The sequence below is a fragment of the Oreochromis aureus genome, linkage group 2 (genome assembly GCF_013358895.1).
Source record: "Oreochromis aureus strain Israel breed Guangdong linkage group 2, ZZ_aureus, whole genome shotgun sequence".
NCBI classification, from domain to species: domain Eukaryota; kingdom Metazoa; phylum Chordata; class Actinopteri; order Cichliformes; family Cichlidae; genus Oreochromis; species Oreochromis aureus.
In genome coordinates, this window is record NC_052943.1 from 9,415,461 (window position 1) to 9,519,933 (window position 104,473).

Here is a 104,473-nt window from a genome sequence, read left to right on the forward strand (position 1 = left end):
ATGAGGAGACAATCTACAAAATAAAAGAAGGAGTAATAAAAAAGAATAAACTTACAGAGAAAAACAAGAAGAAACAGATGGGTGGAAGGCACAGGAAAAGGTAAAACACTCAAAAACACAAGGACCAATCACTATGGAAACCATCACAGTTGTATTTCATCCTGTATGTAAGTCTCGTCTCTATTTCCTCGAGCAGCTCTGATCCTGCTCGAGGTCTCCTTTATCTAAAGTTAATCACAGAGCAGACCTGCTCCCGACTCGAGGCTGTTGCAGAAACTGCAGATTTATCACACACACACACACACACACACACACACACACACACACACACACACACACACACACACACACACACACACACACACACACACACACACACACACACACACACACCCCTGCCCCTAACACAATCACCTTTCCTCCACTTTCACCTTGGCTTCACTTTCTCAAACTGGACCTCCTATAACTTAATAAAAGACACGAAGTTAATAAAAGAATGACTGTCCAGATGTTGATATTTCTCCCGGGAAAAATGAGATTCGAAGCAAATGACAGACATCCTTGTGGCGGAGATGTAATCAGCCTTACTTCTGAGGCTAAGCCAGGGTTCAGTTGTGTAAGATCCTTGTTAGGGTAAAGCCACGCGGGTGAGCTCTTTGATTGGACCGTGATAGACCGCAGGCTGTCTCTATGTGGGTGACTAATTAACAGCACCCTAATTTGGAAATCAGACTTTCTTTGGTGTAGAAGCAGGCCGTGATTTAATACCACAATCAAAATCAAACCCAATTACCCAGGCGTTCAGGGGGCTGCAGGATTATTTTTAAGTTTGTTGCCATGGAAATCAAGTCCATGTCATAATGTAGTGAAGGATTAGATGGTGATGTCAGACATCTGTGTCAAATCCCTCTCCAGCTCATTTCAGCCATTTGTCATGTTCTTGGATGACAGATGACAGGCTGACACTTGCAGAGGAAGTCAGCACGCTGCAGCTTTATAATGAGTTTCAAACTCCTGTTTATACCCCCGCTTGCTTTCCCCCCTATCTTGGCGTCATAGCCTCCTATCCCTTCACCCTGAGGTAATGTGGCCTTTGAGGTAAATACCATTTGTTTTGTGGATTTTCTTATGATGGCTGAATAATGGCTTGAAGTACGAGGCTAAATGAAAGTCTGAGGCCGGGGATGGGAGTAATCTCGCCTTTCTTTCTGAGCGCTGACACAGGCCAATAGAGATTAATGAGAGTGCCACGGTCTTAACACTTTCACGGCTATAAGACAAACAACATCTGCTTTGTGTTGGTTAGACTTTTACACTCACCACACTCACATTCGCCAGCTCCACATAGTTGCACTATTTTAGCATTAAAACAAAATTTTGATAAAAAAAAACACCTTTTCTAAGATACAAATCACCTATTCAACTCTTTATTAAACATTATCTCATCGTTGTCTAGCGCTGAATGCTAAATCTTCAAGAATAAAATGAATGTGGGGAACTGACAAATCATTTATTTGCTGTTGGCCTTAAATGTAATGCATTTAAACGCCTGTCTCCTTTTCTTAAAAGCAGTGAAAAAAATAAAGGACATGATCTCATTATTCAAAGTGCATTAAGCTGTTTATGCCACATTGTATTAAAACTGGGTTTTTCTGAAGAGATTTAAGCGTCTTATTGCAGTCAAACATATTTTATTGACGTACTTTTTAATTATGTCATCATTTGTGACCTTTTTAAACCACCCTCTGCTTACAGGTGACAGCACGAGCCGCATCATTTGCGCGCAGCTTCATTCAGCTAATTTGATTTTTATGCACTGCTCATAAAATTAAGGGAACACTCAGTCATCACAGTATAATACAAAGTCAGCTGAGGCTGTGCTGGGAGGCACATTTTCTTGCAACAGCATGTGTGGAAGAGCCGTCCTGCAGGAGCTGGACCACCTGTGAATGTGCTGCAGGTACCGTGTCATGCTACTAGCAGGGACTCCGATCAAAAAAGCAAAACTGGAGAAGAATCAGTCAGGAGGCATAAGGTGGGGTAATGGTCTGTGGCTACCACCTGCTAAACCATTTTGGGAGGTTGTCTTGTTGCCTCTCTGGTGCACCTGTTGACACTTTCACTTGTTGGAAAAATGGATTTGAAGGGGTTCATGGGAGGCATGAAGCAGTCTTCACTTTCTGTGCATTTATACACCTCTCTGCATGTAATCGCTAGCTTTCATTCATCTCTAGGTCTCTTCCACGGTGTGTCTTTTCTCCTTTCTCCCTTCCATCACCCCCAACTGATCGTAGCAGGTGGCTGCCCCTCCCTGAGCCTGGTTATGCTGGAAGTTTCTTCTTGTTAAAAGGGAGTTCTTCTTCTCACTGTCACCAAGTGACATTGTTGGGGTTTTCTCAGTTATTGTATGGTCTTTACTTTACAATATAAAGCACCTTGCTATATAAATAAAACTGAATTTCAATGAATTGAATTGAAAAAACTAAATGGGCAGATTTTGAAAGAAAAACATTTGCTAACATACTGATGTAATGCTAAGAAATCATGAGTTCATTTAATTAATTATTACTTTGTAAATAAAGCAGTTTGAAATAATGATATGTTTACCAGGTAATGGTGCAAGATGAGAAGTTAGCTTTTTACTAAAGTTAGTAAACCATTATTTTATTTTTATGTGACGTTTCAGCTAAATCTACAATTGTTACCCTCCACATCTGTGAATCATCTCTGAATTTCCCCCTCCCGTGGCTCCTGACTTCAGTGGTTCCAACTTTTTCAGCGTTTCCAGCAATTATGGAGTCCTGGCACAAGCTTTTTGGCACAGACACTCCATAGGCTGCATTAAAATGCATGAAAACAATTCTAGAGTTGGCACCAGGCACTGGTGAAAAAGATATATAGTAGAAGTCAGCGAAGTTTTTAGGATGTATTCACTGCAAAACTTCTAGAAGTTAGAAGTTAATTGTTTCCACATCAAACGCCGCAAGCTTGGCTAAAAAGTCGCTTGCTTTATTGTTGCTTCATTGAAATAAAAAAAGAGAAGGCTTTCTATCCCACTTGTGTTTTTTGTTGAGATAGGCACTGCATAGAATTGCAACATAATTATTGCACTGTTATCTGACCCCAGAAGCTGAGTGCTTTAGTGTAGGCCTTCAGTGAAAATATGTGCACAATGTACTAATGTTTTCAGGTCTTGCATGTTTTTAAGCAATCTGTGTGGATATGTTTAGTCCACTGCTGATAATCGCAGAGCAATGGTACCGGGTCAACTGATGTGGATGCAACATGCCCACCATCTGTGTGCAATGTTTAATCTCTGGAAGGATTAATCTGGTACTCCATGTGTGATATGAGCCCTTCCTTACATGCATGGTGCACTCAGCTTTGGGAAAATAGTGCCTAATACCCATAAAAACACATCCCGCAGACCTGCATTGGTTGAGTTAAATATTTCTCCAGAGAAAAGAATTTGATTTAATGAGTGTAGCTGGGAAATGAATGCATTTGGCATTAATACGTGGCTTCCGTTTTGTGGTGCTGCACCTCCCCATCCTTCAAAAACAGATTACCACTGAAAATAGATTGGATTATATTCAAAGAACGCGGCATAGTGAGGATGAATCTTCCTCGCCGTCCATTCTGGATGCCACATGATAGTTACCTCCCAGCTGTGATGTGATCTGATATGAAACTCAGTTCTTTTAATTGCATATATTTGTGAAGATACGCGCCAACAATATTTATTTTTTGTCCCATCAGTTAGACGTCACATGAGGGATTTGTTTGAATTTAACTTGAACCTGCTCCATCGCCTTGGAGTCAAATTGAATTCTCCAACTTAATACTCAGATTATTTTCTCTATACACTACCAGCTTTGTAATGTATTCAGAGAAGGGCTTCTCCCTGGGCCCTTGTTAAAAGGCATGAAAGAAATTAACAGCCAACAAAGTCTTTATCGTGCTCGTACACTGAAAAGGGTTACACAGATGGAAAAGTGCTCGGAAGCTATTTGAGGATGTTTTAAAGAGCGACAACACCTCAAGGTATGGTTAGGGCATGAAATTCTAATTGCACATCACTGGGAAAATGTTGGGAGGAATTAAGACAAAGTTCGCCTACTGATTATTTAATAGGCCGACACATTAGCTGAGTGCAGCATATTTTAAGGTACAAAATCAGGTTTAAGGGGACGGTGAAATCTTCCCTTGTGTTTCATAACATCTTGACAAAAGACTAACTACATATATATATATATATATTTATAAGCTGAGTAAGTCCTTGTCTATTCTCTCATAACTTCATAACTGTTTACCTGTCCTGCTGTATTCATTCTCTGATGTCAAACCTCACAGACAATCAGTGATTATTTCCCAGATTTATGATACGGTGTCCTACAGTATTTTATCCCCTGCAATATTCTCTGCTCTCTTCCTTTGATTTATAATACCCTCTGCTCTGCGGCACACATCATAGCGTGCTGCTTTATGCTGTGGCACAGCAGCGCTGATCAGTAGCCCTTGGAGGTGATTTATGAGCAATGAGATTTCCGGTCAGAACAGCTTAATTGAGCCTGTATATGCTAGCAGAGCAGTCCTTGAGGAAGGGATAAGGTAATGAGGTGGAAAATGACGAGTGGGAGACACTTTGGCTGTAAATCAGCCTCCTTACATCTGCCAAGAGGAAACGTTTAAAAAAAAGAAAAAACAAAGCATATACACCTGTGCTGATGCTGTGGAGCTTCAAGTTCACTTGACTGACCTTAGAACAATGCAATGGGGTGGCTTCTCGAGTGCACCCTCATTTTTCCTGTCTTTCATCACCCACTTATGTCCCGGATGGATCCCTGGTGAGCCTCTGTGTGCAGTTAGCAGGCTTGCTCTTTGCACTTTTACTCTTACTCGGGACCTCTGGATATTGCGCATTACTAGGAGTGTTGCACCTGGATTTGAAAACTTTACTTTGTGCAGTGGGAAAGGCAGGAGGGATCCCACAGGGGGTTGGAGGGATATCCAAGAATGTAGCTGAGCACATAATCCAGACACAAGCTGCAATGCTGACAATGGTCGTCTGAGGTGGGCGGTTGGTGGGGGTAAATTTGTCGAACCTCACTACTGGCGCCAGAGGGGAGAGCTGAGGGAGGAGATAGGGTGCCGAAGAAGTGGAAAAGAAGACTCGCATTAGACTCAGTGACTGCTGAAGTCAGCGGTATTGACTGACACCTGTCTTTGCAGTATTCACTGTGTGTCTATGGGTGTGTGTGTGTATTAGTGTGTTTGTACCTGAAGTAATGAGAAGAGATTGCAAGGGGATCTAGATCAAGCAGGCTCTTAGAGTTTTGTGCTGGTCTAGCAGTAGAAATCTTGGACATGTTGAAACCTGGACGCATAAAACTAAAAGTCAAAAATGACTCGGTAACACGGGGCACTTTACTGTGTGTCTTTACATTTTCAAAATAAAGTGCTTCAAAACAAAGAGTGTGTGGGTATGTGTGTTGTTAATAATCATTAGCTGTTGGTAATGGTGAAATTGAAGCGAGTTAAAGCAAATGGGAGGCATAAAGATTTAAGGTTTATGTTTTAATCACCACACGAGTTCTCACAGGGAAGTGCTGCCACTCAGTGTGTCACTCCCCTTTTTCTGCTGGGGCTATGTTGATGATATTTATTGTCATCCTGTCACTTTTTCCCCAGAATTCATTGGTAATCTGCTCCGTTGGTATTTCTACACATTGGACTTGGCAGAATCAGGCCAGTTTAAGACCCCAAAAATGTACTCGGAAGCTCTAAATTGGCTCCCATTTCTCCATAGCTACTTCCCCGCAGGCTCTCTATGCATGTGCGAGACAGTATGTAAGTTCAGTATAATCACAGCTCGCAGCACAATGTGGCATGAAAAGGAAAATCGGCCCCATTTACAGTCATAAAAGTCAGTGAAAGCTTACATATATCAAGTAATGTTCAAGTACTGTTACTATATACAGTACTCTCTGTATATAGTAACCATTGTCCTTAATGTAAATATGTAAGAAAAATTGTGTATGTTTCTGTTCTGTGTCCTGTGTACTTATTGTTTGTATATGTGTCTTTTTGGCTGCTGTTACAACCAAATTTCCCCTTGTGGGACAATTAAAGGATTATTCTATTCTATTCTATTCTATTCTAATATGACACTGAAGGGAAATCAGGGCTCCAGGGTGGTCTTTCCATTAAAAAAAAATAAAAATCAGTATGAGCTGCAAGATTATTTTTTTTTCAGTGCACACAATCATATTATCAAAGGACACTTTGGCGTAATCCTGGGAATACCCTCTTCTGCCATAGCAATGAGGAAAGATGCAAATAAACAAAGATATGTACCTCAGGAGAAACATTTCCATTCACTTCCCCATAAAACCCAGAGATGTCAGTCATCTAAAATTAGATGAATGAGAAGAAAAACATGTTGGATATTTATGGAAACATGCTCCTCACAGCGAGACCTCTCCCTTAAGAACTTTTTTTTAAAAAGAATGAAAAATTGCATAATTCATCTTTTGATGCCAAGGTTGTAAAAAAAAAAAAGAAGCAGCATCGGCTTGTTCATTGTATAGCTGCACACATCTTTCATGTTGCAACAATGACACCAGTTATCAGGTTGGGTAAGGAAGAACAACGTAGTCTCTCCTAAATCTCACACAATGCAGAGCCTAATCCTCATAGTCCTTGTGTGAAAAAAAATATATGTAATCCCGTTTGCCTGGTTTTACATCATACGTCCATTATTTCTTTTGTGAATAACATCCTTTCTCTGGTCACCTAATATCTGATAATCAGGGTAATTCTCCCACTCTTGAATCCTCACAGGCTGTGCTGTAATTTTCTAATATGAGGGCTGTAATCACGCTGTCAGACCTGCCTCGTGCTGAAGAAAGCCGCTGCGCGTAATGCAAGGCCTGCAGGCAGCCCTGGCAGATAATTGAGGGCAGTTAGCGGTGGCAGTGATGCTTTTTGAGTGAAGATTTAATGTTAGCTTGCATCCTTCAGGAGGATGTTGGTTATCGACTGTCTATAAAGACTAGAAAGGCCTGGGCCAGGATCTGAGGGTATTGATCTGTAAGGAAAGCAGAGCGATGCCGGCCGTGTTCAGGTGGTTCTGTGGGATATGTCAGCAAGGTCACCTGTGCAGGGCCAGGCTGGGCCGTGCTACACTGTGATGTTGTGCATATTTGATATGCAAAAACAGAGTGATTGATTTTCTTTTTTCTTTTTTTTTTGTCCATTGAGGTATTAGGATTCAGATTGTGTGAGGCGAAATGTCATCCAAAGCGGATGTGGTTTTCAAAGTCGGGGAAAGGGACATTGAATTTCAAAGAGATTTCATGCTGCGGTGCTGTTGAATGACGGCTGAGAGGAAGAGATATCAGTGCAGGTGCGGAGTGCAGGAGAGGCGGAAGGACCATGATATCCATGACAAATTCATTATGTCGCCGTCACTGAGTTATTACAGATCTAATGCATATTTTTTTAGTGAGTTTCAGAAAGCCCATTTACATCCTCACCCATATCGCTTCTTAGTTACAGAGCAGCTAAAAGGACTTTAATAGAGGCTTACAGGCCTGAATTTTTCTCTAACATATGGGTGTAAGCTGATGGTTTTTTGCTCCAGGATTATAGGTTCCAGTTTGCATTTATGCCTTAGCTGACACTGATGGAAGCGCTCGAGAGGTATTCCCCTTCCTCACTTATAATCTGGTTATTATCAAATGCATTTCTGCACACAGAGCAAAAATCACCAAGCCCTATAACAAAGCTTTTTTCCTTGGAACTTGTGTTGGAGGACACTGGCTGCCTCAAGAGAGAAGCAGGTCTTCATCTATCATCGCAGGGGCTGTTTTTGGGTTGCAGTGATACGCTCCCTAAGCCTCGCTCCTTACGGATGCAGTAGAGGAACACTGCAGAAATCTGTTTGCTAAAAATAGTGCTCTCTATGCTATGGTTTTCTTCGCCTTTCTTTAAGATCCTCTCGAGAGGATGAGGCAGACATTAAAATGTCAACAAGCAGGGATCTATTTCACTTCTTAAATGAAGCCAGTTTGTGTGGGATGAGCAGGTGATGCAGTGCATCTCAAGGGAGCATGGTTTTGTTTCCAGTGCGGACGAGCTTCTGTATGTGGAAAATCTATAAGGCATCTCTGTGTGGAGGAACACAGGACATGAAAGGCGTATTTACATACTTCATTTTCAGGTGTTGGTGTCAGAAGCAGACTGTAAGTGAAAACAACTGCAGACATGATACTGTGCTAAACGTCTGTATCTAAAACTATGTCAGCATCCTCCTTCGATGATCTGTGTAGTCGACCTATGAATAACAAATAGTACTGTTTATTGCAACAACCCTGATATGGCTGCTCAATAAATATACCTGGATAAGCAGAAAAGAGATTACATTAAAAAAAAAATGTTTTCAAATCAGTTTGCAGAAATTTGTACATAAGGAAACAAGTGCACTGTTTATACGCACTGAATGCTAATCTTATCCTTCTTTCTTCTGCTCCCTTTAGGGGTTGCCACAGCAGATTATCATCCATCTCCCCCTGTCCTGATCCACGAGTCTTGCCTGTGGTTTTTGTCTTTTCCTCCAGCATGACAGCTCCATATTCAGCATGTTTTGTTCAGTATGTCCACCATTCCCATTCTGCACATGTCTGGACCATCTCAGCCTTGCCTCTCTAACTTTGTCTCCAAACCACTCAACCCGAGCTGTGCTTCATTTCTAATCCTGTTCGTCTTGATCAGTCTGAATGAAAATCTTAACATCTTCAACTCTGCCACCTCGAGCTCTGCCTCCTTTCTTTTTGTCAGTGCCACTGTCTCCCATCCATACATCATAGCAGGTCTCACTACCATCTTTTAAACTTTCTCTTCCACTTTTGCTCCTATTCTTCCATCACAAATCACCCCTGACACTTATCTCCACCCACTCCACCCTGTCTGCGATGTCTTCTTCACCTCTCTTATGCACTATTCATCACTTTGAATGGTTGACCCGGGTATTTTAACTCCATCCATCTTCACTACCTCTACTCTTTGCATGTTCTGTCTCACTTCTACTTTCATTCCTCTTCTCTCCAGAGAATACCTCCACCTCTCCAGGCTCTCTTCCACCTGGTCACTACTCTCAGTACAGATCACAACGTGTCCATCACCCCTGGATACTAATGCCAATAAACAGGAATAGGATTAATAAGTAAAACACAAACAGCTGTGTATGGGAAATGAAAGCTATACTGAAACAGTGATGTTGTTGAAAAGATTAAAATTTCACACCGTAGCAAGTGTAGTCAAAACGACGACGTGATCATCCTGCCTCAGCAAAGTCTCCTACAGGCAGAAGTTTTTTATAATTGATTCAGATTTGCTGTCTAGTCTAACTCTTTCAGGCCAGCATAAGCACAAAGACCTAGACATGAGACTGAGTACAAGAAACACAACGGTCAGCCAAGGATCGAGCACAGCAGACACGACACACGTTAAACTGACCTTCTAAGCGGTGTCCAGGGTTGCCAATCAGCTCAAAATTGGCATTCTAAAAAATAGGTAGGTACTCCAGACTGATGAAACTTAAAAATATCCACATCTGACCTAAGGTTTTTCTTTGCAGAGGAGTTGGAAAGAAGAAATTTACAGTGAAACAAGTTACAACCTGCAAATCTGGAGTTCAATTATTGAAAATAGTCATAGATGTGATCAAATTTGTGGTCTGCAGCACAACAAGGACTCTAATCAAGACCTACAACAGATGGTATAGGCACCATGAATTGTTCATCTCAACACCATGGCTTACATGAAAAAACTGAAATACTCTAAGCTCAGCAAGCTGCTTGGAGCAACAGCCACCGAATGTCTACTAAATACACAGATGTGGTGTGAATAGAGAAAACTGCGTCTTGTTTTTTAGTATAACATTTGGTTATTGACTACATTATTGACAAACTAGGTTATTGTTGGCATTTTTCACTGATTCACAGAAATGGGAACAAATTGTTAGGTTTTAGCAACAAGCTGATTGTAGCAAAGATAGTAGCCTGGATGATCATGCAACATAAAAACCTGAAAGCAGGATCACCAGTTTCAAGGCGGGCATGAAAAATTAACCAAACTTTGAAGGTATGTCTCTAATCATATCTGTGCACAATAGCCTCTTTGTTGACCTCACAAGTTACCAGGTTGCACTACGTAGGTACTCGGGCACTTTCAGTAGCTATACTTGTTAAAGTAAACCACAGACAATATATAAGGTAGAAATAGCCACCATGAGGTCACCCATCCTGTTATGAAGCGTCTCGTTTTTGCCATCAGAGTCTTGGTGCTTTGAAACAGGACATGATGAGGGAGGGGCAGGTTTAATTGTAAAACTAAGTACACACACACACACACACACACCCTGGATAATCCTTCTTTCTGACTCTAATAACCACCATGAGTTACAAAATGAGCTGCTGGCCATTAGAAGGAATACAGGTTAAAGGTACTGCTGCGTTGGCTTCTCAGACCCAGAAGCTATATCAATCTCTTAAAGCACTCTTACAAACAAAATAGCGAGTGTAAGTACTGAAGTACACAATATGAGTTCCAGCAGCTCTGGTTAGGGGAGAAGGTCATCATTTGTTAAAAGTGTTAAAAGTTTTGAAGAAGGCTCATTATGAAGGAACAGAATTCTAACTCATTTATTTACTTTTTTTATGCACACATACAATCAAGGATTAGATCAGTATCCATTGGCATTATACACTCTACCTACACAACATCAGCTATCCAACACATAATGACGTCAATGGACAAAAAATTTCACAATGGCAAAACAGATCTAGGCAGTGCTTTCCTCGGTGAAGTCAGCCTCGGTCCTGACACGCCACTTTTACCCGTCACACGAAACGGTGAATTTAAACTTTGCTTGATATTGCATAATTATGATAAGAGTGAAATGACATGCAGTGCTGCTTTCAAAGCGTACTATAAGTATATGTTGCGTCGTGAAGTATAGTGATAATCCGTTGCTAACTCACAGCACCATCTGGGTACATCCATTTAGAAAACAGCTATTGTGGGCTATTGCACATACAGTATGTGGTGAGTTGATGAACTGAAATGATGTTGCCCCTGAGGTTGCTTTGTTGTCAGTGGTAGTGTTTCCTGCCTCTCAGCTCTGCGAAGCGAGAACAGGGTGTGTGTGTGTGTGATGTCAGCCCCAGCAGGAGAAACCTGATTTACACATGTGCATATCGTACACAACACTGTGCATACCTCACAATAAAATGACTCACACTGCCTCATACTGTGTGTGCTTGGCTAGTCATCCTGGCAGGAAAGTGGCCACAGTTTTGTTTTGTTTTTTTCTAGTACAGTATGTGTCCTAGAGGGTGCAGTGTATTGCCTATGCAGTTTAATGCCCTCCACTGATGGTTAAATGATACTACGGCATCATGTCTCACTCTCTCTTGCCTCTCCTCCACACTTATATTTAGAGATGGTACTTCCTCAGAAGCTCTGATTGCCACATGTACTTCCTTTCCGGAAAGCGATCGGGAATCCTAATGCGCTGGAAGTCTTGGATACATTTCTCCAGCTCCTGCTCGGGAGTCATCTTCTCCTTGTTCGCTTTCCTTTTTGCGGCCTCTCGCTCCCGCACTCCGAAGGTTCTCACGCGGAGCATGTCAGTCTTGCGGCGCATCTCCGCCTGCTGCACCATGTGAACCGGCCCTTTAGGCACCGGCCGGTCCAGCGTCTGGATGTTGGAGTGCCGGCTCACAGGCCCGCAGATCACGGTTCCTTGAGGGGAACTGGCCTCTGACTGGGTCTCGGAGCAGGACGTGGAGAGGTCGTTGTAGGACGTGCCGCTCTCTCCCTCGCGCTCGCTTTTGTGGCTCTTGCAGCAGCAGTCACAGTGAGAGGACGACCACCGAGAAGGTCCACCTACAAGACAATGCAAAAAGGTTCGTCAGTGGGGTCCGACCGCATGCAGTTTGCAGAAAACCACCGCAAACGATCTTTACGGTGACAAATCCCCACAGTAATCGACCGAAACAGTTGGAGTGAACAAGCAAATGCTGACAAATGCCTACACAGCAGTTTCGCTGTCCACACGAGTATCTTTCAATTATTCAAAGAAGGCCACAGATGTAAGAACATGCGAGGTACTGGCTTTGACATTTAATTGCTGAATTTCAAAGAGCTGGTGGGCTGTGCATATTGCATCCCCTGATAAGGAGAACCTCGGAGCTCAGTGCAGCTCAGTGCGACTCCCTTAAAGACCTTTTCCCAAGGCGAAGCTTGTCTCAGAGCCAAAGCAATCTGCTCTGCTGTTGCAGCTTCTTATTGGAGCTGTAACCCTGGCTGCCAAGGAGGTGGCGCATGATTTTTGTGTTTTCGGATCACTCAGTCAAATAAGTCTGGGATTATGTTTTACACCTCTGGGGGAGCCACCGGGGCAGAAAAATGTAGGCAAACAAAGCACAATTTATCTCAGCTGGTGTTAGAGTCAGGTCAGTGCATGTTGCAGGATGGGTGGATGTATGCAGACCTCTCATGTGCTGTAATCTCTTATCATGAAGTTTGGGACCAGTGACTCACACTCTGCAGCGAGCAGCAAACAGGTACAAACTAAAGATTTTTTTTGTAGTCTTTTGTTTTTCTGCCCGTACCTTCTTCTTGTCTCATCTCACATCCTCCTACACGGCTAATTATGGACTGTACAGTACTGCCCGGTGGCTTGTGAAGTGTTCAAGTAAAGGCAGCAAACACTGTAGCTGTCTTTCATTTCCAAAAATAGCCACAGTATGTCTCATTTAGGTTGAAATGCGTAAACAGCAGCATATGAGGAATAAACTCATGGACACAGAAACATGTTAATGGCTTTTCCCCCCAATGTTATCATACAGACCCAATAGCAGTGATATCTCAGAGGGAGCAATAATTTGTCCATTACTCCCTCCAGTGCACGCGCCAATTTAAACTGAGCATAGTTCAAGGGGGATTTTAACCTCTCTGCGCAGACAGTAATAATGACCTTATCTGTAGCACGATGATTGCATTGCGCTGATAGTGAGAGAGTCACTAACAGCTTTTTAATGGCTAATCCATGAGTAAAGAGGCCAATCAGCATGCCAATCCCACCCCTCCTCTTTCCACAAAATGAATCCCACTGAATCCGGCAGACAAACAGCACCAGGCAAATGGATGCAGGCTCTTTAGCCAGGAGGATCAAGAGGAGGAGGCTGAGCATTGTTTCTAAATGGATGGATGCTGTAGTCCAGAGGGGGAAACCCGTTTAGGAAACTAGCCAACACCCAATAATAGCAGCATGAAATTTCTGAGCCCATGCAGGGGAATGGATTGTATCAAAGCCGCCGATGAGGTTGAGAAGCACCTGTGTTTACCTTTTTTTTGTTTTCCACAACAATTCATGTTACTGGAGCATGGATACGGAAATGGGCTGTTGCCACGCAGCCAGTAACACAAAGACAAATCTGAGCGTTTGGGGAGAAGTTGTGAGGTTCTTATTTCTCCCGTCAGAACCTAGTCAGTAAACAACTAAGAGTCTTTCAGGAAACACAGGTGCATTTAAACAACTGGGTGGGTGTGATACACTCTGGTATCTTTTCAGGGAAGCCATTGATTGTAATGTGTTTTTTTCTCAGATCCATACACCCCGTCTAAGAGCTCATATTCCAACCACATTAACTGACTAGGGCTGGTCCTCGGACTTGGGCTGTGCCTGCACTTCTCATAAATAACACAGAGAGAGGGAGTCGAGCTCTGCACAGAGCACGGGGCGCGAGCAGGACTGTCACACGGGGTATCCTCTCCACCTCTGAGGAGAGCGGGAACGCTTGTCCCCGTGCCTGCAGAGGACAGGTTTACACGGTTCCAGCTAACTGTGCATTCGCTTATAGGTGTTTAAAGATTTTAAATGGCAGAAAAGTAGGACATGACTGAAGGCACAGCGATCTGACAAACTCAAATGCAAAATGTCAGAGGAATTCTTGCCAGACACTGGGGGGAGGAGGGGAGGTTGGTTTTAACTGTGCTCCTAAACTGAGTCATCAGAGGTGTCTGATGATGGCAGCTTTAAAGGCAGAGCAGCGGCGTGCTCCAATCATGCAATCTGAAAGAGACTCTGCACAATCATGTGGTGAAAGTTGAGAGGCAAAAGAATTTTTTTTAAAAAGCCAACAAGAAAGAGTCATCGCTCAGCAGTTTCACATTGTTATAGTACAAATCCACAAGGCCAGAATGCAATTTATGTCCCGTTCAGATGTGAGTGACCCAGATCTGCTTTTTAAATGTGAATATGGTGTGAACTGTGCCCTCAATCTACACGGATGAAAGTTTGGAACACACACACACAAAAAGCATTTCACATCAAAGCTGTTGGAGTCAGGCACAAAGATACTTTAGAAATTCTGAAATAAACACGTCTGCTTCTGTTCGCTTTCATTACTGTCTGTTATTTGTGCAAACACAAGAGAAGCCTGTGAGACCTGAGAGTATGAAGCTTCAGTTGCTGTGTTTTCTCTTATGAAATAATATTTTCAGGCCAAGACTTTGGGCGTGAAGCAAAACAAAAAAAAGAAGAAAAAATGTAGAAAATTGGCCCGTTTATTAACTTGGTGTTGGAGGATGAATATGCATATTCATGCATCATGCAGCTATTCAGAGAGTAAGCTCATACAACTTTCTCATCTTATATTTTTCAACCTCTATATCCAGTTACACAAATATATATATATATATATATATATATATATATATATATATATATATATATATATATTCTTCTGCCTCGGGAAGAGTGTAGTTTACATGCTTGTTAGCTCACAATTTAGGTCAGCATGTCCTTGGAGCAGAAAAATAAAGAATTGTCTTGCAAAGGCAGCGATTGTCCTTACACGGAGAGGGTAATCCATTTCACCAAGATAGTTTTATTTGCCGCAGAAGTATCACTTCAGCAGTTTGTGTCAAACCTCCTGCCGTGTATAATAAAGTCTGTAATATTTGCATACATTTGAATTTGTCAATATTAATTACCTCCATGCAGCCACCCTAATCTACTGAAACAACCATTATTAGCAGCAGTGATGAGAAGGAGCTCTGAAGTTGGGGTAACCCGTTGAGTCCCAAAAAAGCACTATGTGACCTAATTCAAGGACACAGAGCATGGCTTGTAGTTTCTCATTGCCCTGGCTCAAATTATCTCCCTTCCACGAGGACAGTGACAGCATGACTGGCTGATTGTTAATGACAAGCGGGTGCTCTCCCCTCCCGAGTCAGAGGGTGGCTGTCCGCTGAGTGTCTCTCTGACAGGGAGATGAACAAGCATAGCAGGCAGATTGAAATGTCTATATCAGCCTCTCCCTGTAGGCCTGCCCCCTGACCCAGAGCCACACCCCTCTCCTGCACAAGCACTGATGAAGCGAGATGAAGGGAGGACGTGTCCCGAGTAGTTTGCAGTGCTCTATTCATCCCTTAAATGATGCCTCAGGAGAACGTGGGGGGTAGGGGTTTGTGGTCCCTCTCCCTGTCAGGTTGGTTTTAGTCAAAGAGGGAAATCTAAGAAAGTGCACTGAACAATGAGTTCAAGTATGAGACTGTGCATACTTTATCAACTACATTCACTGGCCATTTTATTAGGTACACCCGTTCAACTGTTTGTTACCTCCAATATCAAATTAGCCAATCACATGTCAGCAGGTAGGTGTATTTAGACATGTAGACATGGTCTACATGTCTGCTTCCAGCTGATAGGAAAACAACATAATTAATCACTTAACACAACCAAGGTAGCAGAAGAGCACCTCTGAACACAGAACAGCAGATCGGTTATAGCAGCAGAAGACCACAGCAAGTGCCAGTCTCATCAGCTAAGAACAGGAAGCTGAGGCTACAGTTCAAACCGGCTCATCAAAATGGAACAATGGATCTTTTTGGAACTCTTTTGGTACCTTAGTTTCACATGAGCATTGAGTATAGAGGCCCTTACTCGATATAGTAACAATTTGTGCATATTTGTACATATTTTTGTACACTATTATACCTATTTAATTTTGTTTTTTATAATATGTCTCTAATTTGCTTTTTCTTCCTGTCCCTCTTGCTGCTGTAACAAGATTAAATAAAGTCTTTAAAATGTCTTTAAAAAACACCACAGCCTAAAGTATTGTTGCTGACTATGTCCATCACTTTATGACTACAGTGTACCCATCCTCTGATGGCTGCTTGCAGCAGGATAATGCACATGTCACAAAGCTCAAATCATCTCAAACGGCTTCCTTGAACTTGACAAAGGGTTCACTGTACTCAAATGACATCCACAGTCACCAGACCTCAGTCTATGCCATGAAAAATTAAGGAAGTTCTAAAGGCAAAAGAAAGTTCAACCTAATGAAGTGGTTGGTGACTGCAGAATGCCACGCACCTTCAAACAACCTATAACATGGCAGTGACTAATATACAAAGGTCTCCTTCTGCATACCAACACAGGGGATCCCCTTCTCTTCAGAAAACACTCAGTCCCGCCCATAATGTGAAGACTTTCACATCCGAGCAGCCATTAAGTATCTCTGGAGGAATCATTAAGGTGTTAAATGTCAGACAGAAAGAGCTGTTATACCTGCTCTCCAGCAGATTCAAAGAGCAGAAATAGCAGAAGCAGAGACCAAAATAATAACTTCTGTGTAAGTGCTGGCTGCACAATTCCATTAAAGGGGGAGACTCTTCAGAGAAATATGAGAAAAGGGTTAGATACAATCATAAAACCTCCTTAGCTGATTAACGATTAACGATTATGTTTGAATCTCAGGCAGTGTGCACAAAATGTTTCAGAACAACAATATTCTATTGGATGAAGTCAGCTAAAAAAGTTTTGCTTCAGTTTGCTGATATAGACTCTAAGGTCTATACAGAGGGAATTTGGGATTTTATTACTCAATAAAACAGAAAAAAACTCTCAACAGCTAGAAAAAAATAGATTTTCACCATCTTTTTAGGAACAAAATGTTCTATAAATCAGGCTATGAATGATGCATGAATACAGCCCATCTGTAATGACCTTCGGAATAAAGATGGGAATAAAACTGGAAAGGTTTCTTTCTGGCTCAGAGTATGAGAATGAACTTTTTTCAAGTAAACAGCATTTAAGGTTATGCACTGTAGAATTTCACACACTTTTTTCACGCAACTTTTCTAACTAATACATGTAGATATCACCACAAAACCTCCCGGCAGTTATTAAAAATGTGATTATTTGCATGTCTGTTCAGTAAAAAAAGTGATGTGAAGACCTAAATATGTACTCAATATTTTTTTTTCAGTTTCTTTGACGTAAAACATGGTAAAGTAGCAACAAAGCTTAAAATCTGAAGCTTAACCAGTCTTTTCATTTCAGTGTGCAACTTGCTTAAGAACTGATTAAAATGCATCATCAATAAAAATCTATATTGCACTATTAGTTTGTCACGCACTTGTCTTACAGTATACTTAAACCAGAGGACAATCAGTATGCACAGACAGTCTGAGACAGTCTTAAACATGAACAACTCCAGCTTGCGTTTTGTGTTCTACACTGTAAAAAAAAATCCTAATATAAAAGTATTTTACTGTGTATTTTACAGTTTTGTTCTGTTCTTCTAGAATATCATTAAATTTACATAAATAGACTGTGATTTCACATTTCAAATGTAAATTTGAAATGTGGGTGGCTGTGGCTACAACGTAGCTTGCCATCACCAGTGTGTGAATGTGTGTGTGAATGGGTGAATGACTGGATATGTAAAGCGCTTTGGGGTCCTTAGGGACTAGAAAAGCGCTATATAAATACAGTCCATTTACCACTTGAAAAAGGCAAAATCCCATGTAAAATTAGGGCAACAAACTGTATTGTCATTACTGAAAATAACCGTATTTTTATGAGAAAGTTATTTTCTGTTATTTTATGGTATTATTTTGGCGCCCCAGCTGCCGGAATATTACTGTTTTTCTAGGATTTTTTTTTTAACAGTGTAGCTTGCAGGGTTGTAGTAAAATTAGGTTAAAACTGGGTAGAAATCATAAAAGGTTGGAGAAGGTCAAACATTTAGAAACCATGTGGCAGGGCCGCAAAACAGGCCACAACATAATCTTTCAAAGAACGATTGATTTCAAAGACTCGATTTTCCCTTTGAGATTTTTAATAAACTCATACTTTACTCCCAGGGTGGAGCTGATTGCCTCTGTGAGCTGATGTCACGCACAAAGTTCAGTTACCTTTGGGAGATGGAAAAAAATGGCACATGCACACAAACCTCGCCTTGCTTCCAACCATTTTTCCGCCCAGGTGCTCTTTAAGACGTGTATGAGTTATTCATGGGAACACCATCCATCTCTTGTAGGCGCTGCCAATCCATCCAGACTCCAACCAGGCTCCGTGGGAGCTCAGGGACGGTCCAATCTCTGCCTCCATTACGCCCAAGCAATTGATTACTTTCACTGTCTCTCCCTGCCGCTTTGTGGCCATTGTTCAGGAGCCATTATGGGCAACCATCATCTCTTTCACAGCCTAAATGAAGACTGCACAGTTATATTAACAGACTAGAGGAAGTACAATCATCCTCCATCTTTACTGTACAAATCTCCCATTTTGACAAGGCTCTGCACCGCTCTTTCAAAGTGGGAAGTATGAGCATGTCTCTGGTTTCGCCGATGAGCAGGTATGGGTGTTATTTAGTCCAAGATGACAGCTAGTTTTCATTTATGAATTGCCTGAAAGTTCTCCTATGGTGTAATGGTGCCTAGAGTGTCTCTTTAAATAGGTAGTTTGTTTTTTTTTTCGTCCTCAGTGGATGACGGCAGTTGAGGAAATATTTTGGGATCACAGATTGCTTTTTAATTAGCAGCAGCACTCCCCTCTTTCCCCGGAGATAATTAGCAGTGAGGGGACCGGTCCCAAATGCCAGCTGGGAGGTTAGAGTTTTTAATCACTACAACGATAATGTTGTCACTACCAATGGAGTACAGCAAACATGTCTATCATGCTAAACAACCTACGTCTCTGCCTGGGATGTCACTTCACAGAATCACTTATATAAGGCAATTTCTGCAAGTCAAAGGGAGGGGGGTGAAAAGTGTGTAATGATATAATTAAAATGCTCAAAGTGTGTTAATATTTTGATGTACTGAGTCAAATTTCTCTGCACAGGGTGTAATTGAAAATGTCAGCATATGACGACGTCCACATTTAAATTCCTCACTCAAAAATTTATGATCTTTCCCATTTTTTCTGTTTTTTCTCTTCTCATTTTGATTAAGTAAGCTATAATTTTGACTTTTATCAAATATTTTACTTTGTGCTTTTAAATCGCACAGTTTTGACTTAAGGATTTTAAATAATTGACATTTTTCATCTCATGATGACTTTTTATGTATGACTTCAATCACCTTACTGTGTTGCTATTACGACTAACTTGCAAAGCAAGATCCCGGCTGACCGGATGAGCCTCTAAAAGCAAAGTACTGATCCCAGTCCTGTTTGCTCTGTGTGCTCATTAGCAGTTTCAGTTGTTTATTCAAAAGGTGTCCAAGTCATGCTTGGTATGTGAATCATTCATCATGGCTGCAGCCTCCTGAGGAGATTGCCCTTTAGATGAAAATATCATTTGTTTTAGTCTGAGGAGAAGCTGGCAGCCTATTCTACAGGGCAGGGGAGGATGACAATAACTGAGATAAGAGTGTCTTAACATGATGAGAGGAAAAAGTCCCCTGACTGTTAACAGAAAAGATTATGAATATGTGGAGTCCACACTAATGCTGCCAGACAGTGGAGCCAGAAAACAACTGACGCATTTAACAAGAAGAGCAACACGGATGATGCTAAGAAACTGACAGGCTGGAAGGAAGTCCTCCGTTTTTTTCTTCCATTTTCTTTTTTTCTTACCGCGCTGGATTGCTCTTCTTAGAGACTCAACAAACCCATCCTCCCTCTGACCATTTTCCCCTCTATGTGAGTCTCTGTTAGAAGGAGGAGAGGGGATATAAAAAGAGAGCAGTAAAATGTTCAGCTGAAAACAACAAACAACAATAAAGCACATCTGTTTTCTGCCATCCCCGAAGGTGCACTTGTCTACATGCATTCTTAGCTTAGGACTACCTGCCCTAGGCCAGCCAGCGTCCCACATTCGGAATCAGGTTACAGTATTAGTTTTGAGAGTGGATGCAGGCCGCTGTGCTGCTGTGAAGAAAGGCCTGTCCTATGTGCCTATCACCCGGATCAGGCCTTTGTCTCCTCATGCTTGACATAAATGCATATCTATCTATCTATCTATCTATCTATCTATCTATCTATCTATCTATCTATCTATCTATCTATCTATCTATCTATCTATCTATCTATCTATCTATCTATCTATCATCTATCTATCTATCTATCTATCTATCTATCTCTGTGCATCTACTGATATCATCTACTGTCTTCTAATGAAAACCCAGCCTGTCTCTCCCTCTGCTTCCATGTTTTACCACCCTGGATTTTTCTTTTTTTCCCCCTTCCCCGCTCCCACGGCCTCAATGAACTTCCCTGTCTGATCCTTACTTTAATCTATTTTTGCTCCCGCTGCCTCTTTCTTCTTTCTGCCTCAGTTCTTTCTCCCCATGGCCAGGTCTCATGCAACTTTTACTCCCTCATCCCTCCCGCTCGGCAGCTCTCTCCTCCATCTGCCAGCCTCCCCTTTCTTCCCTTCGCTTCAGCTTGCCTTCTTACATTGTCCCTCTCTTTTCCCATTTTTGCTCTTCGCTCTTGTTTTCTCCTCTGTCTCTTCCCACCTTCTCATCCACCTCCTGCTGTCCCATGACCCAGAACAGTGTTTCTTAATGGGGAATGGGGTGAACACCTACACCATATGTTGTTGTGCTCCAGAATGTTGAATGACTCAGGAATATCCTGCTAGCTGCCTGGTTGGATGTTTTCTCAGGTCAAGGCGGAGCCCTCTGTGATAATTACCTCGTATTAACAAAGCTATTGGTAAATCATTATCAAACCATATGTCATGTCTTCCTCAGTCCACCCTGCACCTCCAACCCTGACCCACCAACTGGATTTAATTCAGTTCTTCTAAGGGGAGCCGTTCAGAATAATGAACAAAGTGCTTTTTAATTGGCCATATGCTCCAACTCCTCCCTCTGCAACGGGACAAGCCATATTTGCAGCTAATTAGGTTATTTGCTGATGAACAAACTTTGTCTCCAAATAAAAAAAGAAAAAAAAGAAAAGACAAGCTGATTCAAGAGAAGCAGCAGTAGCAGCGTCCATGTGATTTTCCCCCCTGCCCGCTAGTGCTATATTATTCATCGGCCAGCGGCTGGCAAAAATGTGAGCAATAAGACATGTTTACGCATGACGCATATGTACTTTAGGTGTAGCAGGATTGTGACTCAACTCCTCCGAGGCCCGTAGGCAGGTTTGCCTCTTATCTCGGACCCAGAACACATGTTTTAAGTCAGTCACTTTAAGGGATGCAAATATTTAAAAGGATAATGCTGCAATCCAACCGTGCCTCCTGGCGGTGTGAGCAACCCTTGTAAATCTTCAAATCACACTGACTGTCGAGTGGCAAACTAGCAGGATGGTCTTTTCATGTGAAAACACCCTTCCTGATAGGCATTATATGTGGATGTGGATTTTTTAGCGGGGGTGAGAGGGGGAGGGCATTAGTTCCTGTTTAATCGTTTGTTTTCTTTATTTTTAATTCGTATTTGTGGTTGTTTGTGTTTTACTTTGCCGATGGTTGCCTTATGATTACTCCTGAAGGTCAGAAAGCCTCCAGCTCAGCTCGTTAGCACTTCTAAGAGAACAGAGTGGGAATAAATCTTCACTCACGGTAGAAGATGTACTGTGCGTAATTGGACCAGACTCTGTCATCCGGGTAATGAGCGATGGGGGACGTGGTCAGGGACGAATTGCAGGCCACAATGTGAAAGCCGCTCTCTGACAGCATGTCAAACGCCCTCTCCAGGTGTCTGAACTTGAGGTAAAATCTGCAGGTGTATCGGTCCGGAGGTCTGTCCGTGTCCCTGTTCTCATTTAGGGCGTCTCCAAACACTTCTTTAGCCAATCCAATTCTGCTGCTAATGAAGATTCTCGGTAACTTTCTGGCCTTGGCATCACTTTGATTTTCTCTGCCTCCCGCTGCGCAAACGCCTTTGAGAGCGACCGTGATGTAGCCGTACCTCCTGTCAAAGGAGTAAGAGGGATAATACCTCTGGTCGCTGCCCTGCGACGCATCGTCCAAATCGCTGTAGTACAAGTCGTCTGCGAATAGTTTTGACTCCTCGGATGACAAAAGTTTGACCAAATCTGGCAGCTGAAAGTATTCCGCCTCCCTTTTCAGCCTTCCTCTTTCAGGAAAGTGATCAGGGAGGACGACTTGCTTGTCTCTAAGGTAATCCAGGATATACCGAAACAGAAACCCATCTCTGTCTATAAAATAGCGTCCTCTGAGGTCCCGGGACAAGTCATTCGAGGACCCCTTCTTGTTAGAGAACAGCTTCCCAAGTAGAGAATTTGGAAAGCTTGTCAGTGTGCCATAACGAGTGTAATACACCTGCCCACCCACGTTTAGCTCAATCACATCCGATGGAGGGTTTTGCACCGAGCCTTGCTCCTTTGTGGGTTGCGTTTTGCAGTTTTCGCTCAGTGCCATTTTTGTCCGATCCTGTAAAAAATCCGAGTCTCGATCACGGAGCGCAAACGTCCCAGAAGTTCAGGGTGTAGGGTGTAGCTGCATACGGTGCCGATGCGCTCAGAGCTAACGCACAGTCTCGATGCAAGCTGCAGCACTCGCATCCAGTATCTCATGACAGAACAATCCCAAGGTGTGTCTACAGTACATCCTTTAACCCCGTGCGTAAACGTGCCTACCCACCACGGTGCATCCCTTTTTTTTTCTTTTGAATTGAATCGATTATCCTAACCAGCGTCGAGTTGCACGCATCCACTCCGTTGATTCGCTAGTTTGATTCCAGATAAATGTAATATAGTCACTTCACTCAGAAATTTCACAGCACAAGAAAAAGTAAAAACATCTCCGCTCAAGTTTCAGTGGAGAGCTTCACTGGTTTGCGTTTGTCCCCCCAGTTCAGCCAGATAAACTCAAATAAAGAATGAAAAAACCAAATGTGCATGCACCTCATCGCTCTGCTGCCACGCTCCCGGCTCCTGAGATACTGAAACGCGCGAGGAGGTTTCTCACACAGATGAGGAGTATGGGAGCGGGATTCCTGCGCGCACCCCTCTCCAAACTGCTGAGTGCGGAAACGTTTGGACCGGCGGCATACCAGATAATGTTGCTCCAAGCTGTGCAAGAGAGAGAGAGAAGGGGAAAAAATCGTCCCGTGTAGTAATGTCTTACATCATCTTAAAGGAAAATGACATTTTCAGCTGATGGACGCAAAGCGGGATGACTGGAGAGAGAGGGGGGGGATCTGTGCCGTTTTTCATGAAATTCTGATCCGGCCACGGGCGACGTGCAGCTGGCGATGAGGTGTGACGCAATTTTAACATCACAGATTAATCTCTCGTGTCTTCTGGTGGAGCGACCCCCCCACATCCAGTCCCAATTTAAATTTAACACTTTTAGCTGACGTGCTTATCCCGTGAGATGGATGAGGTGGGGTGAGGTGTCGCCGTGTCACTTGAAAGCTCGTCGGGTGTGACAGCTGCGCGTGATCTACACTCTTAACTACACCCTGTCCGGCGTTATGCTTGAAAACTCAACGAGCTGAGTGAGCAATCATTAGAATCTGAGCGGCACTCTGACTGAACCTTTGATCACCATGGTCAGACATTGGGGTGAAACTGATCTCTTTACTAGAGGAACTAATTAAAACAAAAACATTTTAAGAAATGCATTAATTAACACTTTTACTTTTTTTCTGCACGTGTTATAGTGGTAATTGAACATGCAGATCATAACGAAGTCTCCGTTTAGTGCGCTCTGCCTGCGGTTTATGGAGTTCGAACCCTCATTACTGAGTCATTTTATTCTGGATTGTATAGCAGCAGAGGTTTTGGGGGGATTTGGGGGACGTGTGATAGTGCTGAAGGCCTGCTCAGTGAATTTGCCATAGAGTCATCAGCGTACACTGCGCTGAAGCCAAGTTTTCTTGGGGTGGAAAATCGAGTTTGGATGATGTGAGGTGCAAAGCAGAGGTGAAGGGTTGACAGCGCATGTCATCATCTGCATATGCATTTCTATGTAGGTCACAAGCTTCTGTTGTATATATTGTGCATAATATCAGATGTGTGTAGGAGAAATTCTTTAAATGGGGAGAGAGGGCCATTCAAGGGTTCACAATCACCCGAATCTGTGGGACCAAGTTGAAACTTACTTGCCTGTTTGCGTTGTGCGTGAAATATCCCATAAATCTTGCTGCCCACATCACACGGAGCCACCAGCCACATTTCACACTGTTTTGTGTCTCTTGTTTGCTTTTCATGTTGTTTTGGTTTTGGATCCACGCTGTAATAAAGCCGAGGCTTTTATTGCTGCAGTGCTGAGAGAAGGCGTTGGTGATGGGAGAGCACCCTTGACTCGTGGTTTTGAGGAGGCAGCGGTCACGCTTTACCCTGTTAATTCGGAGTATATTGTGCTGGAGAGGGGTTGCTAAGCAGCCGCAGGGGACTGAGTGGGATTCAAACAGTGGGGATTTAGAGCTACAGTGAGCATACTGATCTCCTTTTCTGTCATGTGAGGGCTTTGCTGCTTACATTTGAAATTATATCCTGATGTTTTGAGGCTTGTGCGCCCTCAACACTGAAGTGCACGCCACTATAGATAAGGAATAGCATCATAACGTGTAGTTTACTTTATAAGGCAGGTTGTGTGCAGTTGCACATATGCACATAAATAGGGCGATGTTTGACTTGTATAACAGAACGACTTGGAGTTAATTCCCTAAAATGTACTTGGGGATGACTCTCCTCCTGTGTGTGCTATAAATTCTATTTCTTATTCATCTCACTCATCCTCCCATTAAAGCCAATTTCCCTGGCTCCTGTCTTCACTTTATTTCCTGTTCGTGCAGTGCTCCCAGGTTAGATTCTATCTTTTGAAAGGGGTTGAATTTCATGCAACTTCAGCATGAATAATGTAAGACAATATGTCTCCCAGCTGAGCGTGAAGTAGAAATCTGTATGAGCTGTAACATTAAATTCTCAGCTGTGGGCTTTGGAAGCTCGTGCATTGTAATCTGTGGTGTGGGCTGATTGGACAAAAGATTTTTTGAAGCAGGTCAGCTCGCACTGCATGTACAAAATATGTCTTTTAAATAATTTAAGACTCGTTTCTAAATCTGAATACACACGTATGCTCGGTGATAAATGTCCCCGTTCACTCGTTAAACGCTGCTCTTGTACTGTGCAAATTTACTGACATGCAGTGAATATATGCACTCTTGTGCCGCCTTTAGAAAGAAAAATAATATAGGACTGACCCTCTCTGCAGAATTATTGTCCCCATGCACAAACAACCTGCCTCACACGATTTCCACTTCTCCCGCCCACTTTTCATCCACTTGTATTTCCACATGAAAAGTAGTGTGAACCGGCTTGTTTTTTAGGGCCCAAAATGTCTTTTGCAGCTTTTTGCATAAGCAGTGCAGCAACTGTCTTGTAGTTTTTTGGTAACTATTTTTCTCTTGCTTCATAATAAATTTCAACATGAGTATTTTGATTGATGACACCCATTAATAACATCTTAACTATTAGCCTACCTGATAAAAACTAACACTCACAGTGCCCTTTTTAGCCTCTAGAGGGCGGTAAACAAATTACAGTTTTTCTCAGTCGCTTTGGTGCGTTTCTCAGAACACCATCAACATTTGCACAGCAGTTAGTGCATTTCCCAAAACAATTAGTGCAAACTGCAAAACCTAGTGGATAGCCTGCAAAAGCACGTCACATGCACAGAATTGATTATCCATACCGCAAAAGCAAGTATCCATGTCAATGAAACTGCCAGTGCCATCAAAATGAAAAGTCTTGACACCATCTGTATGAACAAGATAGTCAAATGGCATTGTCATGTTTCCACTATGACAGTTTATAATTTCAGTGTTTCCCATTGCAAAAACAATTGGTGACACCTGAAAATGCTGACGACAGCACTATGGCCTACCTGTACAGCCATCTGAAATGTGCAGTGAAGTCACTGTAGATGTTATGGGAGTCTTGGGAGTAACTGAGACACTGAATACGTACGTTTCACATTTCCATTGTGTAGAAGTGTTTGTAATCCTACAGAATTGTGCAAAAGAAAAATATGCTACAGTCACTTGTTCACTGTAGAATACATGTAAACATAAAATCACCCATTTGGTAGAGCTGTGCACTAATGTGAACAATAAACAGCACATGTAACAGTACAGTAAATCATTCTGGCACATCCAGACGTTCCTGTCTGTCTGGCCACATATTTTCATCTACATCACAACAGATGTTATCCCTCGCAATGCAGCGAGGAAAGTATCTCCTGGAGTGGCGAATCCATCCTCTGCAGGACCCTGCTGTGATGTCGTCACATGCTGCATCCATGGCTGCTAGCAGGGCCATTTGCTCATGTGGATGCCGGTCATAAACTTACAACTGAACTTTCACACGCCTCCTCATGAGTGACAGCTGTAATTCACCTGAGATCAATTGTTCAATTTCGGAGCCATTTCCAGGAAAAATGATACAGAAAGGTATAGGATTTGCTTGACAGATGGCCAATATTTGGCATGTGATAACTAGTTCAACAATTTTGTGTGTGATGACTCAAGCAATGGATGTATGACTATTAGTTTTATTGGGAACGACTATTCAGCATCCATAGGTATGATTACTTTTGACTGACATGACATAAGCAAATGGAAATGTCAGGAAGCAGCAGGGAAATGTATGGAAGCAACTGATTCATGTCCAAGATCATTTGCAGTTTGTTCAGAGAGGGGAGAAATTGCTACTATGATGTGCACAAATGACTGAGTGTTGTGGAGGTTGAACTAATAGTTATGAGAATTTCAATTCTGATCTGAGAAACGCACCAAAGCGACTGAGAAAAACTGTAAACCAACAAGGAAATTGCATCTCTAGATATGCGTTATTCGTTAAACTACTAAGCCCAAGCATTCCAGCATATTTAGAAAAAAAAAAATCTGACGTCAGGTGTAACTTATATTGGATCAGGTTCATTCATTTGGACAAATAAAACATGGGTTAAATTAAAAAAAAAACAAAAAAGTGAACAGATATTGCAGTAGTACACTAATAAACACAGTGTTTCATCATACGAGTTTACACACCAGTAAACACTCTTTAAATCTTTAAAACTGAGAGGAAATGTTCTTGCAACCACGAATACCACCCTCCACCAAAAACCACCCACCCACACAAACACGCGCAAAACGCAATGAACGGTACAAGAAAGCAGAACTTTGCTGTAACTGTGGCACTAATTCTGATTCAGTAAATTAAATTAAATTAAAAAAAAAACCCAAAACGTGTCATCCTGCACCGATTTCCTTATATTTGATCGACTCCGTTTTATATTTTTTTTCTGAAAGTTTAATCGGAACTTCAGCTGTAGTTCCCCGGTGCGGCCAGCAGCGGGCAGGGCTGCACGTAGTAAGCAGGTCAGCCATGGAGCTGCCTCTTTCAGTTCTCCATTTTGTATGTTTTTCCTAGAGGTTAGCGCCTACTTTCCTAAGGGGTAGCTGGCAATCAGTGTAGCCAGACCAATCTGACCTTTTGCATGCAAATCTACAGCTGGATTGATTTGGACGGCTGAAAAAACGCCGAGGCTGGGTGTGTTTTATCATTTGATGTCGTAATGTAGAGACGATAGGACGCGACAGGAGTAACGTTAGCATAGTCAATCAGGGTGTATCAACCAAAACAATGTTGACAGGCGACCTGTGGACACATATCTGCAACCACTCATTTCAAGGGTAAATACGATACATCATTCACATTTAAATAGGTACGTTTGTTGCTCGACATAAATTGGGAGTAAGTTGGCTCAGTTAATGCTAAACCAGCCGTTGTAAGGGCTGCGTTACCTTGCAGGCTAATGTTAGTGTCAACGACATTAGCTGCTACCTAGCATGTCAACAATTAGCAAGAAGCTACCGCTAGGAAGTCTTAAACTTGTCTTAACTTTACCAGTCTCTGCATCCAGTGTGTAGTCTAATTCGCGTTGTGTGTGTTTGCTTTAATTGCAGTGGATAAGGCGTCGAGATGTGTGCATTCATGTATAATATTTTTCTAACAGCTAGCGTAGTTAGCAGCTGCAGTTCGTTGAGTATCAGGCGCGATCAGGCAACTTTCCCCCGGTCTTGCACATACATGCAGTTACCTGCTCTGTGCATGTGTTATTATCAAACTCCGTAGATTTCTGCACGTTTATCTGTGTTTGCACTCTGTATCTTATCGCTGTCTGTCTCTTCTCCCCCTTAAAAGATGGATAAAGGTGGAGTGAAGAAGATAGCATACAGAAGAGATGACCATTTAAGCAAACTGGTCTACACTGAAAGCCCCGAGGAGGGAGGTCTGTTGAGAGTAGCTCCTCACAGTGCCATGTCTGTCACCTCTCCCGCCTCTGTCGTTCTTCCATCCAGCTCTTTGATGCAGCCAGGACAGGTGCCCAACGGCCTCAACAACAGCCCCCTTCCTGAGGAGCTCACCTCTGCCTCTGTCATTGCCACCGTAGGCTCCTTGATAGACGGTCCAGAGCCCCGGGGATTGACCAAAGATCAGAGACCCCAGCACCAGCAGCAGTTACTTCAGACGCAGACGACTTTTGGTCATCAAACCTTGTCAGAAAATTTGTCCCAGTTGGATGCCAGTATGGCAGACATCACCCAGTCCTCCATGGATTCGCTAATTGGGGGATCAGATCCCAACTTCTTCCATTTGAAAACGGAGGATTTCTCCTTGGATAAAGGAGAGCAGGACCCAATTGACCTTGATAATGCCTTTGAGCCCATTGGGAAAGATATGGATGTGAACCAAAAGTTGTTCAGTGACAACACTCTGGATCTGCTCCAGGACTTTGACCTCACTGGGTCCCCTTCAGATTTTTATGTAGGGGATGATGCTTTTCTGTCTACTCTTGCAGATGATTCTTTGCTTGGAGTGACATCCGAGAGGGACATAAAACCTGCTGTAGTTGACAGCAGTAACACGACTGGGGCAGTGCCTGTTGCCCTTAATGGCAGCAGTGTGACCAATCCAGCTCAATCCAGCCCTACCATATCCACAACTACTTCACTATCCCCTGCAACCACTCTGTCTGCAATGGTGAAAAAAGAAAAAGATGCAAACTTCATCCAGCTCTGCACCCCAGGTGTGGTTAAACAGGAGAAGACCGGAGGACAGAGTTATTGCCAAATTAGTGGCACGGCTTCCGGAGACATGGCCGGGACTAATGCCGTCTCAGTCTGTGGGGTCAGCACTTCAGGAGGACAGACCTACCACTTTGGTGTGAACCCACTGAGCAGTGATAGTCAGCTGCAGAATGAGCAGAAGCCAGTGTCCAGCCTGTTCCTCCCAGTAACGACCATCGGTGGGGTGTGGAACCGAGGCCAGGGTGTTGGTAACAACTCATTAGTCCAGAGGGCTGGTGAGGGGTTCTCAGGTTCCTCCTCCTACCCCACCAGCTTTACCAGGTAAGAAATGTCGACATCAGTCAGCTGTGTCCTATCACCCTTCATTTCAATACATCTAAATAACCACTATTTACGTTTTAAACCAAAAATGCCTTTATTATATATTTCATCGTCTAGAGAAATCTATTATTCAGTGCTGAAATACCACTGCAGCAGTGTTCAGACTGCATTTTAGCAGCAGACCTGTGGCCTTCAGAAATCAGTCTGGTCATGAGCTGACTTGCCCACAAATACTCAAGATCCTTTGCTGAAATTCTTGTTTTTTTTAATTGTTTTTTTTTTTTTTCTTGGTTAGTTGACTAGGAAGAGTGTTAGTGGGGGTTTGCATCTCAGATTTGATCTTAGATGCAGAGGCCTTGCGCCCCCTTGGTGGGTATTCATAGTTTGTTTACATTCCTTTTATCTCACCTGCTCATAACCTTTGCAAGAGAATAGTTTCATGATATGGATGATCTTTGATAGCTCAGGTAGCCCGAGTACTGTAAAAGAAAAAGAACAAAAAGGAGATGAGACTTTTTTTTTTCTTCTTCTTCTTTTTTTTTTTTTGTAAATGCTGCTTGTGATTTAGAAAGTTGTGTTTGAAATTCGGTTGCTGTTTTTGTTTTCACGTGATTTGATTTTTAGTTTCAGTTGTACTCGTCTTGTTTATGTCTCAACTTTGGTAGACTTTATCTGCTTTCAGATCGGACTTTGGCAACTCTGGTAAACCAGTCTTACAAAAACAGTTATCAGATGTTGGTGTCAGCCCAGGCCGTTTCACTTTATGACTTCACACAAGCAGCTAGTCACGTCTAGCTTCATCAAATTAAATGCTGGATAATTAAAGTGTTTATTAAACTTTTATTTATTAAATACATTACATTGACACTATTGATCCCTGTGAGGAAAATCGGCTTTGAAAAGTAAAGAGTCAGCAAACTAAAATGCTTACTTTTCAATACCAAGAGCAGAAGTAACTGTATAAAAGGTGAAAATGACGCAGTTGTATAGAATTGGATCAGCAGTCAAGAGAAAAGGTGAATGGCTATAGAAAGAGTTGCTGGATTGAGTTTTGACCTGCATCTTTTTCAGTCAGTAATCTTTATTCCTTCCTTGTATTTTAGTTAGTTTCTATTATTTGTGGGTTTTTAGCTAAAAAAAAAAATGACTAAATTAAAGTTCTGCTGTCAATGGTGCTATTAGTGTGGGGCACTGATGTTTAGGTGGATGGTGTACATCAAAGTAGCATGACTGCTGGTAGTTTTAATATTGTTCCTGATCAGTGCAACTTCCTGCTTTTTTTTTTTGCAGTGATAAGAGACGGTCTATTTTTATACCCACAGTCAGACATTTGAGGAAGTTCTTCTGTATTTCTGCAATTTATTTTAAGCCCTTTTATTTATCTATAAATGTATACAAAAGCCATATTACAACCATATTACAATATGGCACAAATCACAGTTTATCACTCGAGTGTTTGCCTTTAAATAAAAATACAGATATGAGAAATTACAATATGATGTCTAACATTAGAATGGGTTTTGTTTCTGTTTCCTTATTCTGAAGAATTGGTGACTCATACAATTAGACGTTTTTTGTTTGATGTGTTTTGGTTCAGCATGGTTTAACCTCTAAGATAGCTAACCTACTAATCCTGTTTTGTGAGGCAGACTGATGCGCTCCACAGGACGTGGCTGCACCAGAAGTAGTAAGTGCTGAGATCTAGAGGAAGGATGTGCTGTTAAAGGCTCGGGGAATTCCACTTATATTCAAATCAGACAGGCCATCCTTTTGTTTTCCTTGACAAGAGCATCAGTATGAGTCTCTATAGCTTGTTTCACTTCCACTCTGTGATCAACTGTTTTCTGATTTGTTGTGTTTATGTTCTAATCCCACTATCTCTTTTGCTTTCTATTAAAAGAGCAAGGTCTCATTGAGTCATTTTTGGTAGCTCTTCCAGCTGATCATAGGCTAAACAGATTATTTGAGCCCGTAATGTAATAATCATATTATTTCTGTGTAAGGAGAAGTGAGGGGGCGGGGGGGGGGGCTCCTTCTGTTCTTATGATGTATTTCCAGTGAGCTTGCATTCTGGCTAATAGGAATCACAGTGTTTGCAGTGCACATGGCCCTACAAAGTATCTTTTGTAGTGTAATTACTTTGCTGCCCTGCAGATATTTTATGATTTCAGCTCCGAGGCTGAGATGCGAACAGGGGTGTGTCACAGAGTCTAACTGTCTGCTTTATTTGCATCTCTTTTACATTCACGGCTGTCTGATTTGGTATCTGATATAGGAGTGATCAGCTTAAAACTTGGCACACACAAATGCGTCCTGTCAACACGGCCAGCGAAGTGGTTGTGTTTGTATTGTGCAAATGATGCATGGTGCCATCTCCACAGCTGCCACGCTGCTTGGTGAGCAGGAACAGATGGGTTAAGACACGAGATACACCTCAGCTTCATTTCACTTGAGCCTCTAATCGTCCTGTCTTTGTGAGCAGTAAAGGTGTGTTTAGACATGGGATTATGCCTGTCCATGTGGTGTGAGGCCAAATGATTTTGTGTGCACCTCTGGCTGTTTGATGACTGTCTTATTAGTGTCTGTGTGTGTGTGTCTGAGTCATTTTTGTGTGGTGTTTGTTTGACTCTGGTTGTGTTACATTTAGTGGCTTGAAATGAACTGAGCACTGGGCTGTGTTTTTATTGTGTGGTCACCAGGCAGTTTGCATTATGTAGAAAACTTCTCACGCTGCAATGTCACTGCTACTTCCTTCTAAAATTGTGGCTCAGAGGGCATTGCGTGACACTGAGTGGCTGACCTGAAATAGCACATTTTATAAATAGCACAAACGGCAAATTTTTGCTTGTTTTCTCTCTGTGCAGGACTCTTAACATGAGTCCATTGTCCATTAGTCTCAAACGTCCGCTGTGAATTCCGCACATCACGTTGCATTATAGTATGATGAACTGACTCATAGATAACCTGTTTGCAGTTAATCGAGTGCGTCACTTTAAGAAATGTGGAGCTTTGTTTATTTCGGGAAATACACACCCTCATCATGTCATGACTGGTTTTGACCACCAGACATGATGGATCGAGGGAACTGGTATAAATATATTCCTTCAGTAGATAATAATCCACCTTAGTTTGTCTGAGTGCCTCTTCAGCCTTTTTCGAAGCCTTAAAAAATATAGATGTAGGGGAAAGGTCTGTCTTGAATACAGCTTTAAGAGTTTAAAGCTTTACTCATAATAATCTGCAGATATTTGAAGTTTTGGTGGAAAAAGGATGAAACAGAGTGATGCTGATGAACCTACAGCAGCATGCAGTTAACCACAGTTGGAAACCTTAGGCCTTGTTAACATGCAAGTTGCAAAGATAACGAAAGGCACTGGCATGATTGTGAGATTGTTCTGTGCAAATTCTGGGCATAGGTTTGCAGACCGTTTTCTACATGTTGCAGCTGTCAATACTTTTACCACGGGGCAGTGTCACAGACAGCTGGTCTGTGGGCTAGTTGTCTTAATGTTCATGTGGTTATTGGTAGTTTAGCTTGGCTCCCATCTCAGAAAATCAGAGTCAAGTCAGAAAAGAGGATTTGTTTTGCTCGCTGGCGTATGGTAGAGCACTCATTAGCAGTAATCAGTGTACAACAAATTTCTGTTTGGTTTTGTTTTCTTGCACTTCAGAACATCACCGTTGCTCATTTACAGTTGAAGTCCGGTTGGTGTTCAGTGTATGGCTTACTTAGTCAGCCACAAATGCACAACAGCAGTAGTATACATTACAAATTCTATAGTTGGTTTTGGTGGAACCTCTCCGACTTTACAAATAGGAAGTCCGATTTGAGGGGGCGTTCCAGCTGAAAAGTCCGACAGGGAACTCAGGATTTCAGACTTCCCTTCAGATGGAACGGAGCTTTATTATACAAAGAACATTGTTCTAAATTGTAGTAAAGTGAAACAGAATGTTAAAAATGATGGAAACTGTCCACTGCAGTCACTACCTCTGCTTTTCATGGTGTTTTTTTTTTCTTAATTTTTTTGCACTTCTCCCTGTATGAGTTGAACTGTCCTCACATGTTCAGAACTTCTTAACCAAGTAGAATTTATCCTTTGTAGAGAGTCATCCCCGTTGGGCTGTGTGCTTTTTTTTTCTTCTTTTTTTTTTAATGACTGCACAGAAGCACATCTGTGTAGAGTTGCATAACCAGTCCTTCACTCTGCATAGTCAGATACCATAAATACCACTTAAGCTGTTACTTATAGACTTCTGGTCATTTTCCAAACTTGTACCGCAGTGGTTTCTGGAGATTTGCTTTTTGCGGGGTGTATCTCAGCGAGTTTTGAAGTTATTCTAGAGCTTAAAGAACATTCAGACACAAGATCTTTTCAACACGGGTTCTTAAAGACATTAGGGATTGTCATTGTTAATCCATCTTTGGTTTTAGAGTAGGTAGTCATCAATTTGAGTAATGGTATCTTCTGTGCTGACACACATGGTAATGGAGGAGAGAAAATGGTAAAAAAGACTCTCAGACTGCACTGAAGCTAAACAACGGCACATAATTTAAACTACCATAAAAATAATAATGTAAATATTTTGTAGTTAATTAGTTTTCCCCTTTGGCTTCTTGGGATCTCAGGGGTTTTCATTGGGTTGGTGTGCTGCTCCCACTAAGGCAAATACACTGGACTAAAGATAATTAATATTTTTGTTAATAAAAACAAAACAACAGACGCATCATTAAAATATTGATTTGAACTTTGTGCTTTGACATTATCTTGTAATGGTTTTAGGATAAAGATGAGCTCTACTTTTTGTAGCATAATCATATTGTCTGTCATTATGTTGTTGATGCATGCTGCAGATTAGTATTTGTAGATTTGTGCATTTATTGGAGGAACTTGGTCTGCAGGCGTAATGAAACTGATTCACTGAATAGAGCCGTTGTCACTTAGAGTTGTCTTGTGTTGCTTCAGCATCTGCTTTTCACTTTATGTGTGCATTTGGATGATTTAGGAGTTAGGTTTTCACACATATAAAAGGCCTTAAATTCAAGTTTCCACTCAAGCAATTCCTTTAGCTCAGTTTTTCTGTTTATGAAGTACATTCTCTGGAAAGTTAAAGCAAATATTTTCATAATGGATGCCTCGTTTAAGTTATTTTTTTGGCCAAAAAAAAGCCACACTTTACTTTCCTGGAGCAGCCACGGGGATTGGCTGCATTTTTCTGCATGATACTCTAGTGGAGTCTGAGATTTTCTCTCAAACAAGTGATTTGAGAACACATTTGGCACATTAACTAATTAAAAATGAATCATTTGTTACAGAGTAACAAATGTGTTGTTAAAGTAACAACAAATGTCTTGTTACTGCAACCCAAACATTTGTTACAAAGTTACAAATGTTTGGGTTGCAGGCTTAACCGTCTGACTGATGACGCTGCACAGGCAGCATTTAGTGAATCTGACCTTCTGACTCTGAGCTCGTGTGCAGTCAAGACGGGGCCGAATGAAGCAGTGCCTGGACGAGACGGTGATCTCACTAACGTGGTAACTCTCCAGAGAATTTCACATGTGGGAATACTGAGTCTACTGTGGAAACTGACTATGACTCACAGCTGAGTGAAACTCGGGAGAGTAAATCTCTTGAAAATACTTTGATTCAACCCAGGTGCTGCTTTGAAGCAGCTTCTTCTCTTCCACAGAAAATGCCTTTCTTTAATGTTTTATCATGCGTTTAAAAAAACCAAACAGCTAAAGTGTCTTTGTGAACATTTTAGGCAGTGCTCTTCTGATCAAATTATTGGTATGATTCATGCCCTCAGGGCTGTGCATCATGACAGCTACAGGATTTATAAGACATTGCAGAGACCTGTTCAGCTAGTGAGATCTTTATCAAACCGTTGCGGCGGTGGTGGGCCTCAACTTTAAGTTAGAAAGTATGTTTAAGTTGTATTGGTGAACTAAAACTTTCACCAAACAGTCATTTATATATAACTGTGCGTATTTAAATAAAAGCTCTGTGTATTCCTATACTAATCTCTGTGCCTTAACTCTGTGTTTAGAAAGTAGTCTTTGGTCAGAGTCCCAGTTCACTGCACAGTCTTGCCGCGGCACACCCCTCTCCTCGCTCAGCCGCCCTCTACCTCTCGCTCCCTCTTTCTCCCTCTGTCCCCTGCTTTTACTTCCTGCAGTCAAGGGCAGAGACCATGACCGTCAGCAGAAACTTTCACCTGCTGTGTATCGCTTCTGCTTGTGTGTGTGTGTGTGTGCGCGTGCGCGTGACATTTGTTTCTGTTGACTGTGTGTATTATTCATGAGTGTGTAGGTGCGCACATGTATGTGTGCATGAGGGTGTGTCATGAGCACTCAGGCAGGAAGGCGGACCGCAGAGCACAGCCGTGAAGCTCTCACTCCTCTGACCTACTTTCTCTCCCGCCTCCCCACATCTGGCGCCGAGTGAATGCACCAGATCAAATGCCAGCCATTCCAGTCTCTTTCACATTATTACTGCATTCCCCTGTAACCACAGTGCTGCTTTTTCTATATTTACTCTTTGTTGAGTTTTGATGCTGAATAGGCTTATAGAAATTCCCCATATTGAGGGTAAGAGGATATAGCTAGACTCACTCTGTGCATTATATGTGCTTTTTTTTCCCTTCAGTGAAGTTGTTGAGTCAGCAATGTTAAACTTTTGGGAATGGGATCCTCCCACATCCAGTAATACCCAGTTAAAGGTATTACAGTATCCAATTCATTTTGCAGCCAGGAAGCTACCTCCCACCTACACGCACTAACAGCTTCTATTATGGAAACTTATATGGAAACTCGGATCCTTTGGGGTTGTTTTTCTTATGCTTAGGAGCGAGTTGAGTCTAATTTCCTCCTCTGGTGCTCGAAGCCAAGCAGTAGTTGCTGCTTTGGGCTACAAACTGCCACTGTTATTGAAACAGATTTAGCACGAAGAGGAAGACAGTGGCCCTTTGTGGACAGTGACACAGAGGGACAGTCCAGAGTGCCTGTATGATGAAACAAAGCAACAGCCATGAAAAAACTTGATTTAGACGTAACACTGAAGTGGTACGCTTTTTCAAGTGTTCACTGTGCCTTGACAGCATCCCTTATGAGTAAAGACGGTGCACCAGTATGTATAAAAACATACTGTTATTATTGGACACCATACATCATAGATATTTTTAGAAACGTCCAGCCCAGAAAGAAAGAAAATCCTACCACTCACTCATAAAACCTCTTTAATTGTTCTGCATATGAAAATGATTCAGAGTGCACAAACCAGTTCTCCTGTCTATTTCGGTGGTGCACTTCCTTATACACACTTCTACCGGCTCTGCTCCAAACGTCTGATGAAGATGAGATGTTTGTGGGATGATGTTAATCCATATTTGTAGCTGCAATTACCAGTAAAATAAACCAACCATCACAAGTGAGGCTGAGAAATCCAGTAAAATGATTGGTCATAATTTTTTCAGTGCGGTGACTCAGTGCAGTGGTTGTTTATAAAGTAGGTCAAGTAGTTTGATTGAGAGAAATATGTGTAAGAAAGCCTTAAAATGATTTATCATCTGCAAAAGAAGAACAACTGCATTTTAGAAAAATGCTTGAAGGCTGATAATCTGAATGGGCAGGTACTGGAGTATAGAGAGTAGGGGGTTGCCAAGTTCCTTGTGATGCACGCAGCTTAAAGGGGATTATGAATTGTTAAGCAGGGCATTGGGACACCTGCATTAACACAAGTGTGTTGCCTGCGTAACGCCCAGGCTCATTGATTGCGCTCCTAAGCAGCTAACTTTCTCAGCACTGCTTGTGTTGAAGGCGAGCCCCCAGCTCAGGGTGTCTCTGCCTTTGTTCTGCGTCTGAGCTCTGACCGAGAGTACACTCGGAGGGAATGCAAGAACTTCCTGTTGATCATGAGCAGGCACTTCAGCAGATGGTTTCAGAAAGAGGAAATTCGGTCTCCCCACATTGCCTTGCAGCTTTGAGTGGTTTGCATCTGACAATCCACAAAGACAGATTTGCAGCACATATTATAGTGAAGTTCAGTTTCATCAGCTGATTTCACAATGAGATTTTGAGAAGGTCATAGACAACCGCAACTTCTCTTCAGGGTTACTTCTCGTTGTCGTTGTTGTTGTTGTTTTTGTTGTTGCAAACGTTTAACAGCAGCAGTAATTGGATTTGAGCCAGTAGTCCAAAGCCTTCTAGTAAAGCTGCTCTGCTGACACCATCTCAGTGGACCCGTCAAGGACAAACCCTCTGACATCATCATCATCATCAGACTGGACTCATTAGCAGCCACCGCCCATCCTGCTGGCCACCACACCCTCATTTGAGGCCTTCTTATTTTATTTTATTGTTACCCATCATGCAGTACGATCCAGAGGCCTTATAAGTGATCCAAAATGCTGTGGCACAAACCTCAAACATAGACCCAAATCATGAAACATTGTCTTCAGTGACAAATGCAACAGGGAACTGTGCAGCAGATGGTATTTCCCCCACACAGCCATGACCTCTCAGATCTATAGGCCTCAGTAAAGCTGTAGTTCAGCCTGTGTGGAGAACTGGTGATGTTTTAAAGGCAGAGGACAGGAAATATTGATTTGATTTTTAGTTTGATATTGGAAAAAAAAACTGTATATAGAATTGTTATTGAAAGCATCCTGGCTTTATATTTGGTGCTTTATATTTTTCTACAGTATAGTGTGTTGGTATAGCCACCGTGAAGCATTGTGTAAACCTCCAAGCCGTGGAACAGGCTGTAAATATAATAGCGACGTATTATCACCTAATAACTTTGTTACAGGACACATTTTGGCAAACCGTAGCTTCTTAACACATCCAGCAGGGGTGAAACAATAGCATTGTTATTTGGAGGCATTCTTCTGAATATTTGTATACATATTTATACATCTGTTAAGAGTTTCTGCTTATTGCTTTTGTTTTTTCTTTGTGCTTTTTGGTCCTGTGCATGTGGCACAATATGGGGGGTTAGAGCTTTTATTGAAAACAGCCACAAGCTGTTATTACTGAAAAGTGCTGAAAGTTAAACTTTTAAACACTGCACTGGAAAAGGCAGAGTGAGTAAAACATTTTGGAAATTGTTGAGGATTAACAATTTTTTTTTTCACACTTGATTCAGTGGTAATGTGAAAATATTAATTACTTAACTAGAGTCACCTTAACTTTTGTGGGCTATGAGTTGTGCTCTGGGTATAAAGTGTAAAAAGATTTGTGGTCATTACAGGATAAATTTTGGGGTTTACAATGTGCACCTGAATGCATCATGAAGTCACATTTTCTTTTTATTACATGGTTGGCAAATTGATCTTGTTGTTAAAGTAGAGATGGCGCAACCGTCCCTCTCAGGTGATGGTAGTGTATAAATATAAACCAAAGTTCAGTGAGGTTCAAACCAGTCAAGGTCAAGGACATATCCCCGACCTTGGCTTGTTTGTGTCTGTTTGGAAGAACAGCAGAGAGGGCAAAGTGAGCAGCACTAGAAAATAACATAACTTTCTGTCGGCTCACTTTGGCATCCCAAATGAATGTAAAGGTTATTCCACGTCAGTCATCAAGTCCCCTCAAATCCAACCATTTAGGATTGAGTGAAGAAAAATTCCAGTGGAGCAATCCACTTAATAGGATTTCTGCAAAATTTCAGGTCCCACTGTTATTAGTTTTGTTTCTCAAAATAAAAGACAAATCAAAACTAATTGAAAGATTATTTGCAAAGTTTCTTTTGGAAGCAGAGCAGTGTAGTTTTTGCATCTTGACAGTACATCAAGAAGTTATGGTTGCAAAGACATGATGTGTCCTGGGTGTTGTTACAAGACTTTATTGCAAAGAAAGAACTTGTTAATGTCACCTCCAGATCCAGTCTTAAAAATTAAGTACAGTTTTATTGTTTTCATATGAATTAAGACGGTTTGTAGCAGCCAGACATTGCTAATCAAATGCACTTATCAAGTGTGACAATCCCTATTAAAACAGACCTTCAGGCAGTTTGCTGATAAGGAACATTCAGGTGTGCAATAACACAGTGCAACCATTTTCCCAAGAGTGGAAATCCCTGCAAATTTGGCCCATGGTCAGACGGTGCAATGCTCAAAGTAAGTGCAAAAATACCAGAAGAGCTACCATTTTAGGCATCTAGAGCCATTTAGCATATTAAAAGTGGAAGTTCATGACAGTGAAATTGTTGAATGGCTGAACATGCATGGCTTGTTTGGAAGGGTTCCAGGAAAAAACTCCTCTTGACAAATGACATGGCTGCACAGCTTAGGTTCACAAAGATGCATCTCGCAAGCCATAAGACTTCTGGAGCAGTGTCCTTTGGACTGAACAGACCAAAGTGGAGATGTTTGGTTATACACAATGGCAAATATGGAAATGGCCCGACACATCATATCAGCACTAACGCCTCATTCCTGCTGTCAAGAATTACTTTAATTAAAATGTTGAAGCATTTTGGATCCTCAGTATTTTGGACCCTTGATCTTGAAAGCAGTGAATATCAGAATTTATTAAAGTCTTTAGCTGCTACATAAATGTGAATATTTTAAACATTTGTATTGGTAGATTAAAACATCATCACAACATTACAAATGTATTGTGAGGTGCACGTGGGGCTGCTACCTAAATAAATAAATAAATAGTAATCATGTTACCCAAAATATAAAAAACTTTATCCAACTATTTTAGTGTCCAAAATGTATATGAATAAAAATCAAAGAAGAATACACTAATAGCATGAGAGGGATTACATGATACTGTACAAACAGGTGAAAAATGCAAAGCTTTTTGCAAAGTGGAGCTTTCATAATAAACAAACACGAGGTCCAGAGCAAACTGTAAAAGGTCAATTCCTAGTCATTTGACAGCAGTTTGGCGTGTGAGGCAGTATTTGAAGAATAATAGGATAATGGTGCCATCTCTAGTAGCCTGCAAACCAAGGTGTGAAGCCGTTGATTTAAAGCATAACTGATCAACACTGAGCAGAACTAGTTTTTCTTGTGAATACTTGAAAAGATGGAGGGATGAGGGAGGCTCTTCTCTCTGTCATCACACACACTGAGCTAAAATACGGGCATGTAGTTTTAATATTTCTTTTAAAGTGCAGCCCACATCAGCCTTAAATCAGTTAAAAAATAAACATGTCTAAGCTTTGTAGTCACTTCTTTGCTGTAACTTTGATGGATAATGAGAGTGGGAACATACTGCAAAACCATTACCCCACTGTTTGGTTTGGTGAATGTGGATTTGTTGGTAATTTCTTGTTTCCTTTTTCCACTGTTCCAAATAAATGATTGATTGTTTTTTATTTATACAAGTAATGCGCCTACTTAGGCTGGGATGATGAATCTGGTTTTCAGGGCTTAAAAACAGTTGTTGGTATTGCACCATGCCCATTTATCATAATGTTCTTTCTGTGTAGTCTACCTCGAACATTTTGAAATCCTGCTCGTGTTAATCTTAAAAACATTTGTTTTTAAGTTCAAAATAATCATCATAAACACTGGTTTCCTGGCTTACTCGTGAATTTAGTGGCTGTGTTCACTCTCTTAAAGCTGCGTTCACCGCTCACAGCCGACCAGGAGGGAGTTGTTTAGGTAACACTCCACTTTGAGGCATCCAGCTCTCCTAAATAAAACAAGATTTGGAAGTAAACACTGGTTTGAATTTGAAGTGTAAGAAAACAGTGCGGTGAAAGACAGAGAAAATGAAAGCTCGGAAACGATCACACAGTTGTATGGATTATAGAAAACTGACATTTATTGACCGCAGTGTGTTGTCAGTGGAGCTTAGCTTTCACAGATCTTGTGTTTCTTTTGGTTTTCTTTCCTTTCTCTTATAATCAGATTTATGAATGCTTCTGGACTTGATGCTTTGATGTTTTACTCAGGTTTTCCGGTCCAGCGCTGTCCATTGAAAGTGCATGAATGCCTGCTTTCATCTTAATACCCTCATGTTGTATAACAAAAAGTGAACTTGAGTCCCCTGCCTATAATCTCAGTAAGTGTTTTGTTGTGTGCAGTGATGGTGTTCAGGAGAAGCTATTGTCAAATACAATAGTTTTCATTGCAGCAGCAGACGTGTAAACATATGGACAGAAACGGTTGTTGCACGTCTCAGGCTGGATATCCTCTCAATGTGGGCGTTGTCATTGCTGTGGCCATTGGGTTAGAAAAGTTCATGAATGCAGCAAAGTCCTCTAGTGGCGGTTTTGAACAAGTGCATTCTTAACCAGTATTGACCGGGTCTGGAAATGTTTGTGGTTCAATCACAGGAAGGAGGGCTGTTTTATGAAAACCACCGGATTTAGGATGTGACCGCAGATGTTGAGATAATTTAGGCTTTAAGGGCTGGGACTTTAAAGTTTTCTTCACTCAACATGCTGACATCAAAGCAGAGTTTAGAAAAAAAAAAAAAATATATATATATATATATATATACACACATACATAAAAATTGTTTTTTATTTGCTTCAAAGCTTCAGCACAGAGTTATGAATATGAACTACAGCTCAATTCTGGATAGGACAAGGCTGCATAAATAGCACTGTGCAAACATGCAGTTTGTGATTTTACACGAATTTGATTGTGTTGTGCAGCTGTTTGATTTGAATCAGTTTAAACACTTTTGGCAGGCAGTAAAATTACATTAGCAAGAAATTGTGTTTTATTTAAAAAACCAAAAAAATAACAATGCTGCTTCTTCCAATTCTATCTTCAGGCAGGAAGGGAGCACCGCTACATCCTCCACACAAGGAAAGAGCGGGACTCATAAAATCTGCCTGGTGTGCTCTGACGAGGCTTCTGGCTGCCACTATGGCGTTCTCACCTGCGGCAGCTGCAAAGTCTTCTTCAAGAGAGCAGTAGAAGGTGCAACGCCCGAAAATATCATCATTCGTGTATTTATTGCTTGTAGTTACACAGTAATTACTAGTGTTTGCCTCTCATGTTAACTCAAATACAGGGGTTATAATGCTAAAGTTGATGGCTTAATGTTTTAAAAGACTGTGAAACACTTCAGTAGATTTAGCATGCAGTGTTTGCCTTAACATTTAAGGTAAATAACACATGGATCTGTGTGCTGTTCTGTGTGCTGCAGGGCAACATAATTACCTGTGTGCAGGGAGGAATGACTGCATAATAGACAAAATCAGGAGGAAGAACTGCCCAGCCTGCCGATTCCGAAAGTGTCTGATGGCAGGCATGAATCTGGAAGGTATGCTCGCATGGATATATCAGATGCGTTGAGTTGTTTTATTTGCACCCGTTCACCCCTGTTTTGTCTCCTGAAGCTCGCAAATTAAAGAAGAATCGGTTAAAGGGTGTCCAGCAGAGCAACCCACCAGAGGTTGCACCTTCTCCGCCAGTTGAGACCCGCTCCCTCGTACCCAAGTGCATGCCTCAGCTCGTTCCAACAATGCTATCCCTGCTGAAGGCGATAGAGCCAGACACCATCTACGCTGGCTACGACAGCACCCTGCCCGACAACTCCACCCGCCTCATGACCACTCTCAACAGGCTTGGAGGCCGACAGGTCATCTCTGCCGTCAAGTGGGCCAAGGCTCTGCCAGGTTAGTGGTGCTTGGTGTGATTAAGCTTACGGTGGGAAATTTGTAAAGTATAAATAGTAACAGACAGGTGATAAGTTAAAGGGTCTTAGCAAGGTGTCGTCACCAACACCTTGAGGCGACTGTTGTGATTTGGTGCTATATAAATAAAACTGAATTGAACTGGTAGCAGAACAGCTTCAAGTCTCTGTAATGCTACTCGGGGGATAGATCATCGTTTCTCCAAAAGATATCCCATTTTTAGGTGTTTCGATGATGGTGGTAGAGAGTCTGCCATGTTTAACATGTCACTACAAAACCTCCCACTGGTGTTCAATCGTAAGTGATGGCAGCCTTGCAGGTTAATTACAGTGAAAAGACAAACAAAAGAACATTTTATTGATTTGTGCCCTCTAAGGCAGCGGTCCCCAACCCCCGGGCCTCGGACCGGTACCGGTCCGTGAGTCGTTTGGTACCGGGCCGCGAGAGTTGAGGCTCAGGTGTGAAATGTATGGTTTTCAGGGTTTTTATCGGTTTTCAACGTTATTTTGTTATCGTTTTTATCGTTAACTCGGTTTTCCTGGGTCTTTTCACGTGTGTTATGAATAAATCTTCTTTTTTTCGGTACCGGCACTAGTTTTATTTTGTTGTATTCATCCGCGACACCTCATTGCCGGTCCGTGAAAATATTGTCGGGCATAAACCGGTCCGTGGCGCAAAAAAGGTTGGGGACCGCTGCTCTAAGGGAACAAATGGAACAAAACCATGACAGCAAAAATGCCCCCAACAACTAAACAGAACCAGGAAAAACCCAGAACTGTAAGAGTCAAGCATTTAGGTTTGTTCTGTAGGGCTGGCCTCTTTGCTCGACAGTCTGATTGTCACCCTGTGGGATCCCACAGAGGAGGTTACGGGTTAGGGTAGAGGTTAGGATAGTGTGATCCACCCTCCATGAAAGTACAGCGAGTGGCCCACATACACCAAATCAGTATGCAACAAATGAGAGAGAAACACACAAATCTATGAGTTTGTTTCTCACTTCAGCATTAAGAGATCTCTACACATCAACATTTCATTTTAGACTAATTAGTTGAAATAAGTAGATTTATGCTGAACATCATATTAATGATATTTTAATGCATGAAAGGGAAAATGAGCTAAAATGGCCTTGATTGGCGAGCTATCATCAGTCACTTTGACCATCTGCACAACCCTACTGTGCCCTTCTCTTGGCGTGCACCACACATACGCTCGCCCACCTTCAGAGAATATAGTGACAGATGACTCGTCTGACCTTATTGCTTTTTCCACATCTCTGCGAACTGTTGTCTTTGTGGGTTTTTTTTGCTGCCAAACTCTCAAATGTAGATTCTTTGTAACGAGGACTTCATGCTCTGCAACTCCATGTAGTTTATTTCAGTGTAGTTTTCAAAAGACCTGTTTTTAATGACAGTTCCACCATGTCCTTTATTAACATTTTAAGCTATGTATTTGAGGAGAAGCTTCTTTGTTCTTTTACATGCAAATGCATAAATATCATGTTTGTGGTATTAACCACAGGTTCACTGGTTGCTATTGTCTTTCTGAAGCAAATGTCACTCTGGGTGTTTTCCGTGTTAAGCTTAGTCTTGTGTGTTCACCAACAGTGATCCCTCTTTAAAGTCTGTGCAAACAGTTGTCTAGTAAACCACAGACCACATCTGGAAAATGAATATAATTATATTATATCGTGACTGCTTTGAAACCCAGTTGAGGTATTTCCACGTCCTTCCCCTCAGGTTTCAGGAACCTGCACCTGGATGACCAGATGACTCTGCTGCAGTACTCCTGGCTCTTCCTCATGACTTTTAGTTTGGGCTGGAGGTCTTACCAGCAGTGCAACGGCAACATGCTGTGCTTTGCGCCAGACCTCGTCATCAATGAGTAAGTATTGCTAAGCATTCTAAATCGTCTGATACCTAAAGGACGACTAGACCGATATATATTTAAAATAAGTGAAATAATGTGTCACCGCTGTCGGGATTGTTAAAGTAAAAACATAGACGACCAGGTGACTCAAGCACAAACATCTGCTTGTTGAAGTGTATCAGAGCGGCTCTCTGCTGTGTGTCCCATCTACCAACATTCAAACTGTGTCTGTCTGCTCTCATTAGTAATCTGTGTCTGATCCTTCTTACAGAATCTGAGAGCACTGAGCCGTTGTCAGAGCTATCATGCTTAGGGCTATAATAGGCCTTTTGCTTTTCATTTCTTCCCCCTAATCAGAAGCTTAAAATTAGCATGATCATAATTAATATCTGACGAGGGTGTGTTTTCTGTTGTTAGTCAGCTCCAAACAAACTTCAGTTGCTGCCTGTCTTTTGTCATAATTTGCCAAAAATAATCTCTTTCAAACATTCGTTTGTTGTCTCGCTATGGGGAACACTGTGTTAGTATTGGCTTCATACCCTCTTGTTCATCTACCCAAACAGTACTGGAGACAAGGTGAAGGAGATGTATAGCACTGCACTAAAAACCACATTGTGATTGCCATGGTCACCTGTAGTTTGTATGAAAGATGCAGATTTGTCCGTAAACAGAGCTCCAATATATACAAATGGCTCAATATAAATATCCAAGTATATTCCACAAGCCCCAACTACTTAGCTAGTAGTTGGCTTTTGTTTGCACACAAGTTGGAATCTACCATGCAAACTGCTGGGGAGTGCTTTCGGCCAGAGCAATCACAAGGAGGTTTTTGGTGCAGCACCCTCTTTGCAACAAATTTCACCTAGCTGCCAACTGTGAACAAGCACACACCAACTAGTCGGGTGATACAATGTTTTCCTTTACAACTTGAAGCCTTAACTGTCCAGCTGAATACCTTGATCATCAGATGCCATCATGGCTCCTCTCTGACAGTCACCGTCTAGTCCTCGCCATGCAGCCAGGTGGGGGAGCATGTTAACTTAGACATCCAAGCCTGCTGGGGTTAATGCTTGTTTTTATGCTCACCATGCCCCCTGTTACACGGTGGTTATGCCGCTAGCGCGTTGGTGTGTTGTGAGACTTTCTGGAAAAAAACAAAAGACTGTAAAGTCTTTGCTTCTGGTTTTAACTGCTTCCCTTCCTATACCAGTGCTGATGTGGCGTTATCTTCTGAGTGTGGGCACTTATGATTCGGGAGAGTACTGCGGTAGCTTCCTTCACCTAAACAGCAGACATAAATAGAAGCGACTTCGTGACGACATTGCAGTGGCGTGCGAAGCAACAAATGCAGGGGGAATACTGGTGCCTTAAGCCTTGCACATGAGGATCAGTTGTTTGCTTCATGGGCTAACCCCATGTTGGCAAGCCTGTTACTAAACAGTGGCTCTCTCACTGGATTAAGTAAGTTAACTAGCAAAGGACTGCAGCTACCTGTGTGTCATTGTGCTCATTCCTTTAGGGGAATGACACCTCCTGGGCTCTGTATATACAAGATGAAATTGTATTGAAGTTGATCATTGCAGGGATTTATAGGTTAAGTGTCACTGTACTCCACTGTGAGCTGTCTTACCTTGAGATAAGAGAGAGTAGCAGAGATAAAGAGAGGCTCATCTTGAATGATGAGTGATATTGAACTATCCTCATTTTACAGGTAATGCTGTTAGAGCATTCACCATAAACATCAATCATGTTATCAGAGAACAGAGGTTGAAGGACCAGTGACCTCAAGTTTGTTTGTCAGTGACATGTTGCAAACATTGCCCAGGTGTATTTCACAAAGCTTGGTGTAGAGGCAGCACATGTGTTCGAGAAGACGCCATTAAACACTGCACAGGAGGATCACTTATCAACTGGAAGTTAGGACGCTAGCCTTAGCAGAGATTACCCCTTTAAAATACCTTCCTTAGAATAATATCTAATAGAAGCAGATAGTTTAGTCTATATCCTATTTTTGAGGTTTTCATGTTTTGGTGTAACTCACACTATAAACTGATCACTGTAATGATCTGTACTAAATGGAAAAATGCATTTTCACCCTTCTACATCACGACCATGGACACTAAATGTACAGAAATATTATAGGAAGTACAACAGGAGAAGTATTCTGAAATGTCTTTGTCTAAACCCACCAGGGAGAGGATGAAGCTGCCCTACATGACCGACCAGTTTGAGCAGATGCTGAAGATTTGCAGCGAGTTTGTCCGGCTGCAGGTTTCCCACGATGAGTACCTGTGCATGAAGGTCCTGCTGCTGCTCAGCACAGGTCAGACTTCCACCTGAGAGCAGCTGAACTGCTGTTACAAAAGTCATTATCTCAATCCAATACTATAGAGAGTGTTGATGGATGCACAAGGCACATCTCAGCACTTTCTCAGTTAAACTAATACGTAGTTTTGATTGAGTACAGAAGTTTACAAAACTGCGTTGTGGTGTGTGATAATTTAGTGCTGCAGAATTAAAGGTGCCAGACTACACTAAACACATTTATATAATCTACATAGCTAGATCTCTGCCCTGTAGACTAGTTGGATAGTCATTAGGTGCTGTTTGTGTCCTTCACAGCATAGATGTTTTATAGTTAATGGTGTTTAAAATACTCTTCCATGATTGCAGTTTAAACCTGGAAGTGTGATGACTGTAGCGTGAGACACAGGCAGTAAAAGTGAGGTACACTGTCCTGATTTTATTTCCGCGACGTTGACATTGAGTGTCCTCCTCTCCCACAGTGCCAAAGGACGGCCTGAAGAGCCAAGCAGTGTTTGATGAGATTCGCATGTCGTATATCAAGGAGCTAGGAAAAGCCATTGTGAAGCGTGAGGAGAACTCCAGCCAGAACTGGCAGCGATTCTATCAGCTCACCAAGTTGCTGGATTCCATGCATGAGGTACAAAGACTGAGCACATGATCGCAAAATCTATCAGCGCCAGCAAGTCGTTATTGACCATCTGCAGTCCCTAAATCCTTAAACAATGATCTGTTATCTGTAACTAATCAGATTAATTAGTTTAATGTGCAGAGAGATTTGAGGGAGACTTGTTTCAGTGATACAAAACAGAAAAGTACAGATTTGATAATACTTCCTAAAATGCAGCAAAATTGATCAGAAACTATCTGTGCAGGGTTTGCTCAGTTGCTTAATGTTGACAATTAAGAGAGTGTGATATATCAGAGACACTGACTGAGGTTCATAATAAATTAGAAACACCTTTTTGTGGGGAACAAACTGGAACGAACCCCCGGTGCAGATGGACCACCACATAAAGAAAAGATAGGAGAAATGACACTTTAGACAATATTATGAAAGCTGCCTGGCTTTTGACTCTCAGCTGGACGCTGTGCATAAAAAGCCAGCAGCCCGAGCCAATCACATCACCTGTCACTTGTCAGTGGTCACCTGCTCTGGCACCTCTGCTAACATGGTGCCAGAAGGTAATGAGAGACTCAGAAACCAAATATCCAATCTAGGAGGAACTCAACCTACTTTATTAGATTGCTGATGTGAACCAGAAGCAGCTGTGTGAAAGTGATACGGCTTTAGAAGCAAGGAGTAAGCTAGTGGAGGGCTACCACACATGCACAAAAATTAAAGTGTGAAAATGAACTGCTTTTGTACTCAAAGTGATACTAGTGACCCCACCTTCAAAGCTACACATTGCTGGTGCAGTTTGTTTGTAGGTTTTCATGTAGCATTGTCATCCAGTATAGAGTACTGTGCACAAGTCTTGATCCATCCCTCATTTCTTTGTGTTTTGCTTCAAAGGAGATGGACTTTTTTGTAATTTCTAAATTGGTCTTCTTGAGTATTACTACAGGCTTTTCAAAGTTTTTTTGTTTTTGTTTTTAGACATTGGCTGCTTTTTCACTCATTTTCACTCCTTGTACAACTTTCAGAGGAAAGTTAAGAATGTCACTTAACACGGATTTGTGAATCACAGAATGAATCAGTGTTGTCTACAAATAACAGACAACTTTGCACATCTGAAATTGTGTTTTTTAGGCAGTTTGTTACTAGCAGCCTCCTCCAAAAACACATCATTTGTTCCCATTTCTTTACTTAAAAGATCATGCAAAACAGTATTAATTGTAAAATAATATTTTATTAATAATAGTAAAATTGTATTTTTATACCAGGGAGGTGATTCCCAAAGAGCTGTTAGCTGAAATCTTTGCCTTAAAATTTTAAGGTGGACAAATGGAAGACAAAACATGTGGTCCTAGACCTAAAGTAAAGTATGTACAGCCAATGAGTGGTATCTGAAACTCATGTCCTTAATAAATAGGACACTTTCAGCCAGTGGTGTTGATGGGATAATGAAAGCAGAAAAGTATGGTCAGATTTCGATCACAATATTATCTCGAAAGCATCAGATTGGTATCAGCTTCAGTTTTCAGTCTAATCTAAAAAATACACTGCCAGTAAAGTAAAAGCATAAAAGATGGTGGTCCATTCTGATTTTCTATCAGGCATCAATTGGCCTCCCCACAGAGTGGATCTGCATTATTAAAGCAGTGGAGGATCGTCTTGACATAGAAATATTTGTTTATCTGATGGACTGTTTAAAATGCCACTCATAGTTGTAAACGATTACTCTGGAAACTCTTGCATGTGTTTTATGTTAATCACATTCTGATGTCTCCTCCTCTTGCGTTCTCTCCAGATGGTCGGCGGTCTGCTGAGTTTCTGCTTCTACACCTTTGTGAATAAATCCCTGAGCGTGGAGTTCCCAGAGATGCTGGCAGAGATCATCAGCAACCAGTTACCAAAATTCAAGGCTGGGAGCATCAAACCTCTGCTCTTCCACCAGAGATGACTCACCCCCGTAACAGACACAATGCCTTAAAAAAAAAAAAGAAAGAAAAAAAGTCCCACCACATCACCTCACCTCACCACCCTTCCCAACCGGACTCACCCACCCTTACCCCAACCCCAGAAGACTTGAGGATCCCAGGCGCGGATGATGTATTTTGGGAGCACGTATGCAACTCTTGTGTAGTGGCTCACGGGTCTGATGGGAGAGGGCGGAGATGTTTGTGTAGAAACGGCAAGCACAAGAGGTTTGGTTTTGTTGAACAGTGTAAGATGTAGTGTGTAACAATGAGTAGGAATTGTTTGTAAGATAAAAGATAATCACAGAAGAACTAGACTAACATCAACATCATCTCAGGTTTCTTACCTTCAAATTCAGAACGTTATCTAAAATAGATTGAACAAATATCTATGTACAGGTTCTGATAGTATTTTCTACATTTTCAAATTATGACAGTTTATACAATTACCCAGGTTGATGTTACCCAAGAGGGTAGCGAAGCTTAACATGCTCGTCGGTAGGCTTTTAGACTGTATGTTCCACTTTTAGTTTTTATAGCAAGTTGTAACAAAATGTTTTATCAGTCATACGGGGGGAAAAGTGTTTTTTCTAGTCATTTAAAAAGCGTATTTCGTGGCTTTTCATTTTTCTTTCTTTCTTTTTTTTTTGTTTTGTTAATTAACTTTGGAAATTACGAAACAAATCTATGGGACTGTTAAGAGACATCCATCGTTCTAAGGATTATTTCTTTCACAAGCTGACCTCTTCCAGGTTTACACACGTCTTTTATTATAAAAGGGAAAAAAAACATGTGCCTTTTTTGCTTCAACGATCACTTAGCCATTTTTCTTCCGACCGTACTCCTCTTTATCCCATCATGGTCTACCTTCATCGTCTGTTGATTGTACTTTTTATACTTCTTTCGAGTTTTCCTTTTTGATTTTCCAGTGGCTGTATTTTATCTTTAGAAGTGGCAGCTCAGTCCATCGCTCACGTGTAGAAATGATCCTTGTTGTTAAACGACGCTCAGAGCCTGCTTCCTCCTGCACACAGACACACATACACGGGAGTCTTTAGGTGCGATTTGAGCACTTTGTACTCTGCTTAAGGCTTTAAAAGGCTGTGAAGAAAGACTGTTTAAATTGTCTTTCCTATTTGACTTTAGATGGAAAGTAGAGCTGCTTTTTTAGGAAGTAGCCCATTTTTGCGCTTCGTTTTAGTCCGTGCTCCTTCAGCGGTAGTCCCACAGTTGGATGGATATCTGCGTCTACCAATCACAAGAGAGAGGGCTTATTCTTATTGTGTTTGCAAGTTTATGTCATTTTTGATTAATCAGGAAATTTCTGTGGTTTTTAACGTGGCTCAAAGTGGAAGGAGAAACACCCGTCTTTCACTTTTTAAGCTCTTTTTACAAAGTGTGTTTGGTAAAGATGATGATGTGATACATACAGTATATCTCTGCTCTCAATAAGCGTCTGCTTTGGGGTTTGTTTTTTTTATTATTTTAATTGAAAGCTCATGTATTATTGTATTCGTTAAAGGAATAGCTGGACATTTTGGGGGAATGCAGCTAACCCGCTGTCATATCTGTACGGTGAATGTGAAGCTGGAGTTTAAAGCTAGTTTGGTATTTCTGGCTTTTTTATTAGTTTTTTTGTATAAACTAAACAAACACAATCTAACTGGTATTAATGAGGTGTTAAAGGTCCTGGCTGTCTTATGTTTTTTAAATGAAACCATGCCAGATGTTCCCCTCTCTACACTCTTTCTGTGCCTGCAGCTTCATATTCATTGTAGGGATATGAGACATTTTACAGAATACTGGTCAAAATGTCAGAGTATTCCTTTGAGAACGAACAGTCTGTATGATAGACGGCTTGTGTAACGAGCACTTCGGCTCAGGCATCGTCCCCTCCCTAGACAACGTGTCCAGCGTCTGCTTGTGTTTTTCGTATGTTTGCATGTTTGTTTGTTTGCCATTGTGGTCGAGTCCCGGCATTTAAGAAAAAAAAAAAAAAAGCACGTATCACCGGTCACCTCATAGAGTCCCGTCACAGTCCGAGTGTAGCGTTACTGCTTTGGGGAGGCAGGCAAAATGGATCCTTTTTATTCTCTGGGAACTGTTTCAGTGCCAAACTCCTGTTTTGTCTGTTTTCAGTGATGCTGAAAGTCGGTCAGTATTGTATGAGAAGCGGAAACGAGCCCAAACTTTGAAGCTTTGTCTTAAATAGAGAAAAAAAAAAGTCCTGAGTGATCTGCAGTTCAGGACACTGGATTGTTTTAAGAGATAACTGAGTTTTATATGTAACACAGATGTATAAACACACGTTAATGTAGGTGTGTGTTTGTGGGGTGTAAGTGGGAATTTTCACCAGTCAGTCGGCCGTGTTTCCAAACATCCCCCCCCCCCTTTTTTTTCTCCTTCTTTTTTTTACATGAATGTGACCCTTAAAAGAGGAATTCCTTTATTTCACTCGTGTATTTAAATATGGAAAAACGTAAAACTGTCCAGTGGCCAATCTATCCCCCACGACAAGTCTAAAAAAAATTTCTCCCCCATTCTCAGGTTATTTAAGCTGTCTGATTCACACAGCGTGTAGCTGTCTGTGCTCAGTTCTGACACTAAAAACCAAAAACAAGTTTGGATTCCCCAGATGTCTCTTGGTGTTTATTTTTCATTTTATGTTTATTCCCTTCTTCCCCCGCCCCCCCCAAACAAAGATTAAAAATTTAATATATGAGAATAATTTAATGACTCTGCTGCCACCAGCATCACTCTCACTGAGGCTCAGACAACAGATGCTTATCAGTTTCAGATATGTGGAAATCATCTTGGGTTACTTTCACATTCAGTGTAGCCAAGTCTCTACTGCTGCTGCTCTTCATTTAAACAGGTATATATACACACACAGATATATAGATATATATATATGTATATATATAGAAAGAGAGAGAGAGAAAATCGCACACTTGCCTCTTCTTGCTCAAAAATGTCTTGTGTGTACATTTTTGAGGAGGACATCTGAATATGCAATAGAAACACCATCATCATAGCATAGCATAACATTACATTACTTCTTGTTTTCCTTCATTTCTTTCCTATATAAGCTATTTACATACAGGAGACTGACTTTGATCTCTGCAGGCCAGCTTTTCAGGATATTCAGGAAACAATAATCAGTCCACCCAGATTGCACAAAAAACAACAGCCTGTTAGATGTTTGACTACAAGGTGACCAAAGCAAGTGCAGACAGGACAAATGTACAGTTTTGTTTCTTTTTACTCTAACGTGGAGGCTTTGGTCGGATTGTGTAATACTGTGAATAGAATAGGAGTCAGTCTATTTCACACGCAAACTGTTTGTGAAAGTAATCAACCAGCTTGAATCTTTAAAAATCAGAAAAGAAAAAAAAATTTGCACTACCCAAATATTATTTGAAAATCTATTTTGTATAAAAACATATGCAGACATTAACTTTTGAGAATTATCAAGGGCAGATCATCTTTCACTGGTATATGCTTTCTCTAAAGAGCTTTTCCGTTTGTTTTTGCTTCCAACCAGTTTAATATGTACATATAATCAATTGTAAAGAAATAATGTGGTGTATTTGTCTCCAAATAAGAGTTTTTCAGTACCTCCCCCCACCCCCTCTGTATTATTTCCACTCTGTAGTGTGATCCTGTTGATATTTTTCCTCCATCGATTAAAGTTCAAACCTTTAACGTCTTTGTGTGGTACTTGTCGAAACGGGGACGTGTATGATGATGTTTGCCATCCATTGCAGTAAAACTAAACTGTGGAAATGGTAATGCTTGGTGCAAGGCCACTTTTCATGATCACAGCAAGTACGTGTTCATCAAATAAACATGCTTTTCCATTCTGACACCTGGTTTATTGACTGCTCAGATTCACTGGAAGTAAACCTGTGTTTTTGTTAAGTTCAGTGTTTATTGATGGGTTAAAACATCAGGATTTCCCATTTAAAAGCATGTGAAATTTATTTATTTATTGGTCAAGCTGCTCATTTACAAAAACCAACCTTCTACAGTGGGAGTAATGGTGGGATCGGTATAATTAGAAGGGGGGAAGAAAGCCGTTTAAAACCTGAATTTAAGGCAAAGTCAGCAAACTTTTAAGGTGAAGTTTCTGTCAGATTTCCCTGGTGACTCTTTACAGTGCAGGCGAGCATTTAAATTAAGATAATTATTTAAAATAACTGCCCCAGTAAGTGGTTGTTTTTAAATGGCTGCTGAGAAGCAAGACTTAACACCTTGGAGTAGGGACTAAACTCAGAGAGCCAATAAAGGAGCACATCTAGCTGTGAAAATTAGACGCTTATCCAATCACCAGAGATTTTATTAGGTACACTTTGAACCCTATTTTGCCTTCAGAACTGATTTAATGCTTCACAGTGTAGTTTCAACAAGGTGCTGGAAATTCTCACCCTGCCTTTCAAATGTCGCAGCAGAAAATGAGACTCGCCAGACCAATATTTTTCAAATCTTTTGTCCACTTTTGGTGGTGTGGTCTTTGCTCCTCCAGCCCATCTGCTTAAAGGTTAACGAGTTGTGCATTCAGAGATGCTCTTCTGCATTCCTTGGTTGTAGCAAGTTGTTGAGTTGTTTTTGCCTTTCTGCTAGCTTGAAGCAGTTGGGCCATCCTCCTCTGACATCAACAAGGTATTTTCACTCCAGAGAACTGATGCTCAGTGGATATTTCCACTTTTCACTTTTTCAGATGATTCCCTATAAACCCTAGAGTTGGTTGTTGGGGAAAATCCCAGTAGATCATCAGTTTCTGAAATAGACCAGGAAAGTGATAAGAGATACAGGCATATCTAACTATTCTTTTTTTTTGCCACCCATTCAGAGCCAGATCTTCCTCTGTGCCTTTTGAGAACCAGCACACAATTCGACATGACTCAGCAATCAGAAGATGTCCATCAGAGAGTCATTAATGAAGGTCTTGAAACAGTTATGTTTTTATTTCATGGAGACTCGTGGAAACCAGTATGTAGGACATTAAAAAAAATCTTTGTGTCATTGGAAATGTTTATTTACTCAAGAAAATGTATAGTTATTTTCAACTCTTTCACTAAAACTGTCATGTTGTATTATGAATAGCATGTTGCAAAATGTCCCTTTTCCCCTTATTTCCTATCAGTTAGATTAAAAGTGCTCCAGCTGGGATGCAAACAACTTTTGTTGTGTTGCTTCCAAACTGCACTCCCATCTCTGGGATAAAGTGCAGCAGTTCCTCCCTCGTTAATTACAGCTGCCTCCCAGGAAATTAGAAATATCTTTCTAAAAACTGCAAAAGCATGTGAATAAAGGTTTAGTGCTTATGGCACGTGGCTCTGCTCGTTACTGATTACCTGATTATCAAGTAACGAAAGCAGAAAGTAACGCAGGGTGCTCACACTGGCTGTTTAAAAAGTTACTTTGAAGTCAAAGTGGGCATTGTTATTTTCACCCCAGCTGGAGGATGCTGCCAGGAATCGGCACCGCGCATGTAGCTGCCTGTGTGGTCTCGCGCTCGTTCACGGCCACATAAACACCTGATCTCTTCAGGGGGACAAATCCGGTGAGAATTTCCGCAGGAAACCGATCCCCTCTCATCGCACACCCCCCTGCTGTGTTAGAGAGCGAGGTTTCCTCCGAGCAGGATGGCGGATGGAGACACGGTGGAGGATCTGAGTGTGGGAGACAGCGGCCCGCTGCAGCTGAGGGACTACCGGAGACTGGCTCGGCTGTACTGCATGAATGGCGGACATCACCTCCAGATCCTCCCCGACGGGACGGTGCAGGGCCAGAGGGAAGAGAGTGACGCTCACAGTAAGATCACTGCGCGCTTTAACATCCAGGTCAGGCCTGCAGCATGACGCGTTCACTTCCTCTGCTGCAGGTGTTCCAGGTTAAAGCGCCATGCGTCCGATAAAAAAAGAAATCCTTTTTAAGTGAAATGCGGGACATCCCACTGCTTTAGTTTGTTGCAAAATGTCTGTGAGTTCAGTTTGAACGTGTTTATGAATGTGGATGGAGTCAGTGGTTGTCTGAGCACAGGAAAACACTCAGAAGTAGAAGGAAGGTTTACCGACAGGAGCAGTGGGATGGCGTGCTGGGAATGATGCTGCAGAGGCTTCTGTGAAAGAAACATTTCTGGCCTTGAAAAGGTGGAAACAGGAAACAACAGCACGAGACATTTCAGTCATCCGATACTTTTCTGTATTGATCAGCCATCTGCATGCTCTCTTTTTACTCTGTGCTACACCTCTAATCAAGAAGCTGGACAAAACAGAGAGAAACAGATTAAAAAAAGATTGTTGGCTCTTTTTCTGCAGGAATATTTAAAGATTTCTGGTGAAGAATTTGCAGATTGCGAATAATCCAATAAAATAAATGCATCGACAGCTGTTTTTGATGTTTTATACCTGAATCTTATTCAGATGCTGCAGATTTACCTTTACACTGAAGCCTCTGAGCCAACTCATCAAATATTCATTGTTTATATATTCAGGTTTTGACAGTTTCTGTGTAATTTCTTGACATTTATGTAATTTTCGTTATCCTTTCAGCTGTTTTAAAGCTCAAAGCTGTGGACAGAGGCGTCGTGGTCATCCAAGGAACTGAAGCCAGCAGATATTTAGCCATGAGCGATGAAGGCCGTTTGTACAGTTCAGTGAGTATTTAAGGCAATTTTTATTTTTTTTTAAATAAAGATTTATAGGAAATATTACAAGAAAAACAAATCGGGAAACAATCAAGAATATTAACACTTAACATAAGACACATTCTATTATTCATTAAATTATTTTTTATCTGCTTGAATTGTATAAGTGGTTGGTCTGTGTTAACTGCACTGACATCACAAGGAAATATGTTTTTAAACCTGATCCCACTTTGTTGCAGAGTTACAGTCCCATGTAAAAGCCTTGATCTACCCCTCATTTCTTTATGTATTGCTTCCAAGGAAAAAGAATTTCATGTAAATATTTTAAAGTGGTTTTAAGCAGTAGGTCTTCAGACTTACTGAAGGTCTTTTAAAGTTTTTCTGTGGACACTGGCTGATTTTTCACTCATTTTCAGTCCAGTGAAAATAATCAAAGAATTATTTGCTGTTGAGGATGTTTGGTAAGTCACTTAACAGACCTATGAATTCACTCCTAAGAAGACACCTAACTCAATGGATAAACCTTTTTTTCACCTTTTAGAATAGAATAGAATTCAACTTTATTGTTATTGCACATGTCACAAGTACAAGGCAACGAAATGCAGTTTGCATCCATCCAGAAGTGCTTTAGCCATAATATAGATATAAGACATACATAAAATATTATAGATTTTAGTTGAAAACCTGACATATCTTGGCATGGTGTGCAGTGTGTTCTGAAGAAAAAGAGAACATTGGACAAAAGAGGACAAAAGAAGAGGAGACAAGCCTAAAAACTATCTTCAACAGATGAATAGCATCTGTTTCTTGTGTCCTTAAGAAATGTTTTTGCATCATATTCCTTCTGTAAGTCTGTTTGTATATTTTAATAAATTTGCTGAACCTATTAAACCTACTAAAGAAAGAAGGAGCTGCTCAAGACTTTTGCACACACTGTACTTTGAATATATTAGGTTTTTGTTCAATACCAAGAAGGCTGAAAAATCTGAGTAACAGAATAAGATTTTAACATCAGGGCATTCCCACAATGTATTTATGACTGGTCATACTTCTCTGCTGCCCTGCCAGCATAGCTTAATGTAGGAGGGAAGGACATAAACTCTAATTATTGATAGTGCAGGATTTACTGAATCAAAGTGGAATTGTTAACTATTATTCCTAACCCTTTAAAATGTTTCACCTCAAACCTCATGAGATGTTATTTGAAATGTTTTTGCATCTGTCTCTCAGCCCACAGTTACAGATGAATGTTACTTCCTGGAGAGGCTGGAGGAGAACCACTACAACACATACCAGCCACAGAAATATCACGACAACAACTGGTACGTAGCTCTGAAAAAGAACGGAAAGCCTAAACTCGGCCCGAGAACCCACATCGGACAGAAAGCCGTCTTCTTTCTCCCCAGGCAGCTGGATGACTGAAGGAGCAAAACACACAGCGATACCTCAACCGCAAAGGACCAGAAACACATATTATAACCTCTAAATCATCACCAGGACTATTAACAGGAGGTGGTGGCGTGAAATCAAGAGATAATAAATCCAGATAAAAGGGAAGTGTAAAAGCAGTCTGTCTAGTGCATGATGAGATACAGATCAAATGTCTCTTTATTTTAATAATACATCAAATCTATAGACACAACAAATCTCTCTGATTTTATTTGGTAGCAGGTCCTCCTAGCTCACAGAACAAAGACATTTAGAGCAAACATGAACACATTAACCTGCAAATTAACATGAATTTGTGCTTCTCGGACTAAGGTTTTCTGGGAAGAGTAAATAAATACATTGCTTCTAATTATATTACAACAAAGCTTTAAGAATACCATTAGCTGGCTCATTGGAGGTTAGTCCCGCTGTACTTTAGCTTTTCTGTAATCTGTGTTTTGTTCCTGAAACCTTGACTGGATAGAAAGTGCTACAGAGCTTAAGGCCTAACAAATTAACCAGTAAAGCTTTCCCAGAAGTGTTGCTGCTCTGTTATACTTCTAACAGTTACACATTGCTGCCACTAGAAGCCGCCACAGTGCACGATGACATCCCCTCCAAAGAATTTTTATTTGCAACACTTTAATTTACCAGCCCCTTATACACCACCGACCTATGAGTTAGCCCCTTTAATCACACTATTGACAACTGTTTGTCTGTTCACTGTTTTTCACGGTTTGTCCAATAAGGCTTCATAACCTGAGACAATCATCAGTACACTCATCATCACTTTAAATATCCTGCACTGTTTATTTTACTATGCACACTTAATGAGCCTTCATTTCTATTCTACTGAGCTCTTGGAGCTATTTTATGTTACGCTTTTTTAAATATTTGTTGTATTTTATTGAACTACTTTAATATTACCATATTTATAGTTCTTCAGTTGTACCCCATTGTAAACCACGAAGTATGCAGTTGATATAAAAAGCGTACACGTGCCTGTTAAAGTGCCTGCGGTAATGACGTTACAATAACGAGACCAAGATAATAAAACTTTTTCCACCTTTAATGTGACCTTAAAACAAATCTTTTAGTGGATCAAATTAAAAACATAAAACATTGTGGTTGCACACGCTCCTATAAATGGGAAGGTTACACTTTTTCTATCCACTGCATTTTTGTATTCTGAGTAGGTGATGCTTCAGTAACGACCCAGGAAGCTCAGCAGGTGCATTTAAAGTGACATTTATTTAACACTAAACAGTTTCTGTACAGTTTGATAACAACAAAATCCCAGGCTGCAGCTCTACATCACATAGAAAGAAGCATAACTGGTCTGTAAATGAAAGCCATGGCATATGAAATATGAACTGTTGATTCAAGCGTCATTATAAAACAACATCCTGCACCACTTGCTTTGTGTCTGTGACTTAATCTAATGATGGGAACGTTCTTATTGGCTGTGTTTCTAAAAGTGCACCTGCATTAAACATTCTTTGATAATAATTAATAATACAACAGAGAAACCTTCTTACATAGTATGAAAAATTGAGAAATAATCATCAATTAAACCTTGAGGCAAACACCCACCTGGAAGTAAAATGCAAGTTCATTTCTATGTACTGAAATCCCGACAGCTTTTCCTCTGACAGCGAGTGGGACGTGGACTAGAAAGACTCTCTGAGTCACCGAGAGGTCACGCTGTTACATCTAATTGGTATTTGTGAGGACATGGACCAGAAAATGTGCTCATTTCCCCTAAAAATCATCTCGGTCACTGTCAGTGCCAAAAGAAATTTGGCGTCTCCACAGCTGTCAGCAGAGCAGCTCCGGGTTTTGTCACTTGACATTTGAAGCCATCGAGTTCCTTTTCCATCTTCTAGGATCAACCTGTACATGCAACTTGAATTCTCTTCCCTGGTTGGAGAGTTTTACCTGACTTAATGTACAACAAAAACATTGTAACAGGCAAAAATCATGGATGCCGCTTTGCTGTGTGTGAATCGCATCTACTATGACAGTTTCTAAAAGCTGCAGACAACACTGTCCCCTCCTGGCAATACTGCTTAAAGCCAACAGGTGAGTGGAGGATGTGTTCATGTGTACTTCTGCATTCACAGCCTAAAGAAATCTAAAAAGAGCTTAAACCTCGAAGAGCAGATTATTATAAAGTGTGTTGCATGCTATGGCAAGCTTACAGAGTGTTGTGCTAATTAATACCTGTTGGCTTCAAGTGTCGCCAACACGAGACTCTCCCTATTTAATTGACCTTAAGGGCAGATGCATGCTCGTATGCTACCATCAAATGATATAAGGCATTACTTATACATTACAGACAGATGTAAATAGCACTTAACATTCGCCACTAATGAGTACATTGAGGGACTATTACTGTTAACCATTTGTCTTTAATAAAGTTTTGAAACAAAAGAAAACGAGTGATATAATTCCTGATTATTATTATTTTTTTATTGACTCGAGTCGTCTTCATCTGGAACTCATCTGGCTGATTTCTGGTTAAGTGTCTTCTTTTACTTTAAACTCCTCTTCTTCTTCACATCCAGTTCTTCCACGTCCTGATTTTGACATAGGAAAATGGAGAAAACTGACATAACGGTGGAAATCAATCCTAATCTCAACCACAAATGTTACTTATCAACCTGACACACTGTATGTAGAGTCAGATAATAACATGGCTGCTCACTGAACTATTACCACTGGGTTAAATATATATGCATGTTTTACAGAAACATGGTTTAATGCTTTTGAAATCATTTGTTGGTACAATTGTGCTCTTAACAGTTCAGTTCATAATAGATCGAGTTGGTCTTCAGTGACATGTTAATGATATGCTGTTTTAACTTTAACCTACAAGGCAGATTCGCACAAGATCACGAGAGAGAATCTAACATAAATCAGTTTCTAAAACACAGCTGGTTGACCAATCAGCAGATACCGACATCAGCGTTTCCCCTTCCACCGAGTTGGAAGTCGAGGGGAAATTTTTCACACATGCCCTGCAGGAAATGCTTGTGACAAACCAGACATCTGCAGTCAATCTGAACATAAAGCAGCTGCTGAGTACAAAGGCTGGAGTGGTCCTCGGCCTTAGACGACACCCTCACCTCAACTAAATGCTGTATTTTCAGTACGGTGCGCTTTAGATGTTTGAACAGAGAACTTAGAGTAAAACAGATGTGTGTGAAAACAGATACAGGTTCTCTGCTCTGTGTGAAAGATGGGAGGGAGGGGCAGTGTTACTTGAGCTGATGGCAAAGTGTTAAGCTGGTTTTATGGTCAAGCAGAGCGAGCGTGTTGGCTTTCGGCTCCACTCCATGGCCTGCCCGTCTGCCTGCAGTGAGCTCTGTGGTCATATGGAGGCAGTGTACAAAGTCTTTGCTTACAACGGGTCAGTGAGCCACCGTTCCTCGTGGTGTTGTTGCTCCGTGAGCCAGCCATGGACAGACAGACCACACACAGAGCTGTCTGTGCTTTTCATACTTTACTTTTGGGGTTTCTTTTGCAGTTCTCCTGTTCCTGGTAAAACTTGCTCCCTGCTTTATTCCAGCCTACTTGTCAACCAATTAACATTTGGCAGTCAGTTACATCACCAACTTACAGCGACAGACAGTCGGGATCTGCACAGCAACGCATTTCACCTGGGTGAAAACCCCTCTGTCCAACCGGAAAGTGGACGTGGATGGACATATTTGTGGGACTATAAATCCCACTTAAGTCTAAAGTGACGTCAAACTCTTTGTACATCACGTGCACATACAGCCTACTTTGACTGTAAGTTGGCCAGACCAGCAAAACTCCTCTTTCTGTCAGCGTACAGATGTGTAATGAAACATTTAATTACATTTAATATATAAATAAAAAAGTGCAACTTCAACTGTACATCTCAGTTTTTCTACATGATAAAGAAATGTTGCAGGAAATTAAAAATCTGTCAGCATACCTAAATAAGTATGTAAAATTTGCTGATAAAGTTCTGGTAGCTCTCTAACATAATTTCCATTCATTCATAGAAACAAGCCATCCAGTGGGCCAGATAGGAGTCTTTCTGGCCCTTGGACTGCATTTTTGACATTCCCGGTCTAATTCAAGTGTAGCACCAAAGATTATCAGACACGACTGATGGCAGGGAAACTTGTTTAGATCAAAGCTGCTGCTGCATGAAAGCTACACCGCAGATATGTTGTAACCACACAAAGTGAAACCCTACACCGTAACCGGACAGGTACCTCCCTGAAACTGTAAATACAGATCACATCAATGCAGGTAGCACCTATTCTGATTGGTCTGTTCAGTAGTGTAGATTCCTTCTGTGCATTGCTAGCTATTTTTTTCCACCATTTTTTGATTTAATTAATAATCATAACCTCAGTCTAAGCACTTAGATGTCAGCAAATTCCTGGAGGGGGACTGTTGAAACTATGGGAATGGACATGACACTCCTGATGCGACCACTACTGCATGTCATTAACATGCATCTTCTCTCCCATGTTTAACAGCGGTCTTCCTTCCCACTGTCACCAGTGTTTAGAACATTTCTAAACTGCAAGAAGTGCAAAGAAAAGCCTTGTAGGCACTTCTCTGCTCTCTCTGTTTTCGCTCTTCTCTCGACTGACTTTGGCAAGAACCTGTTTTTCCAACTGGCTGCACTGACAGTAGCCTTGGATCTGATTGGTTAAATTTCACCTGTAATGAACAGACAGTTATTTTTGGCAGGCGCCTGCGTTTTTCCAAAGGACGACATCCCTGCTGGTTCTGTGTCACACACCATCTGGAGCATCAGGTTAGTTTAATCACAGAGACAGGTGTTGACAGTGGTTGTGCTGTGCGTCATGTAGCAGCAAAGTCAGAGGACAGAGGTTACACGGGGAAGTAGCAGGTTTTATGTTTAATCTGCTTAAGCTGAAAAATCGAAGAAGTCGTGAACAGCTTATTTTAATCTTTTCAGCAAGTCTCTACATTTTATTTCCACTTGGATGGAGCCACTACGAACTGTGGGTACCATTTGGGGCTTTTTGTTTAATTGCTGATTTCTGTGCTGTTTGTTTAGCTGCCATTCATAAATCAGTCCAATACCGACTTAAAGCTCCTGCCCACTAATGACAAACCTGACAGACAGTAAGTGAATAAAGCTGGATATTTTCTTCATGACCCACGCACCTTACCTTTAATAGATGAAGAGTACCCTTGTTCGAGGAAGGGTGGCGTAAGTGGGATCAGCCAGTTTACGCACTCTGGAGTAGTTCACGAAGCCTCTGATAAACAGCATAAAGCCTGGATTCCAAACAGAAGACAGATTACCAAAGAAATGACCACACAACATGGGTGGGGAGTGTTAATAATATCAAAATACAAGTATACTTATAAAACATCGTCTCTCACTCACCAAGTGCCAAGAACACCCACCACAACCAGTACTGCCCATCAAAGTAACCGGGGAAGTAGGTCGAAAACTGCAGAGATACAAGATGCAAGTTTCAATCAACAGGGCGACTCTGGTGGTCTGTCTTTAAGAACACAGCACCAAACACCCCTTTGTAGAATCATGCGGCACATCTTCGACCAGTCACCCATCCATAACTTAAGTGGCACAAGTAATTTCAAGTGTTTTTGAAAATTAAGTGCCATTAAATACATCATTAACCCTGTAACGCCAAATGCATCATATCTGATACACAAGTTTTTGAGAACTTAGATTTATACAAACAGATACATGCAGTGTTCAAAAATAAATAAACAGAATTTTCTGTCAATCCTTTCGTTGTTCAGACTTTACAAGGTTAAGACCAACATTAAATAATTACAATTTAAACTAAAACAAGAACGCTAAGAGAGCACAACTCCCCCGAAGGGCAAGGTTGTACTAAAACTTTAATGTTTTATGACATTTTTATTGCAACATGCCATTTTAATTATAACACGCTGCCATCTGACCTCTGACCTTGAAGCATTACATACTAAAATAAATAGTGTTTTTATCATCTTCACTCATTCGACTGGAGCAGATTTGGCTGAAATCTTTGGTTTGTATAAGCTGTAAAAACTTAAGATTTTAAGATATTCATGCAGTGTGAGATATTGCAAAACTTTATGGCGTCATTGTGATGTCATAGGGCGTTTTATTGAAAAGATATAACCCTGTGTTTTACGGCTCTCCCCATACCCTTTCATATGATATATTACTTTATATGCTTTCTTAAATTTTTTTTTCCAAGGTCACTTTGAGCTTGGGCGCCAACAATAAAGGTTGAGATCAAATGATTAGCCAACCTGGTTACTGACGTTCCCCCACAGCTTAGTGTAGTGTTGTTACATTTGAAGACAATGCATTAAAAAAAAATGTGGGTAACATAAAGCTTTTGCCGATTTTCACATTTGGTGTGACCTTGACTTGATTTCACCAAAATGAAATCAGCTGTCACTATCATCCACAATCACACAAGATTTGAACATATGAAAACTACGGACGCTTACATCCAGACAGACAAACTAATTGAACCGATTACATACTCACTCCTTTCGGGGGGAGAATGAACTGTGATATTATGGTTGAATTTTAACCACCCTGTGGAGAGCAGCTGAGCTGGTCTATGCTGTGTGTGGCCCTTACCCTGACAATAAGAACCCATTTGATGAGCGACAGGCCAAAGCCTGAGATGGCCCCGTATCTGCCGGCGGCTGATGTGGTCAAACAGAACGACAAGAAGAAGCCAATCCAGTTGAAGAGGAATGCCACTGGTAGCAGAAAGACAGCAATTAATTAACAGAAGGATCATTGATTTGTAAAGTCATCATGTTCGCACAGCTTTAACAAAAAGAAACTAAACAAAAGTTAAATTAAAGGAGAGTAAATTTTGTCCTTGATTAGTCAACAGAGTTGTACATTTGCATCAAGTCGGTTTATTGTTACTGTAACAAAAGCCTGTTTCTTACTGAAGAAAGTGAGCATGAAGATGCCGTCGTTTCCTATTCGCAGCTGGTCAGCATCATCAAAGTCATCTCTGGCCACAAAGTCTTCCTCCTGCATCATCAAAAAGGGATACGTTATTAACTATAACAACATTAATCAAAATAACTTCAGTTTACCTCTGCCTTGTTTAGTGTTTTATATGTGACAACACGAAGTCATTAGAAAGAAGTCTGAGAACAAGATGAGTACCGTGACTCTTCCAGCGACCAGCGGGATGGCCGCCTCTGCTTTGCTTCTCTCAGCTTCATCATAGGAGGGCAAAGTGGTGGCAACGCTGTAGGATGGAGGGTTGGGAAATCTTCCTCCATCTTCCTTGTATTCAAAGAAAGCTGTGGGTGTTACAAGCAACAAATAATTACAACTAATTAACAACAAATAAATAACTGTAATAATACCTTCCTCCACACAGCAGAAGACCTACAGAAAATAGTAAATCAAATCCTGTTATCACAGTGTATGAAAGCTGAAATTTCACGCTTCCTACACTGTAATACTACACCAAACACTAGCATTATCAATTAATCAGTTGGTTTATTTCTCCAGTAAACGTGTGGTCTTTAAACTACACAATCACTTTTCTAGAGCCTGCGATGTCTTCAAAAATACAAATGTTATTTTGAAAACAAGAAAACCAAAGACTCTGATTGTTCCTGATTTCCACCTCCCTGCTTGATGTCAGAGGAGAATGGCCAGACTGCTTCATGGTCATGGGAAAGCAACTGCAACTTGAATCATTGCTTGTTACAACCAATGCATGCAGAACAGCATTTCTTGAAGCAGATGGGCAAAACCACTGCCTGGTCTGTTGAGTTTCAATTTCAACTGAGACACCGCCCATATGGAAAAGATGTATATAAATCTTATAAAGTTTGTATCTGTCTTGTGTGAAACTTGTGTGAAAAGCATACAAGAGTGAAAACAGATATAAGATCCCTTGAAAAATTATATAAATGAAACTTGTATGTTTTGGATACTTACATTACAATATATGAAAGTAATGAGAAAGTGGCCACTTTCATGAGTAAATCATATAAGCCTTATATGAGTCACTATATGAAGTAGGCCACATCTTATGCAAGTCTGTTATACATTTTTTCTATTTCTTTTCCATATGGGCGGAGTTGTAGTGTCAATGAAAGCATGGATTCTTCCTGCCATATATCAAATGTTCAGGTCTGTCATGATGGTGTGCTGGTGTGGGGGATATTTTCTTTTCACATTTTGGTTCTTTAGCACCAACTTGTTTTGTTTAAGCCTGTTTGAGTATTGTTGCTGATCATGTCCATCCTTATATGACCACAGTATAGCCATATTCTGATTGTGTCAATATGGACCAAAATCTTTAAGGAATATTTCCAGCATGTTGTTAAATCTATGCCACAAAGCATTAATCCAGTTCCAAAAGCAAAACAGACAACCTAGTACTGCCTGGTGTACCTAATATAGTGTGTAAAGAGTGTCTTTGTTAGTGTTTCATTTTGAGGAGTGCTAAATGCCTTCTGTGGACCAACAATTTATGAAATAGTTTGCTGTAAATGTAACTGAACTTTTTTGGGCTGCTGTAAACTGAAGCACAGTTTATAATTTTGGCACACATCTACAAACAGTGAGTGCGACAACTGCCACTTCTTTAGCAACCCTCACTGTGTAACAGACAGAGACAGATGGCTTGAAGCCATCCTCTGAAAGAAGACAGAGATGTTAATTAAAGCATCAATTTTGAAAGCAAGAAACAAAGAAGCAGAAGGTCAGCGAGTTTTAACACGTCCGACTGCTGACAGACGAAAATCTTCTTTCACTTCCTTCAAAAATGAAAGCTACAGCTGAGCTTCAGAAACCCAAAGCAGGAAGCAATGACTTACATAAAACATTAGTACAAGAAAGACAACTGCGATATATTGTATGGACCCATTACTGTTTGTGCTCTCCACATACAAGCCAAGACTTTTATCTGGGTTGTTTGGCTGCGATCCTGGAATACGCCTCTGCATCGCTCAAACACTAACAGCACTAAAACAGATGAATGGACTCATCCAGGAAGAGCTATAGCTGCAACCTCTTATGGAACATGCTGACCCTTGCCCTCTTAAGAAGTGACATTGGAAACATGATAACAGGCCTGAGACCTTCCCTGCACATAACCTATTCTGCAATCCTATTTTAGGAAAAAAAAATTTAAACAAACGTCACACAATTATACATGTAAATAAACATACTCATTTCAGTGCAAATGATATATGGTGCATCTGGACTGTATTTAAGATTTCTGTGAGAGAAACTAAATATTTATCTAATCTTTAACAAGACGCAAAATAAGCTCACAAAATCTGAAGGAATGCAGGGAAAACTGTCACCAGAAAAGCTTCAACATCAAAATGCTTTGTACAAGTCAAAGCAGTGATCACATAGGCGGCAACTTGTCAAATTACAGCTGTTAAAAACAGCCAGTGTTCACAATGTTTCTCTCTTCCTGCTTTTAAATTCAATTATAATTGACAATTAGGTTGCAGATGCACAGACACATCTGGAATTAAATTGTGTTTTTAAAAAAAATGAAGTGATTTGACAGCGTGTGACCAAGCTAACCTGCATTTGCTGCAGCAATGCTGCTGTATGGTGGTGGGGCGTCCTGGGCAGGACCCTCCTGGGAAGGCTGGGCGGGCTCTTCCTCATTCACCAGCTGGAGAAACATTAATAGACAACAACACAAACTGGGTCTCGCTTACAGTACATAGTCCTTTCAGATAAGTAAGCAGCTGCAATTTAGAAAAGGGAACAATGCTGTCTGCATAGGGGAGGTCAAAATGATAGCATTTACACTGTGTGATAACAGATATTTGTCTGCCATGTTGTTTATATCATGGCAACTATCCCCAGGGAAGATTTCTGCTTGTACTGGGCCATTATAGACAATTACATGAGTCATTAAACAGGGCCTGCTGTACGGACATACTGGCTCTGTCAGCCACTTCCTTCTCCCAAATTCAGACTAGACCATCTGGATTTAAAGCTTACGGATATTCTCCTTTAAATAACATTATCGGACAGTAACCTCTTATCATTACCAACGACACACAAGGCAGGTTGTATTATAAACCGTGGGCTGCTGATTGCAGACATCATTTGCACATCAGTGCTGTGTGGCGATTTAAGCGAGCATGCAGCAGCTTCACTTCGGCATTTTGACCCTGATCCGTCTCTAAGGTTTCAGTCACAGACAGGGAGGATTGGTCAGTGAGCCAGGAGAGCTCTGGATCAAGTCTAGACACCACACAGCACTCCTGTGCAGGCCTGCAACGCCAGCTAACGTTAGGAGTGGCTAATCAGCTGCTAAATAAATATGGCCTATACAGCCTTTATATTATTTATGATGAATATATGAGTACAGCAGTTGCAGTGGAAGAAATTCGGTTTAATAAAAGCATAAAACATGCCACTTAACATCCGGCCCGCCCGTAAACAAATGACAGCTGAGTTCGCTGTTTTGCTCTCAGTGACAGGCTAATATTGACTGAGCAGCAGCTAGCTGTTAGCCACATTTAAGTGTGACGGCAACCTGTTACCTACCTCCTGATATCTGACGCTGCTGTTCTGTTCTGCCATGGTTGAAGAGGAGCGAAATAACTGTACAGTACTCCCTCTGCTTCTGCTGTGAAACTGTGTAACGTAAAAGGAATCTCGCAGGCGAAGTAGCAAAGATAACGCTGCCTTCTAGTCGGCCATCTCCTTGTTTCTCCGCTCCTGGTAGTGGCAGAGCTGGTGCTGCGTTCAAGTGCAGTCGGAAACGGCATCTTTTCAGTTGTAAGCACGTGAAAGATCGAGGGGGAAAAAAGCACAAATTATAAGCCCATAACTGTCAATGATATATATTTTACGCTGTAAAGGGGAATTGCTACAGTGTATAATATAATATATCAAAATTAAATGCACTTATTCAGAAGAAATTGCTCATTTAAAGTGTTATAATACATAATATGACTGGTGATGAGCTAATATGATGTGCCATCTTCCGAGATTTCTTATTGAACATCTGAAATTAAGCAAATATGAAGTGCGAGGCAGTGTTCTAGTTAACAAAAACAGTTGTGAAGATGGATTTATTTTTATTTTTTTTGCCATTTGCAAGTCAGAAAATTTGGGCTAATAACTACATATCAAGTTTACATATAATAATTATAATAAGTCTGCGGGCATTTTTCCCAGTAGTGAAAAACTTCCATAGCACTTCCACGCTAAGAAAACCAGTAAAAATAACAAGGAGCACTTGAAGGCAACAGGAGTTCATTCCTGTTTGTCACATGACTGGAAGAACAGACTGAAAACCACAGCATGTCCCAAAAAACACACACAAAATGTACAAATTAAATTTGCTTTATTACAAAGAACAAATGAGCAGTTCTATGAAGAATCATCTATACCAGCACTAACTTATCTCTATGAAAAGTAGTTGTGGGAAAATCTTGCTTGATCTTGAGGAAGAAGGGAAAAAAAAAATCAGTGGAATTATTGGAGTGCTCATTTGGTCAAATGCCTCTTGAATCCAGGATGTTTGAGAGAGGTCTTCCTCAGTTTTTCTTTGGCTCTGATGGAGGTGACTCTACCAGCTTGTTGTGGACATGCATCATGCCTGTGGACAAAAAGCAAGACTCAGTAGTTTTTCTATGACTCATGTCTGCTTTGGAAATATTTTTTTCTTAATCAGCTGGAAATATAAAATGTTTTTCTCCCACTTAGCAACTGCATGAGCTGTGATTCAGTGTCTCACCTTTAAAGTACTTCACAGTTTTGACTCGCAGTTCCAGGGTGGCGTCTTCATCGCACACAAAAATGGTCTGTGGGTGCTGCTGGAAGGCAGACACCGTCCACATGTGATTCACACCTTCCTCTATGGCTTTGTACAAAGCAAACGCCTTGTGTGCTCCGGTGATGAGAATCATGACCTGAGGACAAATTGAAAACAGAGAAATAACTCAGCAAGTTCACAAGTTAAGTGATGACCACTGTTCTTGATATTTAGGCACAGCAGCAAAAACACAAACAACAAGGCACGTGGCTGACACTGAGCCAGACTCCCAACCTCTTTGGCATCCATGACAGTGCCCACTCCCACCGTCAGCGCCATGGTGGGGACTTTTGAGAGGTCGCCATCAAAGAATCGGGCATTGGCCATAATGGTGTCCTTCGCCAGTGTCTTCACTCTGGTCCTGGATACCAGACTTGAACCAGGCTCATTAAATGCAATGTGGCCATCAGGTCCAATACCTGACACAGAACAAGAAGAGGGGGTTTAATTGCTTTGCAATCATTTATTACAGGGCAGAAGAAAATAAATGTGTGGCTGACTGGCTGCAGTATTTTCACTATTATCTGTGTGCCCTCCTGACCTCCAACAAACAGCTGAATCCCCCCAGCAGCTGTTATCTTCTTCTCAAAGGCATCACACTCTGCCTGCAGGTCGGCAGCGTTGCCATCGAGGATGTGCGTGTTCTCTGCTTTTATATCTATGTGCTTGAAGAAGTTATTCCACATGAAGGAGTGGTAGCTCTCAGGATGATCTCTGGGAAGTCCTATAAAAGGAGTTTATGACAGGTTCTTATGCAAGACCAGAGCTTGGAAGCGTGCCTCACTCTGTATGCTTAATGGCACAATAGAGAACAATCAGGACCTACCTACATATTCATCCATGTTGAAAGTCTTCACGTACTGGAATGATAGAGCTCCATTTTTGTAGTATTCAATCAGCTTCTTATAACAACCTAAAGGGGTGCCTCCTGAAGACGGGCAGAGAAAGCAACAAAGGAGTGAGAGGAGGAAACGTAGGCTGAACATTAAAATCATGCAAATCTAAATACATGTGCTAAATGCTACATCACAGGGTTGCACGTTGCTCTTACCTGTAGGGAGCCCCAGAGTGAAGTATTTGTTGGGGCCAGGGCTGAACTGTAAAATCTTGTTTCTAATGTACTTTGCTGCCCATTCGCTCGCCTGGTCGTAGTCGTTCAGGATGATGAGCTTCATGATCCTGCAGAAGCCAAAATAGTGAGAAATGAACGCGTTGCTTGTCTAAACAACTTCAGATTCTAAGAAGATCGGCTCAAAACACTCCTTATCAGACTTTAGACTCATCAATAAAAATCAGTCACAAACAGAGCAGTTGGAGCTCCGAGGTTTCCGAGCAAACTCGCAAATCACTCACAGTTTTTACCCACCCGCGCAGTGTCACCAAAACCTCACATTTACTGACCTAAAAAAAGTCTTTAGTTAATGCAGCCAGCGTTACCTTCCACTGTTTCCAGATTTCAGTCCGAGCACACGGATCTGGATGGATCATGTGACTTCTGCTGGAGGCGAACAGCGCGCACCGCGGAAGAGACGAAAACTGAACTTCAAGTCCAAGAGCTGAGAAAACAAAAGGCACCGGGCTGCTCCACAGCGCCCTTTAATGACCAAAAAAAAGCTGTGTCCCAAAGGCCAGTCCTTTTTTTACTTTTACGCGAGAGTTTTGAACGATTATTGTGAGCTTTTAACAAAAAGAATGAGTCTGCTGTTGCACAAACGCCCTCTCAGCTTCCCAGGATCTAAAAGTCTAAACAGTAGCATCTGCACATTATGTCCACTCCAACCTTTCATCATTGCCCAAAATACATTCCCGACCAAACAACAGCTGCCGATGGGTGAAAGAAGCTTTTGAAATATTCGAAAAACTAAGATTGTTTGCAGTTTTTAAAATAACCAATTACGTTTCTGATATTAATGTTAAAATAATAAGCTCTGCATCTTTATGGTGAGGGTTCATTTTAAGGCTCAGACACTCATTAAATTAATCTTATAAATGTTCATGTATAAAAAGTGCTGCTAAAAGGCGTCATTGATTAAAAAAGTTGATGAAAATGAAATGATTTTGGAATACGAAGTCCTGTTTACTTATCTATTGTTGTTTTACCAATTTTCCGCGTTTTTTGAATTGTAATAATCGATTTATTCAGCATGATCATAGACCCAATCTACCTACCCAGTAAGGAGTACTGGTGTGAAAAACAGAGGAGTAAGATCAAAATGTTGATCTCTTTAATTTTTGAAACATTTTTTGAGCTTTTGAATCCATTCCAGGCCTTTTATTTGTCCTTAAATATCCTTAAAGACCGTTGAAACGAGCTACATTTAGATTCAGCATGTGCTGTGCTCTCTGCAGCTTTACAAGTATAAGTGGGTATAGATGTTGGATATGAACTGACTTTTATACAGACACACTGTTGGGTATTTCCATTTTTTCAGTAAACTGGGTATAGAAACACACTCAGAGTGTGTGCTGGTCATGTGTCCTGTGTGGTATGGCTGCATCCATGGGCTCAGAATAAGATAGGAGATAGGCATGAACTCATCCATCACCAGGCAGGATGACAATAGAGAAGCTCAATAACATTGTTTGCTTCATGTAGCATTCCTATTAATCTTGATGAACTTTTATAAACCTCTATGTCTTTTTTGCCCTCCTGTCTGCATCTTTGTCCTTATCTTCTTGTTTCTCTGTAGGGTGACCAGTACAGACACGTTTTCTGTACAGACATCTGTTCTTTATTACTATTATTGTCCTTATTATTTAAATATTATTAATTTGTTTACTCTTATTGTTGCCTGCTGCTAAACTAAACAAATTTCCCCCTGTGGGACAATAAAGAATTTGATTTGAATTGAACTGAATTGAATTTGGTCTATATATTTGTGAGGAGCTGGGCTTCTGTGCTTAGGCTCCTAGAAGAAGTGGAAGAAAATACATTCATGGTTCATTGTTTTGTTTTTATTTTAGAATTTAACTTTCATTGACATGGTTGATATGAACTGTAGAACACTCTTCACATTCTTGCCCACTTCACATTACATCACACTCTTCTTCTACAGAGTATAATGTGCAAAGTTGATAATGGACAATACGAGGTGCCACATTAAACAGCATTTAAAGTATGGTTGATTATTTTAGAATGTGATTAATGGTTTAACACAGACGAATCTTTAGTCAGCAGACTAACAGCTCACAGCTCCTCTCAGTGACCACTGACCTACTTAAACCAGAAGAGGGCAGCAGTGCCAAGGAAGAAGAGATGAGATGAGGGCGATGATGGAGGAACAAGTTGTTTTGCGAAGAGAATATTTTAATTTCTAAATGAGACAGAGTCATTTATTGTGACACCAATGTGGAGGAATTAAACACACAGGTGTCTTTCGACTCCTCTGTAGCTTTCTTCTTGTTTTTAGTTTTAATTTTTTTTTTTTTACAATTTCTCTTTTTGTTTTCTTTTTTTTTGTTTAAGGTCATTTTTTTAGGAAATAATTGAAATGTTATTTGTTTTTATTATTATTATTTGTGAAGAGCAATGATGCTAAAGTTGTACTAGTGTAACAATTTGATATGATATGAAACTATATTTATCCTCCTAGGACCTGGCGTCCACATATGTGGACATCACATTTTGGGTTGTCTAGACCAAAATACTAAATTTTGCTCTACAAGGGCCTGATAGCCACTTACGAGGACTTTATACTGTTCTATCAAAATTTATAACAAATGTCCTCTTATGTGGATCTCATTTGTCTCAAAACAAAAATCAGATTAACAAAAATCTGGTTATTCTTTGTTTTTGCACTCATCAGGTCCCAATCAGCCCAAATAGCAAAGAAAAGTTAAAAATGCATGCCATGAAAGAGTTCAGGTCTTGGGAGGTTAAATATGCTGTCACATTAATGTTGGGAGCTGTGATGCAGGGTCCCATATTGCATGCAGGTCTGGCACGGATCTGGTGTCAAGCTGTCACTTCTGACTGACTGGTGTTATGGCTGGGTGTATGTCAACCAGATGTGGGCCAGGTCTGGCAATGAGGCACTATTTATGTTCCTATTTTCTTATTTTAGTTAGAAGACCCAAATGCCATGTTGCAATACTATACTGCTATGGTAGCCAACGTTTTAAATGCAGATTTGACAGGTTTGTGAGTGTACACTTTATCCAAAACCTAGTGAGGGTTTACGCACATCTACCACAGGCTGGCTGTAGATCAGGAGGTACAGCAGGTCACCTACTAATTGGAAGGCTAGTGGTTCGATCCCTGGCTCCTCCAGTTTGCATGTCAAGAGTACGAATGTAGTTAGGAAGCACGTCTTGTCATTTCGTCATGTTCCTTTTGCACTATTATGTTCCGGCACATGTTGTTATTACATGGCTTGATTAAGGTACACATTAGGCTGACATCTGGAGCCAGAGCTGAAGCTGGACCAGCACAGGACCACCAGTGTGTCTGCAGCTGGCCCATGTGTGGGCCACCAAAGGGCCATCATTCTTTGCGGTATGTGGGCCATGTGTAGGCACATTGTGTGGGCCAGATCCGGGCAATACCAGTTTTGCTATGTGGGGTGCTGGTATCTTATTTCTGAATAAAAATGTTCCAAAGTGTCACACCTTATTTACCATCCTGCAAACACAGAAACATCCCTCACTCACTTTAGTTAGGATGGATTTTCTCTCGTTTCTCCACACAGTTCTGTACATTTAATTAACATGGACATTCATGTACGCATACCTGATATCTATGTCTGAAATGTTATCTCCTATCTAACTTATTATAATAACATGTAAATTCATATGACAATGGCAATATGGTCTCGAACCTAGAATGTTTATTCCAAACATCTTCAACATGAAAAAATGGCTGATCTTTCTATGAAAGATTTTGGTCTTCTAAAGTGAGATTTATTAATTACTCAGGTAATAGTAGAGTCTGTACTGCACCTTTTAACACTTGATTACAGTGAGTACAGTTGTGACCAAAGTACTGGCACCACTGTTAAAACAATTTTTAACATTTATTTGCTAAAAAAAAAAAAAAAAAAAAAAGGTTTTGAAACTTTTGAATTTCCCATGTTTGTTCTTTGCAACATTATAAGTTGCCCTAACTTAGTTATCTTAAATGAGCTTTACTTAGTTTTTTTTGGCAACAAGTTTGAATAATTTATTTAAAGTTCTGGGAACTAATTTACTAGGTGTAAAAAACAAAAAAACAAAAAACAAAACAAAAACAACTGCAAAACAAACTTTGTGTCACTGACAACTTTTGTCCACAGCTGTACAGATTTGTTGGAAACAGCTGTTCAATCCATCGTAGGCTGTGTATAAATGAGCTTATCAGTAAGGTGAAACTTAAGTCACATGGTTTCTGGGAAATCATGTGGTGTAGCCATTCTACTTTGACTTTTGTTTTTTTTATTACTCATTTGAAACTCATGTACACTCCTTATACATCTTATATGACATCTCAGTTATTGGGAGCAGATGGGAGGAGTTTGGGAGGAGCAGAGCAACAAAACTTCTTTGTTGCAAAGTCTGTGTGTTTGTAGTGATGTGGAAGGAGTGTTCTCACACGGCCTGATTGAAGTGCCCAAGAGAAGCACTGATTAAACAGTACAGCGTGGATACGGCTTTACTCCAGTCTTAACCCTAAAGATAGAAACTGAGTTTTCAATTCCAGAAAAATAAGCAACTTTCACTCTAAAGCCTTTACTGTTTGTGTCGCAGCTAAAACCACTTCAAGAATAATACTGGAACAAATTTAGGTTACACTGGATTTTTGACTGCAGACAATCTATATGTGATAGTATTTCATGTTGAAATAAGTTCAGGCTTTGAAATACTGCTATTAAATAGATTAAATGGTGCTATAAGCAATATTTTTTAAATGTAAACAGAATATGGATAAAAATTTTGGTTCATAATTTTTATCGACACATCTTTACCACCAAACTCATTATAACTGGGTCAGCTGGGAGGAGTTTGTGAGGGGCAGACCTTTCATCAAATACTGATATCTGTGCGTGTGTGTACCTGTGTTTTGCCATCCCTAGTTTATCTTCCAAAACTGTAAGAAGATGCATCAGAGCCAGCAAACCTGCAGCAAAGATAATTAATCCTCTACATCATGTGATCTTCAGTCAGTTCTTCTTCCTGACATCATCACCTTGTGTCTGTTTAAGGTGCTGGAAAAGAAATGGGAAAAAGAACCTTGCTGTTCTTTGTCATAACATCCCTCTCTGAGTCGATCTGATACTCACCTCCTCTCACCCTCACCGCCACCACTGTGTGACCGGAGCTCCCGCTCAGGCAGCAGCTCTGATGCCTCCAGGCGTTCCGCTGCAAAAGATGAGGTGTAATGATTTTAAACTGTCATGTGTGCTCCAGACAGACAGCGACATGTTGCTTTTACCCACTGGATTCTGGATTCGGGCTGAAGGCAGAAGCTGGGATCAGGGAGACAGAGGGTGAGACTCTGGCTGAAACACTTTGCTTCTGTTGCTCGATTATTTCCAGTAGTCGACCTCGGGCTGCAGCGCTCTGCCTGTTCAGCTCCAGGAGGCGTTGCTCCACACTGTTTGCACTGAAAGTGTTGAGTGATGTTGCCTAAGCAAAAAAAAAAAAAAACCCCAACAAAAAACAAGACACACACTGTATTTGAATCATTACTATATCTGAATGAGTAGGCCACCTAAAGGCTCAGCGCAGTTCATTCCTCGACACACCTGTCGCATCACGCTATGAAGGCAGGATAAGAGCAGCCACTACTCCACTTCTAAAAGGTGAGCTGCTCTCAGAGAGCTTCAAACAACACCTTAAATCTCACCTGTTGAGTCAGCTGTTGTTCTTCAGGAGTCCACACATGCTGGCTACACCTCTCTTTACAGCTGGACCCAGACATCCTGCTCTCTGCAGCGCTCTGAGGTGTTACTCTCCCGGTGCTGCTGCAGCTCAACCCTCTTCTCTCATTGCCACTGTCGAGCGATTCTCTGACCCCTGACCCGAGGCCCTTTGCCTGGCTGAGTTGAGCCCTGATAAGATCGGTCTCTCTGCTCAGCTGAGCAATCTCAGCTAGCACTGTGCCCGGAGACCTCTGTGAGCGAAGAGGGTCAGGGGTCAGCGATAGCGAGGAAGCAGAGGGAAGCTGAACTAGGGGCAGACTGTTGAGACTAGAGTCTGAGCTGTGAGCGCGGAGGTCCCCATAGGAGTGCAGGAGATCGACAGCAGGAAGCTGCTGGTGCGGTGGCGCAGGATAAGTTGCTGTGGAAGAACGAGAAACAAAAGTTAGCCGCCTCAAGGTGAATCATTTCTGGGGTGAATATTTGAAATCAGATAATAATTTTGGAAGTGAGAAAGTTACCAGGAACATGCTGAAAGTGGTCCCGCTGTTGAGGTGGTGAGAGGAGGACAGCAGAGGAAACAGGTACTCGCTCAGCACCCGTCGCAGACTGACAGCCTGTATAATATAATATAAACCATGTTCACCATTTACCAAATTCCTCTGGACAGAATATACACAGACAGACTGCACAAACCTGCAACTTTAACCTCAGAGTGTGGGGTTTGGCCACTGTGTTCACTCAGCAGTCCGAGCCCTCCCATCGCCAACACCACTGTGTCCAACTTCCGCTCCAGCTCTGCCGTCCGCTGCTGTAACCCTGCCTGAGAGGCACATCGTCACCAACTCATGAGTTATCAGCATAGCTGGACTAACAATAACTTAAGCCCAGTCCCACCTGCAGGGCTGTAGCCTCCTCTCTCAGAGTCATGGTTTCAGCAGTGAGAGCATCAATGAGCCTCTGCTGCTCTTTCAGCTCCTCCTCCAGTTTTCTCTTCTCCTGTGCCTCCTTCTGAGCTTCATCTTCCTCTAACACATTACAGGCAGACAGTGATTTAAACACATATAGCAGACTGCAAATATTTGCAACAAAGTAAACCTGCGCTAAAATTTAAAAACTGATTCTATTTATTTACAAATGTGAAGACCCCTGAAAAGATAAGAACTGTGCTTCAGCATATTTACATGAGACTTTCAGCATTAGTGATGCTAAATCAGTAATAGTAACAAACATTTTACAGATCAAGCATTTCTAAAATGTGCTTTTGCTGCTATCTAAAGATTTGAAACTTGGAATTCATGTCTCCTTGCATCCCCATCAATGACATGACTTTTTAAATAAAACCAACATTTAATAAGAAATGAGTGTATCCTATATCCTATAAGATAAGATAAGATAACCTTATCTTATAGGATATAAGCTAAAAGATGCAGTGACAATGATAACACGCTCTTATTTTTGTTTATGTGAGTAAAGCCTGCATGGATTATCTTTAGTTTGAATAATAATTTCCAAAAGCTTGTGTGACAAAACCTTTTTGATATCCGGCAGTACCTTTTTAAGGATGTGCACCAAACGTCCCAGTGTAGAGACCAAGGCCACAGAAAATCCAGTGAGACTTTGTGTCCTGTGCTTTTTGGGACTCTGTGCAGATGTTGCTGCTGTATCAGGGCTCAGTGCAACCAAATCCAGCTCCACCTGACCCAACATGGCCTGCAGCAGGCCCAGACTGGACTGATCCCCGCTGAGAGAGGCAACAGGGGAGCCGTCCAGCTCTGAACCCTGGGAACCACACTTCCTGGCTCTGCTGGTGTGATTACCGATCCAGTCTGTTCAGCATATAAAAGAAGAACAACACTGATTTTCTGACATGATCTCATCTTCAAACAGAGTATTTCATTTTGGAGAAAATCCATCCCTTGCAGATATTACCTGACGTGCTCTGAGGCGGATCAGGATTAAGAACCTGAGAAACCAGGACTGATGTTTCCTCTCTGAACAGCCACGGTGGCATTGAGAGCTGAAATGACATTAGATAAGTGTTTATGTTCACCTCTAATGCCAGATATATAATAAACGATTTCAAACAAAGTTCATATCAGCTGTGTTTTTTAAGCCGTTTCTTCTGTAAACCACTTTGCAACCAACCTTCTTTTTCAATTTGCCAATTACTTCTATGTGGACGCTGAGTTCGGAATTAAAGTGCTGGGAATCCTTGATTTGAACATTTTAAGGTTCAGGTATTTAATTTGTAACGGTAGTTAGATTTGTTCTCATGAATTGAAGAAACAACAGAAAACAAAAAAGTACAGCAAAAAATACTGACAACAAAACTTAACACTAATTTTGGCCATCATATTATCCACAAATGTGACTTTTTAAATCTTGTCGTTTTACAGTTTGGGACCAGAAACCTTTGTCTGGGAGGAAGAAAACGATTTTTAATGCGTGAAGGATCATCAAGAAAAATTAAACCAGCTGACCGCTGTAACTGTCTGGTGTACAGAAAATTTCAGCTGTGGTCCTCAAATCAGCCTTTTAGACCACTTAACGATCTGAGATAGTTTCTGCTCTTTTCAGATAACTATCCAAACCACAACACCAAGGAAAAGGACAAAACAGATTCATTAAAAGCACGGTGAAATAAAACCATCATGGTTTCATCAACGTGGAAACAAAAAAGCCTTCTTAAACACAGGAGCCCCTTTCTGCACACAGCTTCAGTGTTTGCTTTGAAATTCAGCTTTGAATCAAAAGGGAGATATTTATAACACTGAACACTTGCCACATTTTGACTGCACACTGCTAAGTTAGAGGCAGGGTAATGATGCTGTAAAGCATGGCCCGCTTTACCTAAATAAATAAAGAGGGCCACAATTAGTAACCGACACATAGTGTTGTATTAAATGAAACTCAGTAAGAAATTGTCTGGAAATTGCCTCCCCTGCAGGCCATAACAAAAACTGCACTATCATGGGACCACCTTCTTGCTCCTTTCTTAACCTCAGGCTATCCATGTTTGCACATGGAAGTGTAGGATATCCCAGAACACAGCTGTACCTACAAATATTAATGAGTTTAGATGGATTAATACTTTTCTTGGGCCAAAGGTCTCCTGCCTATATGATAAACTGGTAATGGTCAATCTCCAAAAGTTAATTCTGTTCATCTGGACGTAAGGTTTTCAGTGGGAGAAACGTTTGGTCACTCATCCAAGTGACTTCTTCAGTCTCAGCTGACTGCAGGTTTCCCCAAAAGATGGTAATGGTCAGGCTTTGCTTTCCCTCCAGCACTCAGGAGAAGATACAGGAGTGTAACAGTATGATAATTTGGCTCAGTGATAAAACACCCAGGACTTAATTACCTGCAGCGCAAACACAGCACAGGTTGAGAATAAATGAACGATGTGACATATTTTCAGTGCCTACCAAACAAACCTGAGCACTGCACTGCGATGAGGTGTGCAAGCCAGCAGGTGCAGGTGGAGTGGCTAATTTCGAACAAACATTGATGGAGCTTCTCCTTCGCACTTCACACAGACACATTTACTCTGCTGGAGAATATTCAGGCAGAGCAGGATGTGCTGCCACTTTTTAAAACATAATTTGCTCGACCAGAGTTCTGCTGAGCAAACACGCAGCTCATTTAAACACACCTGAATTATCCTGATGTTTCAGCCCTCTGCTGGGGTCCAATTAAAGGTAATAAATTAGAAAACGTTCTCTTCAGTGTCCGCTGTTCTCACTTTATGGCTATTAAACATCACAAATAGTTTAATTATATTTGTTTCCTAAATGCCTACTCACTTTCTACATAATTTATTATCACCACACTGTGAGACCTGGATTTAATAAATATGGGAAGGACACCAGGTTTTATGCATGTAGTGTACCAAATGCCTACTACCTGAAATCTAAATCTTTGGCTGTGTCTGTCCATCCAGTGTTCTCCTTGCTTCAATCAGAAGTTAGAGCACACATCGCCGGCTCCTGCTGTCCAAATTTGTTTGGTTGTGTGCCGGGTTTTCACAGAGGGGCCAGCGTCAGTGCATCACTACATGCTGCATTTCGGTTTGCTGGTTAGTAGCAGCAGCAGCTACGCTCAGATGATCAAGCTAAATTTCTGACACTGTCACAGTTTTATTCCACACCACACACTGTGATGCAGGACCAGGACTGAATTATAGGAACTGAGGTGAGATGACAAAGCTTTGAGAGCAGCTCCATGAAAATATAAAAATATCAGTGTTATCCTTCAGCCTCTTAGTAGCTGCACATATAGAAAAAAATTCAAAATCCTGCATCACCTCAGTCTCAAGTGACAAGACTTGGCATCAGACCTTGAGGTCAAGGTTACGAAGATGCAAACTTTTTCGAGACTTGTACTAGATGTATCTATGGTATCAATTTGAAAATACAACATTGCTTCGTTTTCAAGTTATTGTATTTGCAAACCTGGGCGTCCATGGCACGCACGCAGGTAGGTGGCAAGGTCAAGGTGGGATCCTTGACCTTTAAACAGAAACAAACAGAAGATAACTGACTGAAGATGAGCTCGAGCATGATCACAGACAGTGAAGCACAGAAGACAGAAGCACATGAAGGATATGAATCTGTCTAATTAAGAAGCAGAAACCACTGTGAGTCTATTTCAACCTCGTTAGTTTAATATTAAAGCGACAGCAGGTGCAAAATTACAAAACTCTGAAGCAGGGAATGGCTTGGCAGACCGTTGTTCTCTCTCCTGATCCCTCCTGACGGATTTTTGTCTACCTCTGATTTTCTTTGTGTCCATCCCACCAATTCCGGTGGTCTCGGGCAAATGCCAGTTCAATAAAGTGAGAAATTTCAGAGATGAATTCTTCTGCGTCTCTTTCCGTTATACGTGTGATGTCTTATCCTTCATATTTTGTTCTGACATGTGTTTGTAAGCCACCATGGCATTTTCTGGCCACACACTGAGTTTGTTTCCTCAATTTGGCTCTTATCAAATTTACAAGGGGATAAAACTAAACTGAGACTAAAGTTAAACTGAAATAACAATGCTTCTCTTTACTCTGTGTTGCCTCTGAAGTATAAAACCCAGTGGGAAACATAATCAGGTTCATCTGCAACAATCCAGCATCACTCAGCGTGAAACTAAAGGTGACTGTCTTAAAAACAAGAACCAGATTTTTTTTTGCTTTCCAGGAGTTCTGTTATCCTCGCTTATTGTGGATGCAAAGACCTGATACAGCCGTTTGTAAGACAACACATTTATGGTTATTCCTGACATACAAAGTGTGCAACAGACACATTACATAGTTATTTATGATGTGCAGTAATGAGGAAAAGGACAGAATTTCTTCTGAATTTCCACTTTCATTGATTTCCACCCGTGATATTTCATTTCCCAACATTTTCACGTGGAACAGTTTAACAAACCCATAATACTATCATATAAACTGCAATATTGAATAAAACAAGGAGTCAAACAGAAAAACAAACAAACCAAAAATGGTTTTAAATCCAGATTTGTATCAGCTACCTGTTAACCTATATTAGTTCCTTTCAGATTAATGAAAGTTTCCTTTAGTTGTTGTTCTAACTCTCTGATCAATACAATCGATAGAACTCCACACTGTAAAATCTAATTAGTTCCCAGAACTCAAATTATGGAAACTTGTTGCCTCAAAAAATTGAGTAAAGCTTAGCTAAAATGACTAAGTTAGGACAACTTATTTACTTTGAGTACTCTGTACAAGCTCATTTGTTCCCAGAACTCAAAAAAATTGGATCAAGTTTACGTAAGATGACCAAGTTAGGGCAACTTACTCATTTTGAGTACACTGTACAGCCTTGTTAGTTCCCAGAACTCAAAAAAATTATGGAAACTCGTTGCCTCAAAAAAACTAAGTAAAGCTTACTTAAGATGACTGTTAGGACAACTTATACATTGCAAGTCTGCAGTATTAACAATAACTTGATATTTCTGACTGTACAATACTAATTGTTTACCTACTGACAAACATGTTAAGTTCAACTAAATGAAAAAACAATTTGTGGTAACCTGAATATCCTCCTGAGACCCAGGGAAAAAAAAGTATTTTGATTTTAATTTTTTTCAGATAAATCAAGTGTTGGGATGGTAAAAAACACATTACAAAAACAAAATTGTTTTTAACTAATTTTATTTAAATTTTACAACATGTGCACTTCAGTGCACAAGGGGAGTTCGTTGATCACGAATGTGAAACTAACAAAATTCAAGAGCTATTTAAGAAAATTAAATGCTCCACTGAAATTTTTGTAAGCAGGATATTAAAACTTATTTATATAACAATATCATAAAAATGTAGATCATGGGTCAACTTAGAGGTCACTGACACTTCACTAGCTGTAAGCCATTGGTTCAGGAACAAGTGATTGCACTGGGCTTTCTATTTCACAAAAGTCAATTCATTTATGATATCTGAGGAAGTACTGTGATTTTTTTTTATTTGGAGACACAAAGGAACATTTGGCACTTCCCACATCTCACATATGTTTTACTGTTGCACCCAACCATTCTACAACTGAAATGCTTTGGACTGTTAACCATTTCAGGCAAGTGGAGTGAACCATATTTTGTTACACTCTCATCTGGTTGGGGCTTCCTTTTCTTGATTTTTGGAGAGAACTCTTCATTACTGGTATTATTCAGGTCTTGTTCACATGTTTGTCCCTGGTTTCTTAGCCAAGAGGAGCTTGAACTCCAGATTCTGTGAGTTCTTTTCGCACATTGAGATCATTGACAACTTTCAGCAAAGACGTGATCTTGTAGAAACAATCAGGTGTCATGGATTCAGCTATAATTGCGACTCTTGTTTTTTTTTTACTTTACTGGAAAACATTTCTGCATTTTACCCATATTTTATTTTTAACTCAAAATCAAATTCCAGATTCTCCTACATGTTCGTTTTGGACCAGATAGGATGACAGATTTCAGGTGGCCCTGTGTCTTTCTCTATTACATCTGCCACTGCATCTTGATAATCTTCGTGTGGCTCCTCCTGGGTTCTCACCCTCTCCTATCTGGCTCACATGACTCTCATCTTCTGAAAAATCTATGTTTGAATCTCCCTCCATGATTCTGTTAAGAATTCTCTCTGCCTTTGTCAAAGAGTTGTCTATTAGGAAAAAGTGAAATAAATATAAGTACAAAGTCCCGACGTGCACTAGAGTACACATTAATAAATTAGTCATTTCCTCTGTGAAACTAAATAAGCTTAATTCTTAAAACCCCTCAAATTACTTACTAGATGTTTATTTTTTGAAAATTAATCAAAATCTGATTTTAAAAAACATTTTAAATGTAAATATCATGCTTACCTTTCTTTCTTCCATAAAATGTGCTTGTGGGCATGCCAGCCATTTTGAAAAGGTAGGAAAAAGACAATTGGGAAGGCCACACCCCCACACATGTGATATCATTTTAAAGGTACTGTTGTCCTCTCTAAGAAACATCAGGACTTAGAAGAGTGGCAAGTAGAGTATGAGAGGTACAAGCAAAAACTAAATGTGTACTACAGTGCACAAAAATGAATTACTGGGTCTCAGGAGGATATGATTAAAAATAATTAACAACAATTTTTGTAATGATGTTAAAATGAGCCCAACTTTTATTTTCAAACACAACAAAGTACAACAGCCAACATACTGGACATGTCCTGCTGAACAACAAACAATTATATTGCCATCACTGTTATAATCTTACAATGAAACAAAGTCTCAGATGTAATTATTCTGAAAATAAGTTTAGGTCTACCACAGTTTGTTTTGTACTTACATTACTTATATAATCAAAATAAAATATTTATTGTTCTGTCACAAGTGCAGTCTCCAATTTAAACAACACATTTGTTTTCCATTCCAACACATGAGCTGGAATGTTGTATTATTTTAAGAATGGCTCGTTTCCAGTCCAGGCATTACTGCCTGAATGACTGTCATGGATCGAGGTGATCCAAATGTAGGTGCAGAAGAAAGTCTTTAACTTCCCTTAAGTACAGTGGCAGTGGATGTGGGTTGGAGATGCAATGAGCTTGAACCTGCAGGCGACCATCTTCACTGACCACACCATCTGTGACGGAGGACTCATCTCTCCTGTTGTCCTGCAAGCAAACAATCATATTTTTTGGAACATGAACTTAATTGCTTTCTTAAAACATTTTTTCTGCATTTGGTATAGAACAGACTCCAATTTAGACAATCTCAGGCTCCCTCCCCACCGGAGAGGTGACATTCAATGTCCCAAATTGTCAGTCTGGATAGCTGTGACCACCACCCAACACACAATAATGTCATGAAAGCATCATGACTAAAGGGCTATGCAAACATGGCCAATAACTTTCATTCTAATGATGTGCAAAAGGATTTTGGGCACAAAACAGATTTTGCTGTTAGAAAACTTGCAGACTTCACTATATACAGTGTAGACCCTCTAAACTAAGTTTGGGGGATGTGATCTTTCAAGAAATGCAGACCAAACTGTTGTTGTTTGTTTACTTACACAGCATGTCTTGTAGAATTAACTGTGGTCACCAGCAACAGCATAGTGCAGTCATATCTCAAGTCTAATAACAGAAGACAGGAAAAGATCAGTAAAGAAACAACTTCCCCAAACCAAAGCACAAATAAAACAATAAGTAAAACAGGCTGATCTAAAGTATGATTAAAGTTCAGCCTGATTAATATAAATGTCACTGACAGTTGCTAATATATTGGAAAACCAAAACACTTACCACTGAGTTGATGTCTTTCTGTCCAACAGCAGGAGTGCTGGTCCCGAGCCTCAAAGACAGTAAGAAGCCAGCAGAGGGAGAAAAAACAGAACATTTTTCAGAAACTGATTTGATCCTTAATGGCTGTGCAATCATTGTAACATAGAGTTTGCTTATGTTGTTAAATAAAGGCTAGATTTGACATTAACAGATGCCACAGATGTTCTAAAGCTGCCACAAAGCATGAAAGAAAATAGACGTCTCCGAAAACGTCGGAGCATTTTTGCAAATATGTGATGTCTTGATAAATCGAGCAGATATTTGAGCATTACATAGCTGCATTGTCGCCTGAAAATATCTTAAAAGTATATTTTGTGACCCAGAAAAAGTAATACCGGTAAGTTTTTCAGCGGCGCTCCTCCGCCATTGCCGCGCTTACAAGTACGCACAGGCTCCGACAACCGCGGCGACAAATGCGATCCTCCTTTTCCCCAGACTACCCTTTCTGGGTCACAAAATAACCTTTTAAGATATTTTCAGGCGACAATGTAGCTATGTAATGCTCAAATATCTACTTAATTTATCAAAATATCACATATTTGCAAAAGTGCTTCCACATTTTCGGAGAGCTCTGTTATCCACCCCCCACATCCCACACCTACCTACCCCACCCCTAACGGCTGCACCTCCCGAAGAATTTTGTCTGGGCTCTTATCTCACTTATTTATTTCAAACAATCAACAGAAAATTTCACCACATAGTTTTATGTAAGGTTTTTAAGGCTGTGGTGTTAATTTTTAAGTATGAGCCCAGCGGCAGCAGCAATGCTAGGCTAACACTAACTAGCTAGCAAGATTTTAAACCTGGTGCTAAACTAAGAGAAGCCACAAAATCACTTTGAATAAGAGTAAACATTTACTCACCAAGTCAGTGTATCAGGTAAAAATCCATAGCAATGACAACAATAATATCTTGAGCTGACGCTTCTCCAGGTTTGCTCAACATATTCCATAAAAAATGCACCGTGAACATGCGGACTGATCCGAGAGGGAGGAGGACGGTAGTGACGCGGCATTTTCAAAACACATCTTTCATCCTTCCGCACTGAGAAGCAAAACTTCCAGCTTACTTAGTTTTTCCAAGTTCTATCGATTTAATTTAACCTGATTCAGTCCACCCAATGCTTTTACTCACTGTATGCGCAAACTGTCTAGTTATGATACCCAGTAACACTTCAACGAGTTACCAATACAACTCAGACACAATGAATTTGTCTTGAAAGGTGCTATATAAATAAAACTGTACTTTTATTTACTTTCTTTACTCACTTTTTATGTTATTGCAATAATACTTTTTACACTTTTTTTTTTTTTTAACACAAAAGAATTATCCTCATTCAAAAGTCATGCAAGAACCTCACTGGCTTAGGAATGTTGATGTTATTTAAAAAATTCATACAAAAACATGACCTCATTCAAAAATGTCATGTGACAACCTCATTGGCTTATGGAATTCTGATGTCACGGGCTTCTAAAGCTTTGATCCTTTGAAGCTTTGATCCTCATGAATCCTTAAATAGGGGTGAGGATGTACAACTTTTAGTCCGTTATTTGCAGCACTTATGTTAGCAGCGCTCAAACGTTCACCAGTAAAGCATTTCGAAACATTTGGATCCTTTTCGTAGTCACGGTATACAGACTCCAACATGTCTCAGAAAAAGCAAGAAAGACAAGAAGCTGACCCCAGCTCTATTCCATGGTATGAGTCCCTAGACCCTTATATGAGCTCTCTTCCTTGGGATGAACAGGTAGAATTAGAGGAAAAGCGATTGGAAGAAATGGAGAATGAAAATCTTATGAACAGAGAAAAGATTAAGATCCTGACAGAAGAAAATGAGAGAAAGAGTGCTGAATTAGAAAAATTATCCTACCAGCTTCAGGAAAGGAAAAGTATTATTGAGGAGAAACAATGGGCTCTCCAAGATAAGAAGAATCACAAGCTCCAAGAAAAAGCTTGATGGAGCTCTGGAAAAATTCAAGATCTGCTCCAAAAGGAGAAAAAAGAGAGCATTAAAGGGGATAAAATGCTCAAGAAGAATCAGGAGCTCCAAGAAAAGCTTGATGGAGCTCTGGAAAAAATTCAAGATCTGCTCCAAAAGGAGAAAAAAGAGAGCATAAAACAGGAAAACATGGTCAAGAAGAATCAGGAGCTCCAAGAGAAGCTTGACGAAGCTCTGGAAAAACTGGAAGAAATCCACCAAGAAGAGAAGCAACAGTCCACACAGCAGAGAGACCTGCAGAGCAAACTCCAAGCCATGGAGGAAAAATACAAAGCGCTGCAGGTGAAACGTGATAAAACTCTGCACAAAGTCAACAGTTGCTTCAAGACAAGAAGCAAATGGAAATGAAACAGAAAGAAATGGACTCCAAGCTTGACGAGATGGAGGAAAACACAGATTGCTCCAAATCAAGCTTGAGAAAACAGTGCACAAAAAACAAAGAGTTCATTCAAGAGAGAGAGCAACAAGAAATGCTCGAGAAAGAAACAGACTCAAGCTTGAAGTCTTGGAGGAAAAACTGAAAATGCTGCAAATAACTCATGAGGAAACACTGCTCAAAAATAAAGAGATGCTTCATGAGAAAGACCAACAGAAAATACAAAAGGAAGAAATGGATTGCAAGCTGAGGAACATCGAGAAACAAAATGAAGGCTTGCAAGTAATGCTTGATGAAGCTCTGGAGAGAAATAAAGAGTTTCTTCACAAGAAAGACCAACAGAAAATACAAAAGGAAGAAATGGACTGCAAGCTGAGGTACATCAAGAAACAGAATGAAGGCTTGCAAGTAATGCTTAATGAAGCTCTGGAGAGAAATAAAGAGTTTCTTCACAAGATAGACCAACAGAAAATACAAAAGGAAGAAATGGATTGCAAGCTGAGGAACATCGAGAAGCAAAATGAAGGCTTGCAAGTAATGCTTGAAGAAGCTCTGGAGAGAAATAAGGAGATCCTCCAAGACAAGAAACAAGAGCCCGTAGAGCAGAGAGACCTGCAGAGCAAACTCCAAGCCATGGAGGAAAAATACAAAGCTCTGCAGGTGAAGCATGACAAAACTCTGCGCAAAAGTCAACAGTTGCTTCAAGACAAGAAGCAAATGGAGATGAAACAGAAAGAAATGGACTCCAAGCTTGACGAGATGGAGGAAAAACACAGATTGCTTCAAGTCAGGCTTGATAAAAAAGTGCACAGAAATAAAGAGTTCGTTCAAGAGAGAGAGCAACAAGGAATGCTCGAGAAAGAAACGGACCGCAAGTTTGAAGTCTTGGAGGAAAAATGCAAAATGCTCCAAATAACTCTTGAGGAAACACTGCTCAAAAATAAAGAGTTGCTTCACGAGAAAGACCAACAGAAAATACAAAAGGAAGAAATGGATTGCAAGCTGAGGAACATCGAGAAGCAAAATGAAGGCTTGCAAGTAATGCTTGAAGAAGCTCTGGAGAGAAATAAGGAGATCCTCCAAGACAAGAAACAAGAGCCCGTAGAGCAGAGAGACCTGCAGAGCAAACTCCAAGCCATGGAGGAAAAATACAAAGCTCTGCAGGTGAAGCATGACAAAACTCTGCGCAAAAGTCAACAGTTGCTTCAAGACAAGAAGCAAATGGAGATGAAACAGAAAGAAATGGACTCCAAGCTTGACGAGATGGAGGAAAAACACAGACTGCTTCAAGTCAGGCTTGATAAAAAAGTGCACAGAAATAAAGAGTTCGTTCAAGAGAGAGAGCAACAAGGAATGCTCGAGAAAGAAACGGACCGCAAGTTTGAAGTCTTGGAGGAAAAATGCAAAATGCTCCAAATAACTCTTGAGGAAACACTGCTCAAAAATAAAGAGTTGCTTCACGAGAAAGACCAACAGAAAATACAAAAGGAAGAAATGGATTGCAAGCTGAGGAACATCGAGAAACAAAATGAAGGCTTGCAAGTAATACTCGATGAAGCTCTGGAGAAAAATAAGGAGATCCTCCAAGACAAGAAACAAGAGCCCGTAGAGCAGAGAGACCTGCAGAGCAAACTCCAAGCCATGGAGGAAAAATACAAAGCTCTGCAGGTGAAGCATGACAAAACTCTGCACAAAAGTCAACAGTTGCTTCAAGACAAGAAGCAAATGGAAATGAAACAGAAGGAAATGGACTCCAAGCTTGACGAGATGGAGGAAAAACACAGATTGCTCCAAATCAGGCTTGATAAAAAAGTGCACGGAAATAAAGAGGTGCTTCAAGAAAAAGACCAACAGAAAATACAACAGGAAGAAGAAAAACTTAATCTCCAGAGGAAAAATCAAGCACTCCAAGAATTGTATAACGAAACGAAGTACAAAACAACTGTACTGGAAGGAGAAAAGAAACAACTGGAAAAACAATGCTCAGCGATGCAGAGTAGCATCAATGAGATGCTGAGAAAAAATAGCGAACTTGAGGAACTTTCTAAGATCTTGAAGTACAAAAACACTGAAATCCAGGTGCAAAAGCAAGAACAACAGAAAACACATAAAGACCTGCAGTGTAGACTTCAAGAAATCCAGAAGAGAAACCAGCAGCTGGAAGACATGCACACAGATGTGCACAAGGCAAAGGGAATAGAGGAGGCAACAGTTAAAGAACTGAAAGACAAGCTTAAAGAAAAACAAGAACAATTAGAAGACATGGTGAAAAGATGCAGCAAACTTGAGAAAGAAAACACAGAAACAATGGATGAGCTGAAAACCCTCATCATTGAGAAGAAAGTGCTCGTGGAAGAGTATCTGAAAAAGAAGAAAAAACGCTTCCACTGGTTCTGGAGGAGGAACACTGCTGCTTCTCACCTGATGTAACCTCGTCTTCCTCCACCTCTATTCCATCTTCATTTCCCCCCTTCCCCTCCCCTCCTTTTTCACCCTCACCCCCGACCAGTCCCGGCAGTTGACTGCCCCTCCTGAGCCTGGTTCTGCCATAGGTTTCTCCTTCACTTTAAAAGGAGTTTTTCCTATCCACTGTCGCCTGGTGCTTGCTCAGAGGGATTGTTGGGGTTTTCTCCTCTCTCTCTTTCATTCTTTCTATCCCCTTTTCCCCCTTCCCTTCCCCTCCCTCCTTTTTCTTTTTCACCGTCACCCCCGACCAGTCCCGGCAGTTGACTGCCCCCTCCTGAGCCTGGTTCTGCCATAGGTTTCTCCTTCACTTTAAAAGGAGTTTTTCCTATCCACTGTCGCCTGGTGCTTGCTCAGAGGGGATTGTTGGGGTTTTCTCTTCTCTCTCTCTTTCATTCTTTCTATCCCCCTTTCCCCCTTCTACCTTTTCCTTTACCCAATAAACACAATTGGTCACATTTTACATATGTTTGAAAAATGTCTTCATTCAACAATAATTCATCTTAGGTATAAAAACAAGAAATAGGTAATAGCTGCATGTGTGTTTGTGTGTGTGCATAATATACATACTTGTTTCCCAGAAAGAATTAATACTAGATGGATAGAGACAGGTTTTAAAGACTAGAAATGAAAACATGTGAGTCCTGTCTTTAAATAAAAATATATAATTCCCTATATTCCTATCTATTCCAAACAACGGTAGTAAGTAACAAAGTTTCAAATTTGTCTTTCACTTTGACTCTTAATTTACTAACCATGAACAAGAGGTCAGAGGTCAAATGTGGCACGATACCTTAAATCTTTCTATGATACTTTCTGTATGTGGACCGGAGATGGGCAACACCGCATAGTCTGATTTCTTTTTTCAAGGAAGGAGTAAAGTAAGGGATTACTATTGCAAAAAAGGTAATTAGATTACTGTTACTTTCCCGTAAGCAGGCTACATTACTGCGTTACTAATCCTCGTCATTTTCTTCGTGAGAGTGTCTCATGACAATGACGTACGAGCGTGCGACGTCCGTGGCAGCAACAGACGTGTGTAGATCAACAAAGGATAATATGGAGTGCAGGAGAGAGTACGACCATGCAGGGTTTAAAGCTTACTTTGAGTTTGATTCCGTAAAAAGAGACAAAAACATTGAAAACATACAGTAGTGAAGTTCTTAGCTCCCTGTTTTAGTTTTGTTGTCGCCTCCTCCCGGTGTTCCCCTGACTCTCTTGGTATTTGATGCATGAATGCTTCCTCGGCTCAGCTCCCGTCCCCACACCCTGCCGACACTTTTTTAAATACTTCCATCACACCAACAGGCACTTTAGAATCACCAATTGACAAGCATGTCTGTGGACAGGCTCAAACCGGAGAGGTGATCAATGGACCACAGCGCTGCACACCCCTGGCAACTTTGGGGGTAAAGCCACTGGTTTGTGGTGGTTGCCAGGTGAAATCAGGGTCTGCTGCACCAAAAACATAATTGTGATTGCTTTGGTTGCAATCAGATTGCCATAGTCATCTGCAGTTTGCATGTTGGATGCTAATTACTCACAAAGCGGTGGGAAAAGTTGGGTTTGGTTTAGTTTCGCTCGCCCGGCTCGCTGTCCTGGTCGCTGGCTGACAGCTGCAGCGTGGTCAACTTCTGAAAAATTACATTTTCTTATGTTGCAAGTCTCAAATCTTGATTGCCTGGATCCATTTAGTGTTTTATCATATGTGCTTTAAGCAGTAAATCTCAGGTAAAATGAACTGTTCTATCTGCCGGAAGGACACAAACACAGACCCAAGATAAACAAAGACTGGATACAGTCTTTATATTATCTGCATGTCGTTTGAAATCTACAAGACATGCTGACTCCATGTCTGTGTAGGTTCCTAGTCAATCAGGTCATGGTTGTCTTAAGAGAGGCAGCTGGACTCCTTTAAAACATTTCACTTCTCATCCAAGAGGTTTGTACAGCTTGAAAAACAAAAAGGTGGAGAGTCCCAGCTATTTAAACCCTAGTGAAGGTTGTTCTCTATGGAGGTGGTAGCTGACCTACCTACTATTAATCATGAGCTAAGGTTTGAAAAACCACGTGTCATTACCAACAGGGGTTCCAAGTAAAACCACTGGCATCATGGGAGAGTGTCTGCGTCTAAATTTCACTCTTTCATGGATGCCAGCATATGCTTGTCAAATAAAGCCTGATTTTAGTTTAGTTTTCCTTCTATAAATAGAGATATTTCTAAACTGGAAATGTTCAAACTGGCGCAGAAAAACAATTCAAAGGGTATCCGGTCGTTAAGTGATGAGGTGACGAATCCTACTTCGAGCCTAAAGTAGTCTCATGTAATATGGCTTTTGTGTTGTTTACATGTTTAATGTTTTGTATTTTCTTCTATTTAATCTCAAAAGCTCCTAAAACAGTCAGTGATCACTGTTGACCTCCCTCGGCTTTTATTACCGCTAATCATTTATTTAAGCTCAGTTTTTAAAACCTTACGATATAACTACAGCACAGCCCATGCAGCAGTATATGAGTGACTAACCGCGTATTGTGGATGGATTATCTCAGTTGTTCTCCTGGCTGAAGTTTGGTCCGTTTATAGCATCCTGCCATGCAATTACATTTGTTCCTGACCACTGAGAACCCTCATGTTAACTTGTATCGAGTGGAAAAAAAGTTAGCTTGTTTATATTATGCTAACATAGCTGTGTTGCTAGCGGTCACGTAGCACATCATTATATACCAGCTAGCCAAACTTCAGTAACCCTACAAACGTCACTGCTGTTTAGTTTTCTGTCTTCATTTATGTTGGAAGTGATAGCAGAGCTGTACGTTTTAATTTGTTTCCGAAACCCCGCAGTCAGGACATGCTATACTGTATTTAGATGGAAGCTAGCGAGCTAACTTGCTGCTAACTTCTAACTCCGTTAAATCCCATAAATTCCGTTTTCATGGATGCCTGGATGTTAAACTCAATTGTTACACCTGGTAGAGCAGAACGCTGATCATTTTATTAAAGATGAAAGACTTTAGACAGTTTTTCAACTCTCAGTAATGCAATAGTGATTGTTGGATATATGCACCTGCAGCGGAGTTTAGGCCCAGACACGGCTAGTGACGTCAGACTTAACGACCGGATTAAGTGTCTGATGGTTCAAATTACCTTGAAGGCCGATCATTGCAGTATAGTGCAAAATGAAACACTGCATGTACATATTATACTAGAGAGTACCTGTGTGTAGTATGAATAACATAACCACCGCACCAGAGGTGTAAGCACCTTTTGCAAGGCACTCAAGGAAACCAATGAACAGCCTCAAAAATAAATGAACAGGTGGAGATGCAGACTGTATTTGCCAGGGCTGTGCAGAGACGTTTATAGGGGCGGGTGCTCAAAGCTAAAAAGGGGCACATTGAACCAGGCTGAATAACAACAACACACATTCATCAAGAATCTAATATGGGATCGCATCATACTATATCACTGTTGTGAGGCAAAGCAAACATAGCCTATGTTTTACCTGATGGGTACAATGTTGCTGTTGAGGGGTTGCTGCTGATAGTGCTGGAGGGCAGCGCTGTGTTGATCTGAGACTGTAGACATTAAAAAGTCCATAGGAGAGATGGTAGCTGATTAAATAAGTGTCATGAGATAATAACAAAATGCAAAGATTGGTGACAGCGCTTGGAACCATAAGGCAACAAAAAACTGAGAAATAAACTAGACTCTGCCTGTGAATCACTCTTTGCCTCTCTTCCTCCTTCCATCCCCTCATCTCATCTATCACTCTCCACTTGCTGTCCATCTGAGAACAAGGCACAACTTGCTATTGCAATAAACTATTCTTTAATTATCTACACTTAACAACTCTTACACTTAATCTAAAATAAAATGATGACAGAAAATGTTATAGAAGCAAAACATTTCAGTTGTGCTTATTATTATTTTATACTGGAATACCTCTCCAACAACTGGTACATGTGTTAATGTTACCTGTGCTCTTTGTAATCCAGCTGCTGAGGGATCCACTGCCTTTAGTAGCCTCACACAGCTCCTACTGTTTCCTCCTCATGTCCTTACCAGCCATGTCTGGACAATGTTATATTATGAGTAATAATTTAAAAATCCATATACATAAAACACACACATGCATGCACACACAGTGACATTTTAGACCTTCTTCAGAATACTGTATGTACTGTGGGCACAAGTTTCCATCATGGTGCTGATCCAGAATCCTTCCCTTATTATTTATTACTAGAGCTACAATAATAAAGCAATGAGGGAAAAAAAAAAGTAATAAATTTGAAATAATGTATTTATGATGATTCCCATTGTTTCACTATCCACTCTGTGCAGGCAGAAAGCTTATTACATTTTTAAACTGTAGAGATACAATACTTTTGCTGCTGTAAAATCAGCATTTTGTCTTATTTAAAATATAAATCTAATATAATCTGTTTCTTAATGTATGTTCTTTAAAATACAGTGTGTTTTTTAAATATTATAATTATAATAATCCATTATTATGTGGACATGCACATTAGATCGTTTTAAGTGAAATATAAGCCCTCCAGAAAGGCAGGAAAAGCCCTGTAACTTACTTTAAAACTAAATATGTTCCCTAAAACGGTGGACAGAGCTACAGACCCATGACAGCCTTACCCAGTGAGCCAGCAGCTATGACCAGCACTACTTGTGCAGTAAAGGACAGGTAATGTTTGTCGCTGTTGCACACACAGCACGCATTTGTTTCAGTTCGTCAGTTGCCACAAGACAGCTTACCAACGTAATACGTAATAAGCTAATACTCCTGTGTGCTTTAGACTACAGTGTGCGCTGTACACCTGCTTACTGGTTTTGTCGCATCAGTCTGTGTGTCTGAGGTAATTTGTGTTTCTCCTACAGCTCCGGACCGCAAAAAATGCACGTTCTTTGTGAGCTCGTTCCCGGCTCGTAACCAGTGCGTTCTGCCATCAAGGGCGATCATTGGTTAATGGTGATCATGTGACTGATGCAAGCCAGATCCTTTTATTTAGCAAAACTGTGATTGATAGTTAAATATTATTGTTGAGGGGCACAGACAGGACTCCGCACGCACACACACATTAAAAAAAAAATAATTAAAATTTTTTTAAAAAATTGCCTCAACAAAAGGGCACTTTGGGCACCCATCAGGAAAGGGGCGGGTGCTCAAGCCCCTTCCGCCCCCCCCCCCTCTGCACGTGCCTGGTATTTGCAGATTACAGCTCCACCACAAATCAAACTTCCATATTACAGCGAGACTGCTCAGCAAGGAAAAATAGTCAATCTCAGTAAGACTGAATGAAGACAGACTAAAAATTAATTGCAGGCCCACTTTAGTGTTTAAGTAGTACAAGAAACAAACAAACAAGAAAACATCCACAAATATTTCTGAAAATGTTTTTTTTTTTTAAATTTCAAATATTGTATAGCAAGAAAAAACTGCAAATGTCAACACATTTTTTTCTCACTCTTAACTAACTGAAGCCTGTCATTGACTACCAAAAAAAAACAAATTGGTACTCTCTTTATGGCCAGACACATGCCAGCACTTTTAATTTTGCTTCTATTTAACAAAATAAAAATGCAGACATAAGTGTACACATTAGTTTTTGACTGCTAGTGAAAATTGTTTTCTTTACAAATAACTCTCTCGCTGAGCTAACACAGCCAATCCCTCGGACACGTCCTGGTGGCTTTTCCTTGTCTGTATTTTACAGTTACACATACTCAGGAGATCCAGTGAGATTAATTCTAGGTAATAATTATACTGTAGTTCACCCTGCAGCAATATCACTTTCAGCTACCTGGTACACCAGGTACAATAAAATGTCATGGTCTGCAGTGGGTGGCTGGAATTTCCATAAGGCTCCTGAACTTACCTGGGATCCGCCCTTGGGCAGGGCCAACTCCTCCAGCTCCTGCACACCTGGAGCCTATTGCAGGCAATCAAGCCAGAGGGATTTAAGCCACACGTTGATGTTCATTCACTGCCAGTTCGTCATCAACTCATGTTGGTAACAGGCCTGATGCGTCAAGTTCTCACTGTGATTTATCTTACTAACAATACTTTCTTGTGCTGCAGTTGCTGTTTTCACCCTGCCTCATGCTCCACCTCTGGACTCAGGATACCAAGCAAACATTTTGAAAATCACTCTGTGCCTCACCTGCCTGCCCTCCTGCCATCACACTGAAGACCCCGGATCTCAGGTCAGCCTTGTCACACCACTCAGCCCCCCCGGATTCTCATCACCCCCCTCTCAACACTCTATGTCCCCAACTGCAATGTGACTGTTCCCTGCTCAGCTCCACTCTGCATCTCAGGCCCGTTCCTCGCCCCTAGCCACGCCACGCCGCCACGTCAAACTCCACGTCTTATTGTTTTTTGTCCTTGCTACGTTTCTTGCACTCCAGCCTAATAAATTGTTACATCATCTGCTGTCTCAGCTCTGGGTTTCTGCACCTGAGTCCTGTTCTGTATAGACCACTTGGTCACCTGACAATAAAATATGCTATTTTATAACTAAATCACAGATTTGTACTCTTATGTGGCCTTCCCAAGTTTTACAGCTTCATTAGCAACATCTCACTATCATGACAATCCTTTAACCACTAAACGACAATGAAGAGTGATGAGGAATTGTTTACGTGTTTTATGAAAGTACCTACAATACTAAATTATACTACAAATAAACTGCACAAATTTTAAAATGTATTAAAAAAAAAAATCCAATTTAAATTTTCAAAATTAAAAGTATTCATTCAAGTGAAAAATTCCCCCATAGTGTTATTCTGCATTATCATGGGCTCAGCTGAAATACTTACTATGTTTTTGTAAATCCAGCTCATTAAATGTGGGCCTCACAGACAGCAACTAAAAATATATTATTTTATAGAATATGAAGAACAGGCAACAATTTTCCAATCTTCTACAGTGCCCACTCCCAACGTCAGCGCCATGGTGGGGACTTTTGAGAGGTCGCCATCAAAGAATCGGGCATTGGCCATAATGGTGTCCTTCGCCAGCGTCTTCACCCTGGTCCTGGATACCAGACTTGAACCAGGCTCATTAAATGCAATGTGGCCATCAGGTCCAATACCTGACACAGAACAAGAAGAGGGGGTTTAATTGCTTTGCAATCATTTATTACAGGGCAGAAGAAAATAAATGTGTGGCTGACTGGCTGCAGTATTTTCACTCTTATCTGTGTGCCCTCCTGACCTCCAACAAACAGCTGAATCCCCCAGCAGCTGTTATCTTCTTCTCAAAGGCATCACACTCTGCCTGCAGGTCGGCAGCGTTGCCATCGAGGATGTGCGTGTTCTCTGCTTTTATATCTATGTGCTTGAAGAAGTTATTCCACATGAAGGAGTGGTAGCTCTCAGGATGATCTCTGGGAAGTCCTATAAAAGGAGTTTATGACAGGTTCTTATGCAAGACCAGAGCTTGGAAGCGTCCCTCACTCTGTATGCTTAATGGCACAATAGAGAACAATCAGGACCTACCTACATATTCATCCATGTTGAAAGTCTTCACGTACTGGAATGATAGAGCTCCATTTTGTAGTATTCAATCAGCTTCTTATAACAACCTAAAGGGGTGCCTCCTGAAGACGGGCAGAGAAAGCAACAAAGGAGTGAGAGGAGGAAACGTAGGCTGCACATTAAAATCATGCAAATCTAAATACATGTGCTAAATGCTACATCACAGGGTTGCACGTTGCTCTTACCTGTAGGGAGTCCCAGAGTGAAGTATTTGTTGGGGCCAGGGCTGAACTGCAAAATCTTGTTTCTAATGTACTTTGCTGCCCATTCGCTCGCCTGGTCGTAGTCATTCAGGATGATGAGCTTCATGGTCCTGCAGAAGCCAAAATAGTGAGAAATGAACACGTTGCTTGTCTAAACAACTTCAGAGTCTAAGAAGATCGGCTCAAAACACTCCTTATCAGACTTTAGACTCATCAATAAAAATCAGTCACAAACAGAGCAGTTGGAGCTCCGAGGTTTCCGAGTGTCGGGGGAAATCTCCCAAATAGAAGGCTGCCAAAGTAAAACAGAGACACAGTGAGACAATATAATCAATCACATGTACATGGGTGAACGTCTCAGAAGAGAGTCACACAGTGTACTTCTTTATTCGTGCATTTATAGTCACTGGTGACAACAGTGAATACGTCTATTCATAGGCAGAGGAATGTTAGTGCGTAGGGAGTGAAGATAAGAGTGGTTGAGGTGTATGTGTGTGTGTTGTGAGATTCAGAAGGACGCAGCCCTTCTTCTTGTTAGAGAGCGCAGATAAAAGTATCCAGCTCTCCTCTTCCTGCTTGTTCAGCTATTATCGCTGTGAGAAAGAATTTATAAAACAGTCTTGTAGTGGACAACAGTCTAAGTCATCAAAAGGTCAACATACAGTATTCTATCATATGCAAACTTATATCATTAAAAGCTTATACTGACTACTAAGTACAATTTTCCATTGACATTCCCTCCTGTTGTCAGTATAACTTTCAAGTGAGATATCAGTATGTAACATCTTGTTGTACAGTTTCTACACCATCATTAATCACACAAAGTCTTCATGCTCCAACAGGTCGGGGTCATCATCATCATCATCATTTGTCACGGCTATGTATGCAGCAACAGTGGAAACAATTATACAGTTAATCATGAGTTTTAGACATGGCAGGATACATGTTACAAAAACACAAAATAAAAGTGAAAATACAAAAAGGGATAAATAGAATAAATAAGAATAAGAATACAAAGGAATTGCAAGTATTTCAAGTATTTCAAGTATTTCAAGTATTGAAGTCTACTGCACCGTTGGTTTTTAACAAAAAGTATTGCACAGTGAAAAGGGAGTAGTAGTCTTTTTAGCAGTCACTTGTATTATTTACATAATCCTGATTTTGGGCCTGCTGGATCTGTCTCAAGGCGTTCAGGGCATCAGTCATGTTTGATGAGTGTACATTGTCTGATGTGTGTATGTGTCATTTCTCACTCAATCAACAAGTGCACGTCTGTTCAGGTGTGTGTTTCTCTTCATTTTGAGTCAGTGTGTGTAGATGTGTATGTTTGTGTATGTTGGCGTGTTTATCACTTTCCTGTTCTGGTGTTTTGGGTAAACCACGGCCTGAAGCGTGCCCTGGGGTCCTGTGGCTGCACTGCAGAGACATCTCTTCGTCGTCGAGTCCTCGTGGCGTTTCCGTAGTTATTCTGAAGGTGTGGTCAGAGATGAAGATTGGGGCGCTGGTGTGAAAAAACGGAGGAGTAAGATCAAAATGTTGATCTCTTTAATTTTTGAAACATTTTTTTGAGCTTTTGAATCCATTCCAGGCCTTTTATTTGTCCTTAAATATCCTTAAAGACCGTTGAAACGAGCTACATTTAGATTCAGCATGTGCTGTGCTCTCTGCAGCTTTACAAGTATAAGTGGGTGTAGATGTTGGATATGAACTGACTTTTATACAGACACACTGTTGGGTATTTCCATTTTTTCAGTAAACTGGGTATAGAAACACACTCAGAGTGTGTGCTGGTCATGTGTCCTGTGTGGTATGGCTGCATCCATGGGCTCAGAATAAGATAGGAGATAGGCATGAACTCGTCCATCACCAGGCAGGATGACAATAGAGAAGCTCAATAACATAGGAGGGCAAAAAGACAGAGAGGTTTATAAAAGCTGGTCAAGATTAATAGGAATGCTACATGAAGCAAACAGTCTGCATCTTTGTCCTTATCTTCTTGTTTCTCTGTAGGGTGACCAGTACAGACACCTGTTTTCTGTACAGACATCTGTTCTTTATTACTATTATTGTCCTTATTATTTAAATATTATTGATTTGTTTACTCTTATTGTTGCCTGCTGCTAAACTAAACAAATTTCCCCTGTGGGACAATAAAGAATTTGAATTGAATTGAATTGAATTTGGTCTATATATTTGTGAGGAGCTGGGCTTCTGTGCTTAGGCTCCTAGAAGAAGTGGTAGAAAATACATTCATGGTTTATTGTTTTGTTTTTATTTTAGAATTTAACTTTCATTGACATGGTTGATATGAACTGTAGAACACTCTTCATTGCCCACTTCACATTGCATCACACTCTTCTTCTACAGAGTATAATGTGCAAAGTTGATAATGGACAATACGAGGTGCCACATTAAACAGCATTTAAAGTATGGTTGATTATTTTAGAATGTGATTAATGGTTTAACACAGACGAATCTTTAGTCAGCAGACTAACAGCTCACAGCTCCTCTCAGTGACCACTGACCTACTGTAACCAGAAGAGGGCAGCAGTGCCAAGGAAGAAGAGATGAAATGATGGCGATGATGGAGGAACAAGTTGTTTTGCGAAGAGAATATTTTAATTTCTAAATGAGACAGAGTCATTTATTGTGACACCAATGTGGAGGAATTAAACACACAGGTGTCTTTCGACTCCTCTGTAGCTTTCTTCTTGTTTTTAGTTTTAATTATTTTTTTTACAATTTCTCTTTTGTTTTCTTCTTTTTTGTTTTAAGGTCATTTTTTAGGAAATAATTGAAATGTTATTTGTTTTATTATTATTATTTGTGAAGAGCAATGATGCTAAAGTTGTACTAGTGTAACAATTTGATATGATATGAAACTATATTTATCCTCCTAGGACCTGGCGTCCACATATGTGGACATCACATTTTGGGTTGTCTAGACCAAAATACTAAATTTTGCTCTACAAGGGCCTGATAGCCACTTACGAGGACTTTATACTGCCACTGTTCTATCGAAATTTATAACAAATGTCCTCTTATGTGGATCTCATTTGTCTCAAAACAAAAATCAGATTAACAAAAATCAGGTTATTCTTTGTTTTTGCACTCATCAGGTCCCAATCAGCCCAAATAGCAAAGAAAAGTTAAAAATGCATGCCATGAAAGAGTTCAGGTCTTGGGAGGTTAAATATGCTGTCACATTAATGTTGGGAGCTGTGATGCAGGGTCCCATATTGCATGCAGGTCTGGCACGGATCTGGTGTCAAGCCGGCACTGCTGGCTAGTGGTGGGTAGATGAGGCCTCGTGAAGCGTTTCAGCACATTCCCCAAACTGTATCGATACTGTGTCGACACAGTGTTGCTGTTTTGCTCCATACTGACACCTGCTGGACATTAAGTATCATTGCAGGCAACTTACTTGAGACTCACAACAGACACTGATTCAAATAATATACTTGTATACACTGTAAGATATTGTATTTTCTATGGAATCATTTTATATGTTTTACATTTCAAATATTGTAGACATCTTTAAAATATATTGTGAATGACATTAAGTGAAAATTAAAATGAAAGTATTGTGAATATAATATTACCCAATTAAATGTAATTGACTCAGAGTTTATTATAAATTTTTATTCAGAAAAATAAGTTTATCCAATGTTTTGCATTCAGTCTATTGCGTTTTTTTTTTTTTTTTTTTTTTTTTTTGACACCATTTCCCCAGCTTTGGAAAACTCACAGGCACAGATAATTCATTATGGCAGTCCTGGCGTTCCATACAGATGAAGCTGGGTACACAAAAAACCGTAAAGCCAGGTGGAAAAGGTTCAGATAATAAGTCTTCCTTTCCCCAGTACGTTAAAGGATCCTCTGATCTTGGAATTTTCTCTCCGACACTCTCCATAATACTAAGGGGTTGACAGTCCTTTATAATAAAATTCAGGACTGCCTGGTCCAGAACAGTCTTCCTAGATGCTTGATTTCAAAATAATAAAACACATATTAATAAAAAAAAATAAAATAAAAAAAAGATGATAAAGCTGTTCAGTGTCAATATAGCCCGACCTGTGTTCATTCTCGGTGTGTTTGTCGCCTCATTTTCATGTTTGGCTCTGTAATGCCTGAGGAGGTGCTTTTGTTTGTGTAAGAAATGCAGAACAGACGAGACATTTAACCTGCATCAAATGAAATAAATAATTTACACTGCAAGTCACATTGCTGTTTTTCCTATTCTGATAGATTACACTGAAACAAAGACAGACAAATTATTTGCAGTTAAGATCAAACTGATCCCACACAGCAGAAACATGTCTTTTTCTTTCGGGCTCCGTTTTGTTATGGAGAGATGTGTATTTTTATTTTATCTTTGCGAGAGTAATTTTAGTTTTTTGGTGGCGACTCGTTACGTTGACAGATGCGGTACCTTTTAAACAGTTTGGCGCGTTGGCAATGAGCGATACAGCAGCTGTGTCGATCACGTGACTTTTTCTTAAAGCGACGCACGCACCGATACAGGCTTCGCTCTGTGAGCTTGATACATGCGCCGGTACGTCAGTGCTGCTGGACCCATCACTACTGCTGGCTGACTTCTGGCATGATAAGTGGTATGTCATCCAGATATGGGCCAGGCCTGGCATAGATGGCACTGTGTATGTGATGGCATGCCATATCTGGCTCATAGAAATCAGGCCTGGCCCAGATCTGGCATCAAGCTGTCACTTCTGACTGACTGGTGTCATGGCCGGGTGTATGTCAACCAGATGTGGGCCAGGTCTGGCAATGAGGCACTATTTATGTTCCTATTTTCTTATTTTAGTTAGAAGACCCAAATGCCATGTTGCAATACTATACTGCTATGGTAGCCAACGTTTTAAATGCAGATTTGACAGGTTTGTGAGTGTACACTTTATCCAAAACCTAGTGAGGGTTTACGCACATCTACCAAAGACTGGCTGTAGCTCAGGAGGTACAGCAGGTCACCTACTAATTGGAAGGCTAGTGGTTCGATCCCTGGCTCCTCCAGTTTGCATGTCAAGAGTACGAATGTAGTTAGGAAGCACGTCTTGTCATTTCGTCATGTTCCTTTTGCACTATTATGTTCCGGCACATGTTGTTATTACATGGCTTGATTAAGGTACACATTAGGCTGACATCTGGAGCCAGAGCTGAAGCTGGACCAGCACAGGACCACCAGTGTGTCTGCAGCTGGCCCATGTGTGGGCCACCAAAGGGCCATCATTCTTTGCGGTATGTGGGCCATGTGTAGGCACATTGTGTGGGCCAGATCCGGGCAATACCAGTTTTGCTATGTGGGGTGCTGGTATCTTATTTCTGAATAAAAATGTTCCAAAGTGTCACACCTTATTTACCATCCTGCAAACACAGAAACATCCCTCACTCACTTTAGTTAGGATGGATTTTCTCTCTTTCTCCACACAGTTCTGTACATTTAATTAACATGGACATTCATGTACGCATACCTGATATCTATGTCTGAAATGTTATCTCCTATCTAACTTATTATAATAACATGTAAATTTATATGACAATGGCAATATGGTCTCGAACCTAGAATGTTTATTCCAAACATCTCCAACATGAAACAATGGCTGATCTTTCTATGAAAGATTTTGGTCTTCAAAGTGAGATTTATTAATTACTCAGGTAATAGTAGAGTCTGTACAGCACCTTTTAACACTTGATTACAGTGAGTACAGTTGTGACCAAAGTACTGGTGGTGGCACCACTGTTAAAACAATTTTAACATTTATTTGCTAAAACAAACAAACAAAGGTTTTGAAACTTTTGAATTTCCCATGTTTGTTCTTTGCAACATTATAAGTTGCCCTAACTTAGTTATCTTAAATGAGCTTTACTTAGTTTTTTGGGCAACAAGTTTGAATAATTTATTTAAAGTTCTGGGAACTAATTTACTAGGTGTAAAAACAAAAAACAAAAACAAAAGAAAAACAACTGCAAAACAAACTTTGTGTCACTGACAACTTTTGTCCACAGCTGTACAGATTTGTTGGAAACAGCTGTTCAATCCATCGTAGGCTGTGTATAAATGAGCTTATCAGTAAGGTGAAACTTAAGTCACATGGTTTCTGGGAAATCATGTGGTGTAGCCATTCTACTTTGACTTTTGTATTTTTATTACTCATTTGAAACTCATGTACACTCCTTATACATCTTATATGACATCTCAGTTATTGGGAGCAGATGGGAGGAGTTTGGGAGGAGCAGAGCAACAAA

At 40.8% G+C, this 104,473-nt stretch overlaps 7 protein-coding genes and 1 pseudogene across 11 annotated transcripts; 3 read left to right on the forward strand and 5 right to left on the reverse strand.

Annotated features, from left to right (window-relative positions):
- Positions 1-10,692: 10,692 nt before the first annotated feature.
- Positions 10,693-23,428, reverse strand: LOC116324643 (BTB/POZ domain-containing protein KCTD16-like). Its single transcript, XM_031745336.2, has 2 exons — positions 21,884-23,428; positions 10,693-11,952 (listed from the first exon to the last, which is right to left on the reverse strand). Exons 1-2 carry the CDS (start codon positions 22,704-22,706, stop codon positions 11,501-11,503), a joined length of 1,275 nt encoding a protein of 424 aa, XP_031601196.1. The 5' UTR covers positions 22,707-23,428; the 3' UTR covers positions 10,693-11,500.
- A 4,246-nt stretch (positions 23,429-27,674) lies between these two features.
- On the forward strand, positions 27,675-53,935 carry nr3c1 (nuclear receptor subfamily 3, group C, member 1 (glucocorticoid receptor)). Of its 2 annotated transcripts, none has more exons than XM_031745214.2 (9): positions 27,675-27,990; positions 28,502-29,709; positions 42,449-42,597; positions 42,827-42,943; positions 43,020-43,298; positions 45,053-45,197; positions 47,375-47,505; positions 47,969-48,126; positions 49,901-53,935. In XM_031745214.2, the coding sequence occupies exons 2-9, from the start codon at positions 28,502-28,504 to the stop codon at positions 50,051-50,053; spliced, it is 2,340 nt and encodes a 779-aa protein (XP_031601074.1). In that variant the 5' UTR covers positions 27,675-27,990; the 3' UTR covers positions 50,054-53,935. The 2 variants fall into 2 exon arrangements, with proteins under 2 accessions (XP_031601074.1, XP_031601075.1); XM_031745215.2 differs by having other exon boundaries at positions 27,675-27,847.
- Positions 53,936-55,364: 1,429 nt separating this feature from the next.
- fgf1a (fibroblast growth factor 1a) lies at positions 55,365-59,234 on the forward strand. Of its 2 annotated transcripts, XM_031745142.2 has the most exons (4): positions 55,365-55,886; positions 56,627-56,730; positions 57,952-58,043; positions 58,128-59,234. In XM_031745142.2, the coding sequence occupies exons 1-4, from the start codon at positions 55,718-55,720 to the stop codon at positions 58,141-58,143; spliced, it is 381 nt and encodes a 126-aa protein (XP_031601002.1). In that variant the 5' UTR covers positions 55,365-55,717; the 3' UTR covers positions 58,144-59,234. The 2 variants fall into 2 exon arrangements, with proteins under 2 accessions (XP_031601002.1, XP_031601001.1); XM_031745141.2 differs by having other exon boundaries at positions 55,368-55,886; positions 57,952-59,234.
- Positions 59,235-59,381: 147 nt separating this feature from the next.
- Positions 59,382-68,905, reverse strand: LOC116324527 (NEDD4 family-interacting protein 1-like). The gene is made up of 8 exons (XM_031745140.2): positions 68,708-68,905; positions 67,727-67,820; positions 65,330-65,469; positions 65,104-65,191; positions 64,781-64,905; positions 63,557-63,623; positions 63,336-63,444; positions 59,382-60,728 (listed from the first exon to the last, which is right to left on the reverse strand). Exons 1-7 carry the CDS (start codon positions 68,741-68,743, stop codon positions 63,338-63,340), a joined length of 657 nt encoding a protein of 218 aa, XP_031601000.1. The 5' UTR covers positions 68,744-68,905; the 3' UTR covers positions 59,382-60,728; positions 63,336-63,337.
- A 590-nt stretch (positions 68,906-69,495) lies between these two features.
- gnpda1 (glucosamine-6-phosphate deaminase 1) lies at positions 69,496-71,580 on the reverse strand. Of its 3 annotated transcripts, none has more exons than XM_039617063.1 (7): positions 71,385-71,580; positions 71,035-71,162; positions 70,810-70,911; positions 70,525-70,707; positions 70,218-70,402; positions 69,906-70,080; positions 69,496-69,767 (listed from the first exon to the last, which is right to left on the reverse strand). In XM_039617063.1, exons 2-7 carry the CDS (start codon positions 71,156-71,158, stop codon positions 69,706-69,708), a joined length of 831 nt encoding a protein of 276 aa, XP_039472997.1. In that variant the 5' UTR covers positions 71,159-71,162; positions 71,385-71,580; the 3' UTR covers positions 69,496-69,705. The 3 variants fall into 3 exon arrangements, with proteins under 3 accessions (XP_039472997.1, XP_031601189.2, XP_039473001.1); XM_031745329.2 differs by having other exon boundaries at positions 71,421-71,576; XM_039617067.1 differs by lacking the exon at positions 71,385-71,580 and adding an exon at positions 71,337-71,362.
- A 3,986-nt stretch (positions 71,581-75,566) lies between these two features.
- LOC120443659 (spindle and centriole-associated protein 1-like) lies at positions 75,567-94,011 on the reverse strand. The gene is made up of 10 exons (XM_039622842.1): positions 93,958-94,011; positions 78,749-78,836; positions 78,371-78,645; positions 77,714-77,842; positions 77,513-77,639; positions 77,338-77,433; positions 76,804-77,237; positions 76,394-76,583; positions 76,238-76,316; positions 75,567-76,162 (listed from the first exon to the last, which is right to left on the reverse strand). The coding sequence occupies exons 2-10, from the start codon at positions 78,828-78,830 to the stop codon at positions 76,114-76,116; spliced, it is 1,461 nt and encodes a 486-aa protein (XP_039478776.1). The 5' UTR covers positions 78,831-78,836; positions 93,958-94,011; the 3' UTR covers positions 75,567-76,113.
- LOC120441719 (trichohyalin-like) lies at positions 88,115-90,684 on the forward strand. Its single transcript, XM_039617053.1, has 2 exons — positions 88,115-90,467; positions 90,665-90,684. The coding sequence occupies exon 1, from the start codon at positions 88,139-88,141 to the stop codon at positions 90,419-90,421; it is 2,283 nt and encodes a 760-aa protein (XP_039472987.1). The 5' UTR covers positions 88,115-88,138; the 3' UTR covers positions 90,422-90,467; positions 90,665-90,684.
- Positions 94,012-97,328: 3,317 nt separating the features above from the next.
- Positions 97,329-98,591, reverse strand: LOC120441725 (annotated as a pseudogene).
- Between the last annotated feature and the right edge of the window lie 5,882 nt (positions 98,592-104,473).

Bases quoted from the DNA above. Each gene is read 5' to 3' on its own strand.
- LOC116324643 (XM_031745336.2), bottom strand. From the start codon at position 22,706: ATGGCACTGAGCGAAAACTGCAAAACGCAACCCACAAAGGAGCAAGGC. The intron at 11,953-21,883 runs GTGAGTGAAGAT...ATTGTCTTGTAG, and splicing joins CGCACAGTACATCTTCTACC to GTGGACCTTCTCGGTGGTCG.
- nr3c1 (XM_031745214.2), top strand. From the start codon at position 28,502: ATGGATAAAGGTGGAGTGAAGAAGATAGCATACAGAAGAGATGACCAT. The intron at 29,710-42,448 runs GTAAGAAATGTC...TTCTATCTTCAG, and splicing joins TACCCCACCAGCTTTACCAG to GCAGGAAGGGAGCACCGCTA. The intron at 48,127-49,900 runs GTACAAAGACTG...CGTTCTCTCCAG, and splicing joins TGCTGGATTCCATGCATGAG to ATGGTCGGCGGTCTGCTGAG.
- fgf1a (XM_031745141.2), top strand. From the start codon at position 55,718: ATGGCGGATGGAGACACGGTGGAGGATCTGAGTGTGGGAGACAGCGGC. The intron at 55,887-56,626 runs GTAAGATCACTG...TTATCCTTTCAG, and splicing joins GGAAGAGAGTGACGCTCACA to CTGTTTTAAAGCTCAAAGCT. The intron at 56,731-57,951 runs GTGAGTATTTAA...TCTGTCTCTCAG, and splicing joins AAGGCCGTTTGTACAGTTCA to CCCACAGTTACAGATGAATG.
- LOC116324527 (XM_031745140.2), bottom strand. From the start codon at position 68,743: ATGGCAGAACAGAACAGCAGCGTCAGATATCAGGAG. The intron at 65,470-67,726 runs GTTAGCTTGGTC...TAACACCCACAG, and splicing joins CATTGCTGCAGCAAATGCAG to CTTTCTTTGAATACAAGGAA. The intron at 65,192-65,329 runs GTACTCATCTTG...TTGATGATGCAG, and splicing joins TGGTCGCTGGAAGAGTCACG to GAGGAAGACTTTGTGGCCAG.
- gnpda1 (XM_039617063.1), bottom strand. From the start codon at position 71,158: ATGAAGCTCATCATCCTGAACGACTACGACCAGGCGAGCGAATGGGCA. The intron at 70,912-71,034 runs GTAAGAGCAACG...GCCCGTCTTCAG, and splicing joins CACTCTGGGGCTCCCTACAG to GAGGCACCCCTTTAGGTTGT. The intron at 70,708-70,809 runs GTAGGTCCTGAT...CTCCTTTTATAG, and splicing joins CAACATGGATGAATATGTAG to GACTTCCCAGAGATCATCCT.
- LOC120443659 (XM_039622842.1), bottom strand. From the start codon at position 78,830: ATGCCACCGTGGCTGTTCAGAGAGGAAACATCAGTCCTGGTTTCTCAG. The intron at 78,646-78,748 runs GTAATATCTGCA...TATGCTGAACAG, and splicing joins TCCGCCTCAGAGCACGTCAG to ACTGGATCGGTAATCACACC. The intron at 77,843-78,370 runs GTACTGCCGGAT...AATGTGTTAGAG, and splicing joins TGGTGCACATCCTTAAAAAG to GAAGATGAAGCTCAGAAGGA.
- LOC120441719 (XM_039617053.1), top strand. From the start codon at position 88,139: ATGCTGCAAATAACTCATGAGGAAACACTGCTCAAAAATAAAGAGATG.